A 136,913-nucleotide genomic window follows, 5' to 3' on the forward strand; every position below is an offset into this window, starting at 1 on the left:
TGGTAACGCTACCGTTACCAAAGGTCATAGTCAGATATCAAAATCTTACTTTTGGACTCAGGAGAAACTGATCAAAACCGTCCATAGAACACGTAGTTTTAGTGCCACCCGGCCATTTTCACTTAAACCCCGCCTCAACGATCCGGATTGGTCGGTGGGCGTTATTGGCCATTTTCACTTAAACCCCGCCTCCCAACGATCCGGATTGGTCGGTGGGCGTTATTATGTCTGTAATACTTATATGATTAGGAAGGTGGTATACCTGATACGAACGTCCGCCACTATCCTGACCCACCCCAAAAGTTTCCTCATTAAAGCGGCCGGTACGATCGTTTTGTTCAAAATATTTACTGCACTGGAACGCTCGTATTTTTAATGAAGAAACCGATCGAAAAAACCGAAAATTTTGTTTTCGACGATCGTCTGAATCTTGAATTTTAGTGTTGTACAACATAATAATCTTTTATTTATTATAAATTGAAAAGATGCCTCCCGTTCACCGAAATGTGCACGGTCAGTTCGCGGCTGCTGAGAGCTCGGTCCCACTCGCCCGGGTGCCGCGGTTCCGCGTCGGTCGAGACGCCCGCCAGCGCACGCCGCCAAGACATCGGCGGCGTGACCGGTATGCGGACATCAATGCCGCGGGCGGAGTCAGCCACCGCAACCGGCGCCCGGGAAAGAGTGCGTGCTGCGTGGCGAATGCAGCAGGCTGTTATGGCGGAGAGAGGCGGGACTTCAAGGAAACACCATCAGGTCCACGCCGGCGTCCGGGAAGACCGGTGTTTTCACGACCAAACACCGGCGGACACCGGAACCTGTTCCGCCTCTCCTGCCGGCCCGTCGGTCACTGGCGGTCAAACCAAGTGCCGGTTCGCCGGAGCCGCAAGCGTCGCCAACAAGTGCTGCGGACCACCAGTTGTCCCGGTGCACCACCCTGCGGACATGGACGAACTCCTTGAGTTCGAGCCTGATGTAGGAGACCAGGAAGTTCCAGGCGCCGTCCACTCCACAGTCCTACGGGTGGTCCGCCGGGATAACCGATGGGCTAGGTTTTATTTTGTTTTTTTGGTAGTTATGTTTTTTTCTTTTCTTTTTTTATTTTATCATAATTAAAATAAAATAAAATAATAAAATTGCAAAACTGCCCAAAAAAAGCAGTTTAATGTTGGTGTTTGTTGTGTGGTTTTATGTTGTTTTTGTTCAAATGTTCAAATAAAATTAAAGTAAAATAAAAACAAAAAAACGGAAAACTGCCAAAAATATGATAATTTAATTTTCAAAATATTTTGTTGTTGTTTATTTGCTCTTTTGTTTACCTTTTTGTTTTTGTGTAAAATTTGTGTTCATTGGTTAAACTGAAGATAAAACCGAAGAAACCATAATACAGTCAACATGAAGTTTGAAGTGCATTCCTAGATTATTCAGAACCACATCACATTACAAGTGCCTTCCACCCACTTCCTGGTCCGCTTACTTTCATCAATACCTCAAATATCTAGCAAGGTTTTACCTGCCAATTACCTGGAGCCTGTCAATTGCTGACTAAAGTGTGCGACCATTTGAATTAACAAATCCAAAAGGAAAAGACTAAAACAACTAATTCGTTGTTGCTGACGGTCAACAGTATTACAGACAATCGTATGCACCGGAGGTATAACGAGGCCCGCCCTTACGAGGCCACGCTGTCGGCCGCAGTCTACTTGTAATACTTATATGATTAGGAAGGTGGTACCACCTGATACGAACGTCCGCCACGCCCACTCTGACCCACCGCAAAAGTTTCCGTCATTAAAGCGGCCGGTACTAAATGTGACCTTACATTTGCAAATCTCAAGATTCATTGCGTTCAGCCGTATTCAAGAATTCGATGAACCGGCTGAACCGACCATCAGACCCGAAAACGAACTAGTGAACCTTTTTCTCGCGTCAAATTATTTTGGGTAGCCAGCAAAGACATTTTTCAAAAGGTCACCCGCCATAGTTATACACTATAAATGGTCACGTGACCACCGAATCTATGGTTAGGAAAGGTCACCCGGGTGACCTCTAACCGGTTTCTGACTCAGGAAGAAAAACTAATAGTACCTGTCCATAAAAAACAACGTTAAAGTTTGAAATTACCGAAACCTATTAAGCCACGCCCACAAACCCAGTTACATAGGTAACACGCAACCACAAGTAGTGACCAACAAGTATTTCATACTATTCCTGCTCATAAAAACGTGACAAATCAAATAAAATAAAAATCTTTGCCGTTACCAGTGAATTACTAGGTAACCGACCCTATGTCATGGTAACCACTGCAGTAACAGGTACCGTTACAACGGTGGTAGCTGATACTGATATCGTTTTGGTTACCGTTTTATTAGTTACATTAGTAGCGGGCACCGCTACTAATTTAATAACGAAAACCGGTACTACCGCTATCATTGTAGTAACGGGTACCGTTATTCAAGTGGTAACGGGCACCGTTACCATGGTGACAACAAGTTACCAACAATGTTTACAGAGCAAACGATTGCTAGCGGCGTCGCAAACTAAGATAACGGCTTTGCAATCACAGCAGACTGTACGGGAAGTCAAATAGGGTGCTTTGGACTTGGTTACATATGGTAACCATATATATTACAATGGTACCGCTACCGTTACCAAAGGTAATGGGGTTAGATACCAAAATCTTTTACTTTTTCGGACTCAGAAAGAGAAACTGATCAAAACCGTCCATAGAACACATAGTTTTTGTGCCACCGGGCCATTTTCACTTAAACCCCGCCTTCGGACGATCAGGATTGGTCGGTGGGCGTTATTATGTCTGTAATACTTATATGATTAGGAAGGGGTGGTACCTACCTGATACGAACGTCCGCCACGCCCACTCTGACCCACCGCAAAAGTTTCCGTCATTAAAGCGGCCGGTTTTTTTCCAAAAACGTGAATATACGCATGGGATGGTTTTCAACCGTTTTGTACTTTTTGGAACAGCGAGGCTTCCAAAACAAATAAAAACTGTGAAATTGGATGTAGCTTGGTTTACTTGGGCAGCACTGGGACGTACGACTCGGTACCGTTATAACAATAATGCTCATGAGACTCCAATATACGCAGGAGATGGTATTCAACGGTTTTGCACTTTTTTCAATAGCGGAGTTTTCAAAACGAATAAAAACTGTAAAATTGGACAATGTTTGGTTTGCCTGGGTAGTACCGAGACGTACTGCTCGGTACCGTTATAACAATGATGCTCATGAAATTTGGTTATACGCATGGGACGCTTTTCAACCGCTTTTCAGTTTTTGTTTAGCAATGTCTCTAAACTTGATTGAATTTGGAAACTGTTGTATGTCCGAGTTTTTGGAGTGTGCCGGGACGTAACACTCAGTAACCGTTGTAACGAGCTCGTTACCAACATGTTACCTGTGCAAATCTGTCAAATGAATACAAGTAGTTGTTTAATTTAGATAAAGAAAGTACTTCTCATGTCAGTAATACTGATATACTGCAAAGTACTTCGCTGCATTACTTGATACATAACCACCAAATTGCTTTATACTAAAGGAATACTGCTTGGCCAATCGTTGTGTTCAAAACAATAACTCAACTGGAGTGCTCATATTTTTTAATAGAGAACCCAACCGAATAAACGGCTACAGCGTATGCACTTTGAGATCCCAGGAGATATCACTCGGAAGTTTCAGTACGCATGGGATGCACCAATGATTGAGCGGAACATTGCCATTCTTATGTCTAGTACAAAAGGAAACAAACGTAACAGGGCTGTCTTGCTGGCTGCACTAAACAAAGACTCTGGAGCCTGGTTGAATGCGTTGCCCGCTCCGTGTCTGGGAACATTCCCTACAAACGACGATGTGCGAATAGGTATCGCATTGCTGTATAAAATAAGAAAACCAAAAAACGTAATACTGCCAAAACTATGTAGTTTAATTTTGATAACTTTCGTTGTTTTGTTTAATTGCTGTAATTTTTCTCATTTGTATTCCTTTTTGTTTTTGTCAAAATTCTGTGTTCATTCAAAAATTTTACATTGTTCGCAGAATAAAATAGCAACCAGTTATACTTGGAACCAAAACATATCAACACAGAATTTCAATCGGAAACATTCCTGATTTTTGTAGAAATCTGTCGATTACGCATTAACACGGAGTAATCATTTAAAGGATAAAATTATATTTTCCTGAACAAATCAATAGAAAATGACTAATGGGCTACCTGCTGACGGTCTACAGTATTACAGACAATCGTATGCACCGGAGGTGCATAACTTACGAGGCCACGCTGTCGGCCGCAGTCTACTTGTTAAATTAAATCGGACCGCCTCTGCTCATCGGCTTATTGCTCATCAGCGCCCAGGTACCGTTACGCATAGTTCGAATTTTAAATAATTCAGGGAAATTCATTGTATATTTTGAATTTACCAGACAACTGAGACCGTGCGAAAGAAGTAATCATTTTATCTTTTCAGTTTCTGAAATACACAGTAAACAGCGTTTAATGCAATCCTAAGCCGTAACATCGTTTAGGCGCACCTTCCGATTTCACAGAAGTGTAAAAATGTTTTTTGCCTGTTCGTCACAGATTGTACTTGCCCCTTCTGTGTACTATAACTTAAACCGAATTTTACCGACCGATGCCAAGAAAAGCCTTATCAGCCGCTGTTGTACGGTTTTACGCGCTGAAATGCATGGGGTTGCTAAAACTTTTCTGTGGTAATGTGAACGTACTCGTAGTCATTTTAGTTGTTCGGAAAAATAGTGCAAGATCTCCGAGTCGCGATAAAGAAGCATGCATAATCTAGGCAACCATCATGCTTGCACCATGATCAATCAAACTACAGCGTCTTTCTTCAACAGTTTAACTACATAAGGCGCAGTGGTTGCATTGACACTCCTTTTTTACGAAGTTTGCCGACAGCGTAAAACAGTTGCGTCGTCCAGGTCCGTCGGAGAGAACTGGTTTGCAACCGTACATGTACTTATACTCTGCAGTTACACCTGATTAAAAACTATGGCTCGGTTTCTGTCTGCATGTTTTGCAGCGTGTATGGTCATCGTAGCAGCGAGCAGCCACTGGGTGGCCTCACTTCCACCAGCGGAGGCGCCAAAAAACTGTACAGCGGATGGTCACACTGCGGCCGAACAATGCATCCAATCTTTCTTTACTATGCTAAAAAAGACGAATACAGAAAAGCTGGAAATGCTGAAACCAGCCTTCACCACCGGTGACTTGAACGTGACCGCTGCCTCCGCTGCAGTTGAATTAGTGTGCGGGTGAGTCAACAAGTTTATTGGTGCCCCTTGTTATGTAATATTTATGTACTGAATTATAAAATTCAACATTAATTTTCAGCTTAAACATAAAACTTATTATTATTTTTAGACCGCTGACTGGAGCGTTTACCTGTATTGAAGAACTGCCGCGCCAATGTTTTGCTCCACTGGATTTGCCCGTGACTCTACATTGGTTTCTGTTTAACCCGCAGATTACCATCAATGCCAGCGACATTCTCCGCCGAATGTGCAGTGTCCCGGATCTTGGCCAGCACTTAATCCGCACTGTTAAATGCAAAGCATTACTGAGCAACCATACCACTTTTAAAACCAATGGTATACTGGGTGAACTTGAGCGTTCAGTAGGGCCACTACCTTTCCCCCAAACCCTGGATAACTTTTTTAATTGGCAGTGCCGGTAAACACATATCCAAATTAACATCTTTCTGATTAATTATTTTCCAGGCTTCCCAAATAGTGCAGGCGTATTGTTACGAGAACTAACTTTTCCCGAATCACACGTTTGTACTCTGTATACGTAGGTAAATTCAACACCAAGTTTGTAGCAAATTTTTTGAATAACTTTCATGCGTAAGTATAACGCTTTAAGAGACTTTACTGTATCGCAAATGCCGTAATCATGACTGAAGGAACCAACGAAAATTGTCCAACTGAGCAGACGGCTTTGCCCGGAAACCTTCCTTAAAGGCGAGCAAAGCGGAATGTGTCACTATGTAATGCAATAAACGTCTGTGACCAGTTCTCGTATGGAAAAGCCTGCGGTAGTTGAAACTAAATAAAATAATTTATATTTTTATAAAGATGGAATAAGTACAGCAAACATAGAGGTAAGAATCCAGCCGTCCCAACTCACCAATTACCATGTTGCAGAGCTAATCATCGTTTAATGGAAATTGTAACCCTGGATCTGGTTGAGACCGTGTGTGGTCCGGATGCTGGTGTCACGTATACCACGTTTTTTCCGCTGGCGCGCGAGTTCCTCTCCTGTTCCGGAAATCGTACGGAAGGAGTCGGCGCGGTCGTCTGAGTACATGAGAAACCCGTTACTGAGTATCTTCTACAGCAACTAAGCGAGTTTTGGCATCGCACTCGAGAAATTTAAATTGAACCGCTGACGTGAGCCCAGAGTCTGAATAAATCAAGCATGCTGTAAACCCAAAGAGAACAAAACAAAAGGACTGTTCCCTATGTTATTTATTGTCCGCAAGCGCACGTCAGCGGCTAATTTAACAAAAAGCAGCAATGAATTACATAACGAAGAAATATCACAAAATGGTTATAAGTTACAGCATACATATGTGCGATTAAAAATATTGAATATACAGTATCTATATTCGAAAGTGTTCTCAACATTTCAGTAAAATCGCTATAGCACTGTATAGTTATACATCATATCTTTTCCAGTGGCGTCATCCATTCAAAGTCGCAACAACTTATGTCCTGCTTCGAAACGGAGCGTCCAACCTGCACATTGCGACTTAATGAGTAAAAAAATACATGCAGTTGTTTACATAGCATAAGAGTACTTAGATGATGAGTAGTAATTACCGAAACCAGGTCCAGACGTATTTCTCTTATTTTAACATTTACGTAGATTTACATTTACACCAAGTACTGAAATTAAAGTGTGATCGGTGCCAAGAAAGGTGATCAGCAACAATAACCGGTGTTGTACAGTATTCAAGGAGGTGCTGTTGAGATGATATTATTAGCAAAAGGAAGGTTACTTCTGTATAAGGTCGCATGTAGATTATTACATTGCATGTTCAGTCACCTGCGCCGCATTATATTGTATTTACAAGCCCAACCTCGGAAAATGTATTATTGAATTCTGATTACTGTTTTATTATTATAATTGTTAACAAGAAACGGCCTCGGCTTCGCCTCCGCTTTTCTTGTGGTCTCCAGTCTACGGCCGGTTTATTCAAATGATTTCGATCAGCTATTTAGTTAACATCTTATTCCTTCAACGAAACAAAATGATCCGAAAATACGCTAAAACGCAGACAGAATAAAAAGTGAATTTATGGCTTTTGTGCACTCAGACGCATTCACTTTCACTCAGAAGGGAATTTTTGTTAACTTCTCCCTCCCGACCTTGATCGAGTCTACCAGGTACTAAATTTCCACTAAAGGATGCTTGCAATAGATGCTGGTTGTAGTTCGGTCACCCGTTTACCTAGCGGTCTGTGTGCTCTGGATAGTAGTGGTAGTTCGGTCACTCGTTTACCTAGCGGTCTGTGTGCTCTGGATAGTAGTGGTAGTTCGGTCACTCGTTTACCTAGCGGTCTGTGTGCTCTGGATAGTAGTGGTAGTTCGGTCACCCGTTTACCTAGCGGTCTGTGTGCTCTGGATAGTAGTGGTAGTTCGGTCACCCGTTTACCTAGCGGTCTGTGTGCTCTGGATAGTAGCGGTAGTTCGGTCATTCGTTTACCTAGCGGTCTGTGTGCTCTGGATAGTAGTGGTAGTTCGGTCATTCGTTTACCTAGCGGTCTGTGTGCTCTGGATAGTAGTGGTAGTTCGGTCACTCATTCACCTAGCGGGCTGTGTGTTCTGGACAGCAGCGGTAGTTCGGTCACTCGTTTACCTAGCGGTCTGTGTGCTCTGGATAGTAGCGGTAGTTCGGTCATTCGTTTACCTAGCGGTCTGTGTGCTCTGGATAGTAGCGGTAGTTCGGTCATTCGTTTACCTAGCGGTCTGTGTGCTCTGGATAGTAGTGGTAGTTCGGTCATTCATGCCTACTTAGCGGTCTGTGTGCTCTGGATAGTAGTGGTAGTTCGGTCATTCGCTTCACCTAGCGGTCTGTGTGCTCTGGATAGTAGTGGTAGTCTGGTCACTCATCCACCTAGCGGGCTGTGTGTTCTGGACAGCAGCGGTAGTTCGGTCACTCGTTTACCTAGCGGTCTGTGTGCTCTGGATAGTAGTGGTAGTTCGGTCATTCGTTTACCTAGCGGTCTGTGCTCTGGATAGTAGTGGTAGTTCGGTCATCTGTTTACTTAGCGGTCTGTGTATATATATATATATATATATATATATATATATATATATATATATATATATATATATATATATATATATATATATATATATATATATATATATATATATATATATATATATATATATATATATATATATATATATATATATATATATATATATATATATATATATATACCCTTATCAAAAAAAAAAACCCTTATCCCTCTGTCTAACCGGCGAACATCCCTGCGCCTTTGTCTGACCGGCGAAAACCCCTACTGCTCTGTCTTTCCGGCGGAAATTCCTACCACTCTGTCTAACCGGCAAAAATCCCTTCCCATTTGTTTAACTGGCGGAAAACCCTCCCCTCTCTCTGACCGGCAAAAATCCATAACACTCGGTTTAACCGGCGAAAATTCCTGCTAATGCATAGATAACGTTGGTGGCGGTTTCGGTAAGGTTTCCGAATATTAATAATTAATGACCTGTGATAAGCCAATCAGCGATGTCCGTTTTCGACATGTATCGTAATCCGAAGTACGAGAATATCAAAATGCCCAACTCGTGTGACTAGTGACTACTTACTGTACATAATTTTCGCCGTGTTTTAAGCCATCTTGCAAAAATCACAACCCAACAGTAAAGAAGCCAGGAAGGAAAAGGTAGAGAAACAGGCCTGTGAGCGGTATTATCGTTTTTCTCCCCATCCCTAAGGTTTTCTTTCTAGCTGTGGTTTTTCTGCACCTACATTTTAGAAACACAGAAGATTCTGCGTTCGACACTAACATCCAACCTCTGCTGGTGTTTTTTTATCACCCATATGTCGTACTGTGTTTTGTTCGCAAAGTAATTCAAAATTTCAAAGAAGCTCCGCTACAGAGGGTGATTTCGCAATATGCTTCCAGCAAGGGACAAAATTCCAAAAAATTTCCCTTTCTATTCTTTTTATTTGTTTGCTAAACAGTCTTGTGGGACAAAGTGTGCCTAATTGTTCAGAACGATTTGTGGAGTTCGAGCGATCAACTTGGCATGAAAAACCGATTGAAGAACAAGGTGCCGTGTGCTGGCGTTATTAACAATTTGTAAAAGCCACAGAAAAGTCGCCGAGCGTTTGATGAGCAAAGGGATCGTTATTTCTCATACTAGGATGAATAAGCTTTTGAAACTGTATGGGCCCGAGAGCGAAGGGAGTGGTTCGCCTGTAAAACGCCTAGGAAATCAGTGCCCACCCAAAGTTCCCACAAAGTCCCTCATCGCCGAGGTCAAGAGGGCTATCTTAATACCGAATCCACCGTCTCAGAGAAAGTTGGCAAGGAAATTTAGGACATCCCAGTACACGATATCGAAGATTATTCATCGTAATCTTGAAGCGAAAGTACGTAAAAAAGGCAAAGTACATGCACTGTCAAATAAGCAGGCAGAACAGCGTGCTTCTCGTGGTCCCCGATTGGCCAAATTTCTGAGCCAGCGAAATTTACTCTACATCATTTTAATTGACGAAGCATAAGTCTATCTTGATTATACGGGCAAGCGAAGAAAGATCTGCTACGAGTTTAAAGGATCCGAAAATTCCGGAAACTGGATGAAATTTTGGATAGTTAAAAAACCACAAGGTGTTACTATTATCGCCAAAATTACTTTATCGTGGCCCAACAGTGATCCGGTTCATTTCTCCCACTGCTAAAATAACCGCCGATTTCTACATTCAAAACGTGTCCAAGCCATTAATGCGAGAAGACTTCCGCCGTCTTTGTCCAAGTGAAGAAAGGAAGGTAGTACTGCATCAGGACCCCGTTCCCGCACATACTCCCAAAAAAACCTGCCAGAGGCTAGCTTCTCCCGGCATCCGATACATTCCGAAGGGCATGTGGCCGAGCAACTCCCCGGACTTTGCATCCATGGATTTTGGAACGAACGGGATTTTTAAAAGAATTTTGTATCACAAGCATGCAACGTCGATTCGCAGTTTGTTAACAGTCGCGCGCCCATCTTTGTATAGAATTTCAATTACCCTGAGCCACCAAATAATTCGTGCCTGGCGTTATCGTGTGGTGTTGATGGCAGAGAAGAAGGGCTTTCAGATAGAGCAAATATTAAAATAAAGTATATGCGGCGGAGATTATAATTAATTTATGAATAAAGTGGAAGCATATTGCGAAATCACCCTCTGTACAAGCACTTCACTGGAAGTTAGGATGCTTTCTGTATACAAGTATTCTTCTTCAGTTTTAACCTTAAATTCCGTGTACCGTAGCTTTTACCGAGTTTTACCGACCGATAACCAGGAATGTCACACCTCCAGCAAACTGCTGTTTTTCGCGCGGATGTACAATCATGTTGTTGCGAAAACTCAGTGTACACATACGATCCGCAAAGGAACTGTTCATAATGAAATACTTATGTACCCGTACAGTCGTTCTAGGCGCTTTGAAAACTAATATTGTAAGATCTCCGATCGTGATAAAGAATGCATGCATAATCTAGGTAACCATCATGCTTGCACTACTGTATTACCGATCATCCAGTGTCTTTCTGGGACTATATAAAGCGTAGTGGCTGCATTAAGACATAATTACATAATTTTGTTCTCTACACACATTAAGCAGTTGCTAGTCCAGGCGCGCCGGTGGAAGCGATTTTGCAGCCATATAATTTCCGCAGTTTTGCTTTGTTTAAAAACTATGGCGCTGTGTATACTTTTCACAGTATGCATGGTAATCATAGCAGCGAGCAGCCAGGTGGCGGTAGCACTTCCCACTACGGAGTCACCAGCCAGTTGTACAGCGGAAGGTAAGACAGCGGCTGAGAAGTGCTTACAATCCTTCGAGAGTCTGCTAAAAAAGAACAGAGAAAAGTCGGAAATGTTGGGAGCAGCATTCGCCACCGGTGACCCCAACGTGACAACCGCCTCCACTGCCGTTGACTTTGTGTGCGGGTAAGTAAATCTACGTCGTATTCAGCAGCTGTACTGTACAGTACTGATGCCTATTATTACATGACCTTTTATGCATTGAATTGTCCACTTGACAATGTTTTTTAACCTGAATAAAAAATACATATTTTTAAGGCCGCTGGCTGGCGCGTATGCCTGTCTTGAGCAGCTGCCGCGTTCATGTTTTTTCCATCTGGATATGATCGTGGCTCTAGACTGGTTTCTGCATAACCCATATATCACAATCAATGGCAGCGAGATTTTCCGCCGAATGTGCAGTGTTCCGGATCTCGCCCAACACTTAATCCACATTGCAAAATGCAGAACAGCTTTGAGCAACAGTCCCGCTTTTAAAACCGATGGCACAATAGGTGAAATTCAACGAGCAATCGGACCGGACCCTGTTCCCCAGACCCAGGATTCCTATCTTGACTGGCATTGCCGGTAATGCGTCGTTTTGATAATTTTCAGCCACTCCGGTGTGCGTTGGTTGAAACTAATTAAAAACCCAAATTATCTGTACAAATTAAAAACTAAATACTGTACAGCACGGAGAGTATTGCACACTAACGGTCCTAACTCACGCGTAAACGTGTTGCAGAGCGAATCGCCATTTACTGGAAATTGTAACCTTGGATCTGGTTGAGACCACGCGTGGCGCGGATGCCGGTGTCACGTATACCACATTTTTTCCGTTGGCGCGAGACGTCCTGTTGTGTTCCGGTAACCGTACGGAAGCGGTCGGCGCAGTCGTCTGAGTAAATAAGAAACCTGGTGCACGAATTCTAACTAAACTTGATCTGGCAGTGCGGCCGACAACTTTTGATGACATCTTCGAGCTCCGAATAAATTATGCCTGTTGTAAAACCATCTAACGAAAGCAGAAAAAAAACAGATTAATAACTGTTTCCTACATTATGCGGGAGCGCAGTCAGCGCACTAAGACGGCTCATATGAACACAATAAAAAAGGGACATAACGAAGAGATAACATATTTCAAAATTAAATCTTAGCGCATTGTAGCATTATAGCAGTAGAAGCGCATGCAGTCATCCTGAAATAAATAGTGTCGTATTTTTATTGACAGCCAAAGATAATTAGCCCGGCAGTGCTTGAGGTATCAAGGAATTTTTTCATACATTTCAAACTCAATTGCAGTATAACGAAAATATACTGATCTTCAATTATTTTTTGAGCAGTTTTCGAACAGTAGTTTAAAATTTAAATGGTAGCTGGAAACTGCTCCAGTTGAGCATTGATGGTACGATACAATAGATAATTAAATTCTATTGTCACGACATATACACAAACTAGAAGAAACTGGAAGTAACACAAAGATGGAAGAAACTGCAAGTGACACTGTAACTGGAAGGAATCCGAAAACGTCGCTGTGTTGTACAACTGCGGAAAACCCGGTAAATGTTGAGTGTCGTCTGCAATTTCTCGTATTTACATCCAGTTACCTAAGCTCAATACACACAACATCAATCAATACACATTAAAGTAAAGCATAACAGTTGTAAAAGGCTATTTGTGCATACAACACCAGCACTACGTCAGTAAAAAGTTACAGTAGACAAACTGTGCGATTAAAAAATCAGGAAGAGCAGCAAAAAGCATTCCGAATGACTGTTTCAGTGAAATCGCTGTAGCGCAGGAAGTATACGAGTAACAGTACTGACACCCTGCACTCGGAGAAAGTTTTAGCTGTGCAGCCACGCGTACGTTGTACGACCGCATTCACAGCTCACTCACACAGCTTGCAGCTGCATGTGAACTGCTGGCTACTGGCTGAACGCAATCGGCTTTACTTCCCTTTGGCTACATAGGGATAACTTTATTGACAAATTGTACAAGCTAAAAGCCATTTACACTTGAACTTGGTAAACCAATTTAGAACAAAAAGAACAGTTCTTCAAGCTGTTTAGAACACCCAACCGTTCCCAGAACAGAAGCAGCGTTCCCGCGCTGAATTTCCACACTTAGACGTTGCCACAAAAATTCGGTGGCGCGCGCTTCTCCTGTTTGCTCTTTAATGCGTCGGCCAACTTCGTTGATGAAATGACGGGTACTACCGCCGCAACTTCCCATCGTTTCGAGGGCGATTGGTTCGAAAAAGTGTCGATCAGTCAGTTCCGAGTAAAGGTTTCTTTTTCGTGTTTCCGCGTCATCAGCTGCAGATCTGGCTACATACGACGTAGCGAACGTGTCAACAACCGTCACATCCCAAATCAGAGGAAGGCCATTTTTCCAAGGAAAGAGTGATAAGCCATCCGGCCGTTTCCCATCTAATCTGCTCAGTCCGGGCGGTTCCAAGATTGTCGGCACCTTTGCTGAACCCAGACTCCGTTGGATTACACTGTTCAGACTGGCGTGCCGCCTGAACCTTCCTTGACTTCTTATGCACGACAGGCCATGTAAGCCAAACGCGTCAACCATTTCCCCACAACGGCATTTATGCTCCTTGCATACTGGTGCACCCATCCGCAAAGCAACAGCGATCCGCAGACCGGCATCGTCCAGCAATGTGCCAAGGCTAGCAACCGGTAGCGCAAACAACCAGGCACTGGCATTCTTAGTGGAGACAGCCAACAAACGAGCAGATGCAATAACGTCGGCACTCTCCATTAAGGCGTCCAGTTTCCCGGCAGTCAGCATATCCGACCACAAGCGTTGGTTACTCCGGTCTTCTAACGCTGGTGCACCCTTTCCTGTACGTTCCTGCCAGTATAACTCAACGTCAGACCGATCATCGGGGCAATCTTCAGGCACCATAGTGCGTACTAATTCGTCGGTCGAATATAGCGAGGAGAGATAGGCCGGCGTTGCGATTTCTTCGGCTTTAGGCAGTCCCAAGCCCCCATACTGGACCGGCAGAGTAGCTTGCCCGTAAGTGCATTCATCCATCTTAACATTCGTAATCTCTTCCGCTTTCGACCTAATCACGTGGTCGAAATCTTTTAGCTTCTCCGGATATTTGTTGCAAGGGGCCGCTCTTAGCGTATACATAAGCCTTGGGAGCGATAGACTGTTTCTAAGGAGGAATAGCGCCTGCTGCGCCGGCAAGACGCTCAGTGAATCTGTCAGTTTTTTGATTTGGTCAATTTTGCCGTCCAAGCAGCGGCCGATTGACCAGTCCGTAAGAGGAGCACCAAGCAGTTCCAGTGTCTCTGGAGTCACCCTTTGAATTCCAGGTGCGACGACGGCAAATCGGTCATAAATATCCTGCTGCTCCGCTTCAGTCCCGCCATAAATATACAACTCGCACTTTGCAAAGTTAATCTCTAAACCAATTTTCGGTGCATCATCACAAACCCTAATTGACCAGTCCGTAAGAGGAGCACCAAGCAGTTCCTTTGGCTACAGTGCCGTACTACTGATACTGTACAAAACTTCTCCGAGTGCAGGGTGTCAGTACAGTAACTTAAAAGTGTAGCGCACTGAGCGGACAATGCAATTAGGGAGAGAATTAATTTTTTTTTGGCAGTAGGTAGCTCTCGTTTTACTATTAATAGGTCTACACCTGCGATTTTACACTTGGTTAAAGAAAACGAAACGCAGACCGACGGTCACCAGTGAGAATTGAACCGCAATCGCAATCCGACATCCCAGTTGGGCATGTAGTGTACTCTGTACTTGCTCACAATGTCATATTTTCGTTTCTATTTCAGAATTGTTATTGTTGTGCCGCTTAAATAACTGCTATAACCGAATAATTGCACTCGAAAAGCAATACGTTGCTATAAGTAGAAAAATAGGCGGTACGCGTATTCTTCGGGATTACTGATCGCACATTCTTTGTACTGTAACTTTTACCGAGTTTTACCAACTGATATCCAGGAATGTCATACATGCTGCAACCGAAGGTGTACATTTTATTGCTAGAAATCAACGTACAAAAGCAAGCCGTAAAGGAACTTTTTATGATGGAGTACTAGTACATTCATTTTTGCTGTTCTGAAAACTGGTGCAAGATCTCCGCTTGTGATAAAGAATGCATGCATAATCTAGGGAACCATCACGCTTGCACCATGATCCACCTGTGTCTTTCTTCGGCTATATAAAGCGCAGTAGATGTTTAGTGATATTATTCGTTCCCTACACCGGCAACATAAAGCGGTTGCTTATCCAGGTGGAAAGCGATATTGCAGCCACATATTCCTTGCAGTTTCGTCTCATTAAAAATTATGGCACCGCGTATCTGTTTTATGGCATGCCTCGTAATCGTAGCAGCAAGCAGCCAAATGGTGGCTTCACTTCCAACGACGGAGTTGCCAAAAAATTGCACAACAGAAGATCAGACAGCGGCTGAACAGTGCCTACAATCTTTCTACGCTCTGCTAAACAAGAACAGAGAAAAACTGCAAACACTCGAAGCAGGCTTCGCCACCGGTGACCCCAACATGACCACTGCCGCCGCCGCAGTCGAGTTTGTATGCGGGTAAGTCGACAATGCAACCAGCAATTTTACTGGTACTTCTTGTTATGAAATACTCAAATGCATATTTAATTACCCAGCCAACACTAATTTTTAGCCTAAACAGATAATAATTGCTCATATTGCTTTAGACCGCTGGCTGGCGCGTTTACCTGTCTTGAACAGCTGCCGCGTCCATGTTTTTCCCACTGGATATGACCATGGAGCTTCATTGGTTTCTGCACAACCCGCGAATTACTGTAAATACCAGCGACATTTTCCGCCGAGTGTGCAGTGTTCCAGATCTGAGCCAACACTTAATCCGCATTGTTAAATGCAAAACAGCACTTCCCACTTTTAAAGCCGATGGCGTTTTGGGTGAAATTCAGCGTGCTATTGGCCCAGCCCCTTTTCCCCAGACCCTGGATAACTTTTTTGATTGGCAATGCCGGTAAATAAAAATGTCCAAATTTGGCACCGTTTAAAATATGTAATTTCCAGAATCTCCATGTAGTAGTGCAAACTTATTGTTACAAGACCTTGCTATTCCCAAATTTCTCGTAATGTACTTACCACATTCAAAAAACTAAGACTTAGTGTGCAATAAATTTTCTGAATAATTTTTCTTTCGTATGTATCCTAAATAATAATCTTTTTACAACATTATAACCCCATAACGAAAACTGTCCCATTTTTAAAAAAACTGGTTTCCCCGAAAAAGTATCTAACAGAAAGTTAAAAGTTAAAGCTATTATACCACTAGGCTTTAGCTAATGTATATAAAAATAGTAGTAATGTGTAGCATGGTTTTAATTTGTCGGCTAATTCGCCACTGCGAATGCGGAATACGTAATGCACTAAACGGCAATAGCCGGTTCTCGTACTAATGAAGAAAGAAGGTAACTAAAGGTCCCGACTAACGAGTGACCATGTTGCAGAGCGAATCACCATTTAATGGAAACTGTAACCCTGGATCTGGTTGAAACCACGTGCGGTGCGGATGCCGGTGTCACGTACACCACGCTCTTTCCCCTGGTGCGAGACGTGCTTTCGTGTTCCAGTAATCGTACGGAAGCGGTCGCCTGAGTACATAAGAAAGCCGTTACATTTTTCCTCTAACTGTCTAACTGCAAGTTCTGGCAATTCAGCCGAGAAAATCAAATTGAATCTTTGAGGTCCTTTTATCTTTGAGGTTGTACAACCATTAACCATCTGACAAGAAGAGAATAAAATAGGACTGTTCCCTATAATATTATTGTCTGCAAGTGCATGACGGCGGCTGCTTTAACGAAAGGCGACATAATACGCGTATACGATAGCGAGAAAATATCACAAAATCGTTAAAAGTTAAGGTATAAATAATGTGCGCTTAAAAATCATACAATATTTGAAAGTATTCGCAACATTTCAACAAAATCGCTGCAGCATTGGGTAGTTGTACATTATTCTCGCATCTTTTCAACGGCGTCGCCGATCGATAAATTGGTAGCGTAACATGTTATCTCATGCTTCGAAACGGTGTCCCCAAATTAATTGCACTTTGCGAATACAAAAAGCACGCAGCACGAATACATGCAGCTGTTTACTTAAGTTCGGGCGGTAACCACTATAGTGATTACCGAAACCCTATACACAGGGACCTAATTTAACATTTACGTAAATAAACAGAGCACCAAGTTCTACTGAATAGGTTGGTATTAAAATTATACGTAATACTCGTATGAGATCGGTGGCAAGAAAGGTGATCAGCAACGATAATTGCTGTTCTACAATATTCAGGGATGTGCAGATGGCCGTTGGGAAACCCCGTATGCATAAGCCAGGGGGGATCTTTCGATGATACAGTACAATCATCCTAGTTGTTCCGAAAATCATTGTAAGACCTCCGGGTCAAGATAAAGAATGCACACATAATCCAGAGAACCATCTTGCTTTGGCCATGATCAACAGGCTAAATGCCATTAGTTTGTTCGTATGTCGACTGCTATACGTATTAATGCCGACTGCGGGTATTCAGGTCTGTCGGGTGAAAACAGATTGTGCCTCCGTATAATTCTTGCAGTGCCTAAAACGTGCCTAAAACTATGACTCTGCTCATACTAATCTTTTGGTGACCACTCCGTACACACCCTTTCACGCCCTTTTACTCCGTACACAACCTTGTGCACTGCCTTTCATTCCGTGCACAACCTTTTCGGGCACTGCATTTCATTCCGTGCACAACCTTTGGCACTACCATTCACTCGGTACATTCATTCACTCGGTACGTCACTCGGATGAACCGCCGATTAACGGAAGTTATCACCGTGGATCTGGTTAAGGTCATAACCGAGGATGCTGATGTTACGCGTACCGCGTTTTTCCGGCTTGTGCAAGAAGGTCTTGTGCTTGTCTTGTCAGGCATTATCGTATGTATTACATTTACGAAGTTTATTACTACTGCTACAATTAAAAACCAATATATTCTGTATTAAATGTCGTATTCTGAGTGGCAAACAGAACCAATTAATGAAAAGCAGCTCGAATTACGTAATTCTATTTAATTTTTTCGTATGCGACGGGGAAAAATAATATTATCAGCAAAAGGCGTTACTTCTGTAAAATGTTGCATATTAATTTTTCAATGCCTGCTCAAATCAGCCATGCCGCATTGTACTAATATCATGATGTCTGGGAAAGCCTTATATACTGAACTCCGGCAATCAGTGTTTGAGATATCTGCCTGGAATATTAAATTGTGCTCATAGTGTAATTTTAGGCGGTAGTGCAGAACACCATGCAGAAAAGCCTCAGTTCGACAACGAAACTACTTTACGTACCGCAAAAGCTGCTGCGCTGCTCCCGGCTTTGGACGGATTTTATTTTTAAAAATGCTCTCACCAAAAAATTATCTCGCAGTCGCCTTCATAAATGATTTTTATATTCGGTATAACTTGTACTGTACCAACAGGTTATAACAAAGGTCAAACCGCTGCGCAAGGCCATGCCCAGACATTGTAGGCGCGGACTGAATGCTGTCAACAGGTAATCCAAAATCCAAATAAGCCGCAATGAATCTGTTAGGATAGAGCACAAGTGTTCCAATTGCTTTAAAAACTAATTGAGTGATTTTTTAGTCCTGATAACGGATACAAAGAATGCACGTATAATCCAGTAAACCATTAAGCCTGCGCCTTGATCGGTCGAGGCCAGTGCATTTTCTCTACGACAGCTACTCGTAGGGCGCGGTGGTTGCATTTATACAGCGATAACGTGCCATAATCGCGCATCCATGTCAGTTGGTGAAAGATAATTTCGCAGCAACAGTAATAACAGCTAGATATATCTTTATTCACCTGTGGTACAACGTGTTATTACATAATCAAAAAACATCACAATTTTTACAACATTAAAACTTCGTTTAACTTTTCTGCTCCTTCCATTGTTCCCAAAACTGAGGCCGCGTTCCCCCGCTGTATCGCCAACGACAATCTTTGACGTAGAAATCCATGGGAACGCTTCTCCCCTGTTTGCTGTTCCAGTCGTTTGCCCGGTTCTTTGATAATGGCGATGGCGGCCGGGCCCCAAAGGCCCATTGTTCAAAAGCTATCGGAGCAAAGATATACCTGCCGAACAAGTACGCATACAGCTGCGCCTTTTTTCCTCCGCTTCCAACGCAGCTGCACCTGCGTTTGCCGCCGTAGATTTAAGGTGGGAAGGCGCAACAGTATCCACACAAGTGACATCCCAAGCTGAACACATTCCTCTCTGCCAGGCAAAGGTTGTGCAGCCGTCAGGGCGTCGTTCGGAAGATGCCAAAAAAACTGTACAGCAGAAGGCCAGGATACGGCCGAACATGCTCGCAATCCTTCGACATTACGATGCAGATATTCTCCGAGAAGCTAATCATGTTAAAAAGGGCCAATTCACCGCCGGTATCCTCAACGAGGCCACTGCGTCAGCAGTAACGAACTTCTTATGCGGGTAAGTAAATTCGCAATCGACTGCACTTTTCCGAAGCATATGGTGTTGCATATATAATTATGTAGTTTGCTAATTATCAAACCAGAATGTCAAAATTAATAATGGCGTATAAAATTCAGACCGCTAAGTGACGCTCTCAACTGAACTGACGCTTGTGCCTCCTCGATCAGTGCCCTTTACGGCTGCCACCGGCCCTGCCTGGATTCTGGCTGCAGGTCCATATCAGCGACATTGTCCGTCGCACATGTCGTATTGCGGACCTCAGCCAACACTTATTAATTTTCAGGGCAGTGGAATGCAAGAAAGCACTGAACAACCTCCTTACTGTTCAGAACGAGTTTCTTCGTGCAAGCGGCTCACTGAACAAGGACAGCCGCTCCCTCGTTGTGGTTATTCTTGACTGGCAATGCAGGTGAGTACTGCACATGTACAGATACTACAGAATCGTTTGAAGAAAATCCAGTTCTGCTCAATCTGTCGCTATTTGAAACAGCTTTCGTAATGTGCAGTGAACCGCGTACAGATACGTACGTACGCTCTCATGCAGTGGTCATTAGTAAGGGTATAATGGGCATCCCGATCCGGCTACCGACTATGTAGTGGCGCGTTGTTTTTTTAATGTTTTCATAATTATGGCGCTTTGCAGCCGCTGTTTACGTGGGTTTATTATAGCGGTACAGTCGCGTGCCCTTCTGCAGTTTATGCAAACTTAATACAGTAACCGAGAACTTCTTGGCATCTTTCAGTTCGCAACTTCTCATACTAATCAACCTGCGTACGCGCTTGGTAGAGATACATTACGTCGTAGCAAGTACCTCGTGTAGACTCCGAAGCAGCAAATGCAGGAATTGTTTATTGTGGTCCCGGGTGGGCACTGGTGCAGATAGATCCATCGACGTTTGACGGAGGTTAAAACCGTGGATCTGGTTGCGACTGCCTGTAGCGCAGATGCTGGTATCTCATATGCTTTGTTATATCCGTTGGTGGAAGAACTTCTTTATTATCACTACGGGTACCAGTTAGCGCTTGTGGTGCGGACAGAGTACTTGACAAATTAGACCCGAAATTACACTTCAGGAAGCGTCAAAAATGTTATACACGGCTTGAAAACCTATTAATCTGATCAGTGTTAAAGAATTTGTTTGAAAATTGAAGTGCATATTTAAATGTTTTCTAGCGATGTAGCTGAAAAATTCAAATTGTACTCTGCGCTCCGGATAATAAACTATACGACTTACGAATAATATCATTATATCTACAGCTGCTATATAACCTATTCTGTGCATATTAAGTAGTCGAGAATAGTTATTTTTGAATAATATATAGTTTATATAAAAAATAAGGCGAATGATGTTTAATAAGTCGCAGCATTTAAGCCGTATAAGAGCTATCTTGTCCAAAACCGTAGATAATTATGCCCTGAGCAGCCATCGTTCTACGGCTTTTTGTACATCTCTTCGATTAACTTCTGCTGACGTGCGACACGTGAGAAATTATTGGAAAACACATTCAAATTCGAGCCAGCGGTGTCCTATTGGACATCTACATAAAAAAAGAGCAGTACAAAAAGAGCAGGACCATTACGCCCATTGTTAAAAACAGTTTCATGTATGTTTCCAATTGATATACCATTCGAACAAAGCATAACTCATTTCTGCACAGAGCGGAAAATACTACAAAAAAACTAGAGTACAAGAAAACCTAATCGAAAAAATGTCCAGAACTGCCTTAAAAGATCCACGCATCTTCCAGGTCAATTAAGTTCAGGTGTTTATATAATTATGCCCAAGTGCCAGCCGAACACTCCAGGCTTACCATTAGAATTGAGAACTCTTGATTTCTCCGTGCAGTAAGCGCCCCAGTGTTCATATGCTGATACACATGCAAGTCAATGAATAACTGCATTCAGTACGGTAGCTACCGTTGTCACATGTTACTGATACAACTTGTCTGAAAGACTGCTTGTTAATTTTAGTACGGACCCTCAAATTAGCCGGTAATCAATATTCGCACCATTTGCATGTACCATTTGTATGCGCAATGTGTTTTGGATAAACCTTTGCAAACCGCAAATTAATCATTTCAGGTTCATCTACAAAACGCTAGGCAAGTACCGGAGAATCCGCCCGAAAAGGTTGCTCATACAGTTGGCCGGGAGTATTTTCACTGAAAGGTTAAGAATACTTTTTGCAATTAAATTAGTTTCCTTTCGTAGTAATTTTCACACAACCCAGTGTAATTTATAGTATGTCAGTACAGTACTTTGTAGTTTGTATCAACCGACGCAAGGAAAAGTCCCACTGATATCCGCGGAAGTGCTTGTTGCCGGCAGATGTGAATGTTAGTACAAATCGATACGCAAAGCTACTTCTTCCGATACAGTACACTCGTCTTGATTACTACTCATTCTGAAAACCAAATGCGAGATCTCTTGGTCGTGATAAAAATTGCACAGGCAATCAAAGGAGCCGTTTTATTTGTATCATGATTAATTTCCGCGGTACCCAGACAACACATCAGCAGCGGTTGCATGAGTTCTTCAACAACGACATAAAACGTTCACTACTCGACCAGCTTGAACCAGATTTAAAAAGGGAATAATTCTTGACGTAAATGAATAAAATTATGGCTCTGCGCATTTATTTTATAGCGTGTATGCTCATCGTCGCAGCGAGCAGCCAGCAGACGGTATCAACATCGGCTGAGGTGGTGAGCAACTGTACAATAGAAAACGAGATAGCGGCGGAACAATGCTCGCGATCCTTGGACACCGTATTCCGGGCGCACACCGAACCAATGATAATTGTCGATACATCCTTCGCCGCTGGACTTACCCTCAACGAGACCACTGCTGCAACTATAACTGACTTTTTATGCGGGTACATGTATATCAAATCGCAACTCCTTTGCTAATGTTTCCTGTTACATACTACGTACGATGTATATTTGTATATTTAATATACATGCATAAATAAAATACATATACATAAAATATACATATATTCTTATATACATATATGCATATGTATACAATGTATGTAGATATACATAGCATGTATATGCATTTATATGTAGATATAATACGTACACCTACACATACATACATAAAATATGGTCAGAAGATAGAATAATTGCTTATACTTTGTAGACCGTTGGCAGATGCTCTCACCTGTGTTGGACAAGGGCCGCCTCAATGTCCTATTCCACGGCCATGGAACTGGCGCGTATTCTGGCCGCAGGTCAATGTCAGCGACATTGTCCGCCGCACGTGCCGTATTCCGGACCTCGGCCAACACCTATAATCCGCACTTTCACCTGCAAGAAAGCACTGAGCAACCTTCCCACGGTTAAAAACGAGTTGATTGGGGCACTGGAATCATTTCCTGCACGGGGTCATACTTACACTGCGGATTTTCTGGATTGGCAATGCCGGTAAGTACGCCACGTTCATCACAAGTTTGGTTGTTTCAGCCTGTCTGTATTTGACATCATGGTGCACCGCTTACAGATCGGTAATAAGAACAAATCTGTACTATACAGTAAACACAACAGGAAGATGTCTGTCGCTGCATGGTTTCGACAGCGGCAGAGATTTTTTTATTTCGACATTTGCCACTTCTTAACTTCTCATAACAATAAGCCTGCGCTGGTTGACCCAAGTCGAAATATTTCAACGTAAACCGTGAAGAGAGGCAAATGCAGACTTTTTAACTGCGATTACGAATGGGTATCGTTATTCGTTACAGATTGCATCGGCGTTTAATGAACATTGTCACCCTGGACGTGCTCAAGGCAGCGTGTGGCGAGGATGCCGGTGTCACCTATGGTCCTATACCACGTTATTTCCGCTGGTGCAAGAAATTCTTTACTGCCCTGGGATCTGATTAACGACTTGTGAAGTGTGATACGGCTGTGGTCGGGCGCGCCACTTCCGAGTATTTGAGAATAGTAACCCAAAAAAATAAATATGTGTTACACTCCATCTTTTTAATCCAACTTTTAACCAGCCGTGTCTGACTGCGCCGTAAGAATTATGGATTGAAATAAGAGACATTTCTAACCTAATACGTACGATAACTGTTAAAGATTTTCCTCCGTATCTAGATAATCTGTAATCGAGAACTAACAGTAATACCGCATATATACTTCGGAACCATAATAATATTCGTAACATCTATGTATAAAACTAACAGTAACGTGTTCTATGCTGAATATGAGTTACGTGCAGTGTGAAACTTTTTTCTATTTCTGTGGGCAAGGATTTGTTAATTTTTTTGGTAGTCCGTTTTGCAATCCATCAGCAACATTTTACATAAAAAGCCTGTCCAAATTTTATCATTATCATGCATCGAAAACTGGAATAACGCAGCAAAAAAACGGACCGCTACGCCCGTGATTAAAAAACGATTTCACATTCCCAATTGAAATACCATTCCAGCATCGCATTCAACACAATCACTTATTCATTTCTGTACAGCGATAAAAAATTAACAAAAACAAACGGATGAAGTGCAACGAAGCGACAGCAAAACAGTGCAGAAACCATCCCATAAAACGGCGGAAACATCACAAACCGGCCGGTGACTGGTTGTCCTGGCGTTTCTTCTTGCGCTCCTCCTGCAGCCGCTCGAACAGCCGCATCACATCCGCCGCCTGCACTTCCGCCTGAGCAATTCAAATCAAATCATCATGCGTGCAATTTAATTCAACTGGTTTTAATTTTGCGTATAAGTTCATAACTGTCATTTTATTAAATTAGAAAAATATTATTTATTACCATGTTATTTATTTACAGATAAATCTCATGAACCAGTACACAGCAACTTGCTTCAATTTATACAAGAACAAGCCATAACAGTTAGAATTGCTCTAAACGTTTCACCAAATTACTATTGTATTGTACAATTACTGTAAATACAATTTTTTCCAGCGGTAGTGTATTAATTATCGAGAGAACGCTGGAACTTTGCTCCCGTCGAAATTTATATGGACCGGTACTCGAAATACCGGACATCATGTACTTTAAGAAACTCTCTACAGAGCGCCGCAAAGGCACAAACAGACAACTAGCACGTCACAGATTTTTAAAAAAATTATCACCAGAAAATCTCGAGACTATGCAAATCATTGTCGAAAAAACTGGAAATTCGTAAATAGCTAAATCCACGCTCACGCCTGACTTCCACTTAATTATTCTCCACAATAAGCAAGAAAAAAACATACATTTCTGAATTTCTGTTATGAATACATGACTTTTATTATTGAATTTATACTATGATTAATTTTACAATCACTTTCGTAAGTACTGAATTCCCACTAAAACAAATTTTATTGACGGCAGTGTGAATATTGGTTAGCTACACATTTACGACGTCTCACCTGGCCTTTTTCCGACATTTCCCGCGCCAGTGACTGCATGCCATCCTTCAACTCCTGCCGCATCTGAGCCACGCCTAATCAAACAAAAAATTTGTTCTGACAATTAAAAAATAAATATGCCTGAGTTAATGCACAGCCTTTATGTACGATTAAACGATTGCTAGAACTGGATATCCTCATAGCGCTTGCTTCTCTTTCGCCTTCCTGCAGTATCGATACCACAAAGCCCTTTTACTTATCCTTCTATTTAAATTTTATACACAGCTGACGCTTTCGCATATTTTCTCTGTTTGTTTAAGAAACACTCTAAAGTGTCATAAAAATTACTGCAAATTTCCTTATTAAAAAAATCTCAAAACTGTTCATTCAGTCTAAAAATTTCCGTTCTCCAGAAATCCGTAACCAATTAAACTCACACAATCTTATATTTCTTTTGGCCATACAACAACTAACACCGATGAGCGCCTATTGCGTGCTGCCATTATTCTACGACTTTCACTGTCTCCATCCGTACTGCCTCCACGAAATATCCAGCACGTCGACGGAAAAAATTCAGCAGTGCAATATTAAAAATTGCGTTTAAAACGCTGATCGTACTGTTGATATGATCATTTGCAAATTAATGTGAAAATGCTCAAAGACAACGGAACAACGGCACAGCAGATGCAGCTAGGCTAATGTATTCACTTACGGTTGGCGAACTCAATCTGCCCGTAGCGATCCAGCTCGCCCATGAGGAACTGCGTGTGATCGACATTATCCAGCCGGCCTTTCTCCTCCTGGATCTTCTCGCGTCCTTTAGCCTCGTACTCCCCGGCCGAATCATCTCCATCCATCAGAAACTCCACCTCTTCTTTCTTGTACAGTTCCTGCGCGAAAACACAGCATATCTGCGAGGCAATTCGCAACGCAAAACGCACTGGATACACGAACAAATATTTTTTAAAAAAATTATAGGAAAATTATGCAGATAACCGTTGTAACTGGACAACGAAAAACCAATTTAGAAAAATCACTAACCACTGTTTCGAAAAGAAATGCGAATTCTCTCTACTATCAACAAGCGCACGTTTAATGCTTCTTACGACACACACTACATAATAGACCACTGCACTACAATTACATCTCTAGAACAGATTTCGGCCCTTTATGCAATACACTGTAACATAGGCGCAACGAAAGCAACTTCATTCATAGTTTAAAACATCAACCTTTATCGGTACGGACAGTACGAGTATTCAATCATTGCGGCTTCTTCGGTAGTTAGATGAAAGAAAAAAAGCACATAATATGCAATACCTGGCAAGGAGGACAGCGGCAGAGATTCTCGTACCATTCGATGGGCGTCCACGCCGCTTCGTCGATCGCACTGATGTCCGGATACATTTTCTCCACGTATTTCAGCGCACAGCCATCAATCTGGTATTTCTGCAGAAGATTCATATAAAAATTATTCAGTTTATTCCTTTTCTTGCGCATCCGCTGCGCCGTGACGCAGTTTTCACTTCTGGCTATTTTAGTCTCTCCGTAATCCGTATAAAGCGAAATTTAAAAACTATAAAACAATCCAATATTTCTCGCTTACAGCATCCGCTAAAATTTCCATTACCAATTTTCACATTATCAATAAACGCTTTTAAAAAGCCTTCAGTTTTCTTCAGTTTTTATCGTCATTAGGTAATAATCATATTTTCCAGACATTTATAAGAGAAAACTTAAAACTATTTAAAAGCGTTGCTTATAATATTATACACAGCTTTTTACGCGTAACATTTAATAAAATTAAACCTTCGTTTCGCTTGAAATTTGCAATAACGAGGGTTTGTAGTGCTCATTCACTTACGGGATCGAGCGGTTCAAACTGGTAGTCCAGCGCCGTCTCGGCCAGGAGATAATGCCCGAGGAATTTGTGTTTCTGCAGACACTGCAAGCAGATCAGCGAGCGCGGCACCTTCAGCTTCTCCTCCACATCGCTGATGTCCTTCAGCACGTGCGCCAAATGCAGCCAGTCCTCGCAGACGATGCACTGCACCTGGACGCCGCAGAAATTGGCCGGCTCCTGGGGATCCGGATACGGTCGATGGCACACGCAGTACGCGTTGCTGAAATTCTATCAACACAAATAAAATTTATTAAAACAAAATCAGCAATACGTAATTAAATAATACAATTTTTCTTTGACGGTTTTTCTTGAATTCTACTGCAAATCAATTTTTGGAAATTCGAAAAATTATGAGTATATTATGCATTTTCACTAGCATTCATAAGCGCTCCTATTGGAACAACATTACAGTATAAATGCGTAGTCTGCGTATCACAGTGACAGTATACAACAACATCGTAGTGCACTGGCACAGAATACTCACCGATCATGCAATCGTTGCGTACATTATAGGAAAAACCCTAATTCGCTTACAGATTTTTTTAAAAAGATCTGATTTTAAAATAACACTTCAACAGCTCGTTTTTCGCATAAACGGGCAAGAATAAATTTATCAACACAAACCAACAAAATTCGCACAAATTAAAAAAAATTTAGTTGCCCCAAGCGTTGAACTCAACCAAAATGTTTCAAGCCAGCAATTCCACATCGCTGAAGCACGTGCGCCAAATGCAGCCAGTCCTCGCAGACGATTGCACCTGACGCCGCAGAAATTGGCCGGCTCCTGGGATCCGGATACGGTCGATGGCACACGCAGTACGCGTTGCTGAAATTCTATCAACACAAATAAAATTTATTAAAACAAAATCAGCAATACGTAATTAAATAATACAATTTTTCTTTGACGGTTTTTCTTGAATTCTACTGCAAATCAATTTTTGGAAATTCGAAAAATTATGAGTATATTATGCATTTTCACTAGCATTCATAAGCGCTCCTATTGGAACAACATTACAGTATAAATGCGTAGTCTGCGTATCACAGTGACAGTATACAACAACATCGTAGTGCACTGGCACAGAATACTCACCGATCATGCAATCGTTGCGTACATTATAGGAAAAACCCTAATTCGCTTACAGATTTTTTTAAAAAGATCTGATTTTAAAATAACACTTCAACAGCTCGTTTTTCGCATAAACGGGCAAGAATAAAATTTATCAACACAAACCAACAAAATTCGCACAAATTAAAAAAAATTTAGTTGCCCCAAAAGTAAGCGTTGATTCTATTATAAATCAACCGATTAAAAGTAAAGCATGATCCCGAGAAATAACCAATACGAGCACGCGCGTTTCATAAAAATATAGACTGACAAAATATGCGTGAAATGTTAAGAATTTAGGCAAAATAAGAAGAAAGTCAAAACAGGAAAGACACACAGAGATGGCAAGGTAAAACCACTGATCGCCAAAAATCTGAACAATTAACTGTTACTTGCCTGATTATACTGGTTCTGCTCGTTGATGGCGTCCTTCTCCGGAATCAGCTTGCAGGCCACACCAGAGAATCGCGAATTACCACAGTCACAACGGAAATTACTACAAAAATACAGCACACAGAATATCAAAAGAAATTCCCCAAAACTCGATAATTGTGTGAATTTCGTTACTACAAGTCCAGTACAACATTAAAGTAATGAACAGCCAAAAGCAGGGCCCTTCAGCTTGATCATACGAGAAAACTTTCGGCCCTTCAGCTTGATCATACGAGAAAAAGTCGCAAAGGCAAAACAAATCATTTTACGAAGCGAGCATTATTGCCTGAATTCTCATATTCCGCCGATAATGCAGCGTTACAATTTCCCCATTAATAATGCTTCCAAATTAAGTCTATACGCGAACACTGCGGCACAGAATGCTTATTATACCCCAGAGATAACATTTGCGGTTATCGTGAAAAACTGGCTAGAATTTGCGCGGGTATGGCAAATGAAAGAAACTACCGGGATAATCGCAAAGTAATTAATTAACCGAAAGCATCCCAGACAATTTTTATGGTGACGAATTGTGTTAAATCCAAACTCACGATAGTAACTGTTAAACTGTTGATGGCTTTATTGAAATATTTTCTTTATATTCAAAATGTCAATTCCAAAATGTAAATGACAACAGCTACTGAATGTTTGCATTAGTTTTTCACGATACAGGTCCGTCACAAACAGCTTTTTTTTCAAATATCACGAGCAAAATAATGGTCGATATTTACACCGCTGTTGTGAATAAAATTTCAAAAACGCATTTCTCTGTTACCACCCATGCCTTCCATCACGTTCTCCTTACCGTTTTGTGTACAATTCCACGAGATCATGATCTTCATGGCACGCATAGGAGCACGCCAAACCTGGCGAATATTATCCAATATGTTAATGGAATATCGCGACAATGTGAGAACCAATAAGACACTTCAACAGAGCGTAGTATCTTACAGATTCCGGCAACTTCTCCCGACGCTTTTTGGCAAGTCAGACACGAGTACAGCGCTTGTCGTTTCACATAACCCTAAATAAATACGACAAGGAATTTCTGTCAACAACATCAACACGAAATAAATATAAAAATAAAATGTGTGGCGCAAAAAACGTCATTAAAAAGTGAAAAATACTGCACACGCTATGATTAAGGACCTGGATTTGGTGCAGTGTACCGTGCATGTACAACAAGAACAACAAACCATGGAGCGGGTAAGACAAACAGAAAAACCGATACTCTTATACTATTTAAAAATACCGTCAAAATTAACGCAACAATATTCATTATACTGAAATTAGTCTGAAAATGTATGGAAGTATGCGCTAGTGAGAATATCCACTGTTCTACGGCTCACTACGATACTGGAATTTTATGAAATGCTCGAGACATTTCCGGGCCGACATTGTGAGCGACAAAAAAGAAACTTGTGACGAAATTGTCAATTTCATAGTACACAAGAGTGACACGACGGAGAAGAATGCGTACTACAATTTATTTACAAAATAATGCAAAACAAAACAAGAAAACGAAATTCCGCGGATGATCACTGATTAGAGAAATATATTTTTTTAAAATACCTAATCTTAATTCCAAGTTAGTAATTACAGAAAACTATAATACTACACTTTCAGCAGTACTGGACCACATTTTATTTTTTTCCGATATTATAATTATGCTATAAAACTATAAAAGCGGCGAATAATCATAAGTTAAAACAGTTGTTAATGCAGATTAATTTGCATTTACGCAACTGCTTTCGGTCCAAACATTGTTAAAAAACTAGAACAAAAATTTCACCGAAAACCGGTCTTTTGCGAGTCTCACCTTGGAATAACTGCACTCATCCTCACTACTACCCCCTAGCACCGCGGCCACCGCGTCCTCGTCCTCGGAATCCATCAGACTGCTCTCCTCCCCCTCGGCCCCCTCCGCCTCCACGACCACACCCCCCTTGGTCTCGGCGATACACTGTCCGATGATCTCCCCGGCCAAAGCCGAAATGCAGTACTTCTTCACGGCCTCCCCGTTGACGCTGGGCGCCAGGGTGACTTTGGGGAAATGATTGACGGCACCCCGCGCCTCCTGGGATCCCGAAGCCTGTCCCGCCGTTCCCGGTTGGGAGGCCTCCACCGTCGAGGAGCTGACGATGGATTCCGATGTCTTTTGCATTTTACGCAGGTTTTCGTGGCTGGTGGAGGGTGTGGGGGACGGGGAATGCGGACGTTTGGAACTGGTCGCAGCAAGCGTTGAGGAACCCGACACAGGTGGTTCACTGCTTTCCTCTCCTGTTTTCGGGTTGTTGGAGGGGCTGGCGGTGTTCTCCACAACAGAGGCAGGATCTTCACGCTGATGGGGTTCTTGCGGAACGTCAGGATTTGCATCAGCGCCGTCCATCTTTTGCCGTGGAAAGCGAGAACAGCCGAAGAAAAACCGAGAATGCTTAAGTGTAAATGAAAACTCAGCGATGATTCGTGGCTGTTAGGCCAGTTAGGGGTGTCTGTTCTCTTCTGCTACGATTTCAGAATACAACAAAAATGGGGAATATGTACATGCAGAAAGAATGTCACAAAGTGGTACTTCCAATTTTATCAAATACTGGAATACAATAATGAATAACAAAATGAATTACTATATAAAAAGCCAAAAGGCCAAATTAAAAAACGCAAGCTAAAGCTGCTTAAAACTCAAAAAGAGGCATTCAGAAAATGCATGCAGTAGAGCAGACTGCGAGCAAGCGTCTCGGCGCTCATTTCGTCTTGCCGAGCTGAGCCTACAAATGGGGGGGTGCACGGGCTGTTCCTCCTATAATAATGTTGGGTGTTCGTACAAGTGTGAACCTTCGCCGCAATCCACCACTTCCGGTGACAATTATGCGGCTATTCAGAGCGCTGGAAAATCCCAGTTATTTTGGTTAGTGAAATTTTTTCGGGAGAAAAATGCGCTGTTTTATCCTTGTTCTGGCTGCTAAGTTTTAGTGCATGAATGCATCATTTTTCCTGTGTATATTTAAAATTTTATTCTCCTGTTCATCGCGCATAACCGCCATAATGAGCAAATCTCTCGCGCTGCAACTGATGGAAAGCTACGTGCAGCGTACAGGCGCTGTCGCCAGCGCAACCACCCCGGGGCTCCCGCGCTATCTCTGGACGGACTCCTTCGCTGTCATGAACTTCCTCGCTCTGCAGAAACCGGATTCAGCCCAGGCTATTATCCAGCATGTGCACCAAGTCCTTGCGCGTCAGCGTTCCGAGAAATATCCGGAAAAATATTTGGATGGCGCCAGCGACGATCATCCTACGCTGGGAGGCCTTCGTATCGGTATGAGGCTGTCGAGTGTCAACACAGAGCTGATGAAAATGCAGTGATAAGTGCGGAAATAACTAACTACCGAATTTACTCTTGTAGTTTTTAATGATCCTTTTTTTCTAATAAAAAAAATCAGTGTACTGTGCAGTTGTTAGATCGCTGCAGCATGGAGAAAAATATTGCAAACTTTCGTTTCCAGTCGACAGCCGTCGACAGCAGCAGACTGGTAGTTCACACCAAGTAGTCGCCCCAGAGCGGGTGCGCGCGTAGACAGCCGTTTATCTACGGAAAAACGCCAAAATCTCCGTTATATTTGCGCATTTGTTTTTATTTTTTCTGCTGTCGTTTTCATACAGTTGTAAGTTTGTAATACTGTTAGTAGTTGTTATATTGGCGAAATTATATTAAGCAAATTTCAAGGGAATGGTGGTATTGTAGCAGGCTAGTGAGAAGTACAAATTAATGAAGACCTCTGTGGTTTTTAATTGCGTTTTTAATTTAATGTGTAGGGAAGAAGCTGGACGAGCGCCAGCCATCGGACCCATACGACCGCGACTTGGAATGGGACCGCGACGGTCAGTACTTCCACTACCTGACCAAATGGATGTGGGCGCTGGACCACGCCGCCCGCTGCCTCCACCAACCCACCCTCAACCTATGGGCCCGGGAACTGGCCGCCACCGCCCACCGGAAATTTACCTACGGCGCCCGGCAGAAACGGATGTACTGGAAGATGAGCGTTGATCTCTCGCGACCGTTAGTCGAATCCCAAGGCCACCACGATCCCCTGGACGGGCTGATCACCGCCATGCAGCTGCAGGAGACGGCGCGGGAGGTGGGTGGGCAGGCGACCGGCCCGGAGTTGGAGGAGGTGGTGCGGGATTATCTGGAGATGGTGCAGGATGGGCAGTTCACTACAACGGATGCGTTGGGGCTGGGTGGGTTGTTGGTGGATGCGGGACGCGTGGAGGAGCTGATACGCCGAGGACGACAGGTAGCGAAAGACGAACGAGTTTCTCCAGCTATTTCTGCTGAAATTATTCGAGTAAAAACTAAGAAAAATTAAAAAGAAAAGAAAGTTTAGAAAGAAAATTTAGAAAAATTAAAAAGCTTTCTATCTTCCTGCCGAAATTAGCATGATTAATTTTATTAATTTGAACTGTTGAAATAGTTACCAAACTCGAACAAGAGACGCCGCGGCTTTTGGCCCTTACACTACAATCAATTCTGATAAACTTGTACTGGTACAGAAGTTTGATCAGTAGGTGTATCCACTCAGCCCGCCGCCCGCCACTATCCAGTTTAAAGCGTACATGGAATTGTTTAGTGGATTATGTGGGGAAAATATTATATGACACCCTGAACAAACCAGTGATGACCATCATGTGCCAGTGAAATCACTACGGAGCACAAGAAGACCGTGCCGCTGTTGCTTATGTTGTGTGTGGTATTGGGTTGTCGAACCAACTTAGCACTTTTTTGTATTGTGAGTAACTGTTAAAAAAAGGGCCAACTCCGTACTTATGGAAAGCCTCGTAGCACGGGTCTGCCATTTATCCTGCTAATTAGGGCATTCGTTTTTTTCTTTTTTCCGAAAGTACGCAGCGGGATTAATCCGTAAGTGATGAAATTACCAATTTGCAGGAGATTTCCGCCGGCACATCGCAACTGCGCATCGCCACCACCTCCGCCTTACTGGACCGCCTCTTATCGTGCTCCCTATCCGGTCTGAAAGCGTTCGCCCACTGCGAGTTCGACGAGAAGGAATCGGCCAATTACCGCTTGGCGTTCCGGGAACTGGGTCTGGCCATCGGGATGAACGTCGTGAAGGCGCTGTGGGAAGAACCGCAGTTTGCCGGCAGCGATGCGGCCAAGAAGGCCCTGAACGATATCGCCGCTTTCGATTACGTTCGCGAGAAGATCGTCGGGTTCTGGACGCAGGACGTCAACCGGAAGGGGAAGACGTACACGGAGCACCGGGATATCAATGACGTCATGCTGGCCACGGCCATGCTCGACGGGGTCGTCGCGGCATCGCAGCCGAAACGGGAGGAACTGTGACGCTGTTCTCGTGGATTTTTGTATATCATTTCTATACAGGCTTTTGTTTGCAGACCACTTTGCAAGCGCTGCAAGGTGGTCAGGTACTTTTGATGTGACGATCGTATAGTTTCAAAATAAAAAAGCCAGGATTTTCTAGTATTTTTACTGATTATTTCACTTGAAACTAAGAAGCTGTTGGAAAATAATTAATTCAATAGGATCAATAATTACACCAGAATTAGTTAGCATATAGCCATATACTAATTCTGGAGTAATTGTTAATCGCGTTAAATGAATAATTTGCCAACAGTTTCTTAAACTCAACTGCCTTAAATGCCAACTGTCAGCCATTTGGCTCGGAGCGCGTTATGGCTCACACACTGTAATTTAACTCTGCTTACTAAAAATTTTCGTGACCAAATATTGAAAATGCAGCAAATCGAAACCGAATAGGCAATGGCTACAAAGTACAAACCATCAGAAAAGTCGGTACGTTTACAGCGCAAAAGAAGGCAATGTTGCCGAGACAGAGTCGGTTACCAGCTACCACTTTTTGATCCGGCCGCTGCCTTCCCCTGTCGGGCGTCGCACATGTTACGTAGATCACCGAACAGCGTGTGCGTTAATTTCCGTACACCTAACTCTGTACTGGTAGTCGCAGTGTCGCACTACATCCAGTGGCTACAGTATTGCGGCCGAAAAACTTCGGCTGAACTGAAACGAACGTGGCCGAAATGAAAACGGCCGAAGTGATCGGTAGCCGTTCGTAACATCCAGTTACGATAGAAATTTGAAAATGTTAAGCAGAAACTTTCATATTCGTAGTATTTCAAACTATTTATTATGGACTAACATTCTAATAATGGCAGAAAAACCATCGCCTGTGACTTGTAAAAACGTCCCCACGGACGTTTTTGCAGCACCCCATTGCTAACTTTACCAAAAACGATAACCATTTTATCATATTAGTAACATGGAGGGTTTTCACGAGAACGCCGATTTTTAAGTAAACCGGTGACCTTTTAAAACCTGTCAACAACATTTTTAAATCCGAAAAGTTCACAGCGCATTCGGTAGCAAACGTTGCCGTGAATACGTGCATGTAATGACCGGCGATGGCCGACGCACTGGCTCCTCGACTCTCGAGTTACATGTGGCCTGTGTCAGTGTATTGTATGTAGGGGCCATCACGCATGCCTGCATACGGGCACATCGGCGGTGACGACTCACAGGCACCGCATTTTCCGTTGACATAGACAAAGCGTTAGCGTTGACATAGAAGAACTTCGCTAAGCTTCGACTGATAAAGTGGTGAATGGCCAATAGTGGTGTAAAAAATACTTAAAATAAGGTGGTGCGAATATCCAAAAAGTTGGTGAAAGGTGTCAATAGACAAAAGTACTTTGAGGAACTCAGGGTGGCGAAAATAACAATTTCCTAAGAATAGTAATTTCTTCCTTTGTTGTACGTTATGCATTTTGACAAAATATAAGTTATGTACTGTAACCGACGGAAACCTTGCATCAGTCCATGACTCAATGCAGATCAACCGACCGTACTCGCACTGATCACCATAGTTCCCCACAATGTAGCCAATTCCTTGTGCGCACCATTGCAACAGTTCTTTCTTTCTCTCTCTCTCTCTCAAAACACTATGAGTTCGATTGACTAACTTCACGCCATTGTAAAGTCCCTACTTTTTAGTTAATAATTAACCATTCTTTAGTATGATTACTGAATGAATGAATAATAATATTCAGTATAACACAAGTACAGTAATACTACACTGACAACAATACTACTGTTATGGTACGTACACCACAGTTCTCTTCCGGAAATATGCAAACATGACCTCGCTCGGATAAGCAGCTGTCAATTAGGTATCCTACCGAATGGTTGGAATCAGAAATCCACGCGACTGGCGCCATCCTGTTGCCGGCTTCCGGCTGGCACGCAATAAGACGCACGCGCACATCCGGCTAATCACCAATAGCACCGGCATCGTACACCTCCTTCCTTAACAGCTTTGGTCCTTCAAAGGTTAAATTGCATAGTGTATTCTTTCGCCAACACCGCTCACCAGGCTGATTCAGACGGATCAGTTCATCTATTCAAACTTGCAGTTATCAAATTATGCTTCACGGTAATAGCTGGCTTTAGTGGTACCCAATCTCCATATATCCGCCATTTTGCAGTTCAAACTGACTCTACTGGCACCGGAACCACTGACTCCATTAGTACTTGGATATGTCTCATATTTCGGACACTTTAAGTGTACATTTCTGCATAATTTAATAAATGTGGCGATGGTTGTTACTCCTGGATTAACAGAGTGCCCATTTGCCGCTTGCTATGGTGCCCTTTGAGCCGGTTTCCTGCTTATCACTGTCATTTCCATCTACAAGCACAAGAACTGATCAATAAAGTGCTGTATTCACAAACACGACTACAATTATAGCAACTTTGTTCATTCGTGCAATAGTAAAAATAATAATATAAGTGGAAGAGCTTAAGCAAAAATAACGGTACTTGTACTTATGAAATGCGTCAATTAAGCTTTGTCTGGAAACAGTATTTTTGCTATTGTGCAGTCCGTATGCCTTGTAACTTCACGAAAGAAACACTGCGCTCAAGCAGCCGCCCGTTAGAGTCTAGATGAAGATGCTAGTGCAGCTTTGCAAATTTTATGCAGTTATATAGCGAAAAGGTTTTTAACAGTAAAACATGAAAGTACAAGCAACGCTCGAATACCTGAACCTGAGCTGCCATCTCCACTACCACCCCCGGTTGAACCACCGCCCGCCCCACTTCCGCCACCTGCACTGCCGGCTCCACCACGCAAACTGCCACCACCGGCAGCCCTGCCCGAAGTACCTGGACCACTCCCGTCCGCGCCGCTTCCACCGCCGTTGGAACTCCACCGCTGCCGCCGCCTCCGGCAGCGCCTGGAACCATTGGGCACCAGTTCGGAGCATCCGTCGGCTTGTGATTAAGGTCGTAATAAACCGGTCAACCCGTATTTACATCCTGTAAAGAAATTTTTTCTATTGCCAGCTTTAATACGATTGCCAGCTTTGATTCTTTCACTTCCTCCCAAACGATAAAATCAAACAGGATTGCCGGCTCATTTGCTACGAGTACATAATATACTGTAGCTGGTGACCGGAATACGAAGCCATGCAAGAAAAAGAGAAGTAAATATTTGTAATATACTCGTATATAGGGACATGCACTAGACAGAAAGGCATAGCAGCGACACGTCTACGTCCGGTGGGATAACCGATAAGCTGAGCTCCAACGCATTACTCACCAGATAACGCATCGTCAACCACATGTCACATACAAAAAGCCCCCGAAGGTCACGCCCGAGCGTGGATGTACAACGTACACATGGGCATGGACGCCAGCCCAATCAGTATGTCAGCAAATGCAAAAAGCGAAAGTAATTGGTAAAGGTACTCACAGTTGTTTGTCGACGCGGAGCGACATCATCACCAGGATACTGCCAAAAACCGTCAAATAGCCCAGCAGAATGACGGAGGTCTCAGGTGGACCGTACGGCGGATCGCTGACCATCGTGATGTGGTTGTTCGGCGAGACCGTCTCGGGGCCCACGTTGCTGGGCACAGACAGAATATCCATGGAAAGGCGCGACTGCGTCTGCAGAGCATGCACGGCGACTGGGCCAGGCACGGAAACTCATCGGGTAGATCGACATGGGCGGCGCCCAAGGACAGTGGGTGGACAGCAGGCGTGGTGGGTGCATGCTGGCGCAACCGGTCGGCATCGCAGTCCAAAGGAAGGCGCTTAAGGGGTGCTCGTTCCGTTGGAAGGGAGTCCTTTGTCTGCAAAGAGAAGTAGGTACGTTATTTTGATTGGTGCAGTTAAGTACCCAGATTGTCAACTGGCCCTACTTAGTCTGTTCTACGTGTGTAAGCTGTAGCTGCTTCTTCACACGAAATTTCATGTGACAAGCATAAACGCCGCCATGACTGCAAGCCGTACGTAAGTCCGCCGCCACGACAAAAAAGATAATTATGCCATGATTGTCTATCATCCCATTTTGCCGCTACAGGCGCTACTTCAGATTATGCACAAAGATCAGTTCTTTTAAATTATTATTATACTTTCTTACTGTATCCGTTCTCTGCGTGCGCCGCAGGAGCGCAGGGTATGATTTATGGAAAAGTCACATACGGTACGCGATATTCGATGCAGCATGTGCGATGATCGGCAAGAAAAGGTCGCTACAATCGGGGAGCTTATTTGTGCAACTTCGTGAAAATGCGACCTCGCGCTGCATTAATTTACTTTTACGATGTTGTAAGCAAAAGCAGCAAACAGCAGCGACAGAACAAGTATACTGGATATTTTGCGTGCGCCCATCACAATGGCTTTGCTTGGAAAATAACTGGTTGGTACGAATAAACTGCTGCCATCATACTCAAAGCGCAGCGCCTCCAAAGGCGCCGGGAGTATTACAAAAAAGGCTTCACATAACGTATACAAGTACTACGCTCCAGTCTTCAGAACTTGCTGATTTTTACAGCAAATCGCACTATAAAAGCTAGGAGTCGTATGGATATTCCCCGATGTTGTTGTTGTTGTTGTTGCTGTTGTTGTTGTATAAACATACAGCGTAGTCCACGATGGCAAGAGCGTATAAAAAGGCCGTATGCGAATCTGAATGTATATCTGTTTTGCTAGGCAACCCTCACAGGCCACAGCGGCCCTGCTTAACATTAGTTGAGTATCTAACATTAGGCTATGGATTCGAAATTAAGCACAGTACTTTGGTTATATAGAGTCAGACGTATTTTTTTAACTTGAAATTTTTAATAGCTGCATCAATCTGGAAACAAACTAATTCCAAAGCAATTTTTAAAAATAGATGAAGTCTGGATTGTTTAGCTGAAGCGTGCCAGTTCTCGGTGCATATCAATAACTGTTTTCAATAGAATTTCGTTTCTAACCCCAAGATCTCCACCCAAACCCCATCGGAAACCGACGGTGTTGCCAGTAACCCTCCTAGCGCAGTTCATTCTTCTCACAGCAACTTGAGTCGCAGTGTCCAGTCCCGTGAGAGACTATCCTATGTCTTATCCAACATCTGGTCCCGTCAATTATCCGGTGCATCGGACAAACTCCAGCATCCAAGCGGACAGCAAGAACAACGTAGATACTGCGGCGAGAACGCGCCGTACAGTCTACGTTGTTCTTGCTGAAACGCTGCACTATCTACGCTGTTTTTGAAACCCAGATCGACGAATTTTATCTGGAGGACATCTCTTTGGAACTGAAGAAATCGCAACCGTATCAGTCTACGAACAACCCGCATCTACAACTTATCCGGGAATCTTCGCAATCCACACTAACAGAAAAACGCATCGTGGCGGAATCAGTCTCCACTCTACGCACATGTGAACGGCTTCTCAAGTTCCACCAAGCGGAGGTTCAGCATTCGGCTTCTGAACAGAGCGTTCGATCCGCGACCGCCAGATCATCATTGCAGAGCCCATGGCGCAGAAATCCTGTCTGCATGGTTTGTTCGGCAAATCGACAAAACAGAAGTATCCCATTCCGTCAACAGTCCGGAAGTCATGTCCACATAATCGTTATTATCGTCCGGCAGTGACATGCTTCCGGTGTATCGCTCACCCGCATCAGATGGCTTTGATGCTAGCAGAGTACCGCGCGATAAAGGTCAAGAACCTGTAATTCTTCGCTAAAGCGGCACTGCCAGTGTCGTCTGCCAATTTGGCGGCGGGTGATCGTCGCGATGGTCATGCAGCTCATGCCTTTTCCTTCGGATATGCTACCGACCTGCAATGTTTTGCTGAGTCGTTTTGGAGGTCATTTGGATTTATTTTAGGACGGGTAAGAAACATCTGATTCTGTGGCTTGCCTGAACTCTAGTTACACTTATGTGCTGTAATTACCGCATGGCATGAGTCCGCATGGCATGGAATATTATCTCTCTTTGAACGTATAGTATATTTGACTTGTAAAATGGGCAGTATGAAAGGAGGTGAACGATAAAGCCACTCGATTCAAGTGCATTCGCAAAGCTCTGCAACTTTACAGTTTAAAAAAATGCTTTTTTAATTTCTGAGATTTTTTAGACCTGGTCTTAAGTTCCAAACGTAATGCCAGAACTTTTATGCCGTGTAAAACACCATATGAGAAGCGTATTCATGTAGGTTCAGAGGATTGATTCATATAAGGTCACTTTCCGTGTACATGTAATAGTTTGTATCTGAACCTTTTGCCACCTTATTTCACCCTACCGGAAAATTCGTACACAATATGTTAATAATTTTCATTAATACGTACGCATCATCTGGCTACGTAAGTTACTTACGATTAGACGGACTTACACCACAGTTTGGTGAACCGAATAGTCGCCTGCCCTATAGGGGGAATGCGACGGCCAGATCTCAAGTGGTGCAAGTCCGGTTAGCGACTAAAGTAAGGCTGCACACTCTGTACCCGGTCATTTCCTTCCGCCATAGGATAAACCATGAGGTTTTGTTCGTTAGCTATGGGCACCACAAATAAATCTAGTCAAGTGCATGTTTAACGTATGATCATGCAATAAACGACAGACTGCTTACAGGTTTAAACGACACTGTAACATGTGCCATCAGTTCCTCCGCCTCCCTCAGGTAACACGCTTCGATCAGGTAAGGCCACCGACCGAATCATCTTCCACGGTTAACTTTAGAGCTGTCTCCTTGTTTTATAGAATTCGGGCATGAGATGCAGTTTCAGGACCACTTAATGACCCGCATCCGCTCTAGCGAAGAAACCATTCAGCATCTCTGTACCGTCCACGCGTTCGTCCTGACCGAGGCCCGCCGGGATATTTTCGATTTCAACGACCCATCGACCCGTTGCGGGAGGACGTAGTGACCCCGGATGACCGGGACGTGTGTGCCGCGCAGCTGAAGGACATTCTGTCTGCCAAGAAAGAAACCAGGCTGACTAGCTGCGTACGGAACAATCCGGCCATCTTGATGAAGGACATCCATGCGCTGCTTCTAGAATTGCGCTCCTTTAGAACATCGTCAAAACCCTGCGCCACGCCGTTAAAAGCGTTGCAGTGTTTGTGGAGGATACCGCACATCTGTCGGCGCAAAGCCAGTATGTGGCACGGCAGCCGACGTCCATTCCTGAGATAAAGTATACGCTACGGGAAGCATCTGCAACTGGAAATTTAACAACACATGCGTATAACTGTATATCAGCCTCGTCCTACGTGCATCTATAGTGATGTCCGATATTGCAAAGTGATGAAACATACCGGTAGGCCTTTTGCGCGCTAGCAAAATTCGCTATTAGTAGGGAAAAAATCGCAATAAAGGCTGTTTTTGCCACCTGTAAGCGGCAGCTGTGTGTGGGCGAAATACCTTCGGGACTTTCTGAAATGCAGGCCGTTAACGTAAAAACAAACACCTAACGGGCGGCCACCTCGCGGGAGGCGGCCAACTGGCAGGCGGGATCTCTGCAAATATTCAATTCTAAATACTACCGCCTACGAGCAAGCTGTAAATGTCGGTTGGGCGCAGTTGGGCGCATATTTATAACATACACCTGACTCTAAATCCCACCTCCTACGAGCTGGCAGTAAGTGTTAGTTGGGCGCAGTTAGGCGCATATTTATAACACACACCTGACTCTAAATCCCACCTCCTGCGAGCTGGCAGTAAGTGTTAGTTGGGCGCAGTTGGGCGCATATTTATAACACACACCTGACTCCAAATGCCACCTCCTACGAGCTGGCAGTAACTGTTGGTTGGGCGCAGTTGGGCGCATATTGATCGTAAGAATCTTTAATGGTTACATCGCTTATTACACAGTAACAATAACAAAATTCCACATCATTCACGTTCAGCTAATTTAAATGCAAAATACACGTCTTCTTTTTCAACCATGTCGCTGAATGTACCGAGAACAGAAACTGCATTTCCTCGTTGAATCTCGATACCAATTTTCTGCCGCAAAAACTCCCCTGACCGAGGGTTGCCCGTACAGTCGCTGATTTTTCTCGACAGCTCTTTAAAAAATTTCTTCGTCCGTGGTCCGAATGTACCCGTGGTTTCAAACGCCAACGGTTGGACGATGTAACGGTCTCCCAACCCGCTATACTTTCCTATTTTCCGGTCTTCGCGAATTTCCGCTGCACTTCCCGGCACTCTAGATGTTTGGGCAATGTACGTTTGGGCGAATGTATCTGCCACGGTTACATCCCATACTAGCGGTTTGCCATTTTTCCAAGGAAACGCTGTCACTCCGTCGGGCCTCTTTCCGTCGCCTCTGTCTAAGCCCGCCGGCTCCAGTGACGATGGCACTTTTGCCGAGCTCAACGCGCGCTTGGTTGCTTCGTTCAAAGCAGCGTGGACACCATGCCTTCCTTTCGCTAGCTTGCATACCAATCCATGGTGGCCGAGGCTGTCTACATCACTGCCACACCGGCAAACATGTTGCTGGCATACCGGAGCTCCAAGCCGCCGCGCCACGGCAATTCGTAAATGAGTGTCCTCCAGTAAATTGCCAAATATTGATACAGGCAAAGCAGCCAACCAGGCACGCGACTCCGGTGAGGATGCAGCCAACAAACGAGCTGAGGTAAATACGTCGGCATTCTCCATCATGCGGGTTGCTGTCTGGGTGTGCTGTAATGCTGTCCATACTGACTGGTAACGGCGTCTTTCCATCTGCGGGGGTTCCAGAGAATAACGTCCAGTCCACTCTTCGGTTAGCTGATTGGCCTTGTCTCTTACGGTGGCGTTGCCTGTGATGTTGCACACCATGTCGGCCGCTCCGTAAATTGATGAGGTGTACGCGGCCAACGCTACGCCCGCTGCGCTGATCAGTCCAAGGCCTCCAAATTTTGTGGGTAAAGAGGCTTGCTCCCATACTGGGCTGGACATAGCTACGTTAGTCAGCTGTTCCGTTTTCACTCGGATGACTTCGTCAAATTTCTTCAGTTCATCTGGGAATTCCCAACACGGTGACGTTCTAAGAAGATACAACAATTTCGGCAGCGACAAACAGTTCTTTAGCAAAAACAGACCCTGGTGTGAAGGCAATATACCGAGCTGGTCGGCAAGCACTTGTGCTTGACCGACCTTTCTCATCAACGCGCCCGATATCGCTTCCTTCAGCAAGGGAGAGCCCAGCAGCTCCAGTTCTTCCGGTTTGGAAATTCGAATGTCCGGTACCGCGTTCAGAAATAACTGGGTTACTTTTTCCCGCTCTCCATGAGTTCCACCATCAACAAACAATTCGCACTTGGCCGTGTTAAGTCGCAAACCCACTGCGGCGGCTGCTTCTTGGAGATTGACCATATTGACTTGGCGCATATTTATAACATACACCTGACTCTAAATCCCACCTCCTACGAGCTGGCAGTAAGTGTTAGTTGGGCGCAGTTGGGCGCATATTTATAACACACACCTGACTCCAAATGCCACCTCCTACGAGCTGGCAGTAACTGTTGGTTGGGCGCAGTTGGGCGCATATTTATAACACACACCTGACTCTAAATGCCACCTCCTACGAGCTGGCAGTAACTGTTGGTTGGGCGTAGTTGGGAGCATATTTTAAAATACAACTTTCACTTACTGTATTGTTACCACACATCAGCTGACTTTCCGTTTGTGTAATCGGTATAATTCCCGATCAGGATAGCATAAAACAACTGTTTTTTTCGTTAATGCCGTTTTGTTCTAATGCATATTTTGTACTCGTACCATGATACCTATTAAAGGTTCCCAGCTGCCAGTAATTTGTTACTTGGACTCAGTAGGTCGCATATTTATAAAATATTATGATCTTCTCAAACTTGAAAACAAACAAATTGCCTTATTTATTTCGTCCTTTATTTATTGGTATTTTTAAAAGGTTTTTACTACAAAACCAATATAAAATAACAAAATAATAGTGTAGTACAATATAAGAAAAATACTAAGATACAAACTTTACAAATATCAAACGAGTAAATTCAATATAATGACATCCCATAGATAATAATACACAATCTTTTACTCTTTTCTTTCTTTTAATACACAATTGCACACAATTGCACACATTTGTACATTTTTTACTCTTTTCACACTTTCGCTTAACACCTCTTTTTTCCATCTTTGTATAACTTACCCAAATTTTTGTCCCCCACTTTCCTTTCAATACCTTAAAAAACCAGCAAATAAAAATTTTTGCACATTCAAATTAAATTAGAACACTTACCAATAATAACCATACACCTGAAATGGCATGTATACAAAAACAACTCCAACATACAACCAAACAACCGGAACAAAAATCGGAATGAAAATCATGTTCTCCAAATTTTTCCAAATTTAATCTACAATAAAAAACATTTGTAAACTTCTAAACGGAACACTGCACCCACCTGTCTCTTATAACTCCAACTTCGCTTGCCAATCTCAAAACGAATCAAAATACCCTAAAATACTGAATGATATGGAACGTTACACCCACCTGTTTCTTCAAAATATCTTTTTCCCACACACATAATCTCAACATATTCATTCATCCATAACCATATTTAGTCCATAATATACCCAGATTCATACCATAAAACCAGTCAACTTTACAGTACATTATACGCACCATATACTATACAATAAACCATACGGAACACTACATCCACCTGTTTCTTTAATTTGATTTTATTAAATACAATATCTACACAACATAACTGCATAATGCCAAATAAATTTCCTATAATGTTACTTAATCTTACTATATTTTACCACAATATCCTTTTTCATATTTTCCGTACTATATTTTCTATATTCCTTCATATATTCCATATTTTCCTTTTCTTACGTAATATCTTTCATCATTTATTAACATAAATATTATTTCTACCACCCTATTAATCAACTCATTATACCTTGAGATAATTTTCATTTCAACTTCCGCCTATCCAAATCACTCATTTCCAACATCTTTTGACATTCTAAAACTCAATGATGCTATAACAGTTAATGCAAATCTTTCGGAGAATCAAATCTTTCGTAGAAGCAAATCTTTCGCAATCTTTCCTTTCTTAAATCGTAGCGAAAGTCCTCTAAGTTCAGCGCCAATGCAAAAATGTATCTCTGTCCGTTACGAAAGATTGTTATCAAAGGTCAATACGAAAATATTCCTGGCTCGTTATATTGTTAGGTTAAATTATTGATAATGTTAAATACTAAAAGTGCTAATGGTAGCACGTTAAAAATTATTTCTTTCCCACAAGCGAAAAGCTGCTGCACTCCGGTCTGCCAATGCACACCTAATTTTTCCACTTTATAAACGTACTCCCAACAGCATCTACACACCAAACATCCGAATATACAGATATACTGTATAAAATTACAAAAAAAATTAACTAACCTCCTTAATACTAACTTCCTTAAAACTCTCTTTTTTAACCACACTGCCGTAAAGTCAAAAGCCAACCAATACTCTATTTATTCCTTAATATCTCTTGATCTATTTAACTTAAGAAACCAAATACATTAAAAAATTAACAATAATTTAAAAAAATTTCACTATAAACCTTACTTGTCACAAATCTGCCAAAATCCCTTCAAACACCTTTTCCCAGGCACTCCAAATCACTCTCCACCTTACTACAACAACCTTTACAATTCTAACTATAAAATAAGATCTTACAACACAATCCACACAACAAACTTCTCACAACTTCCCTTAACCAACTAAATTTCCACCGCACTCCGATCTCCTTTTATATACCCACAGCACACTATGCTTCACAAAACCACCAATCACCAGGAAATACCAACCTCCCCCATCCGATAACTTCCAATCCAAAATCACTTCGTCAGAGAACTTCAAAAGCGGCCTCATTTATATCGAAACACCCAACCCGAAAATCGTCCTTGACAGGACACATATGGCTAAACTACTGCTTCTACAAAAAAGACTACCCTTACAAATTCTACACAACAGAGCCATATGGTCTCGGGTGCTAAACACCCTCTGTCGCAGTGGCAACCCCACCGCCTGCCGGAAAATCCAACAAAAACAGTTCTGCCAATATCGCTGTCATACCAAGCGTTCCCGCCGGATCAGGGATCAATCAGTTGTAAATCCGGTTGTTTTCCACCGACAGTTCGGGCTGCGGCAAACTAAACATAAGGCGACTGGCTGTTGTGTTCGGGCAGGAGATGCCAGGTTTGGTGGTTGGGTGACTTTGGCGAACATTTCCAATCCCGCACGGTTCTCGTTCTCGTTATATACGAGGAGGATTAGTGTTAAGTCGGCAGCGATCTTATCGCCCACAATTAAGCGGAACACCCAATCCAATAAAGGTTGATTTAACCGTCAACCGTAGATGGTTGCCCTAACCAACAGCTACGTAATCGTCAACCGTTTTATCTGACACTGGTCGGCGACTACGCATGCTGGTTAAAGCAACCCTCCACGGTTGGCGGCTAAATCTTCCTCCATTGGACTAGGTGTTTAGTTTAACTGTATGCTACAAACTCGCTGCCGACTCAGCACTAAATTCCTCCTCGTATTAAATAATTAAAGTGCTTAGCAACGTATTTCGCGTTACTTGTTTGTATATTTCGAGATATTTCATTTTGGAACTAAAATTCCCGCAGTTATAAAATTTTGAAATTTTTTCCGGAGAACGAAACAAACAAAGCAGAAAGCAACCTGCGACATAAAATCCACCGCTTAATTTATCCGATTGCGCGACTGAAATATGTCCGATGCCGAAATAAATTTCTAAAATTAAGTTTAAATGCGATTAATGAATCTAAATGAGATTATTAAATGCGATGGTCGGTCCGAAAAAAGAGAAATATTAGATAAAGTTCTGGAGAAACGAAAGGAGCTGAACAATGGCCAGGTATGAATTTCCACTGTTCTGATAATTATAACTAGCAGACCCCGCACAAACTGCGCGGAATAAATCGGTGATAGATTAAAATGCAGCAGAGAAATATCATCGTTCATGACATCTAAGATACGTACGTTGTCAAATTCAGATATATTCTACGCTTTCGTTGTATTCATTCATGCTTAGAAATTTAAAAATTTTAAATTTTGCAAATTTTAAAATAAGGTGCTGCTACTGTACTCGTAGTCGTAGCTGGGTTCACTGTTTTACCGAAGATTCTATATTGACAGTTCTGTGTTAACATTTTCCCGATCGGCGATCGGTGCACTGCAGAGAAAACCGTAATAAACTTCAAAACTTGCCGTTTAAATAGTATATGCTGTTTTATAGAAATTCTTTTGAGTTTTTTTCTTTATCAGTCTGCTATTCGGTATCTTTGAATTGTAAAATATTGCCCGTTATTAAGTATTAGAATTTTGGCCAGCCAGTGCAGCCACACTTATCAAGTCATTAACATACTTACTTCCAGTCATCGGTTTTTAAATTTCAGTTTGTCCGGTAACAATGCGCAGACGCAGTCACTCAAGACGCAGTGTCTGATTGTGTCTCGCTTATTATCTTATACTCGCATGAGTCCTATCTGTATTGCTGCTCCGCAAGCTCCCTAGCGCCGGCGCTCGGGGTCACCTGCGGCTTCGCCTTCTGTTACAATAGCGTCGTTTCACAGTAGCGTCGTGAATAATATTTAAATTAACTAATTAATTAGTTAATAATAATCATTTAATTTCACAGCAGCGTCGTGAATAATTCGCACTTCCGCTACTTGCACCACATTCTAATACAACCGCGTAAAATCCATACTACGGTGCCACCGTAGTGTCGTGTATATAAGCGTTCACACCGGTTAAGGTTCCATGAACTATCTTTACTCTTCCACGCCTGTAATGCTCAATCGGTAGGCAACTCTCATCTCAAACTGTAACAGATAAACTATGGTGGAAATACGAACGATTCAGGAACACAGGAACTCAGGAATCCCTAAGCAGAAGACTAACCACAATCTCCGGTCGCAGGTTCTGTGAGGATCGGCAAGAGCTAGGTCAATTGTGACGCGAGCAAACCTGTATACTAAGCAATAATTTTTCAGCCGGCAGACACCCACGGCACGGCGGGCTCAATAACATTGTATGCCGCGCCCTTGTTTCTGCCGGCTTCCCCGCTAAACTGGAACCACGCGGCACTTCACATACGAGCGAACGACGCCCAGACGGCTGCACAACGTTTGCATGGCAGAGGGGTATGTGCTTGGCATGGGATGTCACTTGTGTCGATACGGTTGCTGCTTCCCATATAAGGTCTACATCGTCGACTCCCGGATCGGCGGCGGTACAGGCAGAAGAAAGGAAAGCCAGTTTGTACTCGTACCTGAGTGGGCGCTACATTTTCGCAGCCATTGTTTTTGAAACAATGGGCCCATGGGGACCGTCAGCTACTGCTATTATCAAGGAAATCGGGAAGCGTTTACGTAATCAAACTGGAGAGGCTCGCTCCCATGAATTTCTTCGACAGCGACTGTCCCTGGAGATTCAGCGGGGAAATGCGGCTTCAGTTTTCGGAACAATGGACGGAGTTGAAAAGTTTACTGAGCTCTTTCTGTTGTGATAATAAATTCTTCTTTCACCGTTTGGTTAACTAATAAATGTTTTTTGATTTGTATGCTGCAGTCGTTTACAAATAAAGTACATTTTAGCAATAATCCGGGAGCGACTATGTACTTCCGTAGGAACAAGTATTGCTGCCTCTTTAATCCAATTCACAACACAGTACGCAACACAAGGAAATCGTAATTAGAAAGCAGTCTCAGAAGTGAATCTCAGACTACTGATTAGCGACTGCTACCGATATTAGCGGCAACCAAAACTTATCTAGACTCTGCGTTATGACATCATATACACCGCTAGTAAAAGAGGACAGCAAATCACAGTAGAGATTGACTAGATTATCTGTTATGTTGCAGGCGGAAGGCGGACAGTCAGCATCCGTACGTACATCCCGGCGTGTATCCTACTCCCACACGTCAGTAGTATGGATTTTACGCGGTTGTACGGTAGGCAAGTGATAACGGCACGCGCATCCGCCCTTGGAGGCGCTACAATAAAGAAGCTCGAACAACTGCTTTAAAAACTGAGTTTGCAGCTGTTCCGTACTCGCGGACTGCTTTGACTCATCTTTCTGACTTCTTCAGCTTTAACTGTCTTGCAAACAAAAATTTCTGGTAAAAATATCTAAACCACGGCTATAAGGTGATACATGTCATTACATAAGCACCCCATTCGAAGAAGAGCTTGAGGAACGGCGTTTCAGCTGTCGACTCAAGACAGTGGTGGGGTGGTCGATTTAGCAGTGGTGGGTTCCTCACTTTTCCCATAGACTTTGTATGTTAGCTTTTCTTAAACTTCTTTTTTAAACTTTACATTTTTTTCAAAAACTGATTCTTGTCGCGCCATCTGCAAACCTGGCGCTATCGAATGATATATAGACACCCAAGTTTCGTTAAGTGTGTCGCTCAGAAAAGGGAGCTTTGTATGGAATCCGCTAAGGCTTATTTTATTAATATATAGAGATGATTAGTTAAAGTGGTGAAGTTGTAGTGTTGATGTTGAGTTTTGCTATTCTTGATTTTGTTTGGGCATTCGTTTCAGTGTGAGAAAACACTCATTGTTGTTCACGGAAAAGAGGAATCCGATAAACTAGCTCTGGAGCCTGCGTGCAGCAATATTTCCAGCACCACCTTGAATGAAAACCGTTCTCAGGCACAACTCCAAATAGCTTTGGCTGACTTCCTGTCCGGCCGAAAAGCGGTGTTGGTGGCCACTAATGTTGCTGCCCGTGGTAATAAAACTGAATACACTTGCTACTTCCCATTGTAACTGCATTTTCGATTGACTTCGTACACAATCGCGTGTTGTTTTACTAAATTAATAAAATCCTTGCAGTCTTTTTACATTAATTGTTAACACTGTATACGTTTTACTGTATTGCTGAATGCGTGGACTGTTACTGTATCGTCGGATAATGTCGTGAGAAGTAACGGGAAAAATTAGAGCTATTCCGAAACTGTTTTCGTTTGTAAAACATAAACCTACAAAATTCGACCTTGGAAGACGCTTTAAGCTCTTCCTTTGTGCAGGTTTAGCTATTCCGGACGTGGAACATGTCATCTACTGGGATTTGCCGCGCACGGCGGCCGACATGGACGATTACGCTCATCGCATTGGACGAACTAGTGGCGTCGGCAACGAATTCCTCACCACCACGTTTTACACATCCCGAGATGTTCACATTGCCCCGCGCTTGATCGACATCTTGCACAGCTCAGGAGCACGTGGTCCTGATTGGCTGTACGAAGAAGCGGGAATGACACCCGCGGCCAACGGTGATAAAAAGTTTTGGCGCCCAGAATAATCGTCCAAGAAAATAAGTAGAAAAATTTTGTTATAGAAAAATTCGGACAAATAAAGTTATCGGCCGCAGCGAAGGCCGAACTAACATGCGCTATATTCAGCCGAAATTAAAAAATGTCAATCTGTCCGTCCGTTACGGAAGTAAAAAAATGACGTTATCAAGGAAGTAAAAGCTATTGTATAAGGAAGTACTTATACAAAAATGAGGAAGTAGATCGTCAAACAAAGTATAAGAAGGCGTTTGCAGCCACTGCACTTGAATTTTGATTCCCATGGTGGTTATATATGGGGCAAGCCCTTTATTTAGGTTCTGTGTACAATATTGGTAGCACTAGCGTTCGTTGATGGCGCATTTTTCACGCGTTAAGCTACGTTCGGTAAACATAGTAATGACGAAAACGCGGTTGGCGTTATTGCATGCGCAGTGCGCACACGGCACAAGTACATGGGTAATTCAAAAAGATTTCCGAAAAACTACGTAAATAAGATATAATAAGTTAGCGAAGGTGTACTACCTACGTGGCTATCTGCGCCAGTAATTTCGGAATTACACGGATAAATATGAATTAATTACGTATACGCTTACGTTGCAGTGCATGCACATAAAGTAAACGACCGGTAAATAGTGTCGGATGTAATTGCAGTACTTGCATCAAGAAAGGAAGAACCGTCAAAAGTCCGACAAAAGAACTGAAAATGTCACTCGCAGTATTAAGGTGGTTGATCTCACTAAATATCAAATTTGATAGTTGCAATTTTCGCGGGTACCAAATTGCACTGTAAAACACTCACGAAATGGTTAGTTAGGCCTGAAACTTCCGGCGGCTGGTGTGGAAAGTGGCGATGTTGGGAAATCGCGGGTGGTATGGTTGTTTTACAGGAGCGCTATGTAACGCGGGCGGTTATGCCGGCGTTCTAGTGGGTTGGCGTATTGACCGTACCACGATGTTGTATGGGCTGATGGGATGAAAGGTTGGCACGACCGGCAACGGCGCGGTCGTGGACGTTCTTACTGACGTAAAACAATTACTGAACGTAACAACGGAAGTTCACGGCTAAGCATTCTCGGTTTTTCTTCGGCTGTTCTCGCTTTCCACGGCAAAAGATGGACGGTACTGATGCAAATCCTGACGTTCCGCAAGAACCCCATCAGCGTGAAGATCCTGCTTCTGTTGTGGAGAACACCGCCAGCCCCTCCAACAACCCGAAATCAGGAGAGGAAAGCAGTGAACCACCTGTGTCGGGTTCCTCAACGCTTGCTGCGACCAGTTTCTAACGTCCGCATTCCCCGTCCCCCACCCCCTCCTCCAGCCACGAAAACCTCCGTAAAATGCAGAAAACATCGGAATCCGTCGCTGGCCCCTCGACGGTGGAGGCCGCCCAGCCGGGAACGGCGGGACAGGCCTCGGGATCGCAGGAGGTCCGGGGCGCCGTCAGTCATTACCCCAGAGTCACCCTGGCGCCCAGCGTCAACGGGGAGGCCGTGAAGAACGTCATCTCGGCGCTGGACGGGGAGATCATCGGGCAGTATGAACCAAAGATGACCACAGTCCGTCAAAAACGTGTGTCGCCTGCTAAACGCCGTTGAAGGGTTTTGAATACACGGGCGGGTGCAATCTCGACAGCAGCGCTTTATTACGTAATCGGATCAAGCTCTTGTCGGTTTGTACACAAACGTGCGCCACACGGTCACAATTGTCGGAAGCTGGCAAAAAGCCCCTTTTCTGATCAGCCCCCCGGGCGGTCGGCAAAAAAGCAAAATTGTCTCAAACGTTGTCTGCCTCTGGACAATAAAACGTTCAAGGAAACAGTGTATGTACGGTAACGATATAAAATGGCAGCACAGCACTTTGAGTTCTGCCCGTTTCCTTTTACGCTAGCGATGCATCGCTTGAGAGTCTCTCAAAGTGAGGGAGCCCGATAGCTTTAAAAAATATGAGTTTAATTTCGACCAGCCACTGGCATTTGCAAATTTAAGTGATTGCAACTTGTAATGTGAACATTGTCATGGGTGATGCTGACCTGCGCGGGCAGCCTTACGGGTTACTTGCGGCTACTTGTGCCTTTCAAAAAAAAGTGCTAGCGCATAGTGACCGCTTATATCTGAATCTATCACCACTGCAGCTGCACCATCCCCAACGTTTTTTGATACTGCCATTGCGCCTGAACCCAGGAAAAGTGCAACCGCGGACGACACAGCATCATAAACTCGTCGAAATGCAGCAAGTGCAATGACAAACTTCATAGGGAGTACTTTATGCCGTTTCATAATATGTAACTGTAATAAGCGTTATGGCAAAGAAGTATCGTCAGCGTAATTTGTTTTATGTATTTTATTGGGTAGTAGTGGTCCAAACACATGGAAACGGGCTTTGGCAGCTTTTAATTTTATGCTGACCAGTGGTCAATGTGTTGACCACTTCTATATTGCTGTTTTAAAGCACTTTTTTTAGCTATTTAATAAAGTTATTGCTTTTACGTAATAACTGTTTGCCTAATTATTGCAGAATTAAACGTATTTATGCTGTAGACCGTCCATGGGCATTGGCGTTCTGCAGGCGACAGAGTACAATTCGCCGACTTACAGTTCGCTGACCGACAATTCGCTTTTCTACGAAAGTGTTCACAACTTCACACACGAAAGTTTGTCGAAACATTTTTGTTGACGGACAACTTGCTGCTCGATTTGAAACGTTGATTTTCAAGTTTTCTTCGATTCTTGTTGTTTTCTCTTAGCTTTCATTTGTTTCTAGCGCCTTTATGCAGTTTTCATACTTATGGTTAGAAGTTAGAACTTTGCGCCAGCATGCAAGATGTGCTACCGCCATCGGTTGGCTGATGTACTAATACAGAAGCGTCGATCTTCTTACAGGTGTGCTGCCATCCGCGGTTTGACTGCTAAATTAAGGGCATCAACGATTGGCTTGCCAAGTCAACCGTGAATTAAAGCACGATTTATGAGAACTGCATAAATGCGCAAAACCGAAGCTCTTGGTTTACTACTATTATAAAACCTATGACAAGATAACTGCTGATCGACTCAGTTGTCATATGTGACCGGCTGGTCATGGCCCTAAGAGCCAGGCGATTTAAATGACGAGGGTGTTGTTCTGATCTCCTCACAGCACACCGACAATGCGCTAACCACTATTCTGCTGACCGACAACCTGCAGGAGTCTTTTTGTTGACATGAAAAACCCAAGACCTATGAAAACTACGCTATAGTATGTACCGAGAACTGTTGGCATGACAGAGTAATCGTAATACGCGTAATCACAATAAGCAGTTTGTTCTTGAATTTCACTGCATACTCCAGTGCACTAACATGCGCTATAATAATTATACATACAACAAACGGTAACTTCATCGCAGGTTGACTTTAATGCTGTATCTTGCGTTTAATCACAGTGTGTATTACGTTTTGTTGTTGGAGGTCGTACTGTACCCGCATACCTATACACTGTACTTACTCAATCCATTTTGCCGAAAGAAGCAACTCTTTTATTAGTCTAAAACGTTTAATGTCTGCTCCGCTCCGCTACACTAGTACTGTTTCTGATTTTCAGATTAGTAGCCAAATAAACTTGACAATACCTCCGACAAACGATTGACTACAGCATTTATCTGTGCTGTAACGCGAGCGGTGTAAAGTTTTTCGAGATACAGTAACTGCAACCACTGCTTGATGATTTTGATAAGCGTTCGGTTTCCAGTGCATACCTTTGCGACCACATCAGTGATCGCACAAAGAGCACTACTAGGAAAGTGCAATCACTTTCTGCGGGCACTGCATGACCGAAGCGTAGCAGGACTATGTACAGAGTGATTGGCAGTATTTGGCACCCCTTTTTAATGTAGGCAATCCTCCTCGATTATTTAAAGCTCTCATCCCGGTTGGTAGAATTTTAGTACAATGACAAGCGAAATCTCGGCCTCTGGCCCCGGTACGCATTTACGTGAAATTTCGCAAATAAGTAAATTTTTCGAATATATGTTTCGAAACTGTACAAAACATCATAATTTCTTCAGCTCTTGTGAAATAATGTATGCCGGGTCATGCAGTGCTATGGGAGAACACCGCCACAATATACCCATAATATACTCGTACAAAGTAGTCAACGGTGAGTTATCTGCTGAAAACGGTATGAAGTGTTGGATTTGGTAACGCTGGCGGCGGTTTATAAAAGGTCCAGACTAAAAACCAGCATTCAGGTATAGGCCCATCATGTCAAAAACTGGTGACACCAATCTAGCCGGAGTTTTGCCATTTTCACGAAATTGCGCCTACCATTGCTTGCTGCAGTATGCACTTTACTGCCCTTGTTCTTCTTCCTTGTTCCCTTCACCTGAATTGTACTTGCATCGCACGAAAATTTGATATTAAACTGTTTTTGCTTCTAGAAGTTTAAGCTGTTTTATATTTTTTGCTGAGTTTATCTCGCATTTTGACCTACTTGTTTTCAGTTTTTTATTACTAACCGATAAAGAATCCCCACTTATTCTGTGTTTTGTTGTAGCCACTGGTACCACACATGGACGACTCTTCTGCCAACATTAACCGTGAGGTCCGTGACGCCTCCCTCACGCGGCAGGTAGCCCCGCCCAACTACTGCACCTGCAAAGGTAGCAATCCTGCGCGGCTCCTTTACTAGACATCACTTACTTTTCCTCGATCGTAGGTCGTCACCATCACCCCCAAGCGGCCGCCAGCGCCACCACCGCAAGTGACGCCGTGAAGCTGCAGTATAACTACTGCCAGGATCTCTCCGGACGGTACGCTGTTCATGCAACAAAGACCACGCCAGCGGCTCGTGATCTCCAATGGAATCGCTACGTTCAACCGTCAGCGCATGGACTAAGCGCGCTCGGGCGGAGGAGGATGCCGAGACGGCGGCGGTGTCGTCGGCGTACTTGGCGCAGCTGAACAAGACGTTTCAGGCGATGGGCTTATCGCCGAACTTGAAAGCAAACCTTCCCAATAAGCCTGATGTAATTGTCTTCTGCTTGAATCAATCCGCGCGGGTCTATGATGCCCGGAAGGCGCTGTGGACGTTCACCTATCCGCAAAATGCCTATAATCGTTGCGGTGTGTGCGGGCAGGTAGGCAGGTGCGTTCCGCGCATAAACAATTGCGAGATAGCGAGATTATCATGGCAAATGCGTACACAGCACTTAAATACTTGTCTTGTCATTTTTTTATGAGAACTGCACAATACTAAAAATTGTAGACTTCAAAATAATCGTTCCATAATCTAAACATTTCAGTTAACTTCTGTAGGGACTAATGTACGAGTACTTTTTTGAAGCTGGTACAATATACAGGCTTACATAATTTCAATTACGTTTGCAACATTTTGGGTACACGTACTTATACAGCGCTTAAAGCGCTACAAGCGCATACCTTTATATGTGGTATCAATAAAATAACAAGTCTTAGAAAATGTTCCATAACAATTTTGTAATCAATCATTTGCCCCATCAACTGGAAAATTTCTGATAACAAAATAAACATAAATTCACGCAAACTCTTGTCTAAGCTTGTTGTACGGTGACCTTTAGCATCATTGTTTGTCGTTGACGTATAGGTGGATGTGTGTTCAGTTCAGAACTGTCTGAAAACTGACATTAGGCGGTCCTTGCGACTATCTCGGCTACGGACCTACGGTGTGGCCGAAACCTAGTTGACCTTTTCCCTACCGAAATCCAAGTCAACGCCCGACGCCTTCGTCGCAACCATAACGCACCAATTACTTTTGCAGACGCTGTATTTGACCGCAGTTGGTGTTTCGAAGAACGGCGTCATCCTCAGCTCCGATGATGAATTCACCAAAGCGCCGCGGCAGAATTAGAAGTGCGGACCAACGCCACCGGCATCCCAATTACAAAATCCTTCATCTTAATTGCCAGGAATCCACCCTCCTTTTTCCACTGCTTGGCGGGCAGCTGACTGTCGTTATTGCCATCCTTCCGCAGACCATCTACCAAGCCGGAAGAGCCCGTTTACCGGCTAACGGTCCAGTTGACGGTGACCGGTGACCTTTACCTGGTGGCCAATCCTAACAAGATCTACTACGGCACTGCAACCGCGTATGACATCATCCAGTTAAAAAAACCGGTTCTGATCGACAGCATGGGTGGACTGGGTGGACCTGTTCCAACTCCCGGCGCTTGTAACATTCAGCAAGCCATGACCAACATGGGCGACAGGAATCTATGTCCGCTTACCATCTTCGCCTCAGCGGACGGAACCATGGTATCCGCAGGACAATTAGGACGGGTACCGCACAAACCGCGCAGCAGCTATGGTTCGGCCGGACCGATCCGTACGCCGACATTCAAGTTGTGCACATCGCCGTCTGCAACTGGTGCACCAGCGGCTACGATTCTACCGTGGCGATCACCGCGAACCGGGATTTCCGGAACGACTTGGTATACATTACGAAAAAGTTCCTCGTGACCAACGTCCTGTTCCTTTCCACGTGGTTGGAACTTGTAAGCCTCGGTTAACGGGTTCGTGACGAAGAATCCGAGCGCCATCACAATTCCCCGTAGAAGGTCGGTGAGCGAGACGGTCAGGGATGGGGTGTTCTCGCGGTGCAGCCATGAGGAGATGAGGAACTGCGCGAAGGAACCACTGTCCACTGTCAAGGAGATCCTGGCGCCGGAGGATAAGGCAAAATTGCTTCCTTAAAAAATTTCAGAAATAATAAAATTGCAGAAATAATTTATTTATAGTTATGATTTTGTGATTTGTAACTCAAAGGTAAAACGACATTAGTAAATATGATTTTATTTCTGGTGCAGGTTTTATAATAAATGCACATTTTTTGCGGTACTTGAAGTGCTGAAGCAGGGCATTTCTCGTTGTACTGGCAAACATCTTCGTTTTGTTGTTCATTACACGGTTATTTGTACGTCCACATGGCCATCACTATTTTCTGCTGCACTGTGTTTTCGATCAAGAATACAACAATGTACATAAGTACTTGTACCAATATCAGCGTCCGACTGGAACATCTGTACAACGAAAACGTTTTAGAAACTTTTCCACGGGTGGTTCTCTCAGCAGCAGCGCGAGCGGATGCAAGTCTACGCTAACAGGTTTAAATCTGAAACATTTTACAAAGTTTTGTCAAAGTAGTGCAGAAATTTGTTTGATTTGTTTAAAATATTGCAAAATTCCTGGAAGTGCTGAGTGACACGTAAACCGAAAGGTCACGAGCTGCCGCCAAGTAATTTAAACACTATTTTAGCGTAACATTTGTCTGTTTATGATTCTGGAAAATGGTGTCCATTCCCTCGCACGGCTGCACCATTGATGGCAAAGGTCAAGGTGCCGCAGAGGCAAACTTTAAGCTCCGCCGCAGCTGTGCGCCGCAGCCGTGCGCGTGTGGCACGGTGGGCCAAATTGGATTTAAAACTGATTTCATGATTATACCGTACTTGTATAAGTGACTAAGTAAGGCTCAACGATAAAGACAATATTGTCATGTCGTGACAGTACTTATAATATTGTTATACTGGCATATATTGTTAGCTGCTACAACCACCAAAATCTTTATACAGTACGTTGTACACTGTACAAGTGTACGATATGCATCGTCTTCCACTGAACAAGTGAGCGCATAAAAACTATTCGGCCGCAACAATAAAATTAATTACTCTGTTGCCAAGCAGCGAATAAAGTATGCAGCCAGGCGTAACTAGACCTTTTCCTTGAAATATGTTTACTGTACTAATTTTATTTTTCCAATAATATAGCGCTGCGTGAAAAGGAATAGCTCCTGAGCCCGCTCACAGATGCCGGTAGAACGATAAATCTTAAGATGACCTTGAAAAAAAAACAAGGTGTAGTTGCATAATTGCATATAGCGAAAAATCAGTAATTTAATGCTTTAACTGGAAACGATTTACTTGGTTTAACAATTAAAATCCAGTAATCTGTGCAAGTAGCGGTAAAATCTTAAATCACGAGCAATCACATGAGAAAGTCCGCTATAGCGCTGTAGTCATTTCGGTTTTGTTTTGCCATGTTTGTTAAACATTCCATATTAAAAAAGTTTGAAGAATACTACAAGCAACAAAAAAATATATTTTCAAAACAAGTAAGTTTTCGAAACTTCCTAAACTTAGAACATTACGCTGCTAAGTGCTGCGCACCAAGGCCTCGTCCCGAATTCGAAGCGAATCTCGTTGCGATACAGCAACTCCACCTCGCGAGGTGGCTTCGCGTACCGTATCTGTGGGCGTGGCCACTGCATATAGCCACCTCGTGCGGCTGAGCAACCGTACCATAGCGATATTCGCTTCGAAATCGGGACAAGGCCTAAGTGAACTAAGTGCTGCGCTCCGGTCTTACAATGAACCCATCGGTGCATTTTCCTTTGCCCAGCCAGAACTCTTGCAAAATATAAATTATTTGTACAAGGTTGAAACTGCTTATTTATCGACTGTGACGCACTGTAATATGTTTTGCAAAGATCATTTCGGAAATATCTTTAGACAACCAACCACAGCAGCAAAGAAACATGTTTCAACACGGAATTATTCCAAAATTTTGACGTTTGCGCACAGGTTGGAGATAAAGATACAGCGGTCATACGTTTATTCGTCCACGCTTCCAGTAGAATTTTATTGTTCACAGAATATCAACCAGTGATGGTACCGAAGTACTGAACTTAACTCGATCATAGTGAATTTTTCCTATTGAATACGTAAACTTTTTAATTTTTCTCTTCCAATATAACGTTGATAAAAATATGCATCAGTTTTTTGTTTAAGTGTATGAACTGCTTGAACGCCAAGTGCAGACTATAACGCGGGGCCGTATGGGCGCCACGCGTATCCTCGACAGCGAACAGCGTGAACCCGGATGAGGCTTTATTGCCGAATCTAATGCGCACCGTGGCGCAGTAACACCAGACTAACGAGGAAGGATCCTGCAGCCAGTGCAGCTGTGCTGCAGATCCGTCAAAACAGCGCAGCAATGTGCGGGGTGGAAATCCCCAGAAACAGCGAATAGCTACTCAGGAGGGCGGAGCGTCCCGCCCTTACAAGACTGACATGATGGCCAAGTTTTCCAAGTATTGGACTGCATCTTTCATAATGAACGACAATTTCTTTCTTTTTTATAAGTTGCTGTTTATATAATTATGTGTTGTTTATTAGAGCGCGTGCGATGACAATCTGCCGCTCGGGGCAAAATTCAAAATGCGCCATTAATTCGATTTACGCCTATTTTTTTACTGGAATTTTCAATATTTTAAAGTTGGGCAGTTTCAAACTTAAAGGTGCTGTGCGACTGCAAAAAAGCAGTAGGAAAATGCAATGAGAAACATAAATTCAAAAACTAATATTCGTAACTGCTAGATAACAGGAGGACGGCAAGACGACACAATAGAATTGAAATTTCAGACGTGCTCGACATCTCCTGAACCCGGGAAAACGAAAATTCCAAAAAGCCGGAATTTTGGAATTTTCAGAAGATGTCGGGATCCCGGTTCGATTTCGTAAAAAGGCGTTCATGGATTAGATGTGCCGAGCACCGTCAAAATACGGAGCCAGGACGGATGCGTTTTAATTGTAACAATTTCGTTGTAATTTTACGTAGTCTACGTACTCCAGACGTACCAATTAACGTCAAACATTGCGCGATAACTCTACTTAAACATACTGTCGCCGTCACGTCTCGGGTCTGCCCAACACACGTCAAAAAAGTGCTACCTGGCGAACCGGGGATAAGCCAAAATGCTCAGCCTGGCAAATTTTTGAGCCGAGCTAAAACTCTGACCACTCATAGCTTTCGTCATGTCATGTCAGTTTTCATTTTCGGTAACACAATCTTTTTCGACTTCCGGTGGCATTTTGCATTGGAGCAATCGCACTAGGTACATTATGTATCTATATATGTATATATTTATCAACGTATAGTGGACATGCGAACCTGCGCAGTGTATACGAGAGTACATACTTATCAATTATCAAGTACATACAACAAATATACTGTAACTTTTTTTAACGCAATGCTCGCAGTGAAGCAGTTCGAAAATCGAATCCAAGAGATCAGTTGTAATAGCAACATCGTTCAGGCAGCATGATACAACGGAAATTGATAATACTGACGATCTCTGTTCGAACGTAAAGAAAAAAAGGAAATTTTGATTGTACAGTCAGTGAAACTTCTCTTCTACCTCTGTATTCTAGAGAATATTACAGAATAAATTTTTTGCACCACTGTAGCAATTTATGTTTTATCAGAATTATTCAGAAGATTATGGAGTTAAGTAAGGGCTCCAGTTAAGGAATTATCATTCTATCCGTAAGTGATCTGGATTCCATCTGCATTTCATCTGCTATTCCATCTGAGACACCGCAGATTTTCACCACCATCTTCCAAGCGGCTGCCACCACCGCAACCGACGCCGTGAAGCGCCAGTATAGATACTGCATGCCAGGATATCTACGGATGGTACGCTGTGCTTGTAACCAACAACACGGGAGCGGCCCGCTACCCCACTGGAATCGTGATGTCATAACCGTCGGTGCGTGTATCACATCGCTGGCGGCGCTCTCGGCGGCAGCACGACGGTATCCCCGTCGCTGACGGCGCTGTCGGCGTGCTGCCGACGAGCTGCCGGCGCGGCCGACCAGGACGTCTCAGCAGATCGGATTATCTCCGCGCTTGAAATCAGATCTTTCCGAACAGCGGGGATCAGTCAGCGCGTGTATGTGACGCTGGTATGGCGCTGGGGCCGTCTACTTGTACATGGAATGCCACTTATCGCTACGGTGTGTTCGGTACAGGTGCATTCGCGGTATTTTAAGCAACTTTAAAATTTGATCTCTTTTTTAATAACAGCAAAATACGGACTTCGTTTTTAAACGGTGTTGTGCAGATAAATTTTTGTGGGAACAATCACCATTCACAATTTTTAGTTTTCAGTATTCCTTAATTTAAAAAATATAACTAAGATCGATGTGCGGTAACCTTTTATAGGCTGGCCTAATTTTGAAATACAACATTAAGTGCGGAATGAAAACATTCCTTTTTGTCTACGAAATATACACGCACCCTAAAATAATCTTTTGTAAAACTTAACAATTTACACCTTAATTCACTATAAACTTTGAATATTATTAAAAACGATTTGCCATGAGTTTTCGTTTACGTTTTTGTTGATGGCTTTCAGGTGGAAGTCCACCAAATTCCAGGCCAACATGCCAGCTACAAACCGTGACGAAATTAGGAGGTCGCCAGGACTGTCTCGCCTATGGTGCCTTCGAATGCTTTATGACCTTTTCCCGACCAGAATTCAAGTTATGCGCCTACGCCGTGACCCCAACGCACCTCTTACCTTCACCTTCGCTGCGTTTTGACTCGCGCCATATTAGCACCGCCGTGGCGTTTCTGGAGAGCAACGTCGTCATCTGTATGTCACGAATCCACCACAGTGCGGCAGTTCACGGTGGAATTAGACGGGCGGAACAACACCACAGTCACCGACATCACGATCACTACATCCGTCCTTATCGCGAAGGATACCTGGCTTTTCGCGCTGTGCCGCGAGGACGAAGATGGACTTGCGAATAGCGACTGTCTTCACTAGATCTCTTTACTTCACTAGATCTTACCGTGGCCCTCATCGCGACCCAGGATTTCCAGAACGACCTGGTTATCATCAAGAAAAAGATCCGCGACCAACGGCGCGTCCCTGTCCGCCTGGCTGAAAACAACGGTGAAAGGTTTCGTCACGAAGGATCCGCGCAGCCCGTTTGTCCACGGGTGCCAACCCCGCCGTTCTTACAATAGACGCAGAGACGTCTTACAACGAGACCGCATGACCAACCGGATCATCCGTCCGTCTTATTCCTCAGTTTCCCTGTTCGGATAACTACATCAAAGATCAAAGTGCTCACCGCGCCAATTGACTGCCCCGTCTGCCCGTATTGCGGGACGTGTACAAACCAAGACTCGCACTGTTAGTTCGGTACAGTTTGGTATTAGTTCGGTATTAGACATCAGCGATTGTCAGTCATGCAGCCGGAATGGGATGGCCAATGTACCGTGCGCACGGAGTTCACGCATGCCGTCAGTTAAGTGGACGCGGGATGTTGACGGGCGGCGCAAACGTTCGGCAAATGGAGCCATAGTGTGACGGTGCCAGCTGCATGGGTTCCGCGGATACAGCCGTGTTATTACGAAGGAGAAAACGATGCGGCGCCTGTGAAGACATGGAGCTACGAGGCTCTGAATGCCAGTGACTAGAATGCACTGGTTTTCTCGACAAATCAGGGATATGTGTGCCGGTTTATCGCGGAGGTGATGGCTAATAATATGTATTAGCTTTTATGACTTGCAGGTAAATCTTCAAAAACCGTTTATTTTGGAAGAAAAAGCGTTTTTGATTTTCAGTATTTCTGTAATCATATTTTTGGCAGAACTTATTTTTTATTCACGTGATTATATTTTGTTTATTTATATAATTTGGCCAATTTACCAGACGAGTTTATTACTTAACCTGTCTTATTTCCTTAACTTCTCGGCTTCTCCTGATTTTGTGTAAAATAAACTTGTTAATACTTTCAATAAATATAAATGCTATTTACATACATTCATATTTTTTGGTTTGGCTTGGTTACTAACTAACTATTAACTACGAGTACTTTATCGATGCAATAAATCAAAAACGCGCTTTACGAAAACGAAACGAAAATGTGATGTCGGTGACGGTGGCGTTGTTCCGCCACCGTCACCGACAGCGTGAACTGCGTGAACTAATTCCAGCGTGAACTGCCGCACTGTGGTGGATTCGTGACATTCAGATGACGACGTTGCTCTCCAGAAACGCCACGGCGGTGTTAATATGGCACTAGTCAAAACTCAGCGAAGGTGAAGGTAAGAGGTGCGTTAGGGTTACGGCGGAGGCGTATAACTTAAATTCTGGTGGAAAAGGTCAAGAATTAAGCATTCGGAGACGCCATAAGCGAGACAATCGTAGCGACCGCATAATTTCATCACGGTTTTCAGCTGGCATGTTGACTCGGAACTGGGTGAACTCCCATCTGAAAGCCATCAACAAAAACGTTTACGAAAACTCATGGCAAATCATTTTTGTTAATATTTTCAAAGTGTTAGTTGCCCGTAAGTTTTACAAGTAAGTACATATTTTACGGTACGTGCATATTTCGTAGAAAAAACGAATTTTTTCATTCCGTATTTACTGTATTACAAAATCAGGCCAGCATATAAAGGTTGCACATCGATCTTAGTCATAATTTTTTATTTAATGAATATAAAAATTCACAATTGTGAATGGTGATTGTTTCCACAAAAATTTATCTTCACAAAACCGTTCAAAAACGAAGTACGTATTTTGCTGTTATTAAAAAAAAGATCAAATGCCTAGTCATTCAAGTGTGCTTGAAGTATCGCGAATGCGCCTGTACCGAAGACACCGTAGCGACAAGTGGCATTCCATGTTCAGCTAGACGCCCACACCGCCATACCAGCATTATAAACACGCGCTGACTGATCCCCGCCGTTCGGAAAGATTTGTTTTCAAGCGCGGAGATAATCCTATCTGCCGAAACGTTCTGGTCAGCCGCGCCGGCAGCTCGTCGGCAGCACGCTGACCGCGCCGTCAGTGACGGGCTACCGTCGTGCTACCGCCGAGAGCGGCGCCAGCGATGGGAAACACGCACCGACGGTTATGACATCACGTTCCAATGGGGGTCGCGGGCCGCTCCCGTGGTGCTGGTTACGAACACAGCGTACCATCCGTACAGATCCTGGTAGTATCTATACTGGCGCTTCACGGCGTCGATTGCGGTGGTGGCAGCCGCTTGGAAGGTGGTTCTGAAAATCTGCGGTCGTGGAAGAAGCATGTTATACCGTGGGAAGGAGCCGTGCAGGATTCGCTGCTGCTGCAGGTGCAGTAGTTGGGCGGGGCTAACTGCCCGGTGATGGAAGCGGGTTCGATGTAATGCTGGCGGTCAAGCCATCTATGTACGATAGTGCCTGAAACGAAGCGCAGGGTGTATCCGTCGCATCGCGCTTTAATAGCGGATACAGTCATACAGAGCACGTACGTACGTGCACCTCAACTCAACCCGGATATGCAGTGCTTTGCTAAGCGCGCAGGCCTAAATAGGCCTTACGGTGACTTCGCAAGTTATAGTCGTGGCTGAAGCGGTCTTGCGCTAAACGTCACGAATTTGGGGAGGAGCCACAAATACAGCAGTAAAACTTTAGAGCTAGTGAAAAATTAACCTCTATAGTGGTAACTTATTATTGGTAAAAAATCGATTACAAAACTGCGAGATAAAGCACACAAACAAAAGTACGTATCAAGCATAAAACAGGAAGACATACAGTGAAACCTCCATGATACGTACACCTCCGTTCAAAAAAAATCGTACGTAACCTGGAGGTGTACGTAACGTAGAGTTGCCACCCCCAGCTCCCCTGGGGGGTGACGTATAATTAGGGGGACTGCCCAGTGTCCCGTAAGGAATAATGTGTACATACTACACAGAAATATACGTGCTGCAGTAGTCAGTCTGTAATTTACCTTTAAAATTGCAGCAATTTCAAATTTGTACGTATGTAAACTAACAGAGAAGTTACTTTCGCGCAAACCAAACAGACAAAAAGCATGCCAATTAAGCCTTTGGCAAGAGCCATGTACTAATTTAAGCTGGCTCCCTTGATGTTTTCCAGATTTTCACAACTTTTCCACTAGAAGTTAAGAAAAATCAAATTCTTAAGTACAGGTGTACGCATTCTGGGAGTGATTGCGTACAGTCAAGTGCTTAGGCGGTACAGAGAAAAAGTGTACGTGTACGCATCGCAGAGGTGTACGCCACGTAAAGGGTCCCCCCTGTACTGTACCTTACGGAGTGCTTCGGTACAAAATTTTTCGTACTTAATTTAGAGGTGTACGTAACGTGGGAGTGTACGTAAGAGGAGGTTTTACTGTAAACATAAACAGCAAAAACAATTAATTATGGTCAAAGTAAGCCCGTTTATTTGTTGTCAGTCGCAAATTATGAAATATTCGTAGGTGCAATGACGAGCAAGCTTTTTGCGACGTAATTGAAATTCACGAAAATATCAAAAATTCACGGAAATATCAGCTGAATATTGTTAATAAACATAAACGCAGTTAAGTGCTTCCTGCATGTTTCTCTCTTTACAATAAAAACTGGAAGATCTTGCAACCATACAAGGACATCTCCAGATTCTCCTCGTCAGCGCAAACAGAAAACTGCGTAATACTGGCAAGATTACTTAGGGGGAAATTTAAACAGAGTTTTCACTCATCCCCACCCAGACTGCGATACTGGATATAAATCATATAACTGTTGCATTATGGTAGATATTTCGTCCATAAAATCCGATTTGGAAAAATCCGAAACGATTTGAAGCCACAGATGGAATGGCGGAGGAAATACAGATTGAGATGGAATACAGATCACTTAAAGATGGAATGATAATCCCTTAACTGGAGCCTAAACTTAACACTATATTTTTCTCTGAATAATTCTGATAACAAATAAATTTCAACAAAGGCACAGAAAATTATTCTATAATATTCTATAGAATACAGAGGTGGAAGAGAATTTTCGCTGACTGCACAATCAAAATTTCTTTTTTCCTTCGCATTCGAACAGAGATCGTCAGTATTATCGATGTCCGCTGTATCATTCTGCCTGGACGATGTTGCTATTACAAGTGATCTCTTGGATTCGATTTTCACACCGCTTCACTACGAGTATCGCGTTAAAAAAGTTACAGTATAATTACCCATTGTATGTGCATGATAAGTACGTATTTACTGTCACATACACGATGGACACTATACATCGATAAATATATAAGTACGTACATAGATGCATAATCATTAACACATAATTAGCACGTTGCACAAGACAATAAATTAAATTATGACCAATTTTCCATAAGTAATTTATCCGAAATTCAAAATTTATATGTCAAATGCATTTAGGTATACCGGTACCTAAATTACTTACTTAGGTGTAGCAAGCCTCATTACAAACCGATCTGCTCAAAATTTGTTTAGTTTAGTTTAGTTTAGTTTATTCAAGAGCAGACAAACCCTGAGGCACTCACTAGTCTGGTCAGATAATAATAAGAACAACAATAAAAAAAAAAAAACAACATTCAGTTGGCAGAACAGTCGAGGTAGCATAATATTACAAAAGGTTATTTGAACGTAAAGTAGCCAGGTAAAGTTCAATAGAACCACAACCGAACACCTCTTCCCCACGTAGTTTTTTAGTCTTACCATCAACAATTTTAGTAAACATTTTCCCCGTTATTTTATCATACAACTGCTTCAGCCTCATCTTCAGGGTTGTCTTCCCGATGCACAGCCGTGTGGTGGCATCGATCCGCTCTGTACGGCGAAGCTCGTACCTCGCACTCGTTTCCTTGAATGGCAGCAGGTTGGTCATGTAAGACGGCACATTAAAATTGCTCCGGTTACGTATCTTGTACAGCCATACCGCTTCCTTTTGCCGCCATCGGTCGGTCGCTGATGTGATGCCCAGCTGCTCGTACAGTTGCGGTGTTATCCGACAACTGCCGCCGGTGATGGTCCGCAAGGCCGCGTCTTGCCGTTTCTTCAGCTCCTTCTGCTCTCCCGAAGACGCCGTTGACCAAGCCAGTGCACAGTAATCTATGTACGGCTCAACGAAGGCGTGGTGAAGGGTGGCTCGCTGAGGGATGCTGAGACCGGTTCTGACTCTCTTGATCTTCTGTATGCCGAAATTAATGTTTCGTTTCACTTTTTGATACTGCTTGTCCCATTTCAGGTGCTGGTCCACTTCGACACCAAGATATGTTGCATGTTGTTTAACTGTCAAGACTTGGCCGTTCAGAATTACTGGCGTATTCGCTTCTGTCTTGTTTTTCCTCTCTGAACAAATAAACATGCCCACACACTTTTTCACATTCAGCACCAGACTGTTGGTTTTAAACCAGGCGGCTGCCTTCTCTAATGCTGTGTTCAGCTTATCCGCGGCTGCTGCTTTCGTCCTACCACGACAGTACATGATAGTGTCATCCGCAAAAGCTTCGATCTCACAGTCGATGATCTGCAACAGGTCATTCAGATATATGATAAACAATATTGGGCCAAGCACAGTGCCCTGCGGGACACCGGACACGAACGGCAACCAAGTGGAAAATTTCTTGCCGGTCTTCACGCGCTGCTGACGCCCGGTAAGATAGGAATAAAACCATGCAAGAGCGGTCTCGCCGATACCAATCTGCTTTAATTTTTGCAGTAGCCGCTCGTGATTGACAGAGTCAAACGCCTTCTTCAGATCGAGCATGGCGACTGCTGTAACATCACCTTCATCCATTGCGTACTTCCATGCTTCAGTGACTTTAACCAATAGAGTTTCACACGAATGCCCCTTGCGGAAGCCCGACTGTCGCTGCGACAGCAGGTCGTGCGTTTGCAGGAAGGCGGACAGCTGAATTTGCACACAGCGCTCGAACACTTTTGAAATGTTGCACAGTAACGATATGGGCCGAAAATCGTCGAGGCTGTGTGTGTTGTGGACTTTTGGTAAGGGACATACTTCGGCCATTTTGAACAACGATGGAAACACGCCACTACGCAGTGAGTTGTTAACCATGCTTGTTAACGGGGGCACCAAAACTGAAGCAACCGCACCCAGTAGTCTTGATGGTATCCCAAATGGCCCCGGTGCTTTCTTTTTCGCTCTGATGTCCTGCACAATGGACATAACAACCGCTTCTGACACGTCGGCAAATCTACAAAACAAACTGTTATCTGAATCACCCCCAGCGGGGGGTGCCGGTGCGACGTGAGAAATCCCATGCTGGCCCATGGAGACAAAATGTTGGTTTAAAGAATTCAGATCCACTGCGCATTCTGCGTGCGCTTTCGTTTTCCGCAACATTCTTCCCATTTCTTTCCACAGCAACGTTGTTTTCTGCCGATTTTCATGGAAGTATCGCTGTTTTGCAGTGCTGATTTGATTACGTACTGTGGCTCGTAAGCTGCAGTATTCCTGATGTAGAGCGGGATATTCGTTCGTGTCTCTTGCTGCACATTTCTTTTTGTATAATTTATTCTTTTTTCGGATATTTACCCGGATTTCTTCAGCCATCCAGGGGGCCTCTTTCTGCTTTACACGCTTCGTACGGGTAGGAAAACACTGATCAACTATGTCATAGATGCCCTTCACGAAACTGCTCACCTGGGCGTCAACATCATCCACACTGCCCTGGAACTCATCACGCATTGTAAAGCATTTCACTTTCGCTGCAAAATCCGCTTCGGTTGTATAATCCCACAAACGGTAGGAAACGGTACGATGACGTGGTACGAGCGCTTTGTACGATGCTGCGGTGCGACACATGCGATGGTCAGAGATTTCCGTATCAACTGCTGAGCTGCTGGTATAGTTCACCGACGGGTGGCATAACATCACATCAATCTTGGAGCGGAGTATTGTATGAAACGAATACGAGGATCAAGCTCGTTTTTACTGCAAACCAGAGTTGAACAAATTTTTTGTTCTAAAATGAATTTCAAAATCTATGCTTTTTGTAAATTATGCATTTTAATTTATTGTGTATGAGAGCGCGCGAAAGCGAAGTCTCCCGTGCGTATAAATGCATAAATTTGGTATCGTGCACCGGTACACATCACTTTATGAAAGCTTTCTGGTGATAAAATTTTAAGCAATTTGGTTTCTTCCGTGCTACAGATAACAACAACTGAGAATCAATGAAATGGACTATACAGATATGTAAATTCAAAATCTGTTGTTGTTCCTTTTCTGCTAAAAAAATTTGGGAGCCAGTCCAATGACTTGCTTCGCTTCAATTTTACAGAAAGTTTGCTGTACAATACAAAATAATTTCGAAGTCCACCCGAAAACACTCAGCTTTAATACACCATGTGGATATAATATAAGTGGAGCAACTGATATATCAGTTGCTCCACGCAACAGTGTTTTAAGGTGTCCTTCAGGGTCACCTTGAACTCGTGTCTGTACCGGCACCGGCATCCGAGCGATGGACCCAGGCCAGATTTTTTTTAAAACAAAATGCATGTGCAACCCTTTTAGAACATGCTAATCATAAGTTTAATGGTGATGCCGGTTTTTTAACAATTTGCTTGGCGGTTTTTCTAGCCATGTTCCACGGGGCTGCAGATCTTATTATACGGAAAATTTATTTCCTTGATGTTTAGTGCATTGTTTGTATCGATTATTGTGGTTCTACAAATTATTTATTTCTGCATAGTGTCGACTGTGACGCACAGTAATATGTTTAGCAAAGATCATTGTCGGAAATATCATTAGACCACCAACCACAAATAATCTTCTGTATAAATAATAAAGACAGTTTATAAAAATTAAATATGTTCGTAAGTTTTATTTGTAGACACTCCCGCGTCGGCTCTGAACCACACGCAAATTATTCCGCTCCGATAGACATATATGCAGCATGAATGCAGCGACACACTGCCTTCCCTTGCGAAATCTGCTAGTTCCTGCGGATGCGGATGATCCTCCATAAGAACTGAAGTAAGTACTGTACTTAAATATAGTAACTCTATGCGCCTCCCGAATGCGAAACTTCGTCTCCGGATACACTGCATTCCGCCGGCCTACCTACATGTGGTCTGCGAAGTATCGGCATGTTCATGCTGAGTATTTAGCGCAGTATAACATTTAAGTTGAAGCAGGGAATTTTCATCCTGTTGTCAAACATCTGTTATAATACAGCAGCTAGTACAAGAGCGCGCGCAGAAGTTCAGGCAAGTTTTTCTTGTACCTACATTGCACTTATTTTTTTCATAGAATCATCTGGTGGACAAGAACATCTCATCGGACACAAGAACTTTGTCAAGAACATCTCATCTGCTCGACTTCAGATACTGCTATAATGGACGGCAGAGAATTTGCGCCAGCAGTTTATCTTTCTGCTGCAATATTTGCTGCTGTATCGTTTTGCTGCTGCTGCTTTTTTTATTTTTTTTACTTATATTTTATCTCTGGAGTTGAAAGCTAGCGGGATGATACGAATATTTCTTGAATACTTTTGTTTACTTAAAAAAACGAAAATACGTTCTCAAAAACCATGTATTTTACAAAGTTTCGTTCGTTTAATAAAATACTGTAATTATTACTGTTTGCTGAATGTTATTGTTCACACAAGCTGTACCTGAAATTAAAATCAGCTATATTTTAGAATTGTTTCCTCTTTTCCAGTAAAAATTATAGAACAGTAATATTCACAGAGCCTGCTAAAAAACTAAAAATAACTGAAAATCACAACTAAACAGAGAATTTTTTAAGGAGAAAATCTTCCCTTATCCTACGGCTCCATCCTCAGCCTAACGATGACCTCCTTAGCGCAGTTTCTCATTTTTCCTTGGCTGTACTGCAAGAAAATCCGCCCAAAGTAGCACGTGGCCAAAGTGGAAGTGGCACCCAAAAGGCGTGGGAGGCCTTAACGTATATGCAGCCGACGCTGGATCCAGGTGGGTTACTGGCAGAGTGTGCAGCCGCAGCGGATGAACTAGGATGCAAAAGGGGAAACGATGTCGAATGGGCCGGGCCGTCCATTTATTAAATTTTACCGGTGTGGTTACCAGACTTGGCCCATTGTGGTTACCAGACTTGGAGCTCGAATGGTGCATTTTTACATGCTCTTAACGTAGAAAACAGATGAAAATGTCAAAGTTTTTTATTTTTATTTGTTTTCATGGTCCCATCCCATCTTTCAACGATCCTAACCCATCTCACCTCATCTGCGGCGCTTTCCCACCTCATCCTCATTTTCACCTTAAAGGTGAGATGGGCTGGGAAAAATGGGGAAAATTTTCACCTCACCCAAAAGATGGGCGGGTAGTTCTAATAAGTGGACATGGACGGCCTGGGTGGACGGACGGCAGGACAGGCCGGACACTGGCTGGACATGAGCGAGGACGTTGGGCGGGACGGACACCGGACGGCCTGGCACCTGGACACTGGACGTGCGTGGACACTTTTGTCTACACAGCAACATTTGTAAATTTCTGAGCACTTCCGACCCATTTCGGTATTCTGAAGTTCCTATCGCGTTGTATAACTGAGTACTTTATATCAGGGGACTAAAAACGGTACCATTTTAAAACTAGTGGTACTACTCTATAAATTCATTGATCTTGCGGTTTGTTTAATTTTCCATTGCTAATATTAGCACTAGACGCATCAAGTATTAAAAAAACTCCAGCATTTAAGATGATGGCATCATGTAATGGGCATTCTGATTTTTCAGGTTGAAGGGGAGGGTAACCTCTTTACCAGGCGGTGTTATTAGAACGACACGGTGCCCGATTTTAAAACTGAGACTTTTGGTGCTTTTAATTGATAACCTGCTTCTGTATTGATTAATTTTTCAGTTTTGGGATTCTAAGACATGACCTAGTTTCACCCGGCGGCCAATGTAGCTCACGGTTCTAGGATAAAATGTTTTGTTGGTTCAAATAAAAACAGTTTCTTAGAAAAAAATTAAAACGAACCAGTGTCCACGCACGTCCAGTGTCCAGGTGCCAGGCCGTCCGGTGTCCGTCCCGCCCAACGTCCTCGTTCATGTCCAGCCAGTGTCCGCCCTGTCCTGCCGTCCGTCCACCCAGGCCGTCCATGTCCACTTATTAGAACTACCCAAGATGGGCCAAGTCTGGTGGTTACTGTGGTGCATGTTGAATCAGGGAGCTGCCTCCCGAATACACTGTCACAGACTACCTACTCACACTGTCACAGACTACCTACTCGTAGTTGTGAAACATAAGCTCATGTCATACGCCACTGCTACAGAACAAAATCCATTTTGAAAACGCTGCACAAAAACAGCGGTTGGTGCGTTATAGACATGACAACTATCCAGTAATCGGAAGCGACATGAACTGTCGTTGAACGCCCACGATGCGTACTTGTCGCTGGCTGTTGCGTTGGCTGCTATACGGATGTAGCGCGGCGCATGCTGCGGCCGCACTTTGCGCTCAAAGTGCGGCTTGCTGCAGCTGGATGGCCCGCATACCACGCGAAGAGGCGGTTACACAGACCGTCCAGATGCTGACTTACACTGAAGATTTACCGCATTGTAGATCTGTAGAGCTAGTACAGTTTCAGACTTTCAGTATACGTCTGAAGTGTTGACAGTGAGAAGTACTGAGAAAATGCACCAAACTGGGCATTAGCCGACCGGAGCGCTGCTCTCATGGTTAGAGCTGGAGACCTAACAGTGCCTGTTTTAGCGAACGTGGAATTCAGCTCGATTGCAGTGCAGTTGTTACCAAGGCAATAATTTTGTTTGTGATTATACAACATCGACGTCGCCTGACAAACAGAATTTTCAGACAGACACTGTCTAGTGTCTACCTCAACAACAACAGCAACAAGACACTGTCTACCTAATGTAGGTACTTACAATAGACAGTGTCTGGGTGTACAGATGAGCAGATTATAATTACGAGGATGCGCGCAGTCTGACCAACAGTGAATTAATTCAGTGAGACCAACCTATCACCACGCACATAAACAGATTGTCTTTTCACATAACAGCCACCCCGTAGAAGAGAGCTATCATCTGCACTGCATATTGTAACGCGGGCGGTTATGCCGGCGTTCTAGTGGGTTGGCGTGTTGACCGTACCACGATGTTGTGTCGGCTGTTTATGGAAATGTCGGCACTGCCGGGCGTGAGCTAAGCAGTGAATCGGAAGTGGGTTCACCGTGACAATGACGAGCGGGATGATGCGTGCATCATCCCGAGGAGTCAAACAAAACAACGTCGTTTCCAAGCATTTAATCAACAAGTGTACAAGCAGGGCAAGCGGGGCAACCTAGGCAAGCGTGGCAAGCATCCATTCAGAGGATTCTCTAATGAAAAGTGTGTGTTCCATTCTCTTAGACGTTTACCCGGTAAAAATGTAAAGAAAAAGAAGGATGAATCACTCAGTTACACGGTGAGAACAACAACCAATGAACAGTAAAGAAAACCAACAACACTGTAAACAAGGCGGTCATTCGATTACTCTCGTTACATCCCTCACGGTAGCGATGAGATATACCTGTCTCATCAAGACAATATAAAAGAAAGAAAATTTAAGAAGGAAAATGAAAATGGTTAAATGCGGTTAAATACTAGTTGTGCTTGCATGGCGTGTCCGGAGGGGAAGGGACTGGTGCGGCGCCACGGTACGGTGTGTACTATTAAAGGTGATGATGGCAGCGGGAGCAGAAGGTCCGGTTAATGGAGACTTTTGTAGTAGGCCAACTTGTCCTCCAACTCACGGATCCGCTGATTTGGGTCCCTCACGGTAGGCTGAGGCATCCGTTAGATGTCCGATTCTCTGTAGTTAGGAATTCCTCGCTTGTCCAGGATTGATGCAAGATCTCGGTCCATGTGCTGACCGAGAGCAATTTCCGGTAGTTCCACAAAATGGCAGTACTTGATTGCAAATGGGTACATTCAGTTTGCGTGCTCTGTTGTCGTCATACGCGTGCCACATATCGAGTGCATCGTTGCGGCCTTCAGGATAATACGTACCATCCCACATGATTTCACTTGGCCAGAATGGCAGATCGATGGGGAAGTAACGATAAGGGTTAAAGTAACGCGGAGACTGTTCGGTTTGTACGAAACGATTGTTGTTACGATCATAGCGAGCATTCGAACAAGAGTGTTGCGCTGCTCGGTACTTAAACGGTTGTCAAACTTCATTGCGCGGATGTGATTGTTAAGCTCTGTACGATCGGCATCGGTCATCTGCGCGGTTTCAACATTGTGTACAGATACTTCTATAATGGTATCAACAGGTTCCATGTATCCGACTATTACACCTTTTTTGAGCCGTACTGGCTTATCAGAAAAGTTTGTGATCATGACTGACAGGCAACCATCGCGAGCGGTTGTCAGTGAATTAGGGATGGCCACAAGAGAATTCGTCAGCAGCGTTTTGTTACCGGTAATCATTACGTCGCCACTGTACGAGTCGGGCGCGATGACGTTGAGAACGGTGCCGTGCTTAGAGGGTAAGACAGTTGTAGACTGTAGCCGTATACCAGAACGGGACCATGTCACAGGCGGTACGTCGGATATGGGTGTGCCGGGAGACGCCGGGGGACTGACCGGGATTGTATCAGACTCGTACTGAGAGGAAAACGGTAGTGGATCAGCAGGCAGCTGCTGGGGCATTGACGGGATGTGTTGATGAGCCGTCAGGGAGAACGCCGAACTGACGGGCATCGTGCGGTGCTCGCTGGTTGCGGTTGACGATTCTGCCAAACGGAGCGGAGAGGCTGCGTGTGACAGCAGAGTGGACGGCTGAACATAGAAAGCAGCGTTGACTGGTGTGACAACTGGACATAAGCAGCATAGTGCATGTGCTGCGGGGTCAGCGCACGACGAAAGGGGAGTTGATGTGGTAATCACGGCGCAATTATACTCGCATTCTGCGTCCGGGGGTGGCGGCTGAACGTTAACCGACGGCATGTCAGTGTCCGGTGCAGCAGGTGCACTGGCTGTCGACCTGACATCGGTACTGTAATTATTACCGACCGGGAGCGCATCGGTTGATGATGCGCTACCAAACCTGCAGGGCACAGAATGGAGGGAATCTGCACTTAGTGTAAAGGGTGTGCGCGACAGTGTGACCGGTGCTCGTTCACACGGAGTAACGGAGAGTGGGCCTGCGATAAAGTCTGTTTGTGTGCTGACCAGACTTGGGCCGCCTTTTTGCGGAGCGGGAAAATTCTCCGCCATTCCCGCCCCTCCCCGCTTTTTTGGAGGGCGGGAGCGGGCGGAAGTTTTGAGTGTGGTGGGACGGGGCGGGGAGGAAAAAAAGTGTGAGCGGGCGGGAGCGGGATTATTTTAAAGGCGGGCGGAGATCAAGCATAAAATAAAATTTAACATCATTTACTGAAATATTTTTACTATTTCTTATAGAATTTCTAACGGTTTTTTCGGCGAAATTGGTTGCTGGCTTCGCGCTTCGCGCGAAAATTGGCAACTGGTGTGGTCTTTGAATAGACATTTCTGAAGAAGAATAAACGGAAAAAAATTAAAAAATGAAAAGCACTGAAAATTTTTTTCACATTTTTGGCGGGAGGGTGGCGGGAAATTAAGATATGGCGGGCGGAAGTGGGAAATTTTTTTGTTACGGCGGGGCGGAGCGGGGCGGAAAATTTTTAGCAAGAGCGGGCCGGGCGGAAAGCGGAGATGTCGTTGGCGGCCCAAGTCTGGTGCTGACCGATGTGTACTGAACAATATTGCATGTTTACGTTGTACTGTGGACGCGTAGAGGGACGGTGACTGATGGCGGAAGTGACCCCGTGGCCATGCTGGACAGTACAGTGCCCGGCGCAGTGCTTGGTGCTGTCGACTGCGCGGGACACACAGAAAGGGAGGCCAGTGGCGTTGGTGGCTCTGAAGGCGGCAGCTCGACAACCGTGGGAAGGGTACGCCTCAGTCGCATGTCCGCAGCATTTACGCCGCAAACGTCGAGACGGTGCTGCTGCACAAAACGAGTACGCGGAATCAAGGTGTCAGCCACCAGCATATCCTGTACGTCTGATACGATAGGTTCGCGCGACAGTAACTTGTGTACTTTACGAGTTGGCGGGACATCTTCGAAACACAATACACCGTTTTTACTGCTAATCCATATATCGTGCTCTTTAAGAAAGTCGTTACCCAAAATTATAGTATCGTACGGTATATCGCAAACGATAAACATTAAATGTTTGATTATTCTATGGGTCAGGTTAATTGTGATTTCAGCGAAATACGATTCACGTGCTGTAAATCGATCGGAGATGGTCGCAAACTGTAATTTGGGTGCACCTTTAACAAATTTGCGAAAAGGGAGCTTGAGATATGCAGCAACGGGTTCTGACATTATGCTCGTGCCGGCACCAGTATCAGTAAGTACTTCTAATCTGTAACCGTTGATGTTCAGGGGTATGTAGGCTGGACGAACAGTTTGAGGCATTGGAAGGCCGGCGTACGGGCTGGCCGTGCTTGGCAGCATGGGTATTGTTTCACTTTTCATGTGTACGTCGAATGTATGAACTTCAGCATTTGAATAAAATTTGGGAGGTTGATAACTGCGGCCACACGGCCCTCCTTTATCGTAAGGCCTCATTCTTTTCCCTGGGCGGTTGCCCAGAACGCATTGCCCTGTTGTGCAACGCGATATTGTATATAGTCATCGTACTCGCGCTGCACCTTGCTTTTCACCTCTGGAGGGCAGATTCGGTCAATTCGAAATTTATCGTCAGGAGCAGTTTGTGTGCACTCTGTGTACGAGTGAATGAAGTCGTGACATTTTGGGCAAAACAGTTTGCCATTGTCCAACCGGTAGCCGTCAAAATCGATAAACTTCGGTGGTATGCGCTTCAGTTCATCACGGGATGACCGGCGCTCGCGACCACCAGGACGGTCTGAGCGTTCATTGCGGTGCTCGCGTGGTGAACGATCACTATACTGTTGGCGATTGTCTGAGCTGCGACCACGCTGACCAAAGCGATCGGCGCTCGGTGAACGATATCCGGTGCGGCCAGGTGCACTGTACCGAGTGTCATCCCGACTGCGGCTTACCGAGCGGTATCGATCTGCTGTATCGCTTTGTTCGTTGTGCCGTTGACGTGTATCGGCTGGGTCACGGCTGCGAGAGCGGAAGCGGTCACGAGAATCATCACGCCGGCGCCAGTCGCGATCAACCGGGCGACCGTTGCTGGGGTGGCGATAGCGGCTGCGGTCACCATACTGGCTACCTTGCTCTGCGCTGCGACGATAAGGGGGCGGTACGGGCCAGGCGAGCGAGAGATCTGGGTAGTGCTATACCGCTGCGGTGCACCACGTTCACTGTAATGTTTCACTTCTATCGGGTTCGATTCAGATCCGGCAGCGTCACTCGCGGTCAACGACAGCGAGTTTAGTAAGAACAGAACGAATATCACTAACCGTGCTGGTCTTTGTGATAGCCAAAAACTTGCGGTACTCAGGAACATCAGAAAACGCGCGATTTATTTCCGCAATTTTATATTTTTCAGGCATGAGTGCATCAATCTCCTGAAAAAGTACTTGCATTTCGTCCAGAAACTGGTTGACGTCCATGCCCTTTTTGAAAACTTTCTTCGACAACTCAAGGCGTTTAATCATTTCGTAATCTTCTGGTAGAAAGCGCTCAACTAAAACTGATTTCCACTGATCATACGAGTACAGCTTATTAACTGGCCACAGCCCTTCGAAATAGCGTCGTGGTGCTTCACCGAGATAGTTAGGTAGCATTTTCACTTTGCGTTCGTTGCCCCAACCAAGAGTATCAGCTGCGCGATCAAACTGCTGGAAGAAAGCAGTAATAGTGTATTCTGGCTTATTATTAAAAATTTCGATCTTAAAATCTTTTGCGTTCAGCCGCAAATTATTGTTATTAGAATCTAGCCGTAAACTGCGTAAAAGATCGGCGAGGTTGTTGTGATCTATACGTTCTGCCTGTACAGAGGCGTTGTGCGCTGCCGGTTCAACAGTGTGAGCGGATGGCTGTGCTGTAAGCCGCTCATGCACTTGGACGTCTGGTGAACGAATGCGTGCATTAGGCCCACCATGTACAATAGCGGGCGATGCTGCACGGGAAAGTCTGTGTGTACCGGCTTGTGTGCGCCCTGCTTGCTGTCGGAACTGGCTGATCGATTCAGCATGCGAGAGGTTCAACAGATTGTCGAGATCCTCAAGCATGTGTTCTGGCAGCGAGTCACCTATGCGGCGATATATACCTGTCAGCCACCAAGGGCTGACGGCGTGCCACAAACGCACGGTGCTGCTACCTTCAATGTGAAACGAAATCATCATTTTTCTCGGCTAAGCTTCAACAGAACTTCCATTCCAGCCATTCAAACGATGTAGAAAATCTAGAAATGTTTTAGATCCTGGCAAGTAAGCATTCATGACGGACAAGAAAGCTTAGTAATGTATAATGTTGAAGTTTTCTCGTCCAAATAGCACTGCGCTCTACAGAGCCGTCAACAGAGCAGCAGCAGCTAAACTACCCAGTGCACACAAGCTAGGTAAATGTGGGTGTCCGAACTGAGTACCACTGTTAACTGTGCTGTTTGTTCAGGAAAACGCAAACATAACTGCTACGAGTACTAACAAAAAAAATTCAAATTGTATTGTACTAGTAGGTACTGGCAATAGAGTCTATATTTATTTACAGTTCTTGTAAATGTTGCTGCGAAAGCAAACAGACAAAACTTAGCCTTTTATGCTGTAAGCCTAAAGCGCAAGAAAATTAGTCGACTCGGCTGCACCAGATTACTTTATAGGCCACCTACACTTCCTGCAGCGCCCGCACCATGAACCGAACTCGCTTACCTTGTCGTACACCAATCCCTTGGGATGTGGGATTCTTTCGAAAACCGACGAAGATAAAATGCGGCCTGGTATTTTACTGAACCGAACGTACCGTACTGTAAGTATCCGCGCTGTTCTAAATCAAGTACTTATATTAATTTCTGGGCTGACTAAATGATGTACACAAAAATGACAGTTGCTAACATGAGAAACGAGACTCATGACAGAAAATAATAATCCAACATAACATGTCAAAAAACATTTGAGTTTCCTTAATAGAAAGTGGCTGTTACCGCTGCTTTCTAAAGTTTTGGAGTCTTCGAAAAGATTTCAGTTAATTAAAATATGCGAACAGTAGTCACTGCTACATGCTTACTTTGTTACCATGACGAGTTTGATACTTTGTATTTGTTGGAGCAATGGTCCTTGTAAGGACTACGCTGCATACTTATGCAACAACAACAACAATGACAAAAAAGGGACGCATGTGCTACGAGTCAGGGCGGCTGACTTCGATCCAGGTATGACGTTGCAAATTTTTGCAGTGACTGATAGTAATAATTTTTATAATTTTATATTCACGCATGATATAACTTGTGCAAGAGCTACATTACACAAACCAATATAAGCATTGACATTGATTTTATTTTTGTCTTCATATGTTTTATAACTGGCTGGCTAATTGTTCATAATACCCTTCCTTATTACGGTGTTCTTTTGGCAAGGGTTAACTGCACAAATAGAAGGAAGCTCTCCTTGTGTTTCACACAAACTGCATCAAATGCGGTTTTATATGGTGTCGAAGCATGGGTCCAAAGCATGTCGTTCAAGGCTGGTTCTTGCACCGCCGTGATTTGTGCCACCGGGGCGTCACTGTCGGCGATGCCTGTTCTGGGCTCGCTCATCACGGTGGACATGCTCGGGGTGAGGTCTTCCATTTGGTCGTGCCGAGAAGGTCCAAACTGTATCGTTATTGCTGGAAACCAAAAAATGGTTAAACCTTCAAACGTTGGCCGTCCAATTTTGTCAAGGAATTGTCATTTTTACCATTACATGTACACGGGAATACATGTGCAGCTGAAATTACGAACCTGTACTAATGACAGTCCGCGCTGTGAATACGGCAAAAAACTGTCACGAATAATTGGTAAACTGAAGGGTCACGAGCTGCCGCTGATTTGCTTCCGGTATAAAAAATATCACGGCATCAGCTACTGCAACCAAATAATGCAGCAACAATTGTATCTAAAGCGGCGCTAACGAGGTCAAGGAAACCATAGAAGCGTTGGAAAGGTCATTTGCTGCGGCAGCTTAGGTTCCCGTACATGCATCAAACATCAAATACCGGAAGCACAATGCGGCATTTGTTAACTACTTTAAACCCATCGCATGTCGTCACCGCACCTCACGAAGCGGTGGTGGAAAGCTTGCTATTCGGCTTCCGATTCGAGCGTGCCGTTCTGACGAGAAGTGCCACCGGCGATCTGTTCCACGCCTTAAACTTAGCGATGTGACAACAATTCACGCTGCAGTTTTTCCTTTGCCTCCGAATACCGGTTTTGGACGACGACTTCGTCTTAGAACCTTATAATAAGTTCTATCGGCTGTACGAAAAAAATGCCGACCGCCTTAGTGAAGGAATGAAAAATTTGGCGGTCGGGACGGCAAGGGTGTTAGGTCGAGGGTAAGCCGCAGACCGCGGCTGGTGTGGACGGGCAAAAACAGGCCAGTACTATGGCGCTTGTCTTATCAGCGGGTGACTTTTCTACATCGGCAAATTATGTTCTATGTTTCGTTTCTGCTGTTACCGGCTGCTGCTGGCTTGCTAGTGTCGGCGGTTAACGTTTTCCGAGTCACCAGCTAGTCGCTGTTTTAGTCTAAATAGAACCTGCGAGCATCGTAATGTGCGGTGCGCAGTATCGGGGATGTAAGTACGTTGTAAATACGATTTGCTTGGTTCTCGTATGCTTCAAGGTCATGTTAACCAACAGCAGCCGGTTACTGAGAAAAGATATATATGCTCTTTTCTCAGAGCATACTCTAAGAAAAGAGTATATTCTAAGAATAACGATTATCATTTCTGTTTGTCTAGAACAACGATTAATATGCATGATAATATTTAAATATTTTAATTGATAATGTATAAATAATAACTAATATTGTTAACTGTTCAAATAACTAATATTGTTAATGGTACTCAGGTCAGCTTTTGCCATTTCAGAAACTTTAGCTGTTAGCCGCATAAAAAACCATCCAGTCAAGCGAAAGAGAAGAAAATATGGTGCATACATGTAGAGCTAATAAAACTACTTAATCAAACGCCGTCAAAAGTTGTTGGATACACTGTAATACAGTATCAGTGCTCAAGCACTACAAGAAAAACTAGTATTATTAAATAAGAACTGGGCTGAATATTTACATATGTTCTTTATGCAGCAACAATAACACTGTACGTGTTGGTTCTCTTTATTTCAACCTTGGTAACATGAAGCATCCAAAAAAGAAAAAAACAATCCGAATTAAATTTATCAAAGAGTGAAGCAATGCCATGTTTTCCCAGCTGAGTACTGTGCGTAGTACGTACACTATGCGAACATGGCTGCACTTATAATTATGTATAAATATTATCACATCCATATTATCAGATCCGCTTTCTTCTAGCAAAAAGCAGGCGCAAACAAAGCGTTAATAAGTTCGATCAAAAACAGGCTGTGCGTCAATACGGATCCTTCTAACTACGCCCCATACTGAGACGTGATTAAACATCCGGGAGCTAGACGGAGCAACTCATCATATCCGGGTGTTGGAAATATATTTATTCGGTTGACTCGCTGGTTTTCTATCATTTCGTGCTATGACAAATCTAGCAGCATCAACATTTACCTCCTCCGAAGTCTTTACAAGATGGCGTTAACGACCTGGTGATAATTTATTAATCTACGTACAGTTCATCCATTTAAACATTTAATTTTTTAGTTTGTCAGTTCGATTATAACTTTATACAGGAGCTCATATTTATCCGGTGTTAATTTATTAATATAGTTGCTTATTTGTTTCTAATTCTGTATCGGCCATCTCCAGTGTCTATTTATCCAGTGTTTGCTTATCGGTGATTTGTTTTTAATTTCTATCGGCATCTCCAGTTTATATTTATCCATTTTTTACTAATAATCTACAACTGGATGGTGAGGTAATTCTGTTTTTAATCAATGGAGAATATGGAGGATTCTGATGATGTTGTTGAATGTCGACAAAATGGAGCTCGTGATTGTGGCGCAACAGTTGCAGATGCAGAAAACCAAATGGCCTTGGATTTTTCATACATAGGTAGACGGAACGAGGGAGTTCACTTTGGCCAAGTCCACCACACCCCAGCTGCAGTCAGTTCCTGTGGTCCCGCAACTTTGCCGAACCCCTGCAGCGTCGCTTCAGGTAATTAATTTTGAAAACAGCTATGATTAACGTCTTCGGAAGAGAACACTTCTTTAATTTACGATGCCGAACCATGTAGTATGATGTGTTTTTCCCGATTACTGGTTCTGGTTTTACAATACTCGTGTAAACAATAACGTTCAATATTGGGATGCATTATTAATGGATAATGACAATCGTTGCCCGGGAATGCCTTTCATTAAATCGTACAATCACATAGTTATTGTTTAAAAATTCTCGGTAATGGAAGATTGATGTACATGCAGGTCAACCGGAGTTTCTCCGTTCCCCTTTATCGTCCGTCCACCAGATGACGCCGATGGATGTGCGTGACTACCGGACGATGGTGGCCGATTTGGAGAAGCGGCTTATGGACCGGGAGCAGTTGCTGCGCGAGGACGAGAAGAACGAGGCGTTGGATGAGGTGACTAAGGCGCAGAGTGGCTCAGTGAATCAACTGAGACATCTGCTAACACTGTACGAAGGGTACCACGAGTATCCGGAGTCTATGATGGCGTGTGTGCGGACGAAATACCGGGAGGTCAGTTCACACGGAAAAAGAGGGAGATGACGATAAGATCTTCGAGAAAAAATATTTCATTTTTCATATTAATTATTCAAATTCAGTTTACTGTCAAAATTTTAATTTTTATAATTATCGTTTAACGTCGAAAATTGTTACCAAATGAGATATTATGTTTCTTGTTTGCAGTTGGAACATGAGAAATGCGCGTTGGAGGCGTCCTTGCAGTCGCGCATCGCCGTTCTCGAAGCGGAGATCTCCTCCTTGCACGCTACTCACAGCGAACTTAGGACCCAAATCGAACAACTGACCACGAACAGTCAGGATGAGGTCGTTGTTCTGCGGCGGAAACTGGCGGAAACAGAGTCCCTGCTGATGGCAGCGCTAGACTGCGATAGGTCCGACGATGAATCGGGTGTCGTTGAAGAATCCGGGGATATTCTGGAAGACGGCATTAATGTGCGGAAAGTCGTCGTGAGGTTGGTGCGCGCACTGAAGGAGATCCAGGCGATGCGGAAAGAGATTGGTGCGCGGAAGGATCAGGTCAGCGAGATAAATGTGGAGATTGCCGAGTTCCGCGAGAAGCTGGATGCCAGTAGCATCCAACGCGACAAGTAAGCTGTTTAATCTTTTAAATTTTGGTTAAAAGCCGCCGATTTCCAGCGTGTTGGATTTTGAGTCCTGCTTTTTAAATAGCCTTGCTTCATAAAGCAGTTTCACAACGTTTCTTTGTTCTTATTAATGGTATAAGTGTACTTTTGTGGCTAGTGGTTAATTTATGTTTGTTATTGCTAAGGCTATTTGCAGCTGCAGACGAGAAATCAAAGGTGCAACCATGGGAGGCGTTTAATATTAATAAAACAGAAAAGTTGAACATTCACGATAGCATGTACTTACTACTTAGTTGACCCGGAAATTGTTCTGATTTATTTTGTAGGTTGTTTTGCACCGATTGTTTGGACGGCTCAGCCCACCGGGAGGATTTTGCCGTTGTGGAAGTTTCTGGGGGAGACCAGTGTGGCACATCAATCGGCGCCTCTGCCACAAAGGGAGAGAAGCGACGTAACAAAAACACATTCGCAAAGCGCCAGAAAGTGAAGGATGTCGTGGTTGTGGAAGTCCGTGGAGGAGATGGAGTACTGCAATGTGGCACCGTAGCTGAAGGCGGAGGTACCGAAGGCGGTGTATTCGTGGATTTTCGTTGCACAGGCAGAAGAAACGAATGGGTTCCTTTGGACGAAGTCTTTTTATCCCGCGACGATCGCGCTGTGCCCAAATTGTGTCCTATTTCTTCCAACAATAACGGTAAATCTAACAGGAGCGAAACGCATAGCTTCTTCGATATTATATCTTTCCAGGCTTGCATAATAATTATAATAATTAATGTGTATGTGACACTGCATAGCATACAACGAACAAACGGGAAAGCGTTTTCGCAACGGTGTTTTGTAAAAAGTAAACGGAAAATTGTAACAGAGCGTGCTGGTTGCAGGGATTCAGGATTCCGTGGAGGTGCTGATGCAGCACAATCCTTCGGAGCCGTGGAAATGGCAACCCGCCACCGCTTTGTACGACTGGATCTTTTGGCACTTTGGCATGGTCGTCATTCCCTTGCCTGGAGGAGAAATTAGAAGCATAATTCCAAAAGACCGGATCAGGAGTCCAAGTGCTGGGAAGCTCCGTGGACTGGAAGAGGAGGTGGAACTTGACTTCGTGCGAAGAATGATGCGGTTTTACGTAAGCAGCGGTGTATTACACTGAACCCGGTGTACTACATTGAACCCGGACCGTGAATTATCCTAGACTGTCCGAACTATCTTTTGACATGCAAAAATTAACTTTCTCTTCTTATTTATAATTCAAAAAATAATATTGCAGAGTAAATCCGTGCTGCGCCCACTGGAAGCCGAAAACGGAAAGGCAACCACGAAAGGGCAAAAACGTCGACGCTGCAACGAATCCGTGGCCATCGTTAAACGCTTGAGAACGGCCCGGAGCCGCAGTGGCTCCTTGTCCTCGCTTCACGAACTGGTTGGTCCCGAGGATGACGGACTCCGATTCCTGCCTGTGGAGATCCTTATGGAGACCTTTCAGTTCCTGCACAGCATTGATCAAGGTCGGCTGTTGGCGGTGTGCAGCGGGTGGTACGGCATACTCACCTCGGTCCTCGTCAAACGTCTGCTGCAAATCCATTTTCCATCCAAAGTTGATTTTAGTCGTGCTCGCTCACATTCCACAGGAAGCGCTTGTGTCGCGGATACAAATGCACAAAGCTGTTGGAGCAATCGCTCTGCGGTTATTGTTGGCGTTTCAGTAAATGGTGCGCTGGCACTGGAGGATTGGCCCATTTGTGACGGGTTCCTCCTGCGCGAGATCCTGCAGCTAGGAAACAAGGAGGTTTTGGAAAATCTTGTCCTGAAGAACATTACTTGCTGGTTTCAGCCGAGCCATACCGAAGATTACATTCCCGCGCTTTTTAATGTATTTAACTCGCTAGCGATGATGTGTCGTACGTTAAGCGTGATGAACTTCATTTGCGAGATTCGTCGATCATGGATCGATGCGTCTGTGCCGATCACGATCCGCATCCCGTTCGGTCGGATGCGTAGCGATCGCCGCGTCACTGTTGCCGACTGGTGGGACATGATTGAGCAAAGCTGTCCACTGCTGGATGACCACCAAATGAATCTGCTCTCCACTAGGATGAACGAGGTGAAACAAGACTGGAAGCTTGGTGGTCCATGGCTAACGGTAAAAGTATGGTATCATTATCTAAAGAGTCCACTAATACAGTAGCACTAAGCTCAGCTAGCTGCGCTGCTGCATAGTTGTATCGTCATAAACCTTGAACAGTTCACCTTCTGATTTGCAGATTACCAGAAGTCGACAGGCTGGTGACCCTCGGACGAGTTCCACCTATTTCAAGCCGTTCCCAGCTACATCCATTTATCCGCTTGAGTTTGTTGACGTACATCGGCTGACACGAATGACACAATACCTCATGTTTTGTGCAATCACTGACTCTACGATCAATCTCGAGTTGGCTTTGCCAGCTTAATGGACCAACTTCGTTTGTGAATTTTCCGTGGGAATTCGGTAAAAGGCTTTTTGTGGACTAAACCATTTTTTTAAAAATATGGACATACGTTTTTCCGGTTTATAAGCTCACCGGTTTTTAAGTGATAAAATTTGACAGGACGCAAGTTTAATATGTAGCTACGTTTATTTGTTCCTGACCTGTCTTTCTCTAAAATTGTACAGTACTCTGATGCTGCATAACTCTTGTACCAGTGACCAAGCTAATGAAATTGATGATTGTTTACAATTTAAAATTTAATTGAGAAATACGAACAATAAAATGGATTTGTGCTTAGCAAGAGCATACGGTTGCGGGAAATTTAACAGGCTCTATTAATGTAGATTTATTGCTCTTATCAACCATTACCTGGCGACGAAGCAACTTACACGGTGATCTTTCATATTCTGGCCTAGAGATGTTCTTACGATTCACGATGTTTATGTTTCTGTAGCATCATTTCATGGTTTTGTTAAGCAGCGTTTCCTGCGAAACCAAGACTTAGTACCTATTTCAGCTTCATTGTCAATTACTAAATTATTGCTTATTCAGAACATAAAATAGTTTTTGTAAGGTGAAGGTACTAACTAGATTTGCGTATTCCTCTCGCATTAAGTCTGCCCAGACAATGCCACTCACGATCGACAAAGTCAACGACTTCAGCAAACTTCTACGAGATCACAATAAAAAAGTGCAGGGCTTCCTAAAACAGGACGAGATCGCGTACAATGCAACTGGAAAACTGAAAAAAAAGAATAGGGCGTGCCAGATACATCACGTACAAGGAAGTTTCACCTGCTTGTCCGTGTATGAAAAATCTCATCCGACCAGTGTTTTACTGTACGCATTTTCCGAAAAAATTCTTGCGATAAAAGATCTAAGAAAACAGATCTGGTGGTGTTATGGATCTGACAAGGATGAGAAACTTGAGGTTACAACTTATTGGAGGAACGAACAGGTTGGCGAAGAGTTTGGGGTCCTCTCTCTGGTTCTTGCTGCCGAGTTGGTGGTAAACGACAAGTCTTTGGGAAAAAGCAGTAAAAACATGTACGACGTTAACCATGTGTCAATTTGGATCGACAGCTGCTTATTTGCAAAGAAAATATTGCCGATGAATCCATCAATGTTTACCGCGGATGATATGGGCTGCAATGTTCTTACAGTCACGTTGCCCCGACAAGACGTTCCGGGATTGCCCCCATTAGCGTCAGCACAACCTAAAGTGAGTTTTAAGATTAAGAATTAATTTTTAAATTTCAACAGACACCAATAGTCACTCACTCTGAGGAGTCAGTCCTTGTCATGATATGCCAACAACTCGTAAGCTATGAGTGATCAAGGAAACAAAATTCTGATCGCTAATACTGTTTACGCATCTTTCGATCCTCTTAAAAAGGCCAAAGGGTACGAAGATCGGGTAATTTTGCTCGATGTGTTCGAGCGAGTGGCACAATAGCTTATTACCCTTGCGGTGGCCACCTGCCCTGCCCTTGCAAATTTGGATAAATTTGCGAGGTGACTTTGAAATCAGCAGCTCCAACCGCTCCACCGGTACCGGAATGAGCGCGAAGGTCTCAGGAAAGATATTGTCAAGATCAAAATTTTCCTTCCATGTGCGATCCTTTCAGGCTATGCTAGTTAAGTGATCATGTCGGTTTTTCAATGAATAATTTTGTGATTCATTTTCTGCCTTTTTTCGAAATCCACGGGGTTTCGATATCTTTTTCATTTTCTGCTCATCCCGATGAGCGTGCCTCCCACCCGTTGTCACCTTTGCAAACGGTAGTGCGCATCAGATCGGCCTCGCTGCCTACCGTGCCAACCTTTCCCACACCAACAGCCGGCAGATCTGGTTAACCAGCCCATCAGAACTGTAGCCAGACAGGCGGTTGGTAAAGTACACGGCTGGTATATCCTATATATTAATTCTCTAAGTGGTCAAAAGGGTTACATCGGTGGTTGTACCGTCGTATCACTGGATCGTTATATCGGTCACGACGGTCAGACTAAAATTTAGCAAAGCTTTGAATGTATCTGAACCAGTAGAAGTAATACAGGTACGAAAATCCCGGTAATTATAGAGCTGTATCTTATTTGTAGTTCTTGGCAACTGACCGGCAGTTGCTGCTGAATGATCTGGGAGAAGCTTAAAAGTTTGTTTTAAAATTGCAAATAAAAGGGCATGTTCCTGGAAAATTTCAAATTTTCGGGTCTAATTTAAGGTTATTACTGAAGTCAGCGGAACAGGACAATGTTTTTTTTTCAAAACGACCTTAAATATTTAATTGGTAAACTAATACAGGCTAACTGCTACTAATCTATCAGTGAACTATGGCCAAAATTAATTAATGGTAATTATGACATCCCCGTGATAAAACTGAGCTTCAGAGAGGTCTTATAATTTCTTATTTCTTGGATTTTCAGAGAACGGACAGTTTTTCCAAAATGATCCGTATTGGAGTAACCCGAAGCAACTCCACCCTCAGCAGGGCAAGCAGTGTCAGCGGCAGAACCATGGCACCATCTTCCGCCCTACCCGCGAAACTATCCCCGGCACTATCCACGGAAGTAGCAGAACAAAAAACACAAACAACAGAACCGAACGCGCCCCACACTGAACACCCAACCGAACCGGCATCGTCCCAAATAGGAGAGCAGAACATGTCGCCACACATTATTCCGCACATCGAAGTCTATCCCGACAATTTATCTGACAACATGACTCTTTCTAATACCGGAATAAGCCCAGGCCCCAGTCCCAAGGAAGTCCCTACGTTTGAAGAAATAGCACTAAAGGAATGGACTGGGATGATAAGGGAATGGAAAAACGACCCCGGATGGCCATCACTCAAGAATTTACGGGAAGCTGTAAATGTCTGGTGCGAGAGAGCAAATCAAAGGGCCAAGGAGCTGGGACCTACAGCTCCAGATAAGGGTAAGTTACTATAGAAATGCACCGGTGTTGGCCGGCATTATAAGACCAACACGAAGCGGAAAACTGATTTGCGTCGCCAAGCTGAAAACTGAATTTATCGAAATTACAAGACATAGATTATTCATTTTTATTTTCTTCGTAGTCACTTCAAGTTAATAGATAATAAATACTTTAAATTAAAAACCCCCATAAATAATAACGCCTTATATGTTGATTGGCACGCGTTAACCCAATGGAGCACTGCACAGGCACGATCAGCGAATTTTAGCGATTTTGCGCAGCGATCGCGGCTCGAAGAAACCACAGAAACAGCGAACGCAAGGGTAACGCTTGTAACCGGCAGCTAGGTGGATTGGTGAATTATGGGAGTTGAAAGAAATCACAACCACCTTCCTGCCGAAATTTGGCAGATTGGTGGATGAGTCGCCCAGCTTTCTGACGGATAACATCCGCCTTCCAGCTGAAGTCAAGCACAATGGTGAACGACTCATTCACAAATCTGCCGGAATTCGGCAGGAAGGTGGATGTGATTTCGTTCAACGTCCATCATACACCCGTCCTTCCTGCCGGTAACAGACGCATCGTTTTCGTGGGCCATTTATTTGCCCGTTTGGCTGATGGGTGGCGTAGAGCTGCAGCGTACGGCATCTGCCATTCGGATGTCAATGTCAGCGCGGAAAACAGTTTGTTCATTTTAGTCCGGAAGTGCAGATCCTCAGCTGCACAGCCTGCACATTATTATTATATGTAGCCGACATTATTAGAGCATTACTACAGCCTACAGGTGATACATTGCTGCAGAACTTGAACCTTAATTATTATTTTCAATCAACCGCGAAAATATTACTAGTATTTAAAGCCCATGTTGCACAAAAATTCCCAGAAAAGTCAAACGTCAGAAAATATTTCGGTGTTAAAATTGGAAATAACCGGTTCAGAGCCCAACACTAACCTACTAGTTCAGAGCCCAACTAGTACCGACATTTAATTGTGATATTATAAAAAAAAACAACCAGCCATCAGCGCATCTATGCTGCCGATCCGGGAAAACCAAACATACGGAAAACTCCAGAAAATCACACAGCAAAATATGAAGTCAGTAGAGTACATAGGGCTTTATCAATGATACAACGTAAGCACGTCCGGACAAAATGGCAGTTAGCAATTCTGAGCTCTCGCAAATGGGAAAATTATTTATGTATGCTACTGTACAGTATGTACAAGGTGTGTTGGGTTTCTAAAATTAATAATGAGTTCTAATAGTGCTGGGCTTATACTGTAGTATGGCTGGCTTCGAAATTAACGTCTTTTTAAACTTTTCTTCCACCAAACCGAAGTAACAATAACGAATACATTGACACGCGAGTTCCTTTACTCTTGCTATTGGTAAGCATTTTTCCATTTGTTGTAGATCGTCTGGCGGGGTTGAAGTCGCTTGATTCGTCATATATCCCGCTTGATCTTGATCCAACGGCAACTTTCTGTTGTCAGATCCACAATATAACCCGAACTGATTTCGTATATTCCCTATGGGATAAGGAGAAGAGCCAAGGAAGTAAACCGGTTATAAAACTGTACGATCCTTGTGCTTCACTGCGCGATTTCAAGCTGACAGACAGAATAAAGGAGCAGCTGTGGAACTGCTATGGTGGAAATAATGCTGCGATTACCATTATTCGCATGCCTTTGCAAGCCGTGCCTAGTGATACAACTTCCACCAGCTACTACAGTGCCGTTCTGGCAATGGCCTGCGCTGCAGATACAGTTTTCATAAAACCGAAAGATCCTTGTCTGACCAATTATAACGCACCGGGACTGCAAGGCTGGGTTGGCACTTGTCTTCGTGATTTGTGTGGACCATCGACATCAGCACTAGCGTCACCCAAGAAATCCAATCCCAAGAGTGGCCCAACCCCGTATGATATTACTAAAACAGAAGTCACAGAAATTAAAAAAAGGGCAGAAGAACGCTACGATGTAAGTACTATGCTGAAACTACTGCCTCATAATACCTGAAAATAACGCGATAACGTGAGACTGTACATCGTCAAGCGCTTTTGAGCAATCTTAGTTTCCTGAACCGCTGTGCGGGCAGATAACGTATTTCATGGTACTTATTTACAATCTAAGACTAAATGGTCGCGCACTCTCATACCCACCATTCCGTACTTATTTACAATCTAAGACTAAACGGTCACGCACTCTCATATCCATTTGCCGCTTGCGACAAGTGCACTGTGCCAGACTGCCGGTGTGCGCGACTGTTTAGTCTTAGATTGTATAATATCAGTTATACTTGACCAGCAGCTGAATCAACTGTTACGGTCCAGGTTAACGCGCAGAATCTAAACCGTCCTAAATTTGGTTATACTAGGAAAGAGCAGCGCTTTAATCAGAACGAAGCGACTTGCAAAATTTTTCGCAAATATTGCAAAATTTTTCGGTAGCAGAGCAGGTTGCCCAATCTACTAGTACTTTTCGATTCTGAATTTACATCCCTTACACTTATCGTACCATTGGATGGCGAAACTTTCACTTATAGAATTAGGGAGCCGTAACTTGATCGGTACTAGCAAATCGAATTAACGTACTGTTGCTCATTAACATGAGAACTGGTAACTAATTTTCAAAAGCCGACAAAATCTGCGCTCCGGTTGACCAAACCAATCGGATTTTCCAATAATTTTCTAATTTGATAATATTTACGATGTATCCGCTACTTCCTGTGCAGATGATTTGGTATTCCAGTTTCTCAAAGAATACCACTGTACCATATTAGAGACTATTGGAATCGTTTACACAGCTTTAATGTTAAGGTATAAAGGTAGCGGACGCAACCAACGACGGCTGAGCTATAAAACTAATCAACAGTCTTATTACACATGTAAAAAAACAAGATTTCTACCAAAACCGAACGTCCTAAGTTTCGAACGAAGTGTGGAACTGGACAATTGGTTATGTATAACTGCAAAATCTCATCAGTTTCGTGAATTTGACTGAAGTGAAGTGGTAATTGCTTTAATCGGCATTTAAAGTCATTTAACAAGTGGGCTTAAAATAGTTCAACCTTGTTATGATCAGATTTACATTGGTGTCTTTCAGCTGTTTGAGTACTTTCAAAATCCACTTCCTCTCTCGGCTTCTGGTACGCCACCTCCACATGACGATGTGATGCAGCATATAAGAACAACTGAGGAAAGGGGTCCGAAGGTGAAAAGAGGCGACCGCACCTCTCTTGTTTCCTCAGTAGCCGATCAAAATACGTCTAAAGGTCCTAAAAAATCGGTGAAAGGTTCCAACGAGTCGGCTTCCCGTAAGTTGATACAAAAAAAGTTAGGTACAAAAACATAACTAAAGAATAACACGTTAGCGTGCATTGCAGACCAAAATAAGCGTTAAAAAATACGTCTTTTTTAAGTTCTACTGATTAAAATTTGACAGTTTATTGCCAGGTTTCATTTTTAGCTGGCATACATGCGTACCGGTAGACTCATACAAAGAAGGCAGGTTTTATTAAATTCGTGGCAGTTTTCACTGATATGCATTATTGTCGTCTTTTTATATTGAACATTTTCTAGCAAGGAGAAAGGAAACGGTGGTAAGGTCGATACAGAATACTGTATTTTGTTGTTTTGCAGATTGCTACATGGACGCGGGCAAAGGTAATAATCTGAAATAATGTAATACAGAGCGCTCTGTTTTGAACCGCACGTCTCCCTGTCAAAGTCGATAACTGACGCGGTCGTATTTGTTGAATTAAAGTATCCGTATGACAAGGTGCAAAAGGTGACAGTGGCATCTGTCACCGGCAATGGTCACCGGCACTATCATCTTCCATTACGCTTGTCGTTTTGAAATATATGTTTTCTCCAATGTACTGCAACTTATCGTTGAATGGCAACATCATTTCTAACTGGTTCTGTATTTCCAAAAATTGCCGTATTTCGCGGCTTGCGAGACGCGTAATGGCAGATGACAATGGTAACTCCCGGTGGCAGATGCCGCTCCCGCCTCTTACACCCTGTCTGAAAACATACGCTGCGCTCCGATCCCAAAGCTGAAATTTTTAACAGAAGTACTTTATGTAGGCATAATTATGTGGGAGAATATGTCAGTCACCACAGGAAATGATGCTCATGTTGACCAAGCATTAGAAGCTGATTACTCGTCACAGCCACCACAAAATCTTGGTTACCCCGCGTCTTTCCGGATATGGTTTAGGTTATACGAACGAGCCGGACTCAGCCAAAACAATATGAAGGAAGAAAGAGGGTAAATGTTTGCGCTTACTTACACTTGCAGCACCCGCTCCAGTGGTATCCGGGTGTTTAATGGGCTGAATATTCAGTTTCATGGTATCATGCTGAATCGAGCTTACTAGCATCTCTCCATCAGTATAGTTCGAGCATTTTTTAGTTAAATCAGTTTGTGACATCACGTTGATAGTCTCGACAGTAGCAGCCGGAAGGGGCGTCATATTGTCGAGATCGGAGAGCTGCGTAGTGTGAGAGCTACGGTTTAAGGAAAATGCCCCGTTAAATTTGGGTACGCGCACGTCAGCTATCGCTTTCGCGCACTTTCCAAAAGGTTTTTGCACTTTTATGGCGAATGTTTTATGCACGATGATATAAAAACCGTTTGTGCGGTAGAGGAGTTTTGGCTCAAAAAAAATTTCAATGCATCAGAATGTGCCAGAGGTTTCATTACGCACGGAATTTGACACCTGCGCAAAGGTATGGTCGTACTTGCACCAAACCACGGCTCGAGCAATCTTTTCAAATTTAAAAAAAAATTGAATATTTTGAAACTGGTTTACAATTTGAACAAAATGGTGCAACTCTGCTTTAATGCACGAACAATCTTCGAACTGATATGGGATTCAGTGTGAATATTGTTTATGTGCAAAATTTCGGGAAGATTGGTCCGTAACGAATATTTGGTGCAGCTTGTGAAGGCCGATAGCTCCACCTTCACGATTGGCTATTCGCCATTGTGTTTTGCTGTTCTGGGGATTTCCATCCCTGCATTTTTCATGGTCTGCAGCACACCTGTGCTCTCTGCAATCCAGTCTGGTGTTTGCTGCGCCACATTGCGCATGTTTGATTTCGGCGTTAAAGCCTCATCCGGGTTCGCCGCTATTTCGCCGTCGAACGTACGTGGGCGCCCATAAGGCTCCATGTTACAAGCTGAACGCACTTAGACGTTTTTCAGGACAATCATGTATAAAGTTCAATCGGCCACATTGTTTGTGTTTTGTAATGCGCGAAAGTGAACGCCTTGACGCATGTACACGAATTTGTTACAATCTGGTACCATCTTAAAAAAATTAAAACATGTAAAGCGTTAGTGGGGGTGGGGGCGGCAGTTGTCAAAGCCGTCAGTTTTAGAATAGCCATACCAACAAGGGTCAGAACACTATTCGTAGGTTGGAATGCGATTTAGTTGCCACTGCCTACAAAAACTTTTGATCCATTGCAGGCGACCCTGGGTGTATGTTTGCGTGACTGAGAAGATGGCTAAAATAATGGCGGAGATATCCGGACACAAGAAGGTTCTACTTTCCAGTTCACCGGGATTTGGTAAATCCACCACGGCACTGATCGAAGCGCTCATTCGCGTAACTGAAGGACATAGCTTGCTTTGGATTCATCTGAACCGCGCGCGTGACGATCACCGTTCAATGCTTGTCAAATTTAAAGCAAACGACTTGACAGCGTTCTCTCACGCAGAAGTTTCGATCAAGGACATAGAAACTGTCTTGGTAAACGAACTTCGGGATAGTAAACCGGACATTGTTGTACTCGACGGCATTACGCAGGAAGGTCACGCCGACGGTCCTTACTCACAATTCATGGGATCCATAAGTCAATATTGCCGGCAATCTCACGAAAGCGGAAATTCCAAAGTTCGCTATAGGTTTGTAACATCTTCTCCGGGATATCTATCGTACAATTCCAGCGGGATCCATCGTATTGAAATGTGGGCACCGCATTTAAAAGAATACTACACAGCAGTGGAAAACCCGCATTTCTTGGCATTTGTCTGGGACGACCTGGTAAAAGATTTTGCATACAGTGAACCAAACGATTTACAGGCTGCCTACTACACTTCTTTGTTCGACCAATATGAAGATCAAGATTTTGATCAGACAGCGGATCTTGATGGCATCAATCTGCTGCCTACTTCAAAGAATGCTAAGAAATTAATTTTCTGCAAGTTTGAATACGCTGGCATGTCCTGGCGCTATATGTTCTTTACAACACTGGAAAAAATCAAAACGGATATCAGAGCGGCCGTGGAAAATATAAGCACAAAGCAATGCGAAGAATACCTCCTCAATCCGCCCGGGCATTACAACACAGCAACAAAGCATTCGCTGTTCTGCCGCACTGACGAAACAGACTCTGGAACTCTTGTCAGTTCCTACGCTAAGCAACTGATGAGTTACAAAGCCGGACCAGCCGCTCTGAAAAATATTAAGAAACTCCTGGGCCGAGACATGAAACCTAGTACAGTGAACTTTGTTTGTATAATTGCAATACATTTTGGAGGTGTAAACTATAAGCGCAGTTTGAATGGGGGAAATTATTTAGGAATTTGAGACCCCCTAGCAGATGAGGATTTCTCTTTAGCCACGCTTATGATCTATAATTTACAGATATTTCGTTATAGGAAGTTATCTTTTTTGGTTACGTTTTGCCCGAAACCAACGAAGTATAACTGAAAGTTTGAAACGATTTTAAAGTTATTCAAAAGCTTAGTTCAGTTATTTTTGGTACGTCGTAGCGCCTTTATGCAGTTTTCATACTTATGGTTAGAAGTTAGAACTTTGCGCCAGCATGCAAGATGTGCTACCGCCATCGGTTGGCTGATGTACTAATACAGAAGCGTCGATCTTCTTACAGGTGTGCTGCCATCCGCGGTTTGACTGCTAAATTAAGGGCATTAACGATTGGCTTGCCAAGTCAACCGTGAATTAAAGCACGATTTATGAGAACTGCATAAATGCGCAAAACCGAAGCTCTTGGTTTACTACTATTATAAAACCTATGACAAGATAACTGCTGATCGACTCAGTTGTCATATGTGACCGGCTGGTCATGGCCCTAAGAGCCAGGCGATTTAAATGACGAGGGTGTTGTTCTGATCTCCCTCACAGCACACCGACAATGCGCTAACCACTATTCTGCTGACCGACAACCTGCAGGAGTCTTTTTGTTGACATGAGAAACCCAAGACCTATGAAAACTAAGAAACAAATGAAAGCTAAGAGCAAACAACAAGAATCGAAGAAAACTTGAAAATCAACGTTTCAAATCGAGCAGCAAGTTGTCCGTCAACAAAAATGTTTCGACAAACTTTCGTGTGTGAAGTTGTGAACACTTTCGTAGAAAAGCGAATTGTCGGTCAGCGAACTGTAAGTCGGCGAATTGGCGTACTACCCAGTCTCACAGTGCGGTATTCAGGTCTGCCGTTAAATTTTAAGCGTGCCCAGTCATGTCCAGCCGGATTTATCACAACAAACAGCCGGTCAAACAGTTCAGTCTTCTGTTTCCGCCTTTAAAAAAATAACTGAAACCTTTTTATTGGTTTCAGCTATGAAAGGTGATTTCTTCGAACTGATGTTTTTTGCCACAATCAAGAGCTACTCCATTGCCGTCCGGCTAAGAGGGGCCGATGAAAAAGTCAAAGAGAATTGGGACAGAACTTGGAGGGGACCGATCTATGAAGCACAATGTCATTCAGGGATGTTCGATGGCATTTTTGTGCCGGGTGGCCACGAAGACCAGTGGGACGCTGCGACAAAGTCCAGCCCGTTCTGGATTAGGCCAACAATGCCGAACAATCCAGGGTTTGATGCTGTTTTCATCAATTACCCGGAAGGATTGGTTCGGTTCGTCCAGGTGACGCGAGCAAAAAAACACTCGTTTGAAGGAGGTCACTACCTGTCCTTCGGCCGGAAACTTGCGGAGAGGTTCAAGAAGGCTGACAGATACATAAAGAAAGCTGAAATTTGCTATTTACTGAACAATGACGCTGCAATCAAAAATATGCCAACCAACACCGATTTAAGAGATACCCGGAGTGGGCAAATAGCACAGAATTATCCATTCCCATTGAATAAGAATACGAACGAGCCAATTGTGGAAATAGCACCATACGTGCTGCGCCTTGACCCGGAGCCACTGGATAGAAACGAGCAAATTCGACAAAGCTTCCACAGGAAAACATGTACGCATAAGCACGATACGCTACATTTTAAAAACATGATTAAGTCGTATTTCATAATACTGGCCATTTTATAATTAGTGTCTTTCCACACTGATGCATTGTTATTTCGTTCGCAGCAAGCACGGTGATTTCGGATGTAAGCGAACAAGCAGTCAAAAGACTGGCTGTGGACAAAATTAAAGTACATTTCGTTCAGAATGGCTTCCTCGACGCTCTGATGAGATGTAGCCGACTAAAAGGATACGACACCAAAGGCGACCGATGGTCCAATTTTTCTTCCCACGTCTACCGCCTTTTGCATAATCCAGAGGTTGTCGGATTACTTGAACAAAAGGGAATCGGAAACTCTGAAAGGACGCCACATGAAATATGCACCTGGTGGCTAACGAAAGAACGGATCATGGAAGATTATGAGACCATGGCAGTTGTTGCTAGTCACGTGTTGGCCCTTGACATAACTATTCATGTTCCACAAAAAGACCAACTCCTTTACAAAAAAACATTTTATTACGATAGTGAAACTAATCCATCAGAAGAGAGCCTGCATATTTTTTGCGACGAAAAGACAGACAGCTATGGAGCCGTGATACACCCCGAAGACGTCCCCATGGAGCCTCCCGCCGTGGAGCCTATGGAGGACGAAGAAGAAACGTGATTAACCGGAGAAGGCGTTCTGCGTACACCAAGGGTAATAATAAAATTAATAAACAGAATCTATGAAATTTTATCAGTTTTAGTGCGGCCCTGCAATTGTCCAAGTTCTGCAATATTTAATCAAACCAGACAAACTACTGTCCTTCTTGAAGAGTTTTAGAGAATGCTTAATAAAGAATGTGTACACTCGCATTTCCGCTAGCACTGCTGCGGAGAAAACAATCCGGATAGCGTATTTTTCCAAGGAATTGCTAAAGCAGCTTAGTTGTACTGATGAACTCGTAACTTCCTAAAACAATAACTAGAGGTTTTTAACCAAATCATTGGAAACCGACCGTGCGTTTGATATCACTGAAAATGGTACTGGATCTGTGAAATTCGAAAAGTACTGCACTGCCCTCTTCGAGAGTCCTGAGAGATTTATGCTTTTGACGAAGGCTTAATAGAAGAGTCGACCTTGTGTCAAAGATTTATGGTCTGCAGACCTTGGCCGCACTGGAGCCACAGCAGTTTTCAGCAAGTGCACTGAAATAAACACTAACCAAAACGATATTAATTTACATACGAGCATACTTCGAAGTATACGGATTCAGTTAAAGCAATAAATAAAATGCCAGTGTACTAAAATTAAGGAAGCTGTTACTACGATGTAGAACCCCGGTAATCTGGCGGTAAACAATGTATAGTGCAAAGGTACAGGTAGCGCAATTGCCGCTTAAAGCGCCAAGCGGTATACCGGTAGTCAGAAATGTGCGATTACGAATATTAAAACGACAACTATAAAAGTATCAATTTTCCATATTTCTGCATATGTATTTTTTTGACTGGCTTCGTTATCGTTTGAATAATTATATGAAAAGCAAAGAAAACATACAGTCCATGGTTTTAATGGATTATTAGGTTATTTTAATTTTTCACTAAGTTCGGTATCTGCAATTTAATCTAAACCACCGTCACGTTTGTGAAAATTTTTATTGAGAACCATGAAGGTCACAACCTACGCTGTGGCATGTGGCAAGCAGCTGCTGAGGGTAGATAAAAACACCCTCACTGAAGGTTTTTAGTCCGTACGGTACGCTGTTCGTCTGCGACTCGTATGGCGACGCAATATAGCACTGGTGACCGGGAACTGTCGACTGCAAAGTCTGTGGGCGATTGGAGTGTTCGCGATGCCGTATCGCCGTTTTCCAACGGCGGCTTCTGGGAACTGTCGCCCTCCTTGTAAAACACGTACAAAGTAAGACCAAAGATGTTCCCGACAGTAAGTCCACTGTGTGACGTGGGGGACTGGGCCGTCTGTGCGTCCAGCACAGTATGGTTGGTCTGGTTATTGGTTGTAGATTACTTCAAGACGATGCTGCGAAACCTAAAAAAACGGCGCTGGCACCCTCGGCAGAAATCTGGCCTAAAGCGTAAATATAATGCGACATCATTGGAGCGGGTGTTCCCCACGTGGCGGTAGCGGCGCTGGTTAACCCTCCAGCGGGCGGTACCCGAAGGAGTGCGAGTTTCCTTATGAAAATCAGCATTTCCCGATGGAAAAATTCAATTAAGAAAGGGAATTTTTTGTGAGCCTCTGTTGACCATAGGTCAGCGGTGGTTACTCTGTCGCCTGCAGAACGCCAATGCCCATGGACGGTCTACAGCATAAAAACGTTTAATTCTGCAATAATTAGGCAAACAGTTATTACGTAAAAGCAATAACTTTATTAAATAGCTAAAAAAAGTGCTTTAAAACAGCAATATAGAAGTGGTCAACACATTGACCACTGGTCAGCATAAAATTAAAAGCTGCCAAAGCCCGTTTCCATGTGTTTGGACCACTACTACCCAATAAAATACATAAAACAAATTACGCTGACGATACTTCTTTGCCATAACGCTTATTACAGTTACATATTATGAAACGGCATAAAGTACTCCCTATGAAGTTTGTCATTGCACTTGCTGCATTTCGACGAGTTTATGATGCTGTGTCGTCCGCGGTTGCACTTTTCCTGGGATTAGGCGCAATGGCAGTATCAAAAAGCGTTGGGGATGGTGCAGCTGCAGTGGTGATAGATTCAGATATAAGCGGTCACTATGCGCTAGCACTGTTTTTTGAAAGGCACAAGTAGCCGCAAGTAACCCGTAAGGCTGCCCGCGCAAAGGTCAGCATCACCCATGACAATGTTCACATTACAAGTTGCAATCACTTAAATTTGCAAATGCCAGTGGCTGGTCGAAATTAAACTCATATTTTTTAAAGCTATCGGGCTCCCTCACTTTGAGAGACTCTCAAGCGATGCATCGCTAGCGTAAAAGGAAACGGGCAGAGCTCAAAGTGCTGTGCTGCCATTTTATATCGTTACCGTACATACACTGTTTCCTTGAACGTTTTATTGTCCAGAGGCAGACAACGTTTGAGACAATTTTGCTTTTTTGCCGACCGCCCGGGGGGCTGATCAGAAAAGGGGCTTTTTGCCAGCTTACGACAATTGTGACCGTGTGGCGCACGTTTGTGTACAAACCGACAAGAGCTTGATCCGATTACGTAATAAAGCGCTACTGTCGAAATTGCACCCGCCCGTGTATTCAAAACCCTTCAACGGCGTTTAGCAGGCGACACACGTTTTTGACGGACTGTGGTCATCTTTGGTTCAACCTACAGAAACCGTGTTAACCGTTTTTAGATTCAGCTCTCTCAAATGTACCTTGTTGATTTATCTCCGGTTTAATTAATCATTCACTAATTAGTTAATTAGCAAGACCTACGGCAGCTAGGAAAGTCCAAAATTTACGATTTTCGCGGACCTGTCGTTCGTAATTAACTTTAGACAAAAGTTTCAATTATTTTTTTACTGTTGCTTACTACACTAAAGGATAACGATTAACTTTTGCCGATCGCAGGAGAAAAAATCCCAAACACCTTGTCGCCTCCTGGACGCCAATGCCCGTCAACGGGTTAAGGGAAGGAAGGTTTCCGGAAAGGAGCAGCAGAATTCACGATCCGTCTCGAAGACATGGCGCCATCCTCAGACGAGTAGAACCAGATAGCGCCTCGGTTAAAGCACGCTCACGGGATTTCCATCATGAACCTCACCCTGTCGTACACAGACTTGCCCAGCATGCGGGATTCGTTCGATACAGAAGAAGATAAATTTTGCTTACTACACTAAAGGATAACGATTAACTTTTGCCGATCGCAGGAGAAAAAATCCCAAACACCTTGTCGCCTCCTGGACGCCAATGCCCGTCAACGGGTTAAGGGAAGGAAGGTTTCCGGAAAGGAGCAGCAGAATTCACGATCCGTCTCGAAGACATGGCGCCATCCTCAGACGAGTAGAACCCGTGGTGCGCTATAATTGCATGGATCGGAAGCCTCACCCCTGGTTTAGTTGTGTCCGCTGCCTAAACTGAAGTTCACGCATTTCGTTTGGTATTTCGTTCATGCACTTTTTGCTCAAAATCCATAAAGTTTTTAATGCGGTCCAAATTTATGTGCTGCTTAGTTTTTTCTTCATTTACTCAGTGTTACACAAGTGGTCGAATTCTAATCTGAAATTAAAAACACGGTAAAATTTGTGTGTGTTCTTACGTAATGAAACCGTAGATCGCACACCAGATAGCGCCTCGGTTAAAGCACGCTCACGGGATTTCCATCATGAACCTCACCCTGTCGTACACAGACTTGCCCAGCATGCGGGATTCGTTCGATACAGAAGAAGATAAATTTCGGACGGCTTTCGATGTGGGCGGGATTCAGAACGCCAACCCCGGAAATGAGCAGCTGCGCGCTTTAAAACGAAACTGTATGCCGCACCACCAAGCGAGCGACCGCGAAACTCCGTAATGAAACCAAATAGTAATAAGGTCAGCGGTATAAAAGACGTGATTTTGGCCGAAAACGGGGACGCTGATCTCGCTGCCCCGAAAGATTTCGGTGACGGACGTAATGGGTATGGCGAAAAACCAAGGTCGAAGGAAACCAATATCAAGTACGCGCATCTACGAGGTCAAAGTATTCCGTATTTTCCTTCAGCCAGGTACTTAACTAATATTATTGTTGGTAACGTCATGTGAAGGCACTGTACCTTATAATTATAGTTATGCGCGCTGTTCGAAAATATGTAAGTCCTTTGTAATGTAATATTTTTCGGTAGACTAAATAAGTTATGTATAAGATAGCGCCAGTTGCTAAGGTCTTGTACATACTGATACGCACCAAGCACTTTGTCAATGGACGAAGCCAACAAGTACAGTACTACGAGCAATACATGCGTTATCTGCTGACAGATTTGTCAAATCCCGGTTCGCAACTTCGCAGTGATAACTTATGACAACTTTTGACTGTCGGTGTTAACTACTGATTCTGATCTTTTGGGGTCCTTGACGTTAAGGTGTAAAGCAGTGTGGATTATCGCCAAATTATGCAAGCGGAATGGCGGGCCATGTAGGTACTGAGTATTAATATGAAATTACTGTAATTACCTAATTATTGTGTGCAGATTTTTCAGCTGATTACTGCGAAATTATTTAACCGTAATTGTGCGGATAACTGTGAAGTCACTTCCAATATTTATGCGGATTATTCCAGTTTTTAAAGTTGAAACCAGCAATCCGATTACGCGAATAATTTTTAAATTTGCAGATTAGACCCGCATTATTCCAGAGTCGTAACCAAACCGGCTATCAGTACCCTGAAGAGTTCTAATGGCCTCACCCGCACCAAGCGCTCCGTCACCTGTCGAACCTCCAAGTGCAGACCTTTCCGGACAAATCCACAACTGCGAAAACCGCCCGATCAGCTCATGTTGTGGCTGTCCGCAGTGTGTCCAGTTTTCCGATAACTCACGACCGGTGACGCCGATCAGCGACGAACTCGAAAGAGAACAACGCTCTCCTGGCTGCGAAGCAATTTAACCACATAAGCCCGCTTGTGTCGATGAACCTGTTCAAATGTCGTGTTATAGAGATCAAGTGGACGTGTGCAACAAAAAAGTGCAAACGGGGTGCGCTTATCCGTTGAGGAGAAGTGATGGCTGCCTAAACGTTGGGACAGAACGCGGTTGTCCAATGCAGCCCACTCAGAGATGTGAAACGGTTCCGACGAAACGCAGTTGGGCTGTAAAAGAGATCGATCGGTGCCAGAACGTTCAGATGGAAATTAACTGTCCATCAAAACTGACCGATACCTGTCAGATCGAACCGCGCTGTCCAGGACTCGATTTTCGTGAGAGGATCGTCATCACGACGAAAGAGCACGAGCAAATCGACGAATGGATAAGACTGAAAGACCTGTAGAGACCGAAGAATATGTTCAAGTTAATCTGGGAAAACTGACGATGAAAAAGTCATATTTCCGTCTAGCCAAGAACCAGCGAAACCGAACGAGGTGAACGGACCAGCGGACAAAGATTAAACAAAGTCAAAAAAGAACTCGAAATAGAAGAGCAAAAAGAAATCTGTGTCGTAAAGTCAAAAGAAAAAGAAGAGCAAAGAAAAAGGCAACGATCGGATGTCCGGAACCGGTGTAGAAACTTCTCCGTATGTTGCAAAGGCAAATCCGAAAAGCCGAGATCTAAGAAAAACAAGAAGAATATCACGTTACGAACGCCGAGAAGGATGAAGAGGAATTCCCGGCGCGATTCTGCTATGGGATGCCGTTCGGAAATTCCAGAAAGAAACGACATTAATCGATTTCGACAGCAGATCCAACGGATGTAAGCGAGGGAGTTGATGCGAGCGACGTGGAAGGCTTGAAGACCAAAAATTCTAGTGAAGGTACGGCTGTGCTGCTGTGCATTGACCGTTCCGAAATGTACTGCAGTAGACGATGCGGAGCAGCGCGCCCCAAATATCATCGCTGATGACCTGTAATGCGCCCGTGAAGCGAGAAATGTGAACTGAATGAGGCGATGCCAATATTTCCTAACCGCTTTCCGTCGAACGCGGCGGAGTGGATGTCTGATGAGAAATGTGCGTCCGAACCCCGAAGAATAAGCTGTGGGAACGGACACATGCGAGACACCCAAAGTTACCGATGCATTGTTGTTGTTGACGGATGGATTTACCAATGATTAACTATGCCATTGCGAAGCCAAAACGGACAAACGAAAGAGGCGATGTTCCCAGGCCAATAAGTAGATCAACGATCGCAGTTATTCATCTTTGGGTTTCGCCGCGGAATACCAACGCGTTTAGAACCATCGTTCAAATCCGTCGCCTTTGGCGATTTAAACATAAAGAAGAAAAAAAGGAGATCCGAAATGTCCTCACGCAATAACCAAAGAAATTCCCTGCAAAGCCGAAAGGCAAAAGGTTTCCGTACAGGTTACCACACCATGTGTTGATTCTGTTTAAACTATGATGAGGCCCATGTCTACAATAAACCATAGTTGGCAGCGTTGATTCTTATCACGTAAAATAAAACTGACGGAAGAGCAATCAACAAAGATTTGAAGTGAAAGCAAACATCTAACCAAAGCCAGACAGTGTTTATACCGAACCAAGAAAGAACTGGAGAAACGCGCGAAGAATCTGAACCAACGCTTGGATAACCTGACGAGCAAGAAGAAACCGCTGCAGAGCGAGTGCAGTCCGGCCGCCATGGAGTAGATCTGCCATAAAGCTACTTGAATCAAGCAATCCAGTCACAGTGGTGTAAGGAGTACACTCAAAGGTGACAACGCAGTGCTGGGCGCAGATTTCTACCGCACGGCGCTGCGGCCGACCGAAGCGGGGATGAAACGGTTGAGTGCGGCAAACAGTCAGCCGTTGAAAATATCCTGTGATTCTCCTTTGGATAAAGTGAACTGTGCGTTACCGACCGCCCAACGAAACTCAACCCGAAAACCCGAAAATTATTAGAGCAAGCACGGAAGGATCGTTTAACGCATTTTGAACAGCTGCTGGATATTCGCTGCCGGTACCAGACGGCGTAGAGCCGGAAGATGAAGAAGACCGAGCAGTAGTAGTAAACGGCGTCCCGCAAAGGGATTTTGAATTCCAGTTCCCTACTGGACTTCCGGACTGCAGTTTATGACATCATAATAATATTAAAAACATTAATAAAATTAATACAAAAAAAAAGCTAATTTAATTAAATAAAATTAAAATAATTCAGGGTATATGTCAATGAAACGGACAGAAATTTTCCTGGTAAAAAAACTCCAGATACTAAAACTCTGTTCTACTCAATCGCACAAAGTGCCAAAAATTCTCCGTTGCTATTCACAACTTTTAATAATAAAATATTTAAAATAAAAAAAGCCAAGTAATTCACTCACACTGACATCCCTATCATTGAATTCTCAAAAAGCGCAACACCGGAAACAGCTGTATGTGTTTTTCGTCCAACATTAGTATAAACGAGATCAAACATTGGTGCCCAGATCAAAGTAAGGCTTAAAGGCTAAAATACCAACACAAAAATTTGACCGTGATAGGAAACATAGCGACTGCTGAGAATCATCGGAATATGGCCTCTAAGCCCCGTCAGAGTCAGTATCGCTTTCCCAAGCGATCTGTTTCCGGGTAAGTTAGAGCACTAAATAAACAAAAAATCGTGAACAAATCATAAACAACGCGAACCCTAGTGCACTTATAAATAGGATTTACGTGGAAAACCGCACCACAATATCAGTAAATTAACAGCTACCAATCCCACGAAATTCCTTCACATAAAACAGCGAAGTCAACATTACAGCAATACTTCACATAACAAAACGGATCAGAAAATTATCTACAACGAACGCAACGAATCAGAATTTACAGGTTAAAAGCTAAATGAATAGAATAGTACATATTGCATATAATCGAAATGTACAACATTACCAGAGATAATTTCGTAACGAAAATTAGTAAAACAACAAATAAAAGGCGTTTCCAATAAAAAAATATAAAAACATGAAAAGATTATCATAAATTAACATACAAAATATCACAGACAAAATATTACATACAAAATACATACAAAATATTATTAATTTCAAATTATATACACTGACAAGAGTACCAAAGGATTACAGCTGTGTACCTGCAGATCGTCCTGGGGATTCCTGTCGGAGTCGAAGATGGTGGCCGTGTTACCCGTTCTTTAGATTGATGCCCAGACCGCCGGCCCGCGTTAACAAGAGGAAGACCAAGCGGTCCTAGTCTTCGCGTGAGAAACGGTCGATCGCGGTCTTCATTCAGGCAGAGAAAACTGAATAAAATTATTGGACGACAAGTGGTGGTACTGTAGTAATTATTTTTATTACACAACTATGTAGTTTTACCTATTTATTAGCGTTTGATAGCATATGTGACACAATTATATGTCAAAAATTCACGGAAAAATTGAATAAAGTTCCAATAAAAGCTAAAATGACTTCTTTGACGCGCACATTAGTCTTACCTAAAATTTTTGCATAATAACGGGCAAAATCGGTCCGTCGAAATATTCTCGTACTCTTCATCATCCTGTGAGTCTGCCAGTCCAACGTCTCCCGTTTTTCTCCCCGTCTACCGTCGCTTTCAGCGTGGCCTATCCCAAAATCCTCTTCGGGTGCCCCGTCGTCTCTGCTTCTGTCGTAATTCCCCATCGTCCGCTGTTGTGGCCCGCAAATTCCACAGCCCCGCGTCCATTACAGCCCCGCGTCTGTCACAGCCCCGCGCTCGCTACAGCTCTGCGTCCGTCACAACCCCGCGCCCTCCGCAGCCCAGCTTCCTGCCATTCTCTCGGTCCCACTCCCCTTACCCCCGCCCCCGCGCTGCGCTGCCCCTGCTCGTGCCGTTACCTATCCCGCGTCCTCCGCAGCTCACTTTTCTGCCATTCTCTTGGTACCCAACCGCCCCCCCCTCCCGCCCCGCGCTGCGCTGCACCTGTGTGGTGTACTGCTAGCTATAGCGCCCTGTTTGTACCGTTACCTATATGCGCTGCAAAACCACATTGCGTACGATTATCGTCTGAGAATTTTATTTAGTTATTTACCGTCGTATTAAAGGAATTGCCACAAAATCACAAAGTACACAGTTTACAAGTAACAAATTACTAGAAATTCCTTTGCCATCCTATTTCATTTACCTAGTTTAATTTGGCTAGGCAAAAACACTGGATATTGTCAAAATTGTTTTTTATGGTAAAGATCGTCGTCCAAGTCGGCCTTCCATTTGGCCGCCTGCTTCATTTCTTCATGCATCTGGGGCGTAATTTTAGAGGCAAAAAATGCCAATGGCACTAAAAAATGATTAAATTACCTAAAAGCTATAGAAATTAATAACAGCACTTACAATTTGCCTGCTGAGCGCTGCGACGCAAAAACGCGATGGTGTCCGCATCCAGATTCAATCTGCGGATTTCTTCTGGAAGGTCGCTGTCCTCCGGAATGGTGGATGAAATCTCGTTGCTTTGCTGGCTGGCCATGTTGTTGGAAATCTTGAAGTTGCAGACTGGAGATGACTGACTGAATTCATTCTCACTAGCACAGACTTATGAGCTAGAAAAATCTTTAACTGTCAACACGATGGAACGTGATGTTCCATCACTTTCTATTGAACAATCGCATTGGAATGCATACGTTTTCGATTGCGATTCTCCTAAAATACAATATCTCTAATTTTACGCTTAAACGTTAGAAAATTTAGCAGGTACCTATAAATATGAGTTGTATGTATTTGTAAATGAAGTGTAATGGTGATGTTTGTGATTTGGCTGGCCGTGCTATTGTGATATCATTTCCTTGTTTGGCGCGTCTGTTGAGCGTGTGTGCGTGTACATCTGTGGCCAGAAAAGTTCCTGGCGGCACTACGCACATTTTTCCGCACGAACTCTACCGTAAGTTCCTTGTCTAATTACTATTTACTAATTAACTTTTCTGACCTAATACTCCGAAGGCTTACACTGAATACTAATTGTTTTGTTGTACTCGAGCAGAATTAGGATTTTGTAATCCAGTAAACAGTTTCGGGACTTAAAAGTTTGCCCTGGCTCTTTCGGAAAATTTTCAACACTGATCTAGACGAAATTTTTCTTTCTGCCTAAAATCAACTTTTAATCTTTTTGCTCTCTGTTTCATACTGTAAGACTTATTAATTATTATTGAATATTATATTATAGCTACTTTATGAGTCCGAATGCAATTAATGACTGAAATTAATTATTTACAGGTTATTACCTGCGGGATAGCGATACTATTAGGAACACCATCTAACCACACACACAGCATTGCGTGAACGTCTACGACGGTACAATTTACTATTCGGAACCAAATTATTCTGTGTTCCTAGCATAATATTAATATTGTTACATCCTAATTATTGCTATACCATTTTTACCGCAATTTATTTTTAATATCATTAAAATGTCTTAATTGCAGATAATTTACCACAATTACAACGGACTACGACCATTTCAAGCGCCAAAGTAAATTTCACCTTAAATAATCGTTTGTAAAATATCTGAATAATTTAATATAATTTTAATGTATTATAGCAATTGATCAGTTATATCTGCTGTAATTATAAGTGTAAGCATTTGCAGGCTGACATCACGACTGTGCTAGCATCATCACAACGTAAGTCCATATGGCTGAGCAGGAGCAAAGGTCAAAGCGGAAAATGGAACCAACAGAGTAAGCTGATTTCGTAAAAATATTCAGTGAAGCAAAAAGGTTTTTTAAAGCATAATTTATACTTTTCTCGATAATCGATTCCGGTTTTCAAAATTTATCAAGTATATTGCTGCTACTGAATAATATTCAATCTGCTGTACAACCAAATCAACCAAGTCTTGTATCTTTTTACCTTGATTTTATTTGAAGTGTAAGCAAAATAAAAATACAGTAAAATCAAAATTATTTTATAGTTCAAAGACATCGATACTATTTAAGTCATCAATTAGCCGAATCACCAGTGATGTAGTGCCAGAGTTATTTGCAAAAATGGAGCAGCAGAGAAAACACAAGCCAGCTCTCACAGCGCTTGCTGCGGCTTGTATAATTATTCTGGTAATAATAATTTTAGTAGGCGATATTATTCTGCCTATCGCAATAGCGATGATACAGCAACAACAACAGCAGCAGCAAGTGCTTAATAATAATCAATCAGGAACGTTATTTTCGTCGACGTACCCGAATGGGAGCGTCGTCAAGTCTGGCAGTATCCTTCGTTTATCATAGGTAAGCTTAAAGCGCTTTACCTGGTCCACAGCATCAATTTCAAGGGTCCGTTTATTACGCCGTATCACGGAAGAATACCGTAAGGGGTACACTTGAGGTCCAGGGGGTCGTCCAGAGTGAAGTGAAAGTATTTAAATTAAGTGTTTTTTTGATAGTTCGATTGAGTGTAAAACCTTTAACTTTGCAGACATGCTTTCCTTTGTTCGTCACATAAGCATAAGATTTAGGAGCACAGATGGTGACCTCTGTGATGAATTCACCATCATTTAATTCGTTTGTCAAGTCCCCCATGTAGTTTCCCAATGGAACTTCCGGATCTCCTTGCCGATGAATCCACATTAAGGAATCAGTATCAAAATATATCAGGTTACGTCCAACTTGGGCCATATAATTGTATAAGTGAAGGCGGGCATGGGCAGTCGTGAACCTAATTCATCCAACCAATAAACATTTTTGAGAAAAACGTATTTATTATATTTAATTTGCACTTACGCCGCAAGGATAACATTAGTCTTTGGGTTAACTGGAATAAAGTCTTCCTTGGACTTGTAAGCAACTTGAATTACGGTGTCACTGAAGAATTCGATATTGTGAATTTCCAACGCATCATTTAATAAAAGTTCATAAAAATCTTTGGGCTCGAAATAAACTGTGTAGACAATCTGTCCTCGCGCATCCCGAGTCGACCCCAAAAACTATAAAGAGAATAGAAACATTAAGCAATTTCAACTAATGTATCCTAAGGAAATTGAAGACTTACTTGTTTAAAAATAACTTTGCAAAGGCGCGAAGCCCCAAGTTTTTCCACTTTCTCGGCGTCAATAGATACACCTTCTCGAAGTAAAAATTCTTCCATATACAGCTTTCTCTTCTTCGGTTTTAACATTAGAGGGCCAGCCGCTGGCCTCCGTTTTAATTTCAAGAAATGCTGGATGTACTCTTTAAATAAGCCTTCGCGAGAACTCGGAAAATGCCAAATTTCGTAGACTTTTATCACCGTATATCCCAGGGATAGTGCCTTAATGATTTCCACAGAGCACCAGACGCCCGTAAGTGATCTTTCGGCGTCTGTGTGATGACAACTAGAATTTGCTGCGTCTCAGCACATAGCCGGCATAGCGGAAAAGTTAATTTTTCAGTACGATAGGGTAGAACTGGTAACCATAGACATTTGGGCGGTAGAATCGTCAGGTAAAATAGTCCGAAGTAATTTTCCAAATTTGCATCAAAGTCCGCAGTAATTCGCACGTGTGGGCCAACTGGATATCTCTTCCGCGAATTTACAAAGGGATATTCCGAAATGACATCGGCAAACCTAAAAACACCTATCAATAAAATCAAGATTATAATCCTTTCTTAACTAATTGTACCGTATTTGTTCTCCGGGCTCGCATTTATAATGCAACCGTGTCCCGTTGGTCCGGCCTCCATATAGAGCATCGCGGGGTTGAAGAGGTGCGTGAACATGAATATCTTTTAGTGTTTCACGAAAATCCTCATCCTCTGCCAATTTCTGGTCGTACTCGCTTTCCCAAATTTTAATAACAGAGTATCCCATTTGCTCAAGGGCGATTTCTCGCTGGACGGTTGCCGCATGCAAATTCTCCATCGTTTGCTTGAGATGAGGATTTACAAATGTGCGTCTTGTGGTTGCGGGATTGCCGTGCCAGTAGTCGCCATAGAATTCGTAAATAATTTCCGCTTCTTCGTCATAACCGTCCACGTAATATTTTCCAATCTTCTGTTCTCTTGCAAGTGCTTTGCCTTCCGTCATTTCAATGTAGCACAACCATTTACCACATTTGACTGACTGCGTGCGCTGACTAGGGTTTTTCACAATTGCAATAAGGTTTTTTTCCAGTATCCGTGCGCGCCAGAAAAAATGGCATATACCCGCAATTGTTAGCGCGGAAGTAAATGGGCAAAGCCCACCTGAAATACCCATGAACAACTTTCGGAATTCTTGAGAGCAAACGCGTAAGGTGCTAACATCTTGCTTGCAGTATTTGACGAGCTCCTCGTTGACATTGTACTTTCCTTTCTTTTTTCTGCGATCTTTTCGATAAAATCCTTTGATAAAGTCTTTTCTTTCTTTGTTATTCATCAAGCTGTAATTGAATTCCTCCCTCTTAGGATAGGGATAATTTTGCCAAAATTTTCTGGGCGATTGACGGGATGAGGGAATTTACCTTTTGCTCTGTCGCTCGAACGCTTGAGCCCAAGCGTCTAACGATTGGGGATTGTAATTCGAAGTATCACGAAATTTTATGCCAAATTCAGGAACATCTAGTTGCATAATTTTTGAGCCGTTCATTATCAGCTTTGGAACTATCCCATTTCTTAGTAACCATTTCAGAACAAAAAAAACCGTCGAACGCTCGAAGATTATGGGCCAAGACGTGAAGTTTTCAAATAATCCGGAAAATAAAACTCGCAAAATTCTGTTGTTATATCCCGGCCAATATCGCACGAGTCAGCAGGAAAAATCCATTCCTGGCCGTTGTCGTTTTGAAGAACGGCCAGGTTCGGAATAAAATTGCCCGTTTCCGGACACGGGTATGTCTCAAAATCGAAATAGAGAAACTGGGCCTGTTCGTGCTTTCCGAGATCCTGGTCCGTCAGGACTTCGGGCTCAATGTAGCAGACGTGGTCATTTGATACGTGTTCTTTGCACACCGTGCAAAAAATCTCACCGCACACGTGGTCCGTGGTACGAAAAACTCTGGAGACAAATGATTGGCAAGATGGACAGACAAATAACGTTTGACATACCGTAATCCCGTTTTCTCCCGAGCCAGCAGCGCGATGATGATTGAAACACTCCTCACCGTAAAATGTTCGGCAGCAGTCCGAACAGTATATTCTTTCTTCTCCAGGATTACATTCAAATCGCAGGCATTGTTTGCAACGGTATTGGCATCGATGGCGATTTTATGATCGTATCCGCGATTGCAACGGTCGCACCAGTACGATGTTTTGAACCAAGCCGGCAGGCTTTTCAAGACATCAAAATGGTTACTATGATGTAGCAAACGAATCTTTTTTTCGGCATATTCGCCGGCATAGACGATCGTATTGAGGTGGTCGACACTCGTTATCAGGATTTGATAGTCCGGTAAGGCCAGTTGAAACTGTTGAACGTCTTCCAAAGTATATTGTCGAAGATCCAGTCCTGCGTTAGCAATGAGTTCTTTAGCCATTTTTGTCTGCAGCGTTCTGTCGGAAGCCGTACAGAGTTTTTTAGTGTGATACAAGCGTTCGTACAGCGGTATATTGTCATCTGCGAGGGCCTTAGCTATAACAAGCGCACGAGCCAAACAGAGGTTATCTGAATTACGAACAGGTATTACGCTCCTCATGGTCTCCAGCTTTTTGCGCAATAATAAAGGAACATCGTATCGACAGGATCCAGCGGGAAGGTTGGAATGGTGGATTTCCAGCTCAAAGAATCATCCAGTACAAATTCTTGGTTGGAATTGAGTACGCGGGAAACTTCTTTCATCAATCGCGCAACGGTTAACTGATCACGACGAATGAAAGGTGTGTGAATAGGGAACGAGAGGTGACGGCTATGCAACTTGATTCTTACCCGTTCGTGATCTGGGATGTCAGTAAGGATTTCATTTAAAATTTCGTTCAAAATGGCTGTTATGACATCGGGAATCTCAGCAAAAGGAATATGATTGAGGTGATGAACTTTGCACGCAAACCTTTTACACGTCATTTGATAACGGCGATTGTAAAAATCATTTAACGGTTTCAACACAAAAAAGTTCTTTATATGAAGCGGGTCTTCGGTAACATCGTCATCATTAACAGCATTAGTATCATTATCATTATTAGACTCAATTGAATCAGCAGCGTCAGCAGCTATGCGAGGTATTTTTGCAACCAGAAAGGTCACAGCAACTGGTTCTTAATGACAGCAGGGTGTTCCTGACTCTGCTTTACAAATTCTAACTCATCTGACTTTATATCAACACAATTTTTTATGGTAACGCCAGATCTGATACGTACAGACATGGTTGAGTCATCGGAGGCAGTCGTACTACGGTTTTCATGAACAAAAGCTGCTTGGGTATTGGACGTGGTGTCGATAATGCACCAAGATAGGGTTTCGGATGCGCATTGGCGGTGGAGCGGAGACTGTTTTCTGGCGGTACTTTGCAAAAGCAGGCGTATTGGTCCATTCTACAATCTTTTCCAGAATATCCATTCCGACAACCAGTTCATTGCACCGCGTATTTTATGGCGGGCAATAACGAACTGTACGTTGGATTTTTATGCAACCGGTAAAAGCCATGAAAGGATTATTGGATCCTTTTCTGACAAAGATGCTATACGCATCGCGGTACTGTGAATAACTTCGGAAGGTCCGGTCGTCCCGTTTATCAGTAAAGGTCTGGTAGAGCCAGTCCACGGATTCAGCGTTTGCTAATCTGATACGCTTGGCAGGTGGCACGAGATGCTGGTCCCAGAATCCGCTGGCGCTGCACTAACAGTATCTACAAAATAAATAATGTAAATAATCAAAAAGAGTTAAGGATCAGGATAAGAAACTTACTTTTGACGATGATGGAAGTGCAGAGTACTGGGTCCAGCAACTTGCAGTCGGAGATGTAGTGACAACAGAGAACGGAACGGAAAGCGGTGCTGTTGAAACCGACAGCGACTGATCTGTGATGGGTAATGGATCGGGAAGTTGTTGATCACCAGGTAGAGCTGTAGGTTGCTGCAGAGTGTTATGTGGCGACAGAATAATGTAGAGATGGCGCTGCTTGTAGTATTCGTAGCGGCCATATCCTTGAACTGGATCAATGCCTGCAATTTATATATACCTTTGGAAAATAAGTTGCAATAACAAACAAAGCATTAGACTTGCTTCTTAAGTCTTCCAGGCGGCCATATAAAGGTGTTAAACGGAATATCTGGTCACCCACTGCAACATGAAAATGACACTTGAGGCGTATGCTGCTGCTGTTGGCACAGAAGAAAAATTGTGCAGTTACCGTGGTGACGGATTTCCGCACCAGTTGCTTCATCTATAAAATTAAAGAGTTTTTAAGCTAGTGATTGTTGAACGAATAACTAAACTTTTAACCTGGCTGAATGGGTGGTGGAGACCACGACTTGATTGAAAGGTGTAGTTCTGGCTGTTGTGTTGTTGTTGTTGCGTTACTAACAACAACAATTTAATTTCAACAACTGTACAAAAATTTTTGCGTTTAATTATACCCAAAGTACTTGTTGCAGTGAACATTTTTACATTTTCCTGCAGCTGAATTTCAAGTCACTAAAACTTTATCCCAAAGAGCTTCGGATCAAGGCATCCTTATCATCGTTTATCCATCCGCACATGACCAATCAACAACGGAATGAAAGCGTGTTGCATACCGGACAGCAGAATACAACTTTCAACAGTCAGGTGCAGCATTTCTCCACGGGTACTTTTCAGTGCAGCAAAATGCTTTTGTAAAAAAATGGCGTGTGGAACTCCACGGCTTCAATTCCGGGCAGTAAATAAAACGGCCTTCTTCGGCTTTGGCGCACTGTCCGCATGACCAATGCCCACGGACTGATCAGCGTGTTGGCATACCGCGACAGACAGATTTTACATTTCAACTGCTCAACGGTGCGGGCATCGTCTCCGACGGGTATTCCAAATGTGCAAACAAAACTTGCAAGCTCGAAACATCGTTGTGGAACTCCACCGCTTCTTCCAATTCCTCCCAAAAATAGAAACGGCCCTTCTTCACTTTAGCGGCATCAATTTGGTCTTGACTGAAGCCAACGAGCCGTGCTTTGTTTTCCAAAACTGTCATACCTACATATTATTATTATTATTAAAAAATAAAAGTAACAAACAGATGAAACCCACCTTGTATTCCAATGTCGGTAACAGGGACTTGCAAGCTCGTATAACATCGTTGATGAACCGTTTGCCTTTACATTCATCAGATATGCACAGGCTGGTGATTGGCGGGCATGTTCAATCCATGGTTCCAGATCCAGCGGCAATCCAGAAATGAAGACATAGCAGCAAAAAACAGCGTACAGCATCCGGGCATACCGAAACTCCCGGCACAGTAAGACCTGCGTAATAATAAAACCCATTGTCCTGTAAACAACGGCGACCGGAAGCGAAGCGCTCCGGTCGACGTTGTTTACCGCGTCCGACACATTAGCCAAATGTGTCGGCAGCGAGCAACGGGGCCCCCCACCCCCCTTCGCCTGGTTTAACTGTTCGACCAGCAATCGTGAGTTGTTTTTCTTGTCAACTGATAGCCAAAAAGAATGTTTTGTTGTAAAGCTCACCGCAGTTGTAGAATCCAGCTTCGGCCAGCTTGTACACCAAGTGTTTTTCTTCGGGCCACGGTCTGTCGTCAAAGGAAAACGCCCGCGCATACATGGTGTTATACTTGCGCAGTCGGGATTGTTTGGTGGTGAATGGTTGTACTCAATGTTGTCCTGATCGTAATCCATCCGCAGCCCGTTGCATTCCACCCACATCTGTGGGAAGTTATCTTTAACTGCTTTGCCAAAGCATGGATTCTTGCACGGTGTTCGATAGATGCCGCTAGACATGTCCCCTCAATCTCACAGCAGTAAACACAACGGATCTGGTGCTGGATCCCGTGCAGTACCAGCCCAGTTCGGCGTACTCTTTCGCCACTTCGAGGTAATTTTACCCCCACAACCACGAAATGTTTCAATGCGATTCTCAACACTTTCGGCTGGATAGCGCGGATCCCCACGAGGGCCAAAAGCACTTGCAAAACCGTCCATTGTTCTAGCGTGTAGCCGCGTGCGTGCGTGTGTGCTCTGCTCTACGGTTTATAACCGGATTTTGTGGTCAGGGTGTTTAGAGTATTTGATTAATATAAATACAGGCTTCTAATTCCTCGTTTTCATTATTCTTCCTGACACTTTTAGTTAGTCTATTTTCTTCTGATATACCATGACTGGTCTACCTCTGCCAAACGCGGTTTCGTACCCGATAAAACTGATCTTGTCGGGAAGCAAAGCGCAAGTTGCGACGGAAAGATCTTTCACTATGAAGGATTCCCCACCATGAGTTCTGACAAGTTCATCTGCACCCATCAACAGTGACACAGGCCTTGGAGTTCATAATTGGCGACTTTACGACTGCCAATCCTCCTGGACCAGATGCGAAATGGACGCTGGGAGAAACACATTTTCTCACCAATGACCAGTTCATGCGCCTCGTTGGACTCATCTACAACAACATTACGACAATCGGGATCCACAGCTAACCAGCGGTATACCCTGTTTCACCTCGGAAACGACGTCTACTGTGTGGTCAAGCTATGACAGTGTAGCGCTGGCCAATATCCGCCAGTTCTGCAAGAGGCAACGGCGACATGCCCACGTGGTGTTTCTTTGGGATAAAATCGTTTGAATCGCTTCATGCCACCATCAAGACCTGTCAATGTTCAGGATCAATGCTTTGTTGAACACGTGGCTCGCTGGTGATTCACAACGAACCAACGGCAGCGGATTTTCAAGCCTCATGGCTGGCCTGCCGTTCACCATGTATGGTATGCTTGCGTCTGCAGAACTGTACGTTGCGGGAAATGGTAACGTTTACACAACCGACTGTTCGTGAAGCCAGTCATGCCTGTGAATGGGGATTGGGCACACTGAATCTAACGGAAGAAATGATGAACGACATCATTACTGAGCTTGGAAATGGCAAACGTCTTATTGGCATGATGTTGTTACTGCGTCCTGGGCCAACTTACCGGATTTGACGACATTTTGGGTTTTAACGCCAAACAGTTTTGGACCAGCACAAGGATACCTGTAGAGTCTGTCAAACGTATTGCCATGGAAGCTGAAGATTTCGGAGATTGGAGACGGAAGATGAAACTACCTATCGAAGTCAACCAGGCCCAGGAAGGAACAGCGGCAACGGTGGTGAAGACGGTGGTGTCTAAGACGACGGAAACGTTTGCGCTTTGTGTTACGGTAAAGCATGACTGTGTTACCATAAAATTTCAATGTAAACGCGAAAAAAAACAGTGCTGATTGCTTCACTTCTACCTCAGGGACATAAAATGTGAAATGTAAACCAAAAAAATCTGCTGCTTTTTTATTTTATTCAGTTCTGCATACATTGCTGTGTTCATGTTAAAGTGATTGTTTACCCATTGACAAACCATTGCATCATTGTTTGCGTAATTTTTTGTGAAGTAATGAATAATGTCTTTATACGGTCTCGCTGGCGCTTATAAATAAAAAATGCAAAATTGACCGCAGACTGTCGAAAACGTTTGTTGTATACGTTCCATTTGATAAACAACATGTAAATCAGTTAGCCATTCTCTATCTCGTCAAAATACTCCACAGATCGTCCGTATGAGTCAAAACTGACTGGTCTACCTCCTGCCAAACGCGGTTTCGTACCCGATAAAACGGATCTTGTTGGGGAAGCAGCGCAGGTTTGCGAGCGGAAAGATCGCTTTCCACTATGAAGGATTCCCACCATGAAGTTCGGGTACGACAGTTCATCTGCACCCGCATCAACAGTGACACCCAGGCCTTGGAGTTCATTATTGGCGACTTTACGACTGCCAATCCTCCTGGACCAGCTGCGAAATGGACGCGGGGAGAGTAAACACATTTTTTCTCACCAATGACCAGTTCATGCGCCTCGTTGGACTCATCTACAACAACATTACGACTTTAATCCGGGACCCACAGCTAACCAGCGGTAACCTGTCCACCCTGTTTCACCTCGGAAACGACGTCTACTTTGTGTGGTCAAGCTATGACAGTGTAGCGCTGGCCAATATCCGCCAGTTCTGCAAGAGAGGCAACGGCGACATGCAGGCCACCAAGAATGGTGTTTTTTTGGGATAAAGTCGTTTGAATCGCTTCGTACCACCATCCAAGACCCGTCAATGTTCAAGGACATCAATGCTTTGCTGAAAGCACGTGGCTCGCTGGTGATTCACAACGAACCAACGGCAGCGGATTTCTCAAGCCTGCTGGCTGGCCTGCCGTTCACCATGTATGGTATGTGGCTTGACCGTCTGCACGAGAACTGTGCACGTTGCGGGAAATGGTAACGTTATTTACACAACCGACTGTTCGTGAAGCCAGTCATGCCTGTGAATGGGGATTGGGCACACTGAATCTAACGGAAGAAATGATGAACGACATCATTACCGAGCTTGGAAATGGCAAACGTCTTATTGGCATGATGTTGTTACTGCGTCCTTGGGGCCAACTTACCGGATTTGACGACATTTTGGTTTTAACGCCAAACAGTTTTGGACCAGCACAAGGATACCCTGTGAGTCTGTCAAACGTATTGCCATGGAGAAGCTGAAGATTTCGGAGATTGAGACGGGAAGATGAAACTACCTATCGAAGTCAACCAGGCCCAGGAAGGAACAGCGGCAACGGTGGTGAAGACGGTGGTGTCTAAGACGACGGAAACGTTTGCGCTTTGTGTTACGGTAAAGCATGACTGTGTTACCATAAAAATTTCAATGTAAACGCGAAAAAAAAACAGTGCTGATTGCTTCACTTCTACCTCAGGGACATAAAATGTGAAATGTAAAACCCAAAAAAATCTGCTGCTTTTTTATTTTATTCAAGTTCTGCATACATTGCTGTGTTCATGTTAAAGTGATTGTTTACCCATTGACAAACCATTGCATCATTGTTTGCGTAATTTTTTGTGAAGTAATGAATAATGTCTTTATACGGTCTCCGCTGGCGCGCTTATAAATAAAAAAAATGCAAAATTGACCGCAGACTGTCGAAAACGTTTGTTGTATACGTTCCATTTGATAAACAACATGTAAATCAGTTAGCCATTCTCTAATCTCGTCAAAATACTCCACAGATCGTCCGTACGAGTCAAAAAACTCGATGGACGACGGCTCGCTTTGATAGAATGCTAGCCAGTGTTCACCAGAACCACTGGATTTATCCGTGTTGACGATGTAGGCGGCAGGTAAAACATTGGAGCGTTCGGGCAGTGTATCCCGGGCATAAACTCCTCGAAATATCCTCTCCGTTTTTGGATTTTGGCAAAGTAGCTTTGTTATTGTTCGATTATCCATTTTAGTTAATTGTTAAAGTCACAAATTAGCTGACGGAAGTTGTTAATTTCTATTACCGCGTCAAACGTAAGAAACGTGACCATGATCGTGGGCTGCTTGAGCGGTTGGTTGAAGACTACTCGGATGCCTAAATTACCCTGACGGATTAGACTTAGAGGTCCGAGTCCGGTCCCCCCTGGCGTCAAATCAAAGCCGTAAATACAGAATCCGTTTGCATACTCGTCGCGATTAAAAGGCAGTGCGCCAAAAGGACTGTTACGCCGTCCTAAAGTGTCTAGCAGACCATCGTAGCACTCCAAGTAATTACCGTTTGCATAATCCGGCTCGTACGGCCAATTAGGAAAAGACTGTCCATCAACTTCGACGCTGATTTGAGACAAATTAAAGTGTTGAAAATTGAATGGATTTGTCTTTTCGTGCCGTTAAATGCATCCGCTGCGACAAAAGCCACAAAAAGCACCTTGGGGACTTGACCAATGTGTATGTTATTAAAACAGTGCTTTGTATGTTCGCAGGTAATTCGATCGGGCGCATCAGAACACGTTCTATAGGATATTTTGCTGTTGTGGTTAATAACCGCTTGCTTATAGCATTCATGTATTCTGGAACCCTGTAATACCAATACATTAGATTTTTTATGCAGAAATTTTCAAATTTTTCTACTGCTTACCAACATAACGGCGAACAAAAATTCTTGGATTGCGTATGAACAATTTAAATTCGTCCTGCGCCGGATTCGCAAAATCACGAAGATAGAATTCGGGTTTATGTAAAACAAAGCGTATTTGTAACGGAACTCCAGTTATCAAAGGCTTGTCTTGCATGAAAATATCCGAAAACAATTTCCCGCTTAAAGGAATGTATTCATGTTTTGCGAAAAGCCTGAGTCGAGACTGTTCGGCTGAGTTGTTAACAGAATCTTCAAAACTTCCAGCAACATCCAAGTAAAAGCCACAGGATGTTAGCTGTGTATTCATCGCCTCCTTTGTGTAATTTAGCAAGCACTCAAACATTGCTCTGTATGGATAATAGATTGCGCAGTCGCTGACCAATCGGTTAGCAACCGAAACTTGAACTGATTGAAACATTGAATGAATCAAATTATTTACAGGAGCACAGGTATCCGTCGCTTTGATTCGCTCCCAACTACCATCAGCATTCCTTTTTTTCAACGCTACTTCTAATTCTATGCTTAAGTCCGGTAAAGAAACCATGGCGTTTGATGAAGGAGCTATATAAAAGTTTATGTCACCACCCGCCGGAATATTTTCCGGAATGGCGGCTGTGGGGCCGATTCTTTCTTCTTCTGTCCGGAATCGGTCCGCAAACGAAGGCGGTATGGCAAAAATGTGCGATTCTGCAGCAATGGCAGGTTCTGACCCTTCGATTATGGAAGCCATTTCTAAATATAGTCAGGAAGATCAAATGGTGGGACCCGGCGAATTTTGGTAGTGCGTTTCCGCTTCGTTGGCTTCTTTAATACCCCTTTTCTTCCTTTTTTACCGCCGCTAGATGTTTGTTGAGTTGGTGCGAGAACTTGGGCGATTTTGTTGCCCACAGATTTTGCAGCTTCATGTACCGCTGTACTAGCTGCTTCTTTTAAATGAGGCGTAGCAGCTGCTAAAGCGGCTTGTGCCTGCGGCGCTGCCGCCCTTACAACTGGTGCAACAAAACGAGCAACCTTGGAAAATACTGCACGCAGAAAACTACCAAAACCTCCACCGTTTTGATAGCTTCCACGATATCGAACAAATCCGCTCCCCAGCTGTGTATGACCTAGTAAATCATCAAATAATCCCGGATCAGGCGCAAAAGCTTTATATCCCATTTTCAGTATCTTGCCGGTCGGAAATGGAGCTTCACCATCGATTTTCCTGTTGCGAATTTAGCGTTGTCTCCGAGATCAGTGGCAATTGTTACTTCGATATTGTCGAAAATGGGTCGTAAAAGTGGAACATAATGAGGCATTTCAAACCGTTCCGTGATAATTTTGAAAGCCTCCGTTGCCTTAATAGGCACTGCTCTTAAAACTTGCGCATACGTGTCACCAAGCAAAGTAAAATCTGCAACATCGCAATAAATATATAAAGATTGATTGCCAATCATGGCGTTTATAGCTTCCTGGGCAGTAAACAAAAAGTTTTGGATAATTATCGGTGCCGGCTTTGACTTTTTTCGTTCCGGTTGTTTAACGCTTTCTGAAACGGACGTATTTTGTTTTGAACCGGTTCCTTCGGTATTTTTTGATGACGGTAATTCTGTTTTTTTCGCAGATATAGAAGCTGTGGCTGCTGGCGCAGCTGGCTTTGGCGCTGGTGTCTGCGCAGGCGGCGGTGGCGGTTGGGGCGGCGAAACTGTATTTGCTTTCGCAACTGTTTGTTGTCGAGCTTTCTTTTCCTTGAAAAATTCCTCCAGCTGATTTAAACCGTCAAAATTTTGCGCAAGGTCAACAATATTTGCAGGATCAGAATACGCAAACAGTTGTCGATGCTGACACCCCAATATGCGTTTCAGCAGTTCATTGTTAATAGCCAGAATAACGGTATTGGCATTAATTGCAATTTGTACTTTTTGATTATTAGCTAGTAATTCAATAGAAAAGGCTCTCCTCTTTTGGATTCTTGTCCTTTTGCCAAGAGGAGCTTCGGAATTTGCGAAGCAATTGTTGCAATGATTTGTTCGTTGGTATAATTACCGGCGTGTAAAGTAATGCGCTTTTTCTCAAATAGAAACTTTTCCAACCCTGTTTTAGCATCTGAATTTGATACAATATCGTAAACCTGCAAACAATCCATGGTCTGGTCTGTAGGAGATTGTACATGGAATTTGGGTAATAGAGTTCGACAATTGCAACTTCCCATTTTCCAGACAGTGAAATTGTTTTGCATAATTTGGTTTTCCAACTGGATGCAGTGTTATTCGAGTAAATATCTGTGCAAGCATCACTCGGCAATGTGATGTAAAATGGCTGTTGATATTGCAAGTTATTCATTTTCTAATCCGCGTTAGCTCCCTTGCATAAAATTTTCCTACTATTGGTTCCTCTTTTTCATCCTCGATTTGATACACTGGCTCCGGTGTATGTGGTATTACCTTTGCTATTCGAAAAGCTCCTCCTGAAAGTTTGTTTCAAAACCCTTTTCAAAGTCCTGCTTTTCTTTGCAATTCTGACGGCATCTTTCACCTTAAATACTGGTTTCTTTTTTTTTATGGTCTGTTTTCTCGTATAATCGATTAAACACAAGCAGGAATTTTCTTCGGTTACATCCGCAGGACAAAAGCCATGTGAAGTGTGAGGAGTGTGATTATATGTCTTTACAATATTTTGTAGCTGATCGTAATATTTTGGAGATTTTCGACTAGTAAATAAGCGCCATATGCGCTCACGCAGCGTTCGAATAACGCGCTCCGCCATCGAACATTTTATGTCATCGTTTTCCGAACTGAATAGCATAATTTCTTTCCGTTTGAGTAAATCCTCACATTTTTATTGAAAAATTCACGGCCTTTATCAGCCTGTATTTTGTCGAATGGACCCAGGCGTTCTAGTATTTTTTCCAATGCTTTTGCCGTTGATAAACCATCTTTACACTTAATTAGCTCGCATTCTATTTTTTTAGAAAAACAATCAATAGCAACTAACACGTAGCCATAATTTTTGTTCCACTTTTTGAACTTTTGCATATCCATCAAATCTACCTGGAGCTGGCTATTTTTATTTAGGACGACCACCGGATTCCTGCGGAATTTTCTGTTGACAGGCTTATGTAAAGTGTAGGCATCGATCCCTTCAAGAATATTTTTGGCTTTTTCCTTGGAAACATTTTCTGGAAGGTTTTTGCGAAACCGCTCGAGCCCCCCTAGGCTGCTCAGTGCACTAGGATTGAGATAGTGCTGGTCCATCGGAAACAGGCTGAGTAATTTTAGGTACCTCGTTGGCTTTATCACCAGCTTTAGACGAATCTTCTATTTTATTTTCGTCACTGTCATTAGAACAGCAAGAAGAAACACAATTCAATTTCATCCCTTGTCCAAAATTTAGATTTACCGGCACACAACCCGACATTTTAAAGAACCTTTAGCCAGCGGCCTTTAATACCTTGCCCTTTTATAAAAAACTTTGTCTGCTCTCGTACCCGCTCGCCACGCCGGCGCGGCACTTCTTCTGCGCTTACAGCTTGGAATTTGGTATCGGGTGATACTTTTGTTTCGTTTAGCGTTTGTTCCAGTACGCGTTTACCACGTCTCCCTTTTTCATTTGACGGTAATGAAAACACTGGGAGATCATATTCATCCGAATCATCCGAATCAATATCAGTCAGGGTTTTTTTCTTGATTTTTCTGCGTGATTTTGACGATGCTGTTGTGGCGCGAACTCTTTTCTTTTTCGCTTTCTTGGGTTCAGTTAACGGTGTGGTTAAGATTGATGGAGTCGGAGTTGTGGCGTCGTTTACACTTACAGACAGACTATCCAAGGGATTACCTTCTTGAAGTGCTCTGGGCTTTAATGCCATGAACCGTTCTAAATTTTTACTAAGTAATTGTGCTTTCTGCCATTCACTTAAATTTTGACTTGAAAGGATTTTTGATGTCAAATCGCCAAGCGATAAAATGTTGTTCGCTTCAGGTGGAGCCTGTAAAACTGTCAGCTCGGCGGCTCGCTTCTTGATATCCCGCTCAGGCACAATATAATGTACCTCCATGACCTTAAATTAGGAATTTAGCGCTCCGGCCAGAACGCTTGCTAAAACTGGCAGCACTGCACCCAGAAAACCACCTTTTTGTGTTAATAGCGCTTTTTTAGCTTTTGTGGGATACCGTCGAAGAGCTAATAATCGTATCGGCTTTTTCCAGCGTCTGCAAATTCGCGTACTTTCTGGTGATAAATTTACGGTATTTTTTACGATATTCAAGCAGCACTCTTCCAGTCCTTTAATATGCTTTTTGTTACAATGATTCGCGACAGCTCTGCGATCTTTGGGGTTGAGCGACGAGAGAAACAGTAAAAAAGAAGCAAATTCTTTCAAATGTTTCGTCATGCTGACGGCACTGCACAAAAATTCGGGTCGGTGTAAATTCTTGCTGTTTGCAAGTCCGTTTTGTTTTCTTGCACAACATGAGATCTGACACGCAAATAATCGGGACAATTTGGTTTTAAATCCAAAATCAAAGGTTCAAACGGAGTAGCAGTAATCTTTTTATACGCTTTTTTTAGATGCTTAAATCCTGTTTGCCGTGATAAATAATCCAGTTGGTTGTTGTCGCGAACATTTTTAAACAACACAATATATTGAGTATTTAAGGCAATATCCCGACTTGCTTTACCTTGCTTGAATAAATTCTGTGTGATATAAATTGCTGACAAATTTCTGTGATGTATTCCTTGCGTAAATAGCTTTGTGGCTAACTCACTGCTTGCCATTTCGCCCGCTAGATCATCTATAATCAGCAAATTAGTTTCTGCTCTAGAAAAAAACTCCGAATCTAGTAAATCGTCCTTTAACCCTTTAACGAATTCTGTCGGTGGAAAAATCTTTTTAATTTCTTCGTACGAGTTTTGCCATTGACTGTATGCTACCACTATTCTGGTTGGGACGACGTCCATTGCATTTTCTTTCAGCATTTTAAGAACATATTGTGTTTTACCACTCATTGTTGGTCCACATATTATTGCTCCGAAAGGCCATTGGAACCTGAGATCATAACCAACTTCTGGATACATGGCGCAAATAACTAATATCGTCGCAACTGCGCACTTGAATGTGGAAATCGACTTGCACCAGCTTAATTTGAACAGAGACCTTATCACAGAATACGATCCTAAAAAATTCTCTTGTCTTTTGTGGTGCGTAATATATCCGAAAAATTCCACTGCCAATTATATCGCAACGGAAAAATTACGGTTAATGGTGGACGCACACTACGCGAGTCACGAAAGTGTGCAGAATACTTTTTGCGAAAGCTTATTGCTACGGGTTACAAAGGAGCGCGAATAACAAATTATAAGGTTGTTAATATTATTGCTTCATGTCAGCTGCGACGACAAAATCTTGAAAATATTGGCCATTCGACTGGTGACAAATATTACGAGCCAGAGATTTTTCCCGGCATGACAATAAAGATGAAAAAAGCCACATGCGTAGTCTTTAATAGTGGAAAATGTAATATACTTGGTTTAAAAAAATTCGAACACATCGAGGAAGTTTATCAGGAACTTTGTCAACTTCTCAAATAGATTTTGATCGAGTTCCTTTTGGATTTCTTTTCCATTTTCCTCAGCTGGTGATTCGACACTCTCCATTGACACCGCGTTGCTCCTCGGTACAATCGCAATCGTCTGAAAATTATACATATATGCAATATTGTTTTTTTTCCAGGATTTTTACAAAGTTACCAATTTCTTCTTCTGTTTCATAGGAGCTGAAGGAACTGTCCGAATCCGTATCGTATCCTATAATTAAAGGTGCGGTTGACTTGTAGTATTACTTAATTCAAATTTGTTTTCACTTACCGGAGTCGTTGGAAGCGTCCGGCTGTTCATGATTGAGCATTACAATAAATCCAGGAGCTTGGTTACAATGTTTGCACGTATTTTGTTGAACTGCGTGAACGCATTTTATTACAACTGTTTATATCAACAAAATACTGTGCACGCATTTTGCTGCACAGCAATTTGTTTCACAGCATTATCTTTCTCGGTAAACTATTTTGCGTGTGAGAGCGCTTATATAAACACTTGTGAAATTAACCAAGTCAAGTCATTAATGTCAGTGTGACTTTTGCTATGTGATTACCTTCACTGCTGTTTCTTCTCCGTTTGTCGTAGAAAGACGTTTGTTTTCTAGGCAACGGAATAGATAATGCTGTGACGGTTAATTTTTACTTGTGATTACTTTTCTATTTGCCGATTCCAGATACACTAATTACCCGGTAAAAAAGGACTGTATTTTATGGAGCAGCTGTCGTTTGCGCGCTGACAACAAATGCGTGCAAAGGATAGATGTTCCCAAAAATACTCTTTAAATTAAACGAAACTTGGACTGCTAAATTTAACTTTAAACTACTCTCTGCTTCAAATCAACCCGCTAATTAACCAAAAAACAAGGGTTAAATTTTTTGGAGCAGTTGTCGTTTACGTGGTAAACAACAAACGCACGTAAACGATAAATGCTCCAAATGATACCCTTAAAATAAAAAAAAACAAAACGAAGTGTTGCACAATTATGGGTAATTCTGTTTAAATGAACATGTACACTAACGTAAGCAATTGGCAAGCGCAGCGATTATGTATTCGTTATTTAATCATAATAATTCTGTAAGTTTCACCCACTGTTGTAGTTGTCAGTTTTAAGTCCTAAGTAAAGTTGAAAAGAAATGGCAGTATGTATTGACGTTTACTGCCTTTTAGGGATTCCAAAAAACCCGCAACGAAACTGCCACAATATTTTAAGGATTTTGCCAGCCATAGCAATGTCTACGACATCAAATATAGAAACCGGCTGGCTGTGGACACCACCAAGTACTTAAACATCCAGTCCGACGAATGGCGCACCAAGACGGTAAGAAATGTTTTTATGCAGTAACCTAATTATCAGTTGCATTTATTTACAGGGTAAACTGGTGCGCAAGTTCCAGAAGAGCGCTCTTGACCTTGCGTACATTCACCACCATCAGAAAGCAATGTTCACTGCTATTATTGTGATACTGAAGAAGCTGTTGGACGTTGCACAAGCAATGGAAAAGTATCACATGGAAAGCATTGCAACTCTTTTGGCTGCCTGTCCGCCAGACAGTATGCCATCGTCTGATGAGGGCTACTGGATCGATGAAATATCAAACTACCCATCGCACTACTCACAAAAATCACGCGCATCATCGCTGACAACAAAAAGAAACAAGACGAAACGAAATTGCTGGAGAAAAATTCGCGAACTCACATTGGAACGACCAGTGAACTTGTGCCTACCAATCAGCTGTCGGAGAGTGAGCTCAAGGCCAGAACCAAGGCGTACAAATCCTTGTGGAAACAACTGACTGAGCTGTCAAACTCTGTATCAATGTATAACGACAAAATTAAGGAACACTGCCTCTCCCTGATAAATGGCTTTGAACATCTCAAATCAAAGCTAAACATTGAGAAGATGACCATTGGTAAGTGTAGTTTCTCTGACTTGTATTAAGTTTTATTTCACAGTTTCTTGCAGCCCAGGAAGCGTTTCTTCCCATTGTCCAAGAAATGTCCACTGTTAGCACTCTCATTGCTGACCGATACCTGACCCAGTCTGAGAACGGACGTGATGTCAGCGCTGCTTTGAACAAACTGGATGTTGCCATAAACCTGGCTAAGAACGCGCTGTATGGTATGATCAGCTTGTCTATGTGTATTCATTTTCCTATAATATTATGGTTTTATTTCATTTTGTCAGGTGACCATCCGGAAGTCCGTGATGACCCGCGCGTGGATGACATAGGAGAAAGCGAATCGGAGATGAGCACCTCGGACGATGAATAACAAGCTATTACTTACCGGTTTTCATTTCGCTGTTGTGCTTAAAACTATATAAAAATTCTGAATAACGTAATATTTTTATGCGTCTTATCCGCTTTAGTTTTTAATGCTTTCATCTACTTTATACTATCCCCGCACATAAATCAAATAATAATACAGTACAGTAAATGGTCAAGGGATTCCTTATACACTATAGAAAACTAAGAGCAAATATTTAAATACAGTCAACAACTAACGATTTAATCAGTAACTATGGTAATATTTTGTAAATTATTAATACAAAGTATAGTTTTAGTTTCAACTTTTTGTGGAATTTGATTACTTATTGTGACGTCACAAACTGCAGTCAGGAAGTCCAGTAGGGAAGTAGAGATCAAAATCCCTTTGCGGGACGCCTTTTACTACTCGTATCGGGTAACCTGGTTCCCTTGCTGTCCGCGATTTCCTCTTCCGCCACCATTGAATCCTTGGCCAGCGAGGCAAGGATTTGCTTGTGCCATTCCTTGACCCGCGAACCCTCCATTCAGGGCATTTCCTTGTAAGTTCTGCACTGGTCCAGCTTTCTGTTGAGCAACTTGTTGGACTGCTGCTTGAACTGCCGCAACTGCTGGCCTGTTTGCTTCTTGAACTGCCGCTTGTATCGCCGCAATTGTTGCGTACGACATTCCGTCCTGTTCATTCTGTCCTTTGCTAAAGGTCACCTCTTGAGTGCCTAAAGCAGGGAATTCCGTGTTATATCTTGGTGCTTGAGGTGACAGGTTCTGTCGCCCATTCGCGACTTCAGCCACCTGTCCCGACCGGATAACGACATAGTCGTCTCGGTTTAGATTCCCTCTCGTCACCTTATATTTGTCTTCTCCCGCCGACCAAGTGTGGAAGAATTCTTTGATGTCCGCTGGAGTCTCGAATGTTCGAGCTCTCATTGCTTTGTAAAGGTCACTATCGCTCTTGCATTCGTCAATCAAGAAAGCTATCGCCTGCTTTTCCGTGATAGTTTTCTTTGATTTGAAGCGCATCATCGCTTGATAGAACTGATCCAGTGACTCTTCACCAACTTTGAACTTTCTAGCCATGGCTTCGCGTAAGGCGAGGACCCCTTCGTCAGGATCGCCGAACTCTTCTTTGAATTTGGTCATCCATTCGTCGACCGTCATCTCGTCGTTTTCTTCACCGAGGATTTCTCGTTCGCCATCGAACCAAACTTTTGCATCCCCCTTGACTACATTGGCGACTTCTAGTATGATCTCTTCGTCACTCATCCGGAATGCCCTTTTCGTTTCCTTTACTTGGCGAATCCAACCGAGAAGACTGTCCCGGTTGCCGTTGTAATCAACCAAGTTTGACTTTCTTCCCATCTGCTTTACTATTCCCTGAATTCGAGCTGTTCTCGTCGTAACCGTTCTTGTTCGGCCCGGATTTGTGCACGTTCATCCCTTTCCCGTGCATCTTCGTAATAATCGGCGCCGTCGCGTTCTTGTCGCCTAGCGCGAGGGTCTTCTCGTTCATCTCGTCTGGGGTCGGATTCATTTGGGGCATCGTCGTGCCTGGTGTCTTGTTGTCTTGAGCTATTCCCGCCTTTCGGTCCCGAGTGCCCCTTCGCCAACTCGGTATCTTCCGTGACCTTTTCACCCTTGACCTTTGTTTCCTCTTTGTCGTCAGTTCGGCCCATTCCGGTCTTTTTAGGTGCTTCGAAGTGGAAGCTGCCTTCGACGGTGTGGACTTCACCGTAGCCAGGTGGCGGAGATTCATTCCGTTCAGGTTGTTTGTCCTGACGTTGGGTCGCCTCTGCTTCTTTCTTTTTTGCTGGACCTTTTAAGTTTTTGATCTCTTCATCTTTCCGTTTGATTATCTCTTGTAATTGGTTCACTGTATTGTTTGCGTCCATTCGTAACTTCTCGTATTCGGCATTTGCTTCGTTGACCTTTTTCATCTGTTCCATGATCGCGATTGCCCTCTGGTCAAGGGTTTTGTCCAAGTCTTTCTTTGCTGCTTTCATGATTTCTGCTTCCGATTCTAAACGGGTAATTTGATCGGCTCTGCGTACGAGGGTCTTTCCTCTCGCATCGCATTCTTCCATAACTGTCTTCAGTTCCGCTTCTTTCTCAGCGATCTTATCATCCTTTTCCATCACTGCGGTGGCCATTCCCAGAAGTTCGTTACTTAACTTCACAATTTCTTGTTTCTGTTTTTCGATCTCCGTTTGCCCTTCCTTGTTGGAGATCTCTAGCACCGTGATGCGTACATCGATTCGTTTAGCTTCAGTCATCCATTTATGAGCTTCCTTCTTGTGACCTTCGACTTCATAATTTAGCCGTTTACTTTCGCTTTTCGTCGTTTCTGCCAGTTCGAGGAGCTTCAATGCTGCTTGATCTCTCTGGCTTTCTGCTTCGTGCTGTTTCTTTTTTCCTTTCTTGTATTTGCGCCTGCAGCGATGTTATGTTTTCATCTCGCAGCTTAAGGTCATCCTTCAACTTTGAGATTTCTGCCGTGAGGCTCGTGACCTTTCCTGTGAACTTCGTTGCATTTGCTAAGGACTCGTCGCGCTGAGTTTCCGCTTCCCTGACCTTATTCTTCAAAAGGTCACGTTCTGCTTTCAATTCTGCTATCTCCCGTGACCTTTCTTCGGTTTCCTCGGACATGCTTCTGTTAAGGTCATCCACTGCGAGTATGCCTTCCATGTCCTTATCATCGACTAGTTTCTTCAATTCTTCTGCGATTTGTTTTTGCGCTTCGTATCTGACCTTCCATTGTCGCGCTTCATCTTCAAGCGTGACCTTTTTTTGTTCCATTGTATAAATTTCTGCTTCCGCTTCGAAGGTTTTATTTCTCTGTTCACGTACTGCAGCGAATGCTTGCCCTTCCTTCTCGTCGAGTAGCTGTTCCAGCTCTCTGATTCGCTGCTTTGCTCCACTTGATGCGGGAGTTTTGGGAGTTGGTGACCTTTCGTTGTCAGCCTTTCCTGACGCCGTTCCTCGAAGGTCTCTTCCAACTTTTCGTTAAAGGTCATCTTTATCATTCCATCCGCTAAGTCAGCTTCTTTCATCGCGGTATGGAAGGTCATCCTTATTGTATCGTCCTCATCATCGGTGTAATATTTCTCATCACCTGATGCGAAGCTGGTGCCATTTTCATCCAGCTATTCCTTCGACTCCATTGGATCGTTTGAAAGGTCATCAGCGTTGACCTTTCTTTGGTCTAGCAGCTCATTGCTGCCGATGACCTTTTCACCCCCACCGGTGACCTTTTGACTGACTTCGTCTTCTCCCTTCTTTAACTGATCCGCGGTTTCCTCCTTGACCTTTTCAGCCGACCGTGACATTCCTCCGGTCTCGACCGTAAGGTCTACTTAATTTTGTCCATCGACTGCCATTCTCTCGTCGGTGACCTTTGACTGGTCTACCGTGCTATCTCCGACTTGACGTCCGGAGTTTCCACTTCCGTCACTCGAACTTTCGTTTTGCGTCTCTTTCAAAGCCTTTTGATATGTGGCTTCTGAACCTTTGGAGTCCTTCCTTCCAAAGGCTTTCTGAGCTCGAGTTGCACGATCATGTTCTACTGGCCGTGTAAACGGCTGTAGTTTCACCTTATAAGGGTTTTCTGTGTCCCTGGACCGTTTTCCTTGGGAACTACCGGAGGAGATCGGTTCATTACCGTCTCTTTCTTGATCCATATCTTTGCTTGTTTCAGGTGATCGGATAACTTTGGACGATGCTGTCAAGGTTTCTCACACGTGTGTTAGATTATGTTTATGTGAGTTTTACACGTGAACAGAATCAAGCGCTGTCCTAAAGGTCACTTCTTATTATACGAGCTCAGTTGCTAAAGGTCACTCTGCCTTTAAAAGATTTAAGTCCTTTCTAAAGGTCACTTTTTACTTCGGAAATTTGACGAAGTTCTCGTAAAGGTCACTTCCTTCAGCAAGACATAACTCGTAAAGGTCATCAGCTGTTTCAGCTTAACGCTTACTCCGAATAAGTAAAGGTCACTTTTTGATTTTAGGAACTTGGTCTGGTAGAGGTCACCAAAACTTTTTGTCAAAACTGCGAACTTCGAGATATTTTTGGATTTTATGTCGGAATTAACGAAACTCAACTTAAAACTTGCGTCAAATCATCAACTTTCCATCTTCGTTAAAGGTCATCATTCTTGTCAAATTTTGGTAAAGGTCACAATCTCATCGGTCGACTCAGAAAAATTATTCGGCTGGCTACGTCACGTTCTTGTGCGCCGTGCGCAAATTCTCCGCCTCGTCTCAAAATCTCAGCTTCTAATTGGCTGAATCTCAAGCTTGCTTCAGCTTTACTGCTGCGCCAATCACAGCGTTAATAACCGACCAATCAGAAACGTTGTTTTTAAATTCTAAGGCAGAGTGACGTCACAAGGAAATGTGAAAATTTTTGCTAGCGCGCCGTGCGCAAATGTACCGCCTACTTTCTCGCTCAGCTCATCACCGACCAATGAAAATTGAGAATTTTACGTCTGCGCCAATGGCGAAATTAATAAACGAAATTCTGACCTGATCGTCTCCGTGATCCAGAAATCGATCCCGCGCGTCCTTCCGCGAATCCTCCAAATCCTCCAACGATTAAGCTGACTTCTCCTGGGCCAGCCGTTAACCCCTTCTGTCTCGTATCGACAGGACGCAGCGGTGCGTCGACCAACTGACTTGCTGGCTGCGGGTCTTCTGTCGCGCCTTGACGTTGGCAACGACAGGGGCGCTCGACCACCTTTTTGGGGGAGCGCGTATGATGTGTGCGCTCTACACAGTAGAGACGCACCTGAACTCCACACCCGTCAGACCAAAAGTGGCTTGCCCACTCGTGCCCCCCTTCGGGCTTCTGCCTCTTCTGGCTATCTTTCTCGGCGCTTGTGCCCCTCCAGCCAAAGCTACTACCTTAACCCTGGCCGCCTCAGAACAGTACAGCGTGCTCTACACAGTAGAGACACACTGATGCTGATCTGCTGTCGAGATCCAAGCGTCCTTCTCCGACTGCTTCGTCAGCGAGCCCTTCCTCGCACACTCCAAACACTCCGTCAATTGGACGGGGGAAAAACTTCAGATTATCCTGGAGAACACGTCGTCTGCTACCATATAAGACGGGAACCGTAGAAGGTTCACGTCGTAGAATCGGAGTTGACGTAACTCCGTCTACCAAACAAATCTGGCAGTGCTACAGCACACACGCTATGGAAAAGCGAAAAACGGCCTGACTGCTAGAGATTTATTGACAAGACTAATTTCGATAGAAATTCAACATGTGCAACTCTGCATTGCCGACTACGGCAAGCGCACGTAGCTGCCACACCATGCGGTGGCGCAGAGAACACTACGGTGCTGCCTCGCGTAGGCGGGCGCACAACCAAAACACAACAAACAGCCAAGCGAGGGTGTACGCTGAGTACGCCTGCGCTCACAGGTGGATTGCGGAGCAGTTGCGGCTGAATGAAACACTAATTGTTGCGCGGTGGATCGAGTCAGACAACTGTGCCACCATCAAACGGGTAGGACATTCGCCCTCGTCCATGAGCCTACAAGGCTCATCGAATCGTTCGAAAATTCTTGCAACCGCACGCTGGCACTGGATTCCGCACTCCCTGCCTTGAAATCCTCAGAAAATTTATTTTATTTTAACTTCGTCAAATATTTAATGAGCAAATAAACTTTTTAAAACACTTAAACATTTTAAAACTCCGAATTTAACTACGACATTTTAAAACTACGTATTTCAACCGCTTCCGGTTGGTGAACCAATGGCAGTCTTCAGGTGTGGCACTGTGAGATGGCTGATGCAGCTAAAATTTCTGCAAAGTACGTCATTCAGATTCCTTCTGGTACATCAGAATTTATTCTATCTCTTTGTTGTCTTAATAGTAAAAAACAATGTGTATAAAACAACTTTTGTGAAAATCAGACCAATCTATACCAGACGGAGGCGAACCAGTGGCATAGCCTCCGCGGCACATAAGAAAAACTCCCTGTAGATAGACCATAGACAAGTGCGAGGTTAATTCTAAATGCCCTTAGAATCTAGATGAAGATGTATGTTCTTTATTGATATCTCTAGATACTGGAGACCTATCAGAGCAATGATCCCCGTCCGACAAACCGCTACCGTGGGAAGCGTGGCTGGAGCGGAGAAGAACTGCGACGATTAGACATAAAGTCGTTGTCAACGTTGACGCAGTGGGTACTGAACTTGACCATGCTGTCGCAATGGAAGTTGGATCTTCGACCATTTCATCTGAGACCTGTCGTTCGAACCACCGAATGACTGCCGGAAAAATGCTGGTTGACAAAGTCCTTGTTGTTAGCACATCACTTCTGAATAATTCTCACCAATAACCGATGAGAAGAAACTGCTCAGTAGAACTGTGGTTAGGTTAGAAGCATCCGGCTGATGTTTACGTATCATAAATAACTGTTTCGATGTAAAGGAAGGCGCCAGGTTCATGGGACGAAGATCGGGTACATGCAGCGGATATTGCAGTTCTGCGTGGCCAAATTATTTTTTTAGGGCTCTACGTTTGAAACCACTAATTAATGTTAATATTATTATCTGTGTTAATATTATTGACTTTGGAAATCCAAAAATCGCACGGCAGGGTCAACTTTAACAACGAAGAAACAAAAGCTGACTGGAAGGGTTTCTCGATATCACCGGCGTTTTTTATTAGTGGCCTGTGGGCTTTGTCTACGACTGCATTGGCTACTCTAGCCTTATGGAATTTCTTTCCATATACAGTAAAACGGGCCACCCGGATGTTGCGCGCATAAACGGTTTCTGCCCCCCACGTATACAAATCGTCTTGCAATAGAATGTCATAAAGCAATGTAAGCAAGTGTTTGGAGTGTGCGAAAGCGAAAGTTTTCACAAGACGTGTCCAAAGAACACACCAATTTAGTAGCGTGTACAATACCGTGTATCCCAGTGTCTGATCCAAAAAATGACTACAGAGCCTCCCTCAGTATTGCCTCCCACAGCAGTTTTTAATATCATGTAAATGAGCACACCCTGCTGTTGATTTTTATGTTTATCAAAACAGTTTTTCTGTGATACGATTTCTCAGAAGATATCTTTTGAGGTAATTTTAGCAATTTTAGTGACCTTTTTAGCACGGCCAGCCATGATGCCAACTGACAATCAGCATTTGAGTCTTCAGTGCGAATTTCGTTCAGCACTGTATAATTTTCTTCTTCGGTTCGCTTGGTATCGCTGAAAATGAGAGCTTTCTCCACCTTTCCTTAGGGTTCATGAGCGGGTGGTTGTGGCAACCATCTTTGCCGCTAATAATGCTTAGGACCTTAGTCAACGCACATCAGAAATGATCGTTGGGCACTGGTTCTTGTTTTACACAAACAAGAAAGTTCATTCTGCACCTAAGCGATCACTGTTACCCTATCCAATTCGCACAAGAGTAAAGATATTACAACTCCATTTATACGCACTGTAATTATATTTTTGGGCGACGCGATAATAACATGACACTATATTTGTTGGCAACGCGATGATACGAGTAACATATATGTTACTCGTATCATCGCGTTGCCAACAAATATGATTATCTGCTAAAAGGATGCCTAGAATAAGCTGGGTGTTTTAAAACAAATGAAGCAAGTATAAAAAAGTGCTTATAATTAACGGGGTGCGGAAAAGGCGTGGCTATAAAAAACGGAGGTGTACTAGATGGCTATCTAGTCACCTTGATATTTATTAGGGTGATACCGTAGTCTAGCTGAACGGAGGGACAGACAGAGAAGTAGAGAAGAGCGGAGGTAGTGTAATACAGAGCAGGCAGGTTCAGCTAGACTACGGTGATACTATAGCTACCACAAACACCCCCGTTTTTTATAGTCACCTCTTTTTCACACCCCGTTAATTATAGGCACCCTTTTTAAATTAATTAATTTCTGTTAGGACCACACCCTGTATTTTATAGACACTCTTTTGCCATTTATTATAATTTATAATTATGCGTAATTAACATTCGATACTGTAATCTACATATAAATGCGTTTAGTGCGCGTATGAAAGTTGTAAGGATTAACGATAAGGTCGTGGGGCACAACTACCCGCTGATTCCGGAAAGATGGAAAAGATTCCAGAAATCGACGACTAACTGTAAGTTCGGCGGAGAAAAAAAAAGTGGTATTATTAACTATCAGCCCAGAAGTCGCTAAAGAAAATAACAACCGTACAACTTCAAATGGGCAATTGCCCATTGCAATGAGACGGGCTCAGTTGTTGCTGTTGAGTGATGACTACATCGCAAACATTCGCATTAAAAGCGGAAATAACCGACCGCGGTTGCAGAACAGCTGTAGAAATGCAGGACCACGTAGATTACTCAGCGAAATTCGTGCCAAAGATCCAAACGTTTTTGTTGATATTGTTAATTTGTCGCTAATTTATCCCGTCATAAATAACAGAATTATTTTTTATGAATTTCGCTGACATCGGTGAATATAAAGTTTATATAACATTATTATTATTATTATTTCTTCGTGGAGCAGGTAGCCCATTTCCGGCTAGGGTGACATACTAGCATGGGATTTTAAACCTGGCCAAACAGCAACTGCATAGAAAATTCCCAGCACGCTTAAACAAAATTTACACTGCACAACGCATGTTTAAACGCACCAACCGATCGAACACTAAAAAATATCAGAAGAATTAGAATCCACGAAAAATTTCCACATTTTATTAAGCTTCCAAGCCAAGGTTGTTTCGCCGACTTTTTTCTTTGCTTTCGCCTTGATTATGGTCCGATTCCCTTTCCGAAGATTGTACGGTTTCACTTCCTCTTTAAATTCCACCATCTCGCTGATGTATTGTGGCACATGGAATTTTTCCGGGTGCTTGATTTTGCACAACCTCACATTCCTGAAAATGGACAATGGAACGGGTCGGAGAAGTCTGATCGTCTCCGTGATCCAGAAATCGATCCCGCGCGTCCTTCCGCGAATCCTCCAAATCCTCCAACGATTAAGCTGACTTCTCCTGGGCCAGCCGTTAACCCCTTCTGTCTCGTATCGACAGGACGCAGCGGTGCGTCGACCAACTGACTTGCTGGCTGCGGGTCTTCTGTCGCGCCTTGACGTTGGCAACGACAGGGGCGCTCGACCACCTTTTTGGGGGAGCGCGTATGATGTGTGCGCTCTACACAGTAGAGACGCACCTGAACTCCACACCCGTCAGACCAAAAGTGGCTTGCCCACTCGTGCCCCCCTTCGGGCTTCTGCCTCTTCTGGCTATCTTTCTCGGCGCTTGTGCCCTCCAGCCAAAGCTACTACCTTAACCCTGGCCGCCTCAGAACAGTACAGCGTGCTCTACACAGTAGAGACACTGATGCTGATCTGCTGTCGAGATCCAAGCGTCCTTCTCCGACTGCTTCGTCAGCGAGCCCTTCCTCGCACACTCCAAACACTCCGTCAATTGGACGGGGGAAAAACTTCAGATTATCCTGGAGAACACGTCGTCTGCTACCATATAAGACGGGAACCGTAGAAGGTTCACGTCGTAGAATCGGAGTTGACGTAACTCCGTCTACCAAACAAATCTGGCAGTGCTACAGCACACGCTATGGAAAAGCGAAAAACGGCCTGACTGCTAGAGATTTATTGACAAGACTAATTTCGATAGAAATTCAACATGTGCAACTCTGCATTGCCGACTACGGCAAGCGCACGTAGCTGCCACACCATGCGGTGGCGCAGAGAACACTACGGTGCTGCCTCGCGTAGGCGGGCGCACAACCAAAAACACAACAAACAGCCAAGCGAGGGTGTACGCTGAGTACGCCTGCGCTCACA

At 43.6% G+C, this 136,913-nt stretch overlaps 11 protein-coding genes and 4 long non-coding RNA genes across 26 annotated transcripts; 12 read left to right on the forward strand and 3 right to left on the reverse strand.

The window, feature by feature from the left end:
- Positions 1–4,858: 4,858 nt before the first annotated feature.
- Positions 4,859–6,490, forward strand: LOC129598862 (uncharacterized). The gene is made up of 3 exons (XM_055496949.1): positions 4,859–5,285; positions 5,395–5,703; positions 6,177–6,490. Exons 1-3 carry the CDS (start codon positions 5,023–5,025, stop codon positions 6,331–6,333), a joined length of 729 nt encoding a protein of 242 aa, XP_055352924.1. The 5' UTR covers positions 4,859–5,022; the 3' UTR covers positions 6,334–6,490.
- Positions 6,491–9,023: 2,533 nt separating this feature from the next.
- LOC129598885 (uncharacterized) lies at positions 9,024–10,390 on the forward strand. The gene is made up of 2 exons (XM_055496971.1): positions 9,024–9,789; positions 9,887–10,390. The coding sequence occupies exons 1-2, from the start codon at positions 9,403–9,405 to the stop codon at positions 10,388–10,390; spliced, it is 891 nt and encodes a 296-aa protein (XP_055352946.1). The 5' UTR covers positions 9,024–9,402.
- Positions 10,391–10,835: 445 nt separating this feature from the next.
- Positions 10,836–12,187, forward strand: LOC129598873 (uncharacterized). The gene is made up of 3 exons (XM_055496959.1): positions 10,836–11,223; positions 11,356–11,664; positions 11,822–12,187. The coding sequence occupies exons 1-3, from the start codon at positions 10,970–10,972 to the stop codon at positions 11,976–11,978; spliced, it is 720 nt and encodes a 239-aa protein (XP_055352934.1). The 5' UTR covers positions 10,836–10,969; the 3' UTR covers positions 11,979–12,187.
- Positions 12,188–15,304: 3,117 nt separating this feature from the next.
- LOC129598871 (uncharacterized) lies at positions 15,305–16,880 on the forward strand. Its single transcript, XR_008691824.1, has 3 exons — positions 15,305–15,661; positions 15,790–16,088; positions 16,576–16,880. It is a non-coding gene; the product is annotated as an uncharacterized LOC129598871 (long non-coding RNA).
- Positions 16,881–22,146: 5,266 nt separating this feature from the next.
- On the forward strand, positions 22,147–23,639 carry LOC129598877 (uncharacterized). 2 transcript variants are annotated; one of them, XM_055496963.1, is made up of 4 exons: positions 22,147–22,479; positions 22,749–23,032; positions 23,072–23,112; positions 23,347–23,639. In XM_055496963.1, the coding sequence occupies exons 1-4, from the start codon at positions 22,474–22,476 to the stop codon at positions 23,361–23,363; spliced, it is 348 nt and encodes a 115-aa protein (XP_055352938.1). In that variant the 5' UTR covers positions 22,147–22,473; the 3' UTR covers positions 23,364–23,639. The 2 variants fall into 2 exon arrangements, with proteins under 2 accessions (XP_055352938.1, XP_055352937.1); XM_055496962.1 differs by lacking the exon at positions 23,072–23,112.
- Positions 23,640–23,861: 222 nt separating this feature from the next.
- On the reverse strand, positions 23,862–31,149 carry LOC129598850 (putative E3 ubiquitin-protein ligase UBR7). Its single transcript, XM_055496925.1, has 9 exons — positions 30,218–31,149; positions 29,350–29,422; positions 29,204–29,264; positions 28,363–28,462; positions 26,823–27,089; positions 26,279–26,407; positions 25,671–25,848; positions 24,980–25,053; positions 23,862–24,265 (listed from the first exon to the last, which is right to left on the reverse strand). Exons 1-9 carry the CDS (start codon positions 30,785–30,787, stop codon positions 24,167–24,169), a joined length of 1,551 nt encoding a protein of 516 aa, XP_055352900.1. The 5' UTR covers positions 30,788–31,149; the 3' UTR covers positions 23,862–24,166.
- Positions 31,150–31,213: 64 nt separating this feature from the next.
- Positions 31,214–38,377, reverse strand: LOC129598852 (uncharacterized). 3 transcript variants are annotated; one of them, XR_008691819.1, is made up of 7 exons: positions 37,878–38,377; positions 37,206–37,587; positions 36,494–36,769; positions 35,909–36,140; positions 35,560–35,849; positions 31,841–31,981; positions 31,214–31,719 (listed from the first exon to the last, which is right to left on the reverse strand). It is a non-coding gene; the product is annotated as an uncharacterized LOC129598852 (long non-coding RNA). The 3 variants fall into 3 exon arrangements; XR_008691818.1 differs by having other exon boundaries at positions 31,214–31,981; positions 35,632–35,849; XR_008691817.1 differs by having other exon boundaries at positions 31,214–31,981.
- LOC129598851 (uncharacterized) lies at positions 31,291–33,908 on the forward strand. Its single transcript, XM_055496927.1, has 3 exons — positions 31,291–31,711; positions 32,209–32,693; positions 33,344–33,908. The coding sequence occupies exons 1-3, from the start codon at positions 31,372–31,374 to the stop codon at positions 33,758–33,760; spliced, it is 1,242 nt and encodes a 413-aa protein (XP_055352902.1). The 5' UTR covers positions 31,291–31,371; the 3' UTR covers positions 33,761–33,908.
- Positions 38,378–38,556: 179 nt separating the features above from the next.
- Positions 38,557–41,327, forward strand: LOC129598863 (uncharacterized). Its single transcript, XR_008691822.1, has 3 exons — positions 38,557–39,619; positions 40,359–40,425; positions 40,488–41,327. It is a non-coding gene; the product is annotated as an uncharacterized LOC129598863 (long non-coding RNA).
- Positions 41,328–46,390: 5,063 nt separating this feature from the next.
- On the forward strand, positions 46,391–50,191 carry LOC129598853 (uncharacterized). Of its 4 annotated transcripts, none has more exons than XR_008691820.1 (4): positions 46,391–46,640; positions 48,649–48,707; positions 49,334–49,523; positions 49,822–50,191. XR_008691820.1 is itself a non-coding variant. In XM_055496929.1 (4 exons), exons 1-4 carry the CDS (start codon positions 46,533–46,535, stop codon positions 50,094–50,096), a joined length of 663 nt encoding a protein of 220 aa, XP_055352904.1. In that variant the 5' UTR covers positions 46,391–46,532; the 3' UTR covers positions 50,097–50,191. The 4 variants fall into 4 exon arrangements, 3 of the variants coding, with proteins under 3 accessions (XP_055352904.1, XP_055352905.1, XP_055352906.1); XM_055496929.1 differs by having other exon boundaries at positions 48,649–48,738; XM_055496930.1 differs by having other exon boundaries at positions 48,649–48,672.
- A 4,082-nt stretch (positions 50,192–54,273) lies between these two features.
- LOC129598854 (uncharacterized) lies at positions 54,274–57,053 on the forward strand. The gene is made up of 4 exons (XR_008691821.1): positions 54,274–54,307; positions 54,613–54,718; positions 54,775–55,203; positions 55,681–57,053. It is a non-coding gene; the product is annotated as an uncharacterized LOC129598854 (long non-coding RNA).
- Positions 57,054–81,031: 23,978 nt separating this feature from the next.
- Positions 81,032–85,797, forward strand: LOC129598859 (uncharacterized). Of its 4 annotated transcripts, XM_055496942.1 has the most exons (8): positions 81,032–81,696; positions 81,834–81,938; positions 82,205–82,479; positions 82,651–83,075; positions 83,399–83,766; positions 83,954–84,198; positions 84,340–85,218; positions 85,334–85,797. In XM_055496942.1, the coding sequence occupies exons 3-8, from the start codon at positions 82,249–82,251 to the stop codon at positions 85,517–85,519; spliced, it is 2,334 nt and encodes a 777-aa protein (XP_055352917.1). In that variant the 5' UTR covers positions 81,032–81,696; positions 81,834–81,938; positions 82,205–82,248; the 3' UTR covers positions 85,520–85,797. The 4 variants fall into 4 exon arrangements, with proteins under 4 accessions (XP_055352917.1, XP_055352914.1, XP_055352915.1 ...); XM_055496939.1 differs by having other exon boundaries at positions 81,032–81,938; XM_055496940.1 differs by having other exon boundaries at positions 81,032–81,938; positions 84,340–85,212.
- A 201-nt stretch (positions 85,798–85,998) lies between these two features.
- Positions 85,999–100,374, forward strand: LOC129598861 (uncharacterized). Of its 3 annotated transcripts, none has more exons than XM_055496947.1 (10): positions 85,999–86,759; positions 87,962–88,472; positions 89,884–90,449; positions 91,575–91,785; positions 92,111–92,134; positions 92,561–92,744; positions 93,951–94,981; positions 96,069–96,704; positions 96,821–97,392; positions 100,248–100,374. In XM_055496947.1, the coding sequence occupies exons 1-9, from the start codon at positions 86,166–86,168 to the stop codon at positions 97,357–97,359; spliced, it is 4,296 nt and encodes a 1,431-aa protein (XP_055352922.1). In that variant the 5' UTR covers positions 85,999–86,165; the 3' UTR covers positions 97,360–97,392; positions 100,248–100,374. The 3 variants fall into 3 exon arrangements, with proteins under 3 accessions (XP_055352922.1, XP_055352923.1, XP_055352920.1); XM_055496948.1 differs by lacking the exon at positions 100,248–100,374 and having other exon boundaries at positions 93,951–94,233; positions 94,291–94,981; positions 96,821–97,547; XM_055496945.1 differs by lacking the exon at positions 100,248–100,374 and having other exon boundaries at positions 96,821–97,547.
- A 7,286-nt stretch (positions 100,375–107,660) lies between these two features.
- On the forward strand, positions 107,661–127,105 carry LOC129598886 (uncharacterized). The gene is made up of 6 exons (XM_055496972.1): positions 107,661–107,950; positions 126,002–126,152; positions 126,205–126,385; positions 126,493–126,744; positions 126,798–126,953; positions 127,020–127,105. Exons 1-6 carry the CDS (start codon positions 107,904–107,906, stop codon positions 127,103–127,105), a joined length of 873 nt encoding a protein of 290 aa, XP_055352947.1. The 5' UTR covers positions 107,661–107,903.
- Positions 127,106–128,465: 1,360 nt separating this feature from the next.
- LOC129598887 (trichohyalin-like) lies at positions 128,466–130,109 on the reverse strand. The gene is made up of 2 exons (XM_055496973.1): positions 129,943–130,109; positions 128,466–129,525 (listed from the first exon to the last, which is right to left on the reverse strand). Exons 1-2 carry the CDS (start codon positions 130,107–130,109, stop codon positions 128,466–128,468), a joined length of 1,227 nt encoding a protein of 408 aa, XP_055352948.1.
- Positions 130,110–136,913: the final 6,804 nt, after the last annotated feature.

This window comes from Paramacrobiotus metropolitanus, unplaced genomic scaffold (assembly GCF_019649055.1).
Source record: "Paramacrobiotus metropolitanus isolate TYO unplaced genomic scaffold, Prichtersi_v1.0 Parri_scaffold0000131, whole genome shotgun sequence".
Lineage (NCBI taxonomy): Eukaryota > Metazoa > Tardigrada > Eutardigrada > Parachela > Macrobiotidae > Paramacrobiotus > Paramacrobiotus metropolitanus.

What these genes read in the sequence shown, in the direction of transcription:
- LOC129598862 (XM_055496949.1), top strand. Translation starts at nt 5,023, where the DNA reads ATGGCTCGGTTTCTGTCTGCATGTTTTGCAGCGTGTATGGTCATCGTA. An exon ending in GCAGTTGAATTAGTGTGCGG is followed by an intron (nt 5,286 to 5,394) that starts GTGAGTCAACAA and finishes TATTATTTTTAG; the next exon opens with ACCGCTGACTGGAGCGTTTA. An exon ending in TTTTTTAATTGGCAGTGCCG is followed by an intron (nt 5,704 to 6,176) that starts GTAAACACATAT and finishes ACCATGTTGCAG; the next exon opens with AGCTAATCATCGTTTAATGG.
- LOC129598873 (XM_055496959.1), top strand. Translation starts at nt 10,970, where the DNA reads ATGGCGCTGTGTATACTTTTCACAGTATGCATGGTAATCATAGCAGCG. An exon ending in GCCGTTGACTTTGTGTGCGG is followed by an intron (nt 11,224 to 11,355) that starts GTAAGTAAATCT and finishes CATATTTTTAAG; the next exon opens with GCCGCTGGCTGGCGCGTATG. An exon ending in TATCTTGACTGGCATTGCCG is followed by an intron (nt 11,665 to 11,821) that starts GTAATGCGTCGT and finishes AACGTGTTGCAG; the next exon opens with AGCGAATCGCCATTTACTGG.
- LOC129598861 (XM_055496947.1), top strand. Translation starts at nt 86,166, where the DNA reads ATGCCACTCACGATCGACAAAGTCAACGACTTCAGCAAACTTCTACGA. An exon ending in AATATGAAGGAAGAAAGAGG is followed by an intron (nt 92,745 to 93,950) that starts GTAAATGTTTGC and finishes GATCCATTGCAG; the next exon opens with GCGACCCTGGGTGTATGTTT. An exon ending in GGGCCGAGACATGAAACCTA is followed by an intron (nt 94,982 to 96,068) that starts GTACAGTGAACT and finishes TATTGGTTTCAG; the next exon opens with CTATGAAAGGTGATTTCTTC.
- LOC129598885 (XM_055496971.1), top strand. Translation starts at nt 9,403, where the DNA reads ATGAGCAAAGGGATCGTTATTTCTCATACTAGGATGAATAAGCTTTTG. An exon ending in ACATCATTTTAATTGACGAA is followed by an intron (nt 9,790 to 9,886) that starts GCATAAGTCTAT and finishes AATTTTGGATAG; the next exon opens with TTAAAAAACCACAAGGTGTT.
- LOC129598887 (XM_055496973.1), bottom strand. Translation starts at nt 130,109, where the DNA reads ATGACCTTTAACGAAAAGTTGGAAGAGACCTTCGAGGAACGGCGTCAG. An exon ending in AAGGGCAAGCATTCGCTGCA is followed by an intron (nt 129,526 to 129,942) that starts GTACGTGAACAG and finishes ACATCGCTGCAG; the next exon opens with GCGCAAATACAAGAAAGGAA.
- LOC129598877 (XM_055496962.1), top strand. An exon ending in TTTCTGGATTGGCAATGCCG is followed by an intron (nt 23,033 to 23,346) that starts GTAAGTACGCCA and finishes TATTCGTTACAG; the next exon opens with ATTGCATCGGCGTTTAATGA.
- LOC129598886 (XM_055496972.1), top strand. Translation starts at nt 107,904, where the DNA reads ATGGCTGAGCAGGAGCAAAGGTCAAAGCGGAAAATGGAACCAACAGA. An exon ending in ACGAATGGCGCACCAAGACG is followed by an intron (nt 126,153 to 126,204) that starts GTAAGAAATGTT and finishes ATTTATTTACAG; the next exon opens with GGTAAACTGGTGCGCAAGTT. An exon ending in CATTGAGAAGATGACCATTG is followed by an intron (nt 126,745 to 126,797) that starts GTAAGTGTAGTT and finishes AGTTTCTTGCAG; the next exon opens with CCCAGGAAGCGTTTCTTCCC.
- LOC129598853 (XM_055496929.1), top strand. Translation starts at nt 46,533, where the DNA reads ATGCGATTAATGAATCTAAATGAGATTATTAAATGCGATGGTCGGTCC. An exon ending in AGGAGCTGAACAATGGCCAG is followed by an intron (nt 46,641 to 48,648) that starts GTATGAATTTCC and finishes GTTATGTTGCAG; the next exon opens with GCGGAAGGCGGACAGTCAGC. An exon ending in GGATTTTACGCGGTTGTACG is followed by an intron (nt 48,739 to 49,333) that starts GTAGGCAAGTGA and finishes CATTCGTTTCAG; the next exon opens with TGTGAGAAAACACTCATTGT.
- LOC129598859 (XM_055496939.1), top strand. Translation starts at nt 81,716, where the DNA reads ATGGAGAATATGGAGGATTCTGATGATGTTGTTGAATGTCGACAAAAT. An exon ending in GAAGAATGATGCGGTTTTAC is followed by an intron (nt 84,199 to 84,339) that starts GTAAGCAGCGGT and finishes ATAATATTGCAG; the next exon opens with AGTAAATCCGTGCTGCGCCC. An exon ending in GTCCATGGCTAACGGTAAAA is followed by an intron (nt 85,219 to 85,333) that starts GTATGGTATCAT and finishes TCTGATTTGCAG; the next exon opens with ATTACCAGAAGTCGACAGGC.
- LOC129598850 (XM_055496925.1), bottom strand. Translation starts at nt 30,787, where the DNA reads ATGGACGGCGCTGATGCAAATCCTGACGTTCCGCAAGAACCCCATCAG. An exon ending in ATGAGTGCAGTTATTCCAAG is followed by an intron (nt 29,423 to 30,217) that starts GTGAGACTCGCA and finishes GTATTTATTTAG; the next exon opens with GGTTATGTGAAACGACAAGC. An exon ending in GGGAGAAGTTGCCGGAATCT is followed by an intron (nt 29,265 to 29,349) that starts GTAAGATACTAC and finishes AATATTCGCCAG; the next exon opens with GTTTGGCGTGCTCCTATGCG.
- LOC129598851 (XM_055496927.1), top strand. Translation starts at nt 31,372, where the DNA reads ATGAATGCATCATTTTTCCTGTGTATATTTAAAATTTTATTCTCCTGT. An exon ending in GCTGGGAGGCCTTCGTATCG is followed by an intron (nt 31,712 to 32,208) that starts GTATGAGGCTGT and finishes TTTAATGTGTAG; the next exon opens with GGAAGAAGCTGGACGAGCGC. An exon ending in TGATACGCCGAGGACGACAG is followed by an intron (nt 32,694 to 33,343) that starts GTAGCGAAAGAC and finishes ACCAATTTGCAG; the next exon opens with GAGATTTCCGCCGGCACATC.